The sequence below is a fragment of the Lissotriton vulgaris genome, chromosome 5 (assembly GCF_964263255.1).
Source record: "Lissotriton vulgaris chromosome 5, aLisVul1.2, whole genome shotgun sequence".
Classification (NCBI taxonomy): Eukaryota; Metazoa; Chordata; class Amphibia; order Caudata; family Salamandridae; genus Lissotriton; species Lissotriton vulgaris.
In genome coordinates, this window is record NC_141693.1 from 1,579,631,038 (window position 1) to 1,579,775,216 (window position 144,179).

The window sequence follows — 144,179 nt, forward strand, 5'->3', positions numbered from 1 at the left end:
TACCTGTAGGTGTAGTGTTTTGATACATTTGGCTGCTTAATTTGCTGAAATGCGACAGGCAGTGCATGTTTATCAGTTAACTCAATGCAGAAATATACCTTTTGTGACTCCATATAGTCTCAAAACACAAAATAAATATGGATAAATACCAATAAGACGGGCAACAAACAAATATGGACAAATACAGACGAAAATGGTAAAATATTAAATACCATAAAACCGAGAACCCTACTTATAGGTCACACTCCCTGCGCCCTCTCTTACTACAGGGGCTAGATGTGCACTGCCCCTTTCTTGTTCTTTGCAGCCCCCCATAGTTATTGTCCCATACTGTCAGAGCACTAGTTCACACCACTACAAACACACTGGCTACACTCCATTGCCTCCACACTTGGTTGTTGCTTCATAGTTTACTGTGCTGAGAATCTCGGATGGGTGAGAGTGTCTGACTGTTTTTTGCTGGAATTGAATTAATCTGTGTCACATATGACCTTTTTTTTCTGTAACATTGCCTATTATGCCACAGTGTATGTCATGAAAATAATGTGGTAATCCTAAATGCAATAAAGCTTGTGTTAAAAAAAATAGATTTGATTTATACACTGACCATAAACCCTTGATTTATATGTTTGGAAGCATCATTCCACTAAAACTTCATCAAGATTGATAAGTCACTTGCAGGAGTTTAACTTTGATAATAACTTTCTGTTGGGTGGAAAAATATGAGGGTAGACTGCCTTTCTTGTATGCCTATTGATGACTACCAGTGCAATGAAGAGATCCAGGATGCTGATGATTGGATTACTGTTTTATTCTTATGACTGAGGACGGAATGGATTAGTCAGTTAGCTCATGACGAACACATGGAAATTCCATTGACAATGGGGAAGATTAAGCAGTACTACAGGTGGCTTGGGACTAATGGCCAAGTCAGGAAGTTTGTTGCAGGCCACAGAGAAGGTTTGTTTTCTGACAAACATTAGAAGGTTTCTAGCACTCAAGTAAATCCCACACATTGGACAAAGGGACCGTAGGAAAAGGTGGGTTTGGATTTTGCTGGTAAGGTATAATATTGTGGTTAATGAGTGCAAATTTCTTGTTGAAGCTGTAGATTACTACTGGGTCTATTATTCTTCTGTTAAAGCTCCTGACTCGAGCAATAATGTGAAGTTTTGAAAGTAATTATTTCATGTTGAGGGTGTTCAAAAAAAAATTGTGACAGACAACGAAGCATATTTTTTTATCTTCTTTAATTCTTTAAAAAAAAGTGATAAAACATGTTAACCTGTTCCGTGCTAGTGACGGAACCACTCCATCACAAGCCATGGGCACGCTGTGCTCATGACGGAGTGGTTCGGTAACGCCGCGGCCGCTCCTCCCACACGGCATCAATTCCCCGACTGCGCGGGAGAATTAATGAGCGGACGGGGTCGTGACGGAACCACTCCGTCATGAGCACAGCGCGCCCGTAGCTCGTGACGGAGTGGTTTCGTCACAAGCATGGCAGCGCCACGCAACCCCCCTCCACCCCAGCGCCGCAGCAGAATTACCGCAGCGGCCAAGGGGTTAAGGCACCTCTTTGCAGTCCTTCGTCAAAGAGTTTGGAGTGAATAGGTTTTTGAAGGAAGGGGTTCAAGCTGCTGTAGCCAATGGGTTAAGTGTGTCTACATTTTTGAAAGAAAAGGTTTGGAGCTACAATGCCACTCTGCACAGGATCACAGAGTCATCACCATTTTTAAGGCTCGCCCCTCGTGATTCACTGTGCAGTAGTGCTCACGCAGGTGAGCCGTTTTGTAGGGGGGTTTAGAAACGGACCCCGGAATTGCACACTCTTTCCTTTTGGGTTCCGTGATTGGGCTTGCGTGCGTGTTTTTTTCAAACAGAGCACGCAATAGGCCAAAGGTGGGCGCAATGCTCCGCCCATGGCCTATTGGTGTCTGTTACGTGCACCAAAGGCCATGTGGTTTTAATTATCATGCCCAGACACAGGCGCAATAATTTAAAACACATATGACTCACTGTGGCGCACGCGCCTGCACCACTCGCAGCCGTGTTTTTTCTTCTTTCAATGCCACTTGTTTCAACCCTGCACCTTCCTTACGCCCAATATGTCCAAGGCACTTAGAAAGGGTGCCCCGGGGTTTAATGCGGAGGCTGCGACTCTTGTTTTAGGTATGCTTTTAGTCAACTGCACAGGGGCTCCGGCCACATCCATGTAATTGTCTGCAGAAAGGTCCTCGTCTTACGGGTAACACATAACTGGAGGGTGGTGGACACTCCAATGAGGCGGTGCCTACTTGTTTTCAACTAACAGGGACTGTTCTGGGGATTAAAATATGCCCGTTCACAATTAGTGAAGCAAGTAAATGCCCTTGCATCGGGGTCTGCTGAGTGAAATCTTTCTGGCTGAAGGTACTGTAACTGTAATTGTATTTGTATAGCGCTTACTACCCCTTATGAGAAGTTGAAGCACTTTACTCCAGACATCACCAACTAAAAGCACTTTTTGCTGCACTCTGTAAATGCATGTAGCATCTCTAGTGACTAAAAGCCCTTTTCATGGCACTCTCTGGCCTCTGGCTTCTACCAGTATCCTCTAGCGACTAAAAGCCCTTCTCAGGGTGCTCTCAGGCCCCTGGCATCCCCCAGCTAGCATGCACACGCCGGTGCTGTGGGGTGAAGACGTGTAGGGGCCGATCGGTGCAACACTAGTATTGTGTTTTTTCAGAAAGTGTCGAGACATTCCAAGTTTAAAGGAATACCTGCTCCGCCAGTTTAAAAAACACAAAGACTGGTTTTGGCAGGTGAGAGTTGTCGACTCGGTTCACCGAGCACAGTTTATGAGTCCCCATTATAAGAAAATCGAGCTTATGTTGCTGGTGCACCCCACATGTACACTGTCACAGATTTCAACATTTGGTGTCAAAAGTCAAATGCAAGCACAAAACACGAAATATTGCAGCCACGTGCAAGTGTTGTCATAAACCCAAAGCAGGCGTCCTTGTGGGGCCAATTACAGTGTTTTTAAGAGGCCGCTGTGATGCAGCGCTACTCCGGAAATAATTTCTAAAACTCCATTACCTTTCCCTGAATTATATAATCACACTTTTATTCACCAGTGGGGCCCACCACACTGTGAACCATTCACGCACACTTTCTCCCTACTTCATGGATCGGTATAAATCAAAGGAGAGCTGCTGTATTTTAACGGAGTGTTTAAATCAAACTATTTATAATATATACATCTGCAGTTTAATTTCATTTACCATGGTTTATATCAGCAAAAAGAATTATTTAAACACACCACCATTGTTGGCGATGGATCTGCTAGTAAAAAATTAGGCTAAGGATGAACAAGACCAGCTTAATTCTTCATTTATCTAATTTTTATTTAAAGAAATTTCTCCTAGCATAATCAGTTTTATTCACTTTAAATTCATTTTATTTGCAGTTAGTCATAAGGAAAGAATTTTAACTCGCACATTTAATTTTCATTACATTTTAAGTTAAAAAAGGAATGAATATAATATTCGACAATTACCAAACATAAAACATTGTGAAAGACAAATAGTTCCCAAACTCTATCTCTCTATTCCCTCAAACTATTCACCCTAATCTAAAGACTCCGTGCTCATTCAATACTAGACTTAAAGTTAAAATGTTAAAGTTCTTACACTACAAGGAAATTCAGAATTCCAGCAGCATGTCAGGATACGCAGATAGAAATTGAAAAGAGAGTTTTTTTCTTAACTCTGGACCTAGTCTTTTATACCTTTTTCCCCTAGCTAAACTGTCTAAAATCTGTAACATTTAGGGTCTTCTTTGCATTTCATTGGTTAATCCAAGGGATGGATGAACATAACCTCGTCATCTTATTACTTGACTTCTGCAGAGTCAGCTAAATGAATTCGTCCATTGTCCTTAAGGTTACAAGTTCCGTTATGTCCTTTAAGTTGATAGTTCTCATTATTTTCCTATGGTTTACAATACGGGTAGCCATTTTATTGGCAGTCAGTCAGGTTTTCAGAATGTATCGTCCTTGACCCACTCCATTCAGCACAGTCAGCTCATATGCGTCTGTGACTTCATTCTGTATGCGCATGCGTGGTTCACATTAATCTCGGAGTCACAAAAAATCGTCCATCTTTAAGTAGGCCTCACAGGCCACAATGGGAACTATCATAGAAACAAACACAATTAAATTTTAATTATTGAATTATAGACCATCTGTTTACCTCCCCTTTTACGAAGGTATCCCTGTTAGTTATTACCTAGCAAATAAAGCTACATTTATGCATAATTTGCTCACCTGTCTTCATGTTTTGCCACAGATAAACAGACAATAGGCACATATATGCCACTCTTGGTTAACTCATAGCCTTTGCATTAATTTAAGACATGACATTTTCATTTAATTCCTTGATTATGATTGCAACACGAGCAATTTAGTATCCCACGTGTATTTTGTGTGTGCATTCTATTCTATGTTGGTTTGTTTTTCCAAAACCACACGATTAGTTCATGTTACTGTTATGAGAAAGTGATTTTACGAGGGGTATACAAATTTTTTGTTTCTCACCTCGTTCCATCAGCTGTGCTCCATGAACATCAATGCGTGTGCTCCGAAGACAGGCTCCAAGGCACATAACACTGCCGGCGGGTGGACTTCGCAGGCAAAGAGTAAGCGGTCCTGGACAGACTCGCCCCGATGAAAGAATCGTATGAGTACAGCAGGGGTGGACACCTTGGACATCAAAATTTTTAACAATGCAGCCCCCCACCCCTAGCATGAAGGTGAGTGGGGAGCTGGCGTACCAGATTTGCCACAACGCTCGGGCATGGGTGCCATGAGGCTCAATGCAAACAAGGACTTTGCGCCCCTTGTCCCTGGGTTGGTGATAAAAAGCCACCAACTAAGGTACAGCGGGCCACTATAAACCTGTGTCTCTCGGTTTCACTGCACCTGCTGCAACCGTGATAGCACTCAGATGACGTGCAGGGACAGCCTCTTTCCTGCTATCTCTCATAGTAAGAGGCAGAAAGTATAGCACTGGTTCTGGCTTTCAAGAGGGACGACCGGCCACAGCGAGGCACGTGTTTCTGTGTTTAATGCAGATCCGGCAGTCCTCATCTGACTATACAATAATTTCGCTACCACAGATTTAGTTAACAATTTAGTTAAAACAAATGTGCATTTAATTCCAGTTACAGCAACAATATCTGTGTTTTCTATGTGGGTGAAAATTGTCCATCAAGTCATTTTTGTAACGTGTGGGTGGTCCAAAATTGTAGTCCTACTTTTATGTCTGTGGAATGCCCGCTTTTTGGTTCCAAAATCTGGTCCCCCAGTGGGGAGGGCGAGCCCGGCAGTGTCCCTATGGGCGCAGGGTAAACATTTACCCCTCAAAGACCACTGTTGACGACTCAGGGTATCACTGCGGCCAAGGCTACTGCCCTCTGCGTCAGCCGCTCTTTAGGAAGGAAGTAGGCACTTAGGGGCAGATTTATAATAACTGGCGCATCCCCAGGGATGCGCCAGTTATCGTGCGCTGCAGCTCCGCCACCCATGGTGCGCAGCATTTACAATGCGGCGCACCATGGGGCAAAAACGGCACAGATGCGTCACGCATCTGTGCCGTAAAAGTGACGCATTGCTGGAGTTGTGTCGCAAGCGCGACGCAGCTCCAGCAAGGCTCGGGGGTGCCCTATCTGACCAATGATGCGTCAAGCCTTACGCCTGCTTCAAGCAGGCGCAGGGTTTTGACGCAGCATTGGCCTAAAAGTGACTGAGTGAAATCTTATAGATTTCACTCAGCCACTTTTGCGAGGCGCACCTGCCCCGGAACGCCCACCCTGCGCCGGAACGCCCACAAGCGGCGCAGGGTTTTACAACGTGACGCATCTGCCTAGATGCGTCACGTTGTAAATCGGTCGTAGGGATGCGCCACGTTTACACCACAGTTGCGTGACGCAAACGTGGCGCATTCACAACATAAATCTGCCCCGCAGTTTGCATGTGCGAAGGACGGCTGCGGAGAGCAGTGCGGGTACCAAGGGAAGCCACGACAACAAGGTGATTCCCAAAAAAATCAAGCATTCAGCAGTAGAGCACCATCTGCATGGGGGTAAATCACCAGTCGTGCAAAGTCGAGCACCACGCACCCTAGGGGGCATGCATCCACTTACTGCACACGGGGGACTATGTGCGCAACACACTCATCTGCAGTGTTGTATCGTGGCTAGTTTTAGCTTCTTTCTGAAAAAACTTGGATTTGTGCCCTTCGTCCCGACTGGTGAAAGGGTGGATTTATTATGTGTGTTGCATTTGTAGTGAATTTACACTGCGACTACCAGGTGCTTTCAAAAGTGGGTTACGGTAGGTTTTTGGAGGTAGCAGGAGGTTGGATAGGGCTGGTGGAATGAGCTGGGCGTAAAGCTGTGCTCAGGTTTATGATTTGGCAGGACAAGGAGATCTGGCACTCTTGTTACTCTTACCATGTTAACAATTTATATAACAAACATTTGAAAAAAATAGGTCATGCAGTTACACTAGTTAAAGCTATTGGCATTGTAAATGACAATGCCTTTAATTTATGTTTTTAAAATGAATACAAATATAAAAGGCATTGTTATTTGCAATGTCAATAGCTCAAACTTGGGTAAATGCGAGACCTATTGCATTGCAAATGCTTGTTATTACTGTGGGGTAGGAAACCTGTTTCCAGTATGAGGTTAGATTTACCAAAAAGTCAGTAAGAAGTTGTTGCTAGCACAAAGAATATTATAATCAGGGTAGAAATGGAGAAATTTGGAGATTAAAGAGGGAGCATGGGTTTTAATGAAAAAAAGTTTGAAAGTAGTTGAAGGAGAGTTTAAGTTTTCTAGTCCAGTGAAAGTAGTAAAAGTGTCTTGATCTGCAGATTTGTTGGGGGGTAAAGGATGGTAGGATAAGAGTGCTATTGTGAAGCACACTGAGGAACAGTATATCTTATGAAAAGTGAAACTTGAGACAGTGGCGTAACTAGACGTTTGCATTTGCTACCCCGCAGCGGCTGAATGTAAGAACGGGGGATGAAGGGGTGCTGGCGATTCCTGTGTTTGCTGCCTGCGACGGCTGCAGGTAAGAGCCACCCACCCCTAAAACTCATGCCGCCAGAGCGGACCGCCTCCCCATTGCTACTCCACTGGTTCGGGATGATGGAAATGGCAATAGAAATGACGGGTTGGAATAGGGCTTGTCGACCAGCTACTTACAAGAAGAAGCAGGGGAGGTTGTTGCTTGTGATTAAATGTCAGAAGACAGATCAGATGGGGGGAGTCTTCTCAGTCGTCTAGGAATTGTTTCTCTTCTCAACCGATAAGTCTGAACACAGGCATGAGGTATAAAAGCAGCAGAAAAAGATCTGTTCCTGTCAAATTTAAGGATGATGTTACTTTTTTGAAATTGTCAAACTTTTCAGAGGATCTGTGCTTTTCAAATAAAAGATTTTGTAACCTTTTTTAAATATTTAATATTTGTCTTTTATGTATTTTGTTTATTTTTTTTTTACTTTTTTCATAAAAATTAAGATGTTATATGCTATCAATTTTTTATGTAGTTGTGTCTTATTAGTAGGTTTCCTTTTTATAGTCTTCATAGAATGCTATGATGTCAAACTCATTGAGTGCTCTGGAATGTAACCTCAGCCAAACATTCTGTGAGTTGAATTCATTTGGAGCATTTGTGGGTTCAGAGCTTTGGATTTAATTCCTTGTGTGCTCAATACTTTTCCTCGGTATGTTTTCTTCTTTATTGAAGCTTTTGCCTTCCTATACTAGAATGTTTGAATTACTTTGGGCACTTTACAGTCCACTGTGCTTTTGTTCACTTTGACATCAGGTACAGGAACTAAACATATGTAAATCAGAAGTGGTCTCGCTCAACAGATATAGTCAAGCATAAATGTGCTAGGCCAAGTCCCCTCTGAACAAGACTACAAGTAACTGCAGACCTCTGTCCATCTTGTTGAACGTCATCAGGGGTACGGCTTGGCAAATCCACGCTCAGCATGGGGCAATATGTGTTCTGAATGGGAGCACAAGTAACCCCAGACTAGTATCAGCTTCTCTGGGCCTCCTCAATGAGGTGTACTTTCAGTCCTACATCACAATGGATGGCCATACTCTTCCTTATTAGGACATCTCACTTATTAAAACAAAATCATGGGTGAAATGCTTGTATGAATCCTATCTCCTTATAATTAATATTGGCCCTATTTCAATCCATCATTATTTTGCTCACATTTTGACACAAATAGTATTGAAATACAACGGGACTCCAAACGCGGAATACATCTGGGGCATGCACATTGTGCACACTTGTAGAAATTGTTGCTCAGTGGCTCAGCTGTTTCAGATGCGGCTTCTCCCACCTTATAATCATTGTACTGTTGAGCATATGTGCCCATGGGTCCATTGCTCCAACCTATACTTATGTTTGACATATCAAGCAACAACTGTGGCAGACTTGACAAGGAAAGTTAAAACAACTCTGAAGAGCTGTAAAAAAGTTCAAGGCAGACATCAGAAGTTGTTCTTGAAAATGAAAAAAGTTATTGTGTTGAATTGTTCTTGACTACTGAAAAAATACAATGAAATCTTTGTGATTCCAAATGCAAGCAAGCATCTGGGCTAAGTGCACAGATGAAAGAAATAGTTGCTCATGGCCTAAGATGTGTGAGATGCTGCCTCGTTCTGCTTTTCAATCATTCCTAATTTAGAATCTGATTCCTAGGCAGTAATAAAGCGTAGAAACTGGAATACAATACAATCTATTTCTATAGGCCTCCTATGGCTTGGTCCTTTACTAACAGGGAGAAACATATTTCAAGGTAATGAATAAGCAAGTTTTGCCCAGGACCAAATAAGAAGAAAGAATATTCATAATCCAGCTGCGGTGAATTAAAACATCTTCTAAAAAGACAAATAAGGACCTCTCCGCCTGTGCTCTGGGTGAAAACTGCCCCCGTTACTTTGGGTTGACCTGTCTTCTCTGCCCAAAGGGAGCTTGTCTAGAACAATGCAAAGATGTCCACAGAAGGGTTACTTGCACATCACTGGCGCTCCTTCGCTGGTAATTGCTCTCAACAGCAGCTGGATGCAACACACAGTAATGAATATATCAATTCTGTCCTGCTTTCCACAGACCCGCATTTCCTTCACACGCTGTAGAATCCAATTAAAGTGAAAGCCACAAACACAAATGAATGTTCCTGTTTTGACGAAACTTTCATTTCCCTTTCGCACATTGAATGATACAAATAGGAAGAAATGTATCCAACAGATTGGTGTCCCTTCCTTCAACAAACTTGTATTGTCATTTCACACTCTCTATATTGTAATAACATTTCCCTTCTGTATAAAGACAAGATATCTTTTGTTACTCTGTGTCTGCCTGAGAAGAGACAGTTTTTAAAAGCCATCACCCAAATTATGAGCTCTTCTCATAAAAGCATCAACTGCACAACACTGCGGGGTCTTTGTTTGCTTAAAGCCCGCACTCGTCTTCTGGCTAACAAAGCACGACTCCTGCATTTTTAAACAGGGAAGATAACACAAGACTCCGCAGAGAAATGAAAACGAAGGACCTTATGAAGAGCAGACACAACCTGGCAGTGACATTTGTCTTCTCCGCGAATGCAAGCAAGCAAACACATCCAGAGAGGACTGACTCCCGAGAGCGCAGTTAATCAGGCGTGCAGTATCACATTCACACAACCACTGCGGGGGCTCCCGGACAGACACAGACCATCTACACGGAGCTACCCCCTACTAGGAGCTACCCCCTACTCGGAACTACCCCCTACTAGGAGCTACCCCCTACTCGGAACTACCCCCACCCAGAGCAGCATTACCATCTACTCGGAGCTACCCCCTACTCGGAGCTACCCCCATCCAGAGCAATATTACCATCTACTCGGAGCTACCCCCTACTCGAGCTACCCCCACCCGGAACAATATTACCATCTACTCTGAGCTACCCCCACCCAGAGCAATATTACCATCTACACGGAGCTACCCCCAGCCACAGCAATATTACCATCTACTTGGAGCTGCCGCCACCCACAGCAATATTACCATCTTCTCGGAGCTACCCCCTACTCGGAGCTACCCCCACCCGGAGCAATATTACCATCTACACGGAGCTACCCCCAGCCACAGCAATATTACCATCTTCTCGGAGCTACCCCCTACTCGGAGCTACCCCCACCCGGAGCAATATTACCATCTACACGGAGCTACCCCCACCCAGAGCAATATTACCATCTAAACGGAGCTACCCCCACCCAGAGCAATATTACCATCTTCTCTGAGCTACCCCCTACTCGGAGCTACCCCCACCCGGAGCAATATTACCATCTACTCGGAGCTACCCCCATCCAGAGCAATATTACCATCTACACGGAGCTACCCCCAGCCACAGCAATAATACCATCTACTCGGAGCTGCCCCCACCCACAGCAATATTACCATCTACTCGGAGCTGCCCCCACAAAGAGCAATATTACCATCTTCTCGGAGTTACCCCCTACTCGGAGCTACCCCCACCGGAGCAATATTACCATCTACTCGGAGCTACCCCCATCCAGAGCAATATTACCATCTACTCGGAGCTACCCCCACCCAAAGCAATATTACCCTCTACTGAGAGCTACCCCCACCCAAAGCAATATTACCATCTACTCGGAGCTGCCTCCTACTCGGAGCTACCCCCATCCAGAGCAAAATTACCATCTACTCAGAGCTACCCCCACCCAAAGCAATATTGCCATCTACTCAGAGCTACCCACGCCCAGAGCTATATTACCATCTACTCGGAGCTACCCCCATCCAGAGCAATATTACCATCTACTCGGAGCTACCCCCACCCAGAGCAATATTACCATCCTTTCTGAGCTACCCCCTACTCGGAGCTACCCCCACTTAGAGCAATATTACCATCTACTCCGAGCTACCCCCATCCAGAGCAATATTACCATCTACTCGGAGCTACCCCCTACTCGGAGCTTCCCCCACCCAGAGCAATATTACCATCTACTCGGAGCTGCCCCCACCCACAGCAATATTACCATCTTCTCGGAGCTACTCCCTACTCGGAGCTACCCCCACCCGGAGCAATATTACCATCTACTCGGAGCTACCCCCATCCAGAGCAATATTACCATCTACTCAGAGCTACTCCCACACAAAGCAATATTACCATCTACTCGGAGCTACCCCCACCCAAAGCAATATTACCATCTACTCGGAGCTGCCTCCTACTCGGAGCTACCCCCACCCGGAGCAATATTACCATCTACTCGGAGCTACCCACGGCCAGAGCTATATTACCATCTACTTGGAGCTACCCCCATCCAGAGCAATATTACCATCTACTCGGAGCTACCCCCACCCAAAGCAATATTACCATCTCCTCGGAGCTACCCCCACCCAAAGCAATATTACCATCTACTCGGAGCTGCCTCCTACTCGGAGCTACCCCCATCCAGAGCAATATTACCATCTACTCGGAGCTACCCCCTACTCGGAGCTTCCCCCACCCAGAGCAATATTACCATCTACTCGGAGCTGCCCCCACCCACAGCAATATTACCATCTTCTCGGAGCTACTCCCTACTCGGAGCTACCCCCACCCGGAGCAATATTACCATCTACTCGGAGCTACCCCCATCCAGAGCAATATTACCATCTACTCAGAGCTACTCCCACCCAAAGCAATATTACCATCTACTCGGAGCTACCCCCACCCAAAGCAATATTACCATCTACTCGGAGCTGCCTCCTACTCGGAGCTACCCCCACCCGGAGCAATATTACCATCTACTCGGAGCTACCCACGGCCAGAGCTATATTACCATCTACTTGGAGCTACCCCCATCCAGAGCAATATTACCATCTACTCGGAGCTACCCCCACCCAAAGCAATATTACCATCTCCTCGGAGCTACCCCCACCCAAAGCAATATTACCATCTACTCGGAGCTGCCCTCACAGAGAGCAATATTACCATCTTCTCAGAGCTACCCCCTACTTGGAGCTACCCACACCCGGAGCAATATTACCATCTAAACGGAGCTACCCCCACCCAGAGCAATATTACCATCTTCTCGGAGCTACCCCCTACTCGGAGCTACCCCCACCCGGAGCAATATTACCATCTACTTGGAGCTACCCCCATCCAGAGCAATATTACCATCTACACGGAGCTACCCCCAGCCACAGCAATATTACCATCTACTCGGAGCCGCCCCCACCCACAGCAATATTACCATATACTCGGAGCTGCCCCCACAAAGAGCAATATTACCATCTTCTCGGAGCTACCCCCTACTCGGAGCTACCCCCACCCGGAGCAATATTACCATCTACTCGGAGCTACCCCCATCCAGAGCAATATTACCATCTACTCGGAGCTACCCCCACCCAAAGCAATATTACCCTCTACTCAGAGCTACCCCCACCCAAAGCAATATTACCATCTACTCGGAGCTGCCTCCTACTCTGAGCTACCCCCATCCAGAGCAAAATTACCATCTACTCGGAGCTACCCCCACCCAAAGCAATATTACCATCTACTCGGAGCTACCCGCGCCCAGAGCTATATTACCATCTACTCGGAGCTACCCCCATCCAGAGCAATATTACCATCTACTCTGAGCTACCCCCACCCAGAGCAATATTACCATCCTTTCTGAGCTACCCCCTACTCGGAGCTACCCCCACCCGTAGCAATATTACCATCTACTCCGAGCTACCCCCATCCAGAGCAATATTACCATCTACTCGGCGCTACCCCCTACTCAGAGCTTCCCCCACCCAGAGCAATATTACCATCTACTCGGAGCTACCCACGGCCAGAGCTATATTACCATCTACTCGGAGCTACCCCCATCCAGAGCAATATTACCATCTACTCGGAGCTACCCCCACCCTGAGCAATATTACCATCTACTCGGAGCTACCCCCATCCAGAGCAATATTACCATCTACTCGGAGCTACCCCCACCCAAAGCAATATTACCATCTACTCGGAGCTGCCCCCAACCCAAAGCAATATTACCATCTACTCGGAGCTACTGAAGAACCGGGTTTTAGAACCCAGCGGCGCCAGGGACACACCCAAAGTCTTCGGGTTCACCTGTCTTGAAATACAGAGACACGGGATACTTCTCGGTGACGTCAAAGATCAAATTTATTGGCTGCAACCAGGAACAGAAGTCTATGAAGTACGACTCAAGTAGGTGTGTCAGAGACTGCTCACATTCGTAAGGCGAGACATCGTCTTTTATGCTAAAAATCACATTCTGGACAAACACCCATTATTCACAATTTGTCCAATCACAGGTACCATTGCAAAAGATATTGCATGATGACAAACCCACTTTTCAGTTGTCCAGCTCACCATTAATTACATGGGAAAGCCCAACATTCTTTCTCGAACATGCCGGACAAACCCATAATAAAGGACCACAACCCATACCATAAATAGTCCATAAAAAAAGGAACAGAAACAGATGAGAAGTTGGATAAGGGGTGTGTGTGTGCATACCAAACTTTACAATGTCCTGTGCTCTGATCCTTAATCTTGATCAGCTACCGGGCAAGGAACTGGCTTAACAAGGTCAGCTTCAGGCAACGGGGTCAGTTCACTCAGGTCATTCAGAAGTCAGCTAACGTGTACGTGTACTAAAGACTCGTTCGGCCGTAGTCATCGGCCTATGTGAGGGCAACCACAAAATGGCTGCCATGCACAAAATGGAACCCAAGGGTTCAGAACAAAATCCCTAAATACATAGTGAATCCATCGGTCTAATCATGGCAAAAACACTCGTACTTGCCGCACTCACTAGTTACGGTTCGCTACTATCAAATTCGTAACGAAACCATGACCTTTATGAAACGGGTTCGGAACCTCAGACCCTCCTTTTGCCCATACATAGGCAATAACCTAAACTCACGTCAATCTGAATCCAGGTCTACATTCATCAGATCATCAAGATGTTGCTGGAGCATAATCCTATTACTTAGTATTATTATTATTATTTGGAATCTTATATAGCGCGTGGTTACCCTCGGGCATCCCAGCGCTCGTTCATAACTCAGACGAATGGGGCTGAGGAAAGACACCATTAAGCGGGAAACTTAGTAACTCTCTCGAGACAGGTCTCCTTGCAAACGTAGTAGCACAAAGGCCACATATAGCAGGAGCACACTGTACACAAAGACAGAACAGGAAAAAAATAGCTAAAGCCATCCCAATGATCATCAGAATCTTCCATCCCCAGGTGGATAACAATCCCCGAAACCATCCCATCAACAAACAATCTCCTTCGTCCACATATACAGACTCGGAGATCTTATGTAGCTTGGAAATGGCCTGGTACACTGTAGGAGCATTGTCTGGAATGAAAACGCAGCAGCTCGATTGAATCAATTTTCATACCCCTCCTCTATCTGCAAGTATGACATCTAAAACCATACGGTTTTGTAACGTCATAAGACGATCCGATTGAAGCCCGGCAGTCTCAACTATGGTGGACTCAACCACTCTTGTCAATTGCCGTATGTTCCTACTGTTAGCCATAGGTCCCCAAAATGGTTGGAAACCCTTAAGAAAATCTCCCAATTCTTGTCCTGCAGTATCTTCCTTACTGAAGACACCTCTAACAACTCTCGTTCTGTGGTAATCTGCGGCTGCAGTATACGTAGGGGGCAACAGATACGAAACATAACATGTTCCTGAAAAATCAGGGGGCAACCATGTATATGCTCTATCATAGCAGACAAAATACGTACCCTTAGCTGCTAAAAACGGTGGGGAAGACTGGGACACAAAAACATACGTCTCAGTAAAAACACTCTTCCCTAACTGAGCTCTCAGATTCTTGCCATTACCTTGCAAACAAAAATGACCACAATGGGGTGCGATCCAAATCGGAGATGACCTTTTCCTTCGCTGCTTTTCACTTAGACTAACACCATATCCAGTCACGTTCCATCCAATATAAGCTAGTGTCTCATCTTTTGGAATAGTCTCATGGGAATCGATACCTCTAATCATATCCACTATTCCCTTCACTAAAGCACTATTACTCTGGCTATCTTTCATAGAACGCAGGGGGTAGACTTCATGGGCATAAATAAACATCGTCCTATATGCCCATACAGATCCATTATAGCTAAATGGCAGGACCAAATAAGGAATACCTACAGCTGAACCCGGATGGCGGTTCAAAAAAGAAAAAATAGGTCAAAACAGCTTTTTGGATGAGAGAGCGTAGTTTTCAAAAGCAAAAAGGAATTAATTTTTTATTTGTCCATTGACTCTCGGTCGTAGATTATAGCGGCCTTTACCAGGCAATGTCTGATCACGAAACAACAACTCAGGCTCAGTAGTGTCCAGTCTCAAAGAAGGAGGCACAGCTGCTTGCAAAATATCGTCGTCCTCATGCTCAGAGCTTGTCCCAACCAAACGCCCGTCACTGAATGGAACAAATCTTGGCACTGTATCAGTCTCTGAGTCACCAACACCCAACTGGACCCACTGGTCGTACGGCAGAGGTAAAGATACCCTCTTATAATGTAAGCCGTGGATCCAGTTCTTGTTGCCGTTAACTCTCACTGCAGTACGCGTTGACAGAAGGACCTGGAAAGGTCCAGTCCAGCGGGGCTGATCATTCTTCGTCCGCTGGAAGTTGCGTACGAGTACCCATGAACCAGGGTCAATGGCGTGTCCTGGATCTTCAGATGCTTGTGGAAGTGTATCGTAAACCTGTTGGTGTAAGACACACAATTTAGCCGTCAAATCATACAAATAGTCAATCAGCACAGGATATTCAATCTCGCTAAACTTTGTCGGCCTCTGCACTCCCCATACGTTGGCCGGAGGGCCAAAGATTATTTCATATGGACTAAGACCAATTCGGGAGTGCACTGTAGTTCTTGTTGACAAAAGGGCCAACGGCAAAGCATCGGGCCATTGGAGACCAGAGCTCGCCTGAATCTTGGCTAACTTCAGCTTCAGAATGCCATTGTAGTATTCGACTAAACCAGCTGATTGGGGGTGATTTGCAGCATGGAATTTCCGCCGAATGCCCAAACCTTCACACACTCTCTTCATGACTTGACCCACAAATTCACTTCCGTTATCACTCCACACCATCCTGGGCAATCCAAATCTATGGAAAAATTCCTTGAGTAGGGCTTTGGCTGTGGACAAGGCAGTATTATCTTTCAGGGGGTATGCTTCTACCCATCTCGAAAAGGCGCAAACAACTACAAGGACGTATTTTAAATTGTTGCATCTCTCCATGTGTTTCAAATCCAATTGCAGCACCTTGAACAGATTCGTCGGAGGTGCAAAGTGACCAGCTGGAGTTGGAGTTCCCTTGCCAGGATTATTCATCAGACAAACCATGCAATTCTTGACCAGATTCTCCACACATTTAGGAATTCCAGCATTTTGCCATACTGGAGCCAACAACTTACAAATCCCTTTCGCACTAATGTGAGCCATTCCATGTGCCATCGTAACCACTGCAAGCACATACGCATCAGGTAACAACCATTGCTGATGTTCCGACAACTCAATCCAACAACCAGTCGAATCCAATTTTCCCGTACTCTCTCTCCACACATTCAATTCTTTCTCCGTAGCTTCAGCCTGAATTGACTTCACACTCTCTATCGTATCCTCACACATTCCTCTATCCAGAACCCATCTCGCTGGACCCGCAACATACATTCGAATCATCACATCTTTCGCCGCTTCTTTCGCAACTTCATCCGCAAATGCATTACCATGACCAACGTCATCGGTAACCTTCTCATGTGCACTGCATTTCACGATCGCAACTTGCGTCGGCAACGTAAGTGACTCAAGAAGCTCATTCACCAACTGACCATGCTGGAACTTCGTACTATGAGAAGTAAGAAATCCACATTCTTTCCACAAACGCCCAAAGCTATGGGCAACACCAAACGCATACTGGCTATCGGTATACAAAGTCACTCTCTTTCCTTTCGACAACACACACGCTCTCGTCAGTGCAATCAAGTCTGCTGCTTGAGCTGAATTTTGTGGGACACGTGCAGCTTCAACAATCGTATGCAAAGTCGTAACCGCATACGCTGCAGTCGTATCGCCATTCAGAAGCTTAAAACATGAACCATTTACCCATAAGGTACCATCAGACTTCACAAGAGGAGTATCTTTCAAATCAATTCTACCCTTTGTTTCTTCCTCTGTCCTAAGAAAGCAATCATGCTGTTCCTGAACATCCGTCTCTACAGAAATCGGCAACACCGTAGCTGGATTCAACGTGTTGCATCGCTTTATATGCACATGACTCGCTAAAAGTGTCAACTTGTAACCTGACAATCGAGCACTAGTCAAGTGCTGTGTTTTAGTCCCGTTTAATAAAGTATCCACTGCATGTGGAACCATCACAATCAACATATTATCCATCACCAAACCAGCAGACTGTCAAATAGAAACAGCCGCTGCCGCTGTAGCTCTCAAACAACTCGGCAACGCTCTAGCTACCGGATCCAAAGTCGACGAGAAATACGCACATGGACGCTGTTTATCGCCAAATTGCTGTGTCAGGACTGACAATGCACATCCCTCTCTCTCATGGACATAAAGTGTAAAAGGCTTACTGTAGTCGGGGGTACCCAACACAGTAGCCGAACACAAAGCATCACGCAATTCAGAAAAACTCTTCTGACATTCGTCAGACCAAGGAAGAGGATTTGGAGTATCCTTAAGAGTAAGTGCTAACAGAGGTTTCGCAAGTAGAGAAACGTTTGAAATCCATTGCCTACAGTACAAAGTAATACCCAAGAAACCACACACTTCTCTCTGTGTAGTTCGCACATTGATTTTCGCAATCGCTTGAATTCGTTCTGGGGTCAACCTTCTTCCCTCCTTTGATGAGAGATGACCTAAATAGGTCACTTCTTGTCGACAATACTGCAACTTTCAAGGTGACACTTTATGATGGTCAGACAAATGTCGCAACAAAGAAAGAGTAGCTTCATTACAAGTCCCCTCATCATCAGCAGCAACTAACAGATTGTCTACATACTGAATAAGAGCAGCACCATCAGACAAGACAATCATATCAAGCTGTGTTTTCAAAGCCTGACAATAGATGGAGGGACTTTCACAATAGCCTTGAGGAGCACGCTTAAACCGGATGCTTCGGACTCCTAAAGAGAAGCCAAAAATATCTCTACTCTCCTCGGCAATCGGGATACTGAAGAAAGCATTCTTCAGATCTATCACCGAAAACCAGGTAGCTGAAGCAGGGATCAAAGTCAACAAAGCAGTAATATCTGGAACAACCGGAAACTGTGGCACAACAATTTTGTTCACTTCTCGAAGGTCGATCACAAACCTATACACAGGAGGTTGAGAAGAATCAGTACGTTTCAGAACAGGCAAAACCGGACTATTGCACACTTTACCTCTCGTCTCTTCTATCCCACCTTTCTCAATCAGATCATAGATGATCGCTAAAAGCGCTCTTTCACCATCACTAGAGATCCTGTATAGGGGAATACGTGGCAATCTAGCATTCGCTTTAAGCATCACAACGTATGGTGGAATCTCCAAAAGACCGAGGTCATTAGGACCAGTAGCCCAAAGAGTATCAGGGAGAGAACGCAATTCCAATGGAAACCGATCTTTAGACAAATACATCGGAGAGATCACTCTCTTACCCAATGTAAGCTGTACTCCCGAAGGAGAACAATGCAATGTTGCATACAATCTCTTCAACAAATCCAATCCCAACAAATTCTCACCACAACCTGTCGTCGGAATGAGGGGTGCTTCCAATTCACAAGGTCCAACAGAAAGAGACAATGGACTAGAAACTGGATTACGAACTGGGGCGCCAGAAAAACCTACCGAAACATTCGTCAAGCCAGCCAAAGGTGCGCCAGGGAGTTTAGAGTGCATGATAGAACTCTTCGCCGCACCAGTATCCAACAGAAAAGGCTCTGACACACCTGATGTAATCACTTCATCATAAGGTCCACTCTGGTCTACTGGAACTGACACTACTCCCTCTCTTTGTCTATGGCTGTCCTAGGAATCATTACCGTCAGCATTCTCACTCTCAACATAGTGATCATCAGCATAATACTGAGTCGACTGACCAGACGCAACATTCTGTTGATCAAAACAATTCATAGAATTCTGTAAATGAAAGGATCGTGCATTCTGGGGGAACACATCACGTCCTCTACCTCTAGGAGCTTGCTGAACAACTCGACCTCTCACACCAGACACACCATTCGCACGCTGTAACAAAACCGGACAACTATTCTGGAAGTGGCCTTCTTCTTTACAATACGCACACTGATTAGCGCCTACAGGAACACGCTGCTGAAAAGACTCGTGCCTTTGCGATCCTCTCTGAAACTGCTGAGGTTGCTGAAACTCAAGCTGATTATAATGAGGCGGATACGCCTGTTGCAAAAGAACCTTCGTCTTTAAATCTTTAGTCTTTTTCTCTGCTTTCTCTTTCTCATCCTTATCTCTATTCTCGTAATATTGTGCAGTAGCCAATATCTGGGCCGACAAAGAAACAGCCCATGAAGTCTCTGAATCCTTCAATTTATTACACAACTCGGGAAGCAAATTATGAACAAACTTATCTACGAACAACCTTTGGCCACCTTCCGTACTCATATCTTGACCACTGTGATTGATTAACGTCTCTTCAAACCTAGTGAAGAAATCAGACACACTTTCATCTTTCTTCTGCTTGCATGCAGACAACTTATCCCAATTCACTCGCATAGCAGGCATTAAAGTCTTCATATAATTAATAATCCGACCGGGGAGTTCCGCAACTAAAGCCTCAGGTTTAGCCCCTCCACCTTGAAGACCATCTGCAAGAACAATATTCGCCCATGTATCACCTAACTCTTGCGCATGATCCACATGATGAATTTTTCCCCACAAAGGTTGAGGAACCACATTACCACACAACATGTCTATATCGGCTAAATTCATGATGCACGTGTCAGCTGTCTGTGACAACTCTTTGTAATACCCTGCAGGATTCTTACGGGGGTCCCGTAGAGTCTGCTTAAGGGCCAAAACTTCAGCTCTCTTCCACGGAACATGTACCCAGACACGCTGAAAATGAGCCGGTACAGCCTGAATCCCTGATTAACATTAGCCACAACTACCTCTTTCCATACCAGAGGAACCTCTCTCACAGGGTACTGCCTCGCTTTTCTCCTAACAGAAGGATCAGGCTCAAACAACGACTGGGAAGGAAACACACTCCTAAACGCAAGCAACGTCGCAACTGCTTTCTCAACATCGGAACCCACTATCGTCCCTTTTGCAAACTCGGACTGTACATTGAGCAACTCCAAAGGGGTCTGACCCAACTCACTATCTTCCCATTCCTCACGGAGAAAAGTACACATGATATCGAAGATGTACCTCTGCTTCGGTGCTTCCCATTGACGAAAGACATCCATAACTGAATCTAAATCATATCTCAAAGAATTAGTAACCCATTTACACTGCCCGCTCTTCGGGACCAGGAAACTGGCAACGTAATTGTTTACGCGCAGAAACAGGGGGTCACATTCAATGACCCAAAGAAAGGAGACAAAAGACCAGTAACAGTATCAGTCATTTTCTGTCGAACAGAAGGAGAAGCTGTCATTAGGACAGGAGGCAAAGCAGGCTGAGATAAAGCAAACATAGGAGTAGTAGCAGAAGAAGTAGCAAGTACAGGGGAAAAAGTTGTAGGAGTTTGAGGCGGAACTGATAGCAAAGTCGGCGGCCCTAGAGAAGGCTGCGCCAGAAGAGATGGAACCAGCTGAAGAGGAGCTGGCGGCTGAGCAACAACCAAAGGCTGAACAGCTGGAGGTTGCGAAGGTGCCATAGCACTCTGCACATAAGGGGTGGTGAACTCAACAAATGTGACATCAAAGGATCCTTTTCAGGGTCCTTCGTTGCACCTTGTAGAAGAGGTGGCAAAGCTGGATAGAATTTATCGATGGCTATTTTATGTTGCCTATGCAACTCTTCACTCACTTGATCTTCTTCATTATCTTTAAACAGCCTAGCAGCTTACATTATTGATGTACCCTTCTCCCTTTTATCTCTTTTAGCTTGTTTAATTGCTCTCTGTTTGGCTTCCTTACGCCAAAGGCGGAAAGAGTCAAACATAGCCGGCCGGGCTTTCTTCTTAAATAGTTTAACTTCCAAATTATCTAAAATCTCCGATTTGAAACTACCATGTTGTGGCCATTTTAAGACACCGTCTTTCCTAGTGTATCGGACCCATACTTCATTAAATGTAATAGGGCCCACGCCATGTTTAGAATAGAGCTCATAAGTCAGAGTTCCAACCGGAGGTATCGGACATGAGTCCTCCAATCGGGAATCCCTGTTACAACTACAACAAAACAAATGCCTAATTCTGCTAAGACCAGGCATCTTCGCTCACTAATCTAGCTTCAAACTTCAAGGGATTACCAAAAACGATAGTCTCGCAAATATACGAGTCCCTCGGCTTTGGCGCTTGCAAGTACCAAATCAAAGATCCAAAGGAAACCCAAAACTAAGGACTGAGAGCGACCCACTTATACTTAACTGAAGTATCATTCACGTCACCAGAAGACCCGTCTATCGTCTCGCCATACAAATCGTCACGAAGGGTCCAAGACAGGGCGACAGTCAGGGCAGCAGTCCTTCGTAGCCGTCGGAAAGCAGGAAGCCTCGCAGCCAAAACCTTCAGTCCACGTTCGACATGCAGGGGTCGATGAAGTGGGGGCCCTCTTCCAGAATTTCCTCACAAAGCTCCTCAAGATCTTCAGGCTTGGACCGGTACCACTGAAGTCGCCCCACAATGGGCGCCAACTGAAGAACCGGGTTTTAGAACCCAGCGGCGCCAGGGGCACGCCCAAAGTCTTCGGGTTCACCTGTCTGAGAATACAGAGACACGGGATACTTCTCGGTGACATCAAAGATCAAATTTATTGGCTGCAACCAGGAACAGAAGTCTACGAAGTACGACACAAGTAGGTTCATCAGAGACTGCTCAAATTCGTAAGGCGAGACATCGTCTTTTATGGCAAAAATATAATTCTCTACAAACACCCATTATTCACCATTTGTCCAATCACAGGTAACATTGCAAAAGATATCGCATGACGACAAACCCACTTTTCAGTTGTCCAGCCCACCATTAATTACATGGGAAAGCCCAACATTCTTTCTCGAACAGGCCGGACAAACCCTTAATAAAGGACCACAACCCATACCATAAATAGGTCATAAAAGAAGAAACAGAAACCGATGAGAAGTAGGATAAGAAGTGTGTGTGCATACCAAACTTTACAATGTCCTGTGCTCTGACCCTTAATCTCGATCAGCTACCGGGCAAGGAACTGGCTTAACAAGGTCAGCTTCAGGCAACGGGGTCAGTTCACTCAGGTCATTCAGAAGTATGCAAACGTGTACGTGTACTAAAGACTCGTTCAGCCGTAATCATCGGCCTATGTGAGGGCAACCAAAAAATGGCTGCCATGCACAAAATGGAACCCAAGGGTTCAGAACAAAATCCCTAAATACATAGTGAATCCATCGGTCTAATCATGGCGAAAACACTCGTACTTGCCGCACTCACTAGTTACAGTTCGCTACTATCAAATTCATAACGAAACCATGACCTTTATGAAACGGGTTCAGAATTCACGGAACCTCACTACCACGACCAGAGCTATATTACCGTCTACTCAGAACTACCCCCATCCAGAGCAATATTACCATCTACTCGGAGCTACCCCCATCCAGAGCAATATTACCATCTACTCGGACCTATCCCCTACTCAGAGATACCCCCACCTAGAGCAATATTACCATCTACTCGGAGCTACCCCCACCCTGAGCAATAGTATCATCTACTCGGAGCTACCCCCATCCAGAGCCATATTACCATCTACTCGGAGCTACCCCCACCCAGAGCAATATTACCATCTACTCGGAGCGACCCCCTACTCGGAGCTACCCCCACCCAGAGCAACATTACCATCTACTTGGAGCTACCCCCACCCAGAGCAATATTATCATCTACTCGGAGCTACCCCCATCCAGAGCAATATTACCATCTACTCGGAGCTACCCCCCATCCAGAGCAATATTACATCTACTCAGAGCTACCCCCACCCAGAGCAATATTACCATCTACTCGGAGCTACCCCCTACTTGGAGCTACCCCCACCAGAGCAATATTACCATCTACTCGGAGCTACCCCCACCCAGAGCAATATTATCTGCTCGGAGCTACCCCCATCCAGAGCAATATTACCATCTACTCGGAGCTACCCCCATCCAGAGCAATATTACCATCTACTCAGAGCTACCCCCACCCAGAGCAATATTACCATCTGCTCGGAGCTACCCCTACTCGGAGCTACCCCCACCCAGAGCAATATTACCATCTACTCAGAGATACCCCCACTGTGAGCAAAATTTATCATCTACTCGGAGCTACCCCCCACCCTGAACAATAAAACCACCTACTCGGAGCTGCCCCCACCCTGAAGAATATTACCATCTTCTCGGAGCTACCTCCTACTTGGAGCTACCCCCACCCAGAGCAATTTTACCATCTAATCGAAGCTGCCCCCACCCAGAAGAATATTACCATCTACTCTTTGCTGCCCCCAACCACAACAATATTATCCACCTTAATGTTAATAGCTTATGCATGTACCGTGCGATACAAAAGGCTGCAGCCATCATAAAACACAGATAAAATACCTAATACAGTTAAAAAAGAATTAAGAACATCTATATTTTGTCAAGAAGATTTATACAAATCACTCAATATGGGAGGAAAGAAGACAGATAAGACCAGGTCCAGCCCTCCCTACAACTTCTCTCTTACTACTACCAAGCTCTACACAAACATTAGGAGGCTGAGACAACTTGGACCGGGTAAGTTGTAGAGTCGGAAAATAGCATAGCATCTCTGGCAGACACGGTTACCTCTACCCACAATGAGCGATTTAAACAAAGTTTTACTAAGGGATCAGAGAAGAAAAAAATGCACAACCGTAGTAAGGACACGCAGATGAAACCAAGGCCCAGTAAGGGTCACAAAGTAAAGAAAACACAGAGCAGAAACCAACAAAAGGCACTTCAACCTTTCCAAGTTCCACAGTCTAGGCTAAGAGCAACTCAAGAGACACTGATCAATGATCTCCCACATCCACCTCTGAAACAAAACCACAGCATGAATGAACCTCCACCACTACAAACTTAACCGGGGTGGACTATCAGTACTGTGTTCATATGTAAACACCAAAACCACTAACAAGCTGTGGAGCACACCCAAAAATCAAACATCCAAACAGCACACCACGCCAAGGACTAAACTCGAAACACAATCAATATAGGAAAACTTTCAGACACAGACAAACACCTATCATGCTTCACAAACAAAGAACAGCTACACAAGAACACAATGGTGAAAGTCTGAAGAGCGGCATTTATGTGTGCTTCTGTATGACCCTAAACACATAGGTGCTTATTTATAAGCCCATTGCGCTGCTCCTGCGTTTTTTTTCTTGACGCAGTGCAGTGTGCCTGCCCATATTTACAAACTTTAAACTATAGGGGTTACGTCCATTTTGGGGGCAGGGTAGGACGTGCAATATTTTTTCAAAAAGAATTACCTGGCCACCAGTTTTGGAACTGCTAGTTACTCATGCAGATTTGGAAATACAACGCATCACGTCATTGCATTTTACTTTCACAGTTGTATTAATTCAACTTAATTTCAACCATCCTTTAATTTTTTTAAAGCATGAAAAGAATACACATTTCATTCATTTATACATTCCTCATGAATAAATGTTAATAAACACATAAATTACTGGACAATTCAAAAACTTAAACATGACGACAATGAATTCAAATCTAACGATTAATTCAAACAATTACACTAATTGGTGATTCAAACAATGCCGGTAGGCGCTATGACATTGAGTATTGTTCAGTTTGTTAAACACTTCAAACAGGTATACTGCGGGGACAACTTTCTCTGGAAGTGATTTGCTCTCGGGGTATTTTCATGTAGTGGCACCCTCTCTAGAGCTTCAAATAATGTGGATCCCTCGCAGGCAAAATATTAGCGTGCCGACGCGTTTCCAATCCCCCTCTGGCTCAGGGGATTATCATCAGGGCCTAGACCACAGTGTAATCTAAATTAACAAATATTGAGATGTATAAATAACACACTGCATCACCCTTTCTTTCTCTGCAATCAATAGGTAAAATGGGCACTAAGTTTATCTGGTACCTTATCTTCTTTTCTGAAATTCAATCTCCTAATAGTATCCTCTTAGACACTTAAAGATGGGTAAATAAATTGTGTAAGTATGAGGTTTTGAGTCTGATCATTTTCAGCAGGTATGATTCATTTTTGTCTAAATATATGAGACTTACTGGAGTCTTTGTGTTTACTTGCGATGACTCACACCTTGTATCCTTATTTGCGATTTAAATTGAGACAAAATACTTCATTGAGGGCTTTACATTCCACCCTAAAATACAATTAAATCGTGGTCATTTGGACAACCATTATGAACACATGTTAAAAGCATAGGACGAGCTTAATGTGGCCTCTCCCTTACTTGTGAATGTTGTAATCCTTTTTCAGGGGATTTCTGGCTCTTCTTAACAGGTTATGACTTCCTGATGGAACTAGAAGAATGGTAAGAAATTCTGAATTACTTTGCAGCATGTCACATTGTCAAGCTTTTGGTGTTTCTATTCCTTCCTTCGCATGTGCAAATCTTTTCAGATTAGGACTTTTATTGTTGCGCATTTACATTAAATTGAGAAGCGTTTCAATGGTGCGCATATATTTAGCAATACCCCTCCTGGCCAAATGTTTTGGACTTGTGCTTTTAGTTTGTAGTTACATCTTCTTTGCTGGTCATTAACCTCAAACAGTTCATCACGTGGCTGCTTTTTTGCAATAGATTAAAACGTGCTTAAATGCTGCGCACATGTTTGCCAATAAACCTTAAAGCAAAACATTGTGGGCAGTTCTCCACACTTACATTTAGGCGATATTCTTCAAGCTTCACTTGGCAAATGGCATTTCTCCACAAACATTCATCACACAGCACTTGTGCTGACTCTGCTTATATGTTCTTCTTCCTGCTAATTGTAGCAGGGTTTCTGGGACACGTAGTTTGATGAAGATGTGATGAAACAATACCCGGTTTTTGGAATCTTCAAACGGTGCGCTTGTTTAGAATTGATTCAGTTATGTCAGGTCATTCAGCCCATTGGTTGTGCAATGGAATTTAAGTATTAAGTACGCTTCTTTTTTGTCCACGAGGTGGTGGCTTAACGTAGGATAAAACAGTCCATTCAAATTCTTTTTTTGAATGGTTATGGTTCACAAAGTGTTGGACCATTGGGGCAGTCAGTACTTTATTTTTTATGCGCGATCGATGTTGCACAATCCTCTGATTGGCCTGTTGCGTGGTTTTCCCAATGTACAGTTTGGGACATGGACATTTGATGGCATACACAATGTTTCTCGTTTTACAATTTGTAAATTCATGGTGGGTCCATTTGATGTGGTCATGTGTAAACTCTTGCCCTTCAATAGTCCTGCTGCAAACTGAACAATTTCCACACTTGCGATGGCCTTGTATGGGAGATAGATTCCACTGTGTCCGCAAGTCCTTAACTTTGGAACTCGTTGTCTCCATGTCTGCTAGAATTAATTTCTGGTCTATGCTTTTGTTTTTTCGCATGGCGAACAAGGGTTTGCCAATTGGACACTCCAACTATGACAGGAGATGCCAATTTGATGTAATGATTTTCTTGTACTTATGGGTGTTAGGGCCAAAGGTGGATACACAAACAAGCTTTTCCATTGATGGTTTTACCCTTTTGGTTAACAAAGTCTCTCGTGGGGTGTACCACGCTCTTTTTACAGCATGTTTCAGCAATTTGCCTGGGTAACCTCGATCCCGTAGTTGATCACAAAACATCAAAGCATGGGCCATGAAGTCCTCTTTACGTGCACAATTGCGTCGGATTCTTAATAGTTGCCCGTAAGGGAGATTATTTTTTAGATTGTTGGGGTGGGAACTCTGATATTGCAGTATAGTGTTCCTATCAGTCGACCTGCGGTGTAGTGTTGTGGTCAATCTTTGATTTTCTTCAAAAACTTCAACATCAAGTAATATGAGTGTTGAGAGACTCTTTGTCATCGTGAACTTGATGTCTGGGTGTCTCGTGTTCAACCATTCGTAAAACTGTGATAATTGGTTCTCTGATCCACTACAGACACACCAGATATCGTCGATATATCTATACCACTGTGTGATGCAGTCACTGAAAGGATTGTTATTGTCAATGGATCGTTCTTCAAGCAAGGCCATGAACAGAATGGCCATCTCTGGTGCAAAAGGACACCCCATGGCTGAGCCTTTCACCTGCATGTAGAAAGTATTCTCCAATCGGAAGTAGTTACGTTTTAATGCGAGTCGTGCCAGATCAAGAATAAACACTGTCGGCACTCGGTGTGGTCTTACACGTGTCTCAAGGTAAACCTCCATTGCTTCAAGGCCCTCATCTTGAGGTATTTGTGTATATAAAGAAGTGACGTTGAATGTCACTGGCCACTGTGAGTTGCTGTCAAATGGTTGTCCTTCAATTTTGTTTAGAAAGTCGGTTGTATCACGTAAGTATGATGGTACTTGATTGATGAACGCCTTCAAAAAGATGTCCACGTATTTGGCAACCGGCTCTAGTACTGACTCGCACCCGGAGACTATTGGTCTCCCGGGAGGATACACCATGCTTTTATGAATTTTGGGTAAAAAGTAGATCACTGGGATGCGTGGATTTATTTTGTTGAGGAACTCATACTCCTTGGGTCCCAATATTCCTTCCTCCAGTCCCCTTTTCAGTATTTCTTTGACTTCCTCTTGAATGAGACGTGTCGGGTCTTCACTTAGTTGTAGATACCAGTCCTTATTCAGGATTTGCTTGTGAGCTTCAGCTACATACAGATTTTTGGCCCATACCACTAGGGCTCCGCCCTCATCGGCAGGTTTTATAATTAACGTAACTTCTTTCTGTAAACTCTTGATTGCTTCATTTTGTTGTTTTGAAATGTTCATTCTGGTAAACTGTTTTTGTTTCTCTAGATGACAAATTGAGGCCATGACGGCTTGTTCGAACGCCTTTACTTGTTTAGGCATCAGGTGTGGTGGAGGGGTAAAAGTTGATTTATTTTGCAAACCGGATGCTTCTTGATTTCCTTGGTATTCTTTTCCTGCAAAGAATACCTTCAATCTGATCTTTTGAAACAGATCCAGTGTCTCTATTTTTAAATTTTCGAAGTCTGTCCGTGTTGATGGAACAAATTTTATACCCAGCTCAAGGACCGATTTCTCTGCTTCTGTCAATGTTCTCGTTGATAAATTCACTATGGAAGTGTTTTTTAGCTCTTGTAGTAATTCTTCCGCGTTCTCATCTCCCATTGTGGTTGGGGTGTTTGAAGCGTACTCTGTTTCTCGGGTCGCCTTGTTCTAAAAAAGGACCCTGTCTCTTTGATGGCCCATCTCGTGGATTTGTGTCACCAGACGAGTCTGAGGATGATGACTCAGAAAAGGTAGTGAACCGATTCTTTGATCTTCCTTGATACTGAGTTAATGCTCTACGAGCTTCCACCTGTGAACAGTAGTCTTCCTTAAGATTTCTATGTTGACATTTTTGGTGTCTTTTTTCGAATTTGTTTGTCTTGGTGTTAATTGTATTATCTTTAAATGTCAGTATTTCTTTTTCAATTTTTTCCAACAACGCTTTGGCTTCGGCCTCCATGTGGTTGTTTTTAATGGCTGTGGTTAGAGCGTAAAGTTCTTCAAGCTCTTTCTGGCAAATGCGTGCTGCGGTTTCAATGGTATGAACCATTAAGTCGTGACTACACTTTGTGCTGATGAAGCTAAATCCCTTTTTGTATTCAGGATCTTCTGTGAAGACTACAGGGATATTTTTCACTTGCAACCCCCACGGAATAGTGCCCGCTCGTAAGTGGGAGAGAAGGAAGTAGCCATGTAGCTCAGTCCTAATGTGCTTTTTGCTTAGTCATATTAGTTTATCAGACTCATTTTGCTGTTTGGCTGCCGTGCTTAGAGATATGGAGGAGAAAAGGGAAGGATTAGACATTAGACTTTGAATGTGTGCCTCCGTGAATGAAAGGGTATCTTTTTCTGCCATTGTATGTGTTATAAGCGACTTGTGGTAAATATAAATTACCTATACTTAATTTATGCGGTAAAGTTCAATAAGAATAACTCAGTCAAAAATAAGAGGCAGAATCCGGGGCATTTGAGTTTTAAAAGGGGTTTTATTCCTTAAAAAGGAATTGGATATATGGTTCGAACCAGGCAAATCGCATTCCGTCACCACGAAGGTTCAGGAAGGGATAGACAATACTTTATTGACAGGTTATCATATATATAGTCAATGCATTACAGTAAAGGCAGATGCAGAAGGCGTAACAGCTGAGAGGAGAGATAAGAATACACATACGTAATGAAAGAGGCGTTACAATAGGCGTGCATGAGGGCATGTACTAGAAACGTCATTATGAGATGTCACAGGTGGGTGGATCCATAAGAGAATCCTGCAGTGTCAGCAGAAATACATGGCAGAGATGCGCGCGCAGCAGCATGACGTGTAATTGACGTGGAACTGGAGGGTGAAGGGGACTTGACATTTAGCCTTACATGAGGAGACAGAAGTCTGGGATGTCAGAACAACCTAATCCCAAATCGTATCTAATATCTTGTGTTTAAGGAACTGTATTATCTGGAAGGAAAGGTCTCTCGGGCAGAGGCTATTCTATACTGACTGCTAGTGCGTGCATATGCGTCTACGTGTCTACGTGTAAAGCAAGGGGGGCACAGGCCTACCATGGTAACAGGAGCTATGAATTACTTGAATGGAGACAGTGAGGCCGGGCCCTTTGCTCTGCAGCTGGAAGGATGTTTTCCTAAACTACTAGACAGGAATGTATTTTCGAGGAGCGGAGCAGATAACTTGAAGGCAAAATACAGTCTTGGCAGGCAAACAGGCTGAGCCTGGTACCGCTAGCCACGTAGGGAGTAAGACAAAGGTCAGGGATACAGATGCATGTTCAGGCTGCAGTATCCAAAGACAGAAGGCAGGCAAAGACTCGATGACAGAAATCAGGGCCTAGCTCGCCTGAGCCAGGGAAAACGTGAAAAGTGCACCATGAAAAGACGTTGGCAAGGCACACTTAGGAACGGAATATCCGACCCATTCATGGTGGATCTGAAAGAGGACATGTTAACGTTGGACGCAAATGTATTTGCGTCTTCATAGCTGGCACAGAAGGGAAGTTACATGCACTTTAAGCTCGTACATGGAGACGGTGGGGTACACGTTAGGGAACATTTCTGACCATAAAAATTTATATTTCCTCATTCCCTCCTTGTTCCCTACGGACCCTTCATGATATATCGATACTCATAAATCCATCAATCTGTTCACGCAGTATCATTTGCTCTTCTTTCTTCTTATGTCGTTTTGAATGAGAACTTGAATGAGGAATACATGATGTGGCGCACAAGCCGCAAATCGCTGGCCCACATTGTAGACATAAGCAACAACTGAATACTATGAGAAGGGCAATACCTAGGAAGGATAGGACCTTCCATCCCCAGGCTGACAACGTGGTCCAGAACCAACCGGACCAAGTCCAGGTGCCTGGATTCTGGTGTATCAAACTTGCAATTTTGTGAAGACGAGTGATGGCTCTATATACTGATGGCGCGTTTTCTGGAATGAAAACACAGCAGCTCGATCCGATGACTCTACAGGCTCCGCCCCTATCGGCCAGGATGACGTCAAGGATGAGACGATTTTGAAGAACAACAATCCGCATCGCAGACTGCTCCTCTGTTAAGTTGCCTAGGGCAGAAGTAGTCTCATTCACTACTGCTTCGAGGGTTCTGGTTAACTTGCGTATCAGTTTACTATTAAAGATAGCACCTAAGTAGGGAAAGAAACCTTTATTGAAATCTGTGTATTGCTCCCATGCCGTTTCAGTATAGTCGACAATCGGGAGATCTCTCTGAGGTCTAGTGTGTACTAGATGGGTATTCCTATGATAATCAGGAGGGGCTAGGAAAACAGGGGGCAGAAGGAATGCAATGTAACAGGTACCATCCCAATCTAGAGGTAAGCGTATATATGCGGTATGACCACAAATTAAGTAGGAATGTCGTGAAGCTTTAAACGCAGACTTGCCCTTATCACTGAATTCGATCACTGTAGTACATTTACTATGACCCAGGTGTACTGAACCATTCTTTCTAACACATAATTCACCTTTGACTGGTAATACTGACATAGCAGGCAAGACTGGCTCGGATTCGGATTCAACATTCAGAATCATGAGATTAAGTGTAAAGTTACCTAATCCATATACTTCATTTTCTAGATCAGTCCCTGTCCTTTTGGGAAGTCCCTCCTTGTCAGGGAAACATACTTTATGCAGAACTGTGTTCAGGTTTCCCCATACCCAGTTGCCCTGGTAAACTACGGTATTTGAATCTAAAGAATTAATCAGACTAAACCATGCGCCACAGGAACCATTATGTGTGAATGGGTACGGAAAGAGGGGCAGAACTCCCTTGTATTTCTGGTAGGGAGGGAGTCGGCCACATATCCAACAATTTGTAGCGTTGCTGGTCTGATGAGAGTGATGTAACATACTAATGAAGGTGTTGTTGCGCAGCGCAAGTCGGTAAGACAACTCATGCGGAGGTAATTCACTAAAAGAATGTTCAGCAGTAGCATTGAAAGCAGAATGTGCACGCTTGAAAATAGGGTAGTATATGTGTAACAGTATACTTGCAGCAATAATCAAAAGACGTAGAAAAAACATAATCAATAATGTCACTATACAGTGACTACGAAGTGATTTACAATATTCACGTTTCTTGAGCTGTTTCTGTCTATCTCTCTCTCTATTTCGGTCTAGGGGATACATGTCAGAGACTAATTTAACCGATTCACCTAGGGGAGGACTTAAACAATTAAACTGTCTGACTTGCTAGACCTTAGTTTCAGCTTATATTCCTGAGAAGCGGTTTTCTCAACCAGGGGGAGTTTTGAGTCAGTCTGTGGAGGAGGGCAGGGCTGAGAATTCAAATCATGATATTTTTTTATGTGACTCGAGTGAAGCCAGCCCTTACAGCCCTCGACTTTCACTGCTGTCCTCGTCGTCAAAAGTACTAATTTCGGCGTCTGCCACCGGGGCTCCAGCGGACTCCGTCGGTCGAAATTTCTTATGAAGACAAAGTCGCCTGGAACAACTTCATGGGGCTTCACCTCGGTGTTGTCGGGAAAGGCTGCAGCTACCTGTGAACGACAAGATTGTAGTGCAGACATCAAGGAGGCAAGGTAATCGGTCAGCATAATACAATCAACATCAGTAATTTTTCGAGGCAAAGGCGTCCCCCACATATTCGGTGGCCTACCAAAGACCACCTCATACGGGGATAGCCCTGTTCTGGAGTGTGGGACCATTCTTAGGTAAAAGAGTGCGACTGGCAAAGCTACTATCCAATCAACTCCTTTCTCTCTACAGATTTTGACAAGTCGGATTTTCAAAGTCTGATTATGACGCTCCACGAGACCTGCTGCCTCGGGATGTCGGACACAGTGGAATTTCCACTGATAGCCTAACAGGAGTGTAACTTGTTTTACAAGCTCGGATGAGAATGGCTGACCTTTATCTGAGTATACGATACGGGGTAAACCATACCTGGGGAAAAATTCACGAACCAGCTGCTTGGCAGTGGTTGGAGCAGTGTAATCTGGGACTGGATATGCTTTTGTCCATCGGGAGAGTGCACATACAACTATGAGGACATATTTGAATCCTCGACAACGTTCCATCTGGATATAATCCATCTGGAGGACTTCAAAAGGGTGATCGGGAGGATGAAATCCACCTTGCTCCACAGGAATGCTTTTACCTGGGTTGAACTGACAACAAATCATGCAAGTACGCACTTTCTGTTTGGCTGCTGCTCGTAAGTGTTTATTGAACCAGATGTGTTGAATACTGTCTAGCATAGCTTTTTCTCCTAAATGTGCAGGACTGTGTACTGTGTTAATGATAACTTGAACCATAGAGTCGGGGAGAAACCATGTAGATTTTCCCTTCGTCATCCATCCCTGATCTGTTTGGCTCCCTCCTAGTTCAGTCCATTTCTTAATTTCATCTGGTGTAGCATGTGTCTGGATGTCAATTACATCATGGGCGGGATCCCTAACTGTCATGCAGTGTGTCGGTGTCGGAACTATTGTCTTTGTCAAGTCAGTTGCGTGAGTCTGAGCTGTGTGCTTGGCTGTTCGGTCTGCCAGGTCGTTACCCTGGGAAACGATATCGGTGACTTTTGTATGTGCCTTGCACTTCATGATGGATATAGCAGTAGGCAGATGTATTGCATCTAACAGAGCTTGAATGAGGGGACCGTGTTGAATGTTGGCACCGTGAGAAGTTAAGTAACCTCTCTCTCGCCATAATACACCGAAGTCGTGCACAACTCCGAATGCATAACGGGAATCTGTGTATATGTTAACTCTCTTGTTCTTGGCTTGAATACAGGCTTGTGTCAGAGCGATGAGCTCTGCTGCTTGAGCTGACAGAGTGTCAATACAATTTGTTTCTATAACTTCAGTGTCTGTCGTGACTGCGTAGGCGGCCACTAACTCTCCTGTACTTGTTCTCATACATGAACCATCCACATAAAGTGTCAGGTCTGGATCTGGTAATGGAGTGTCTGTCAAGTCTTGTCTAGGCTTCGTCGTAATAGTAATGACTTCAATACAATCATGTGCCAATGGGTCTGTTCCACTTAATGGCAAAAGTGTGGCGGGATTTAATGTACTACAGCGTCTGATCTCTATGTGTGGCTGAAACAATGTCAATTCATAACCTGTCAGTCGTGCTATAGTCAAGTGCTGGGTCTGTGTTCGGTTTAAAAGAACTTCCACGGAGTGTGGAACTTGTACTGTCAACTGATGTCCTAACACTATAGAATCGCTTTGTCTGATTGCTAGAGCTGTCGCTGCAACTGATTTCAAGCACGCAGGCAGAGCCTGGGCTACTGGATCTAATGTGCTAGAAAAGTAAGCACACGGTTTGTGTGAACCTGCTTGTTCCTGGGTGAGTACTGACAAGGCAGTACCTTCGCGTTCTGTGACAAAAAGTGTAAAAGGCTTACTGTAACATGGTGTTGCTAAAACAGGTGCTTGACATAAGGCTTTCTTTAAGTCTTCAAAAGCTTGTGTATGTTCCTGAGTCCAAGGGAGGACAGTCGAAGACGCTGCCTCCTGTGTTGTCAACTGTATGAGTGGCTTGGCTAGAAATGCATATTGGGGAATCCATTGTCTGCAGTAAGAAGTGAGGCCTATGAAGGCCCGTACCTCCTTTTGTGTCTTGGGTCATGACATATGTACAATTAACTGGATGCGATCAGGTGTGAGCTGTCTCCCCCCTTTGGACAGCAAGTGCCCAAGGTAAACAACTTGCTGAACACAGAATTGAAGCTTTGAAGGGGACACCTTGTGCCCCTTGTCGGCCAGAAAATGTAAAACCGTCAGTGCTGCTTTTTCACATTCAGGTTCGCTTCGGGCGGTGATCAGCAGATCATCGACATACTGAAGCAGAGCAGTGTTATCGGGCATATGAATACTGTCAAGTTGTCTTTTCAGTGCTTGGCTATAGATGCTGGGGCTTTCTGTGAATCCTTGAGGTGCGCGGGCAAATTTGAAGCTTCGTCCATTTAAACAGAATCCGAACAAGTATTGGCTTTCCGGATCAATTGGAACACTAAAGAAAGCGTTCTTCAGGTCAATTACAGTAAAGAACGCTGCTTCGGAATCAATGGCTGTCAATAGAGATGAGATATCTGGAACCACCGGATACTGTGGTACAATGCATTTATTCAATTCGCGCAAATCAATAACTAATCGATAAACTGGAGGTGCATTGGGATCGGTGCGTTTAAGAATTGGAATGATAGGGGAATTGCATACATTGGAGTCGGTTTCCTCAACCACTCCTTGTGCAATGAGCTCGTCAATGATTTGCAGTAAAGCCACTACAGCATCTGGGGGTAACTTGTATTGTCGCATTCGTGGTAATATCACTCCTTGCTTGAGTGTAACTCGATATGGTGTGATGTGCATACAACCTACATCAGTGGGGCCTTGCGCCCATAAATGTGCAGGGACATTCTGTAATCTGGGATCAATATCTCTCAACACATAGTGACCCTTAAAGTCACGTAAGAACAATCTCACTCCTTCCGGAGAACAGCAAATCACAGCTCCTAGAGCTTTCAGTGTCTTTATACCTAGCAAGTTTTCTGGGCATGATTTTGTTAGCAATAAATCTGTAGTACGTGTCAATGGACCAACTGCAAGAGGAAGGGGTTGTGATACTTCGTTAATAATAGGCTTTCCTGAAAATCCAAGGGAAACATTCTGTGAGCCTGAGAGGGGTGCCCCTGGAACCTCGTCGTGACTGATAGTTGTCCTGCTTGCCCCTGTATCAATTAAAAACTTTCTGTCTTTCCCTAATACTTGACTATGTACATAAGGACCCTCTTGATCTACAGGAACCTCAATAAGAGGCAAGCCAACCTCCCTCTCTAGGCTGTTTCATGTGTATCGCTGATAGTCAGGATAATCATTTTGCGCATACTGGTACATCTGTTGTGTCGTGTTTTGTGTTGCGGTGATGGGCTGTGACTGTGGCACTGCTACGGTCTGTACTGTCTGTTGTGAGGCTTGCATAGGCTGGATATTCTGTGGTACTTGTTGTTGGACCTGGTCTTGTCTAGGTGGACGTGGTCTCTCTTTGGTTTTACCCGTAGAGATGTTATGTTTCAAAACTGCACAATCGTTTATATAGTGACCTGGCTGCTTACAGTAGTTACATGTCCCTTTAACAGGACCTGCGGAATTATTGGACTGTGTCGTACCCTTTTTCTGACCGTCAGCTGGAACTGACTGAGCAACTAGCATTTTCATTTTCGTGTCTTTCATACGTCTTTGTTCGTGTTCTTGTTCTTCTCTAATTCTATTCTGGTGGTACTGTAACATTTGTAACATTTGTGAAGGGGTGTTAGCCTGCCATGTGCTCTCAACTTTCAGAACACGATTCTTAACTTGGGGCAGGGAATTCTCGACTAATTTGGATACAAAAAGATGTGGATATGACTCGCTACTTGCTTTCAGGCCACTATTAATACCAAAACATTTCTCAAATCGGGAATAAAAATCACTAGTGTCTTCATCGTGTTTCTGTTTGCATGCTGAGATTGCATCCCAGTCTTCCTTTTTCGTTGCCAATAAACGTGGTAATACTTGTACTAACAATCCTGGTAATGCTTTAGTTTTGTCCCCAAGCCCTAGGCCTGGAGTTCGAGTGTTTTCTTCGTTTTCTAATGCAGCCCACTCAATCTTTTGCTCTCCCACCTCCCATTCTTTTTCTTTGAGTTTCTCGTAAATACCGGCAGGCAATAATACTTTCAATATTTTCATGATATCGGGATAGGTATAGTCACCCATGAGTAACATGTCTTTTATTTCACGGTGGAAACCTGCCGGATCTTTGTCATGACTGGGCACTAATTTCTTCATTTCCAATAGTTCTATTTTAGTTATGGGTGTGTATACAAACATGCGTCTAAAAGTATTATCATCATTCTTGACTGGGTGCACTTCTCGTAAGGGATTCTGTCTGTCTATGTAATACGCTTTTCTTTCTATGGGTGTAGCTGGATCAAACTGTGGACACAGGAAGGCGCTATATCTGTGTCGATGTTCTAGAATTACTTTAATTAAATCGGTACCTAGGCCTCTCCATTTATTCATGAGTAGTTCTATTAATATGTCAGGTAGGGGACCAGGATCAGAGTGTTGGCTTTTATACAATATAAGGAGGTGTTGTATCATGTACATACCAGCTAGACGCTGTTCACCTGGGGAAAGATTCAAAAACGTTTGTGCTAACGTGTCATCACTATATTTATCAGGACTGTCAGCCCATTGTACTGCTGACCTGGCTAATTCTTGTTCATCCATGGAATCGAGTACATGGTACCCCATTCGTTCTTGAAGTATTTTATCGGTAGCCTTAAATAGGTATTCAGGTGTTTTTGGATTTGACATGGCTGCTTGAAAAACTCTTACTTTCTGGACGTACTGGACGCATACTATTATTAAAGTATCTTCCCTTACCTACATATGCTATCATTTCTCTAGCTGGTAACTGCACTGTTCCTGTTGCTGTTTCTGGTAGTTCCTCCTCCGAGGAATCATTCTTGTCTGTATCTATTTCCCTTTCAGGCTGTCTTCTTTCGTGTATTTGCTCTACTGTTTTTCGGATCCGTCGATACATATTTTCTATACAACTTTGTTTATCATGCTTTCCATCTGCTATATTCTGGCCCCATTTGTTAAGTGCTTTCATTTCTTCCGGGTCTACATCAGGCCTATCTCGATCTCTTATCAAGCCGTTTATGAAGAAACGTAATATCATTTTTTGAGTGTCAACTTTCTGGTGTGCCATAGCTTCGCCAATACTTTCCGGGCCTTGCCCCGTTTGGACAAAGAGATATATTCGGTCTAGATGATCAATCATTCCTGGGAGTAACATTAAATAGTTTGCAACTCGTCGTAAACGTAGTGATGATAGCATCATTCTGTCGTCTTTACCGGGTACTGGATCATATCTACAGTCTGGAAGAGGTTCTTTAAACATGTCGTAACTCGCTGTTTGCGGTGTACGTTGTTGTGCTAAATCCCTATAAGTCGTTCGATGTGTTGGTGGCGGTGTCTGGAAACCTCCTGCCGCACCTCCTGAGGTGCCAGGTAAAAAGGGATTTAGTGGATTCATGCCAGGGAGAATAGGTGCAGGAAGGACGGGGGCTGGAGGAACGGGCGCAGGATGTAGACCGGGCGGAGGAGTCTGTTGTTGTGGAAGTGGGTGCAGATTATCTCGGGTGGGGTGCCGTCAGCAGGTAGTGTGCGTGGCGGCGGAATATTAACATATTCGGGGGCTACATCGTCTAAATAAGAAGAAAGGAATATATCCTTTGCTGTCTTGTGATGTAATTTAGTCGGGAGTAATGGAGGTGGCAGATCTTTTGGTACTTCCGGGGTGGCCTTAGGTAAACCCTCGGCCATAAGAGGATACATACCATTCATAAGAGTGTTTCGTTGTCTGTCTACTTGTTCTGCTTTTACTCGTATACCTTCCTCCACTAATACGTTTTCTCGGGCTTTGTCAGAATCCTCCCTACTTTTCTCTTCTTTTCTGAGCGCTTTCTCTGTGCGTCTATGCGATTCTTTACGCCATAATTCAATGGCGTCCTTCTGTGACTGTCTGGCTTTCTTTTTCCATAATGCTTCTTCTACTCTCATGATGCAATCAGCATCTCATGTCCCAGCAAAGGGCCATCTCTGATTCTCTGTTAAATCTTTGGTGTAATCCACCCACAAATCGAGATATAATACGGCATCTAGGCCATGTTTATGGTACATAAAGTACCCTGGAGTGTCCCTAGGTGGAATAGGAACAGCTTCCTCGAGTATCCCTTTTCTAGTTTTTATCTGTCTTAATTTGGAGAACAGCGGCATCTTGAACCCTGCTACTTGATACTTACGCGAACTTGAACACAGTTAATACAATAAACACAGTAATGAAGATCGAACAATCACTCATACCACGACATTTGAAAACACATTACCACAATGTAAAACGAACAATAACAATTAGGAGAAAACTAACTACCTGCATACTCGATATACTGCTAAACAGTACAGATACACCGCTAAAACAGTGCAGACCGGATATACTGCTAAACAGTACAGATACACCGCTAAAACAGTGCATACCGGATATACTGCTAAACAGTACAGATACACCGCTAAAAACAGTGCATACCGGGTCTGTGTACCCAAACCCATCTTGACCGGCACAAATTAATGCGCACGTCTAGATGCGTCCCCAGCAACGGTACTCACCGGGAAGCACGGAACAGAAGGCCTCGGAAACTCGACACTGGACTGGACTGGACTGGACTCGTGACGTAGGTACTTCGGAACTTCGGAACCTGGTGGGCCTCTGAATACCTCGGACTTTGCTCTCTCAGCTAGGCTCTGGTCGGGATCCTCCGCACTCCTCACCGCCTCGTCTGGGTGTCGATCGCAGCCTCAGTCACCTCCGTTGGCCTGAGGGAGATACAGGAAATCCTGCGGGTACGCGTAGTTGTCCGTCCGGCTGTGGCAGGGGACCGGGCCTGCAACGCACCGCCGGCGCGTAAGGTGGGGGAGGGGTCCCTGTTCGGGCGCCAATTATGTGGTAAATATAAATTACCTATACTTAATTTATGCTGTAAAGTTCAATAAGAATAACTCAGTCAAAAATAAGAGGCAGAATCCGGGGCATTTGAGTTTTAAAAGGGGTTTTATTCCTTAAAAAGGAATTGGATATATGGTTCGAACCAGGCAAATCGCATTCCGTCACCACGAAGGTTCAGGAAGGGATAGACAATACTTTATTGACAGGTTATCATATATATAGTCAATGCATTACAGTAAAGGCAGATGCAGAAGGCGTAACAGCTGAGAGGAGAGATAAGAATACACATACGTAATGAAAGAGGCGTTACAATAGGCGTGCATGAGGGCATGTACTAGAAACGTCATTATGAGATGTCACAGGTGGGTGGATCCATAAGAGAATCCTGCAGTGTCAGCAGAAATACATGGCAGAGATGCGCGCGCAGCAGCATGACGTGTAATTGACGTGGAACTGGAGGGTGAAGGGGACTTGACATTTAGCCTTACATGAGGAGACAGAAGTCTGGGATGTCAGAACAACCTAATCCCAAATCGTATCTAATATCTTGTGTTTAAGGAACTGTATTATCTGGAAGGAAAGGTCTCTCGGGCAGAGGCTATTCTATACTGACTGCTAGTGCGTGCATATGCGTCTACGTGTCTACGTGTAAAGCAAGGGGGGCACAGGCCTACCATGGTAACAGGAGCTATGAATTACTTGAATGGAGACAGTGAGGCCGGGCCCTTTGCTCTGCAGCTGGAAGGATGTTTTCCTAAACTACTAGACAGGAATGTATTTTCGAGGAGCGGAGCAGATAACTTGAAGGCAAAATACAGTCTTGGCAGGCAAACAGGCTGAGCCTGGTACCGCTAGCCACGTAGGGAGTAAGACAAAGGTCAGGGATACAGATGCATGTCCAGGCTGCAGTATCCAAAGACAGAAGGCAGGCAAAGACTCGATGACAGAAATCAGGGCCTAGCTCGCCTGAGCCAGGGAAAACGTGAAAAGTGCACCATGAAAAGACGTTGGCAAGGCACACTTAGGAACGGAATATCCGACCCATTCATGGTGGATCTGAAAGAGGACATGTTAACGTTGGACGCAAATGTATTTGCGTCTTCATAGCTGGCACAGAAGGGAAGTTACATGCACTTTAAGCTCGTACATGGAGACGGTGGGGTACACGTTAGGGAACATTTCTGACCATAAAAATTTATATTTCCTCAGACTGAAGTCGATAATAACACTGCGGAACGACGTGTTAATGGTTTTGTGGTAGCTTTTTAATGCTCAAACCCACGCGGGCTGAGCCCGCTCTAATAACTTTAAACTATAGGGGTTACGTCTGTTTCGGGGCCCGGTAGGACGTGCAATATTTTTTCAAAAAGAATTACCTGGCCACCAATTTTGGAACTGCTAGTTACTCATGCAGATTTGGAAATACAACGCATCACGTCATTGCATTTTACTTTAACAGTTGTATTAATTCAACTTAATTTCAAACATCCTTTCATTTTTTTAAAGCATGAAAAGAATACACATTTCATTCATTTATACATTCCTCATGAATAAATGTTAATAAACACATAAAAAAACGGACAATTCAAAAACTTAAACATGACGACAATAAATTCAAATCTAACGATTAATTCAAACAATTATTTCAGTCGGTGATTCAAACAATGCCTGTAGGCCCTATTACATTGAGTATTGTTCCGTTCGTTAAGCGCTTCAAACAGGTATACTGCGGGGACAAATTTCTCTGGAAGTGATTTGCTCTCGGGGTATATTTAATGTAGTTGCACCCTCTCTAGAGCTTCAATTAATGTGGATCCCTCGCAGGCGAGATATTAGCGTGCCGACGTGTTTCCAATCCCCCTGTGCCTCAGGGGATTATCATCAGGGCTTAGACCAAGGTGTAATCTAAATTAACAAATAATGAGATGTATAAATAACACACTGCATCACCCTTTCTTTCTCTACAATTAATAGGTAGAATAGGCACTAAGTTTATCTGGTACCTTATCTTCTTTGCTGAAATTCAATCTCCTAATAGTATCCTCCTAGACACCTAAATATGGGTAAATAAATTGTGTAAGTATGAGGTTTTGAGTATGATCATTTTCAGCAGGTATGATTCATTTTTGTCTAAATATATGGAGTCTTCGTGTTTACTTGCGATGACTCCCACCTTGTATCCTTATTTGCGATTTAAATTGAGACAAAATACTTAATTGAGGGTTTTACATTCCACCCTAAAATACAATTAAATCGTTGTCATTTGGATAACCATTATGATACCCTTTTGGGTGACAGTTGCGCTCAATAAATACGTAGTACATACATCAATAAATACGTATTACATACATACCAATGTTAAAAGCACAGGAGGAGCTTAATGTGGCCTCTCCCTTACTTGTGAATGTTGTAATCCTTTTTCAGGGGATTTCTGGCTCTTCTTAACAGGTTATGACTTCCTGATGGAACTGGAAGAATGGTAAGAAAGTCTGAATTACTTCGCATATGTCACATTTTCAAGCTTTTGGTGTTTCTATTCCTTCCTTCGCATGTGCAAATATTTTCAGATTAGGACTTTTATCGTTGCGCATTTACATTAAATTGAGAAACGCTTCAATGATGCGCATATATTTACAGATAAACAATGTGGACAAGCCCACTATGTGTTAGTTTTAGTCACTGTTTTCGTGGCCTCAAGTTGGGACACACTTGGTGTTTTAAAAGGCCCCTCACACACCAACCTGGTTGGTGTCATGCTTAATCATAGGGGCCCCAACCAGGCGGCCGAGTGCCACCCAGTTGTGCTACAACGCCTGATTACAGCGGAGCGGGTGTAGGTGCAATGATGTGATGTGAGTGTTAGGTTAAAAAATACCTCTGGGAATCCTTGCCTTTGAATTTTATTATTTGGCGGCCCAGGATATTGATAAAATATGTGTGGTGCAACTCCTGAAGGAGTATTCGTCCTACGAGTTGTCTATGCATATATTTAGCAATACCCCTCCTGGCCAAATGTTTTGGACTTGCGCTTTTAGTTTGTAGTTACATCTTCTTTGCGGGTCATTAACCTCAAACAGTTCATCACGTGGCTGCTTTTTTGCAATAGATTAAAACGTGCTTAAATGCTGCTCACATGTTTGGCAATAAACCTTAAAGCCAAACATTTGGGGCAGTTCTCCACACTTACATTTAGGCGATATTCTTCAAGCTTCACTTGGCAAATGGCATTTCTCCACAAACATTCATCACACGGCACTTGTGCTGACTCTGCTTATATGTTCTTCTTCCTGTTCCTTGTAGCAGGGTTTCTGGGACACCTAGTTTGATGAAGTTTTGATGAAACAATACCCGGTTTTTGGAATCTTCAAACGGTGCGCTTGTTCAGAATTGATTTAGTTCTGTCAGGTCATTCAGCCCATTGGTTGTGCAATAGAATTTAAGTATTAAGTACGCTTCTTTTTTGGCCAACATGTTTTCACCTCCACGAGGTGGTGGCTCAACGCAGGATAAAACAGTCCATTCAAATTCTTTTTCTGAATGGTTATGGTTCACAAAGTGTTGGACCATTTGGACAGTCAGTACTTTATTTTTTATGCGCGATCGATGTTGCACAATCCTCTGATTGGCCTGTTGCATGCTTTTCCCAATGTACAGTTTGGGACATGGACATTTGATGGCATACACAATGTTTCTCGTTTTACAATTTGTAAATTCACAGTGGGTCCATTTGATGTAGTCATGTGTATACTCTTGCCCTTCAATAGTAATGCTGCAAACTGACCAATTTCCACACAAAAAACAACAAAAAACTTTTAAAAAAACATATTTACAAAGCAACATAAAGTCACCCTGCTTGACTTTTCTTGGCCTTGTAAATATGGGCACCTTCCACATCTTACTCTGCGTTTCATGGATGTTGCTGTGGGTGTCCCCACGCAACAATCCATGGAACCTACCACATTCCCAGATTTACAAAGTGTTGTAAACCTGGGAATGCATCATAGAAGTGGCTCAATGAAGTGAAATACTTTTATTTCTCCTCTTTCGTTTTTTTGTTCTTTCTATGTGTGCTACATTCTGCTGCACATATGGAAGGAGCAAAACTCCATTAATGATTGTTTTTTATACAACAACCTTCCCTGCAATGTAGGCACCCTTGCACCATGGGCTCGGGTGTCGGTCTTGGAGCACGGCTGCTGCTTGTGCACCGGTGCAGGGGACAAGGACAGTAATGTGCATATCTTGTAGGGGACGGTGGATTCGTGCCCTTTCATTTTGACGCAGTTCAGCAGGATGGCTTGCTGCACTGCTGTGCATCAAAATATAGTAATTGAGGCCTATAGTATTAATGCAGAAAGGCTCAGGTTTTCAGGAGGAGGAGTTGCTGAAGTGTTTACTACAGTACAGGAAATTTAAGGTAGCTCTTCTGGTTTCGATGATGAGTTTTATTCCAAATGTGTGCTAAACTGTGATGGAACAAAATGTGGATTGCATTGTTCTTTAGGAATCAGCATTCTGGAAGGTTCACTGATGCCGTTTAATCTCCCATGTGTCACGATTGTCATTTGGAGTCACCGAGGGTACACCAGGAGTGTCCATACCTCAAATGTAACCAGTGCACGTTACCAAGGGCCCAGGAAATTACAGCTGTTACCTGCTTGTATCTTTAACAAGCTTTTACAATGCAATAGGTCTCGCATTTGCACGAGTTTAGGCTATTGGCATTGTAAATGTCAATGCCTTTTTTTATCGGTTTTGTAAAACAACACATAAATAAAAGCCATTGTCATTTACAATGCCAATAGCTCTAACTCTCGAAAATGCGAGACCTATTTCATTGCAAATGCTTGTTTATATACGCAAAAGGGGCATAGGGCGGGGGCCATGGTGCAAATGCTTCTAGAATTCCATGCAGTGCCAAATCTAGTAATGGAGTGAGACATACGTTTGCATGAAATTTTAGCGCCAAATGTAAGCAGGCTCAAACAATGGGCAAAAGAAAAATTGCTTAATTTTCCTACTCATGATACCTATAAATTCCAGTTAATTACCAATATTACGAGTTTTCCAATTGTTTTTTGACTACGAGTAGACATTTAGACGGTGACTCCTGGGTCAGACCTCATGTGAGACGCTGCTCGCTCACGAGTACAAAATTCTTATCTTCAGTTTTAATTATGCGCGAGCTTCGGTGATAACATCATTATCGTACAACGTTTTCAATGCGGCACCCTGCAAGGTTTCTCCATTCTCGTAACGCAGCACTTCTTTGCACACATTTTAGTGCATTTTTGTGTTTTCTACATAAAGTTCAATTTACCTATATATATAGAACTACTCGGACTATATCTGTCTCCCCCTTTCTAAAGGCCCTGCCTCTGTCATCAGATCTGTCACATTTAAAATCAACTTGTTCACAATTTACAAAGTGTCACAAACATGCCTGGTTTTTCAGCGAGAGGCGCGTTGCGTGTGTGATGTCTGCATTTAAGCTAACATCTACTGATGGACGAAACATTTCTTCTCTTCTTGCTTTGATGTGAGAATTCACACGTGGGGCTATTTTAAGAAAACATTTGCAGACGGGCTGCACGGATGGGCGTGTTTTGTTCTTATTAGCGGATCGTTTCGGTTGTTGCAATCCCATTACAGGGAAATAGACGGGGAGAGCAGAAACACGGCCTCTATCTTATCACACGACCCAGTAGTCCCCAAAGCATGGTACAAGCTACCCCTCTGAGCTCTCCCTTTCATCCAGCCTGCATTCATTCACAGATGAGCTGCTTGTCCGCAGGACAATAAACCCACCCTTAGCTGAAGCTCTGGGGCCCTCCCCTTGTCTAGAGCTCCCCGGTCCACCATCTCGGGCGAGGAGCACCGCTCAGTACGTGAAACTGTCTGTGTTTGCCAACAAGCTACGAGCACTGTGGCATCTCTGTCTAATTAGTCGCTGGGCATGTAACACCAGAGCTGCAACAAAGGCGGGGGCAAGGGCCATTACCTCCTCGTCCGTCTTCCTCGCCACAGTATTAACACGTGAGCCTCCGGCTCCCACAGAAACTCCAAGCAAACTTTCTAGCTTTCTAGTCTCCCTATCCCTCCTCCAAGATGTCCCCAAGTGGCTACAGCCAATCCCATAAAGGGATACAGAAACCAGCCTACCGACCTGTTTTTAGGTCTCGCCTGTCAATGCGCATGCGCATTGAGCTTGCGAGACTATGGGGCTTAAACAGACTTTAACCAACTTGCGATTCCATGGCGATTCCTTGCAGTGCCGTCAAATTGAAGCTCAATGCGCAAGCGCATTGACATTAAAAGCGCGTGCACATGAAAGCGACAAGGCTCCCTCCCACGGCTATCCCCACCCCCAGCCGCCAGCACCTCCCCTCTCTCTCCCCGCACACAGCCAGGCTCGCATTTCTCCTCCCCCTCCCCAGCCGCCAGCACCTCCCCTCTCTCTCCCAACACACAGCCAGGCTCGCATTTCTCCACAGCCAGGCTGGCATTTCTCCTCCTCCTCCCCAGCCACCAGCTCCTCCCCTCTCTCTCCCTGCAGTTTCCCGGCCGTGTCTCGTCTTAAACCCTTAAACCTGCACAACTCCATTTTTGCCCACTGAAACAGACAATTTTTTAAAAAATTTGCCAGCCTTCGACATCTGTTCCCCAGCCCCCAGCCGCCAGCACCTCCCCTCTCTTTCCCCGGACACAGCCAGGCTCGCAATTCTCCTCCCACTCCCCACTCCCCAGACGCCAGCACCTCCCCTCTCCAGCACCTCCCCTCTCTCTCCCTGCACACAGTCAGGCTCGCATTTCTCCTCCCCCTCCCCAGCCGCCAGCACCTCCCCTCTCTCTCCCTGCAGTTTCACGGCCGTGTCTCGTCTTAAACCCTTAAACCTGCACAACTAATTTTTTGCCCACTGAAACAGACAATTTTTTAAACAAAATTCGCCAGCCTTCGACATCTGTTCCCCAGCCCCCAGCCGCCAGCACCTCCCCTCTCTCTCCCCGGACACAGCCAGGCTCGCAATTCTCCTCCCACTCCCCAGACGCCAGCACCTCCCCTCTCCAGCACCTCCCCTCTCTCTCCCTGCACACAGCCAGGCTCGCATTTCTCTTCCCCCTCCCCAGCCGCCTGCACCTCCCCTCTCTCTCCCTGCAGTTTCACGGCCGTGTCTCGTCTTAAACCCGCATTTGACATCTTCGCATTGAATACTAAAAGATGTTGGAAGCATCATGTTCTTAAAAGAATTTGTATTAACTAACACACATTAATTAGCCTTGTACCGAAAACAAAAAATACACTACCCTAGATGTGTGGTAGTGAACGGCAGCGTTCCAATGCTGGTGAGCCCAACAAAATCAAAATAAAATGGCAGCCCTCTATCTGTTTAGTGTGCCTTGATGAGGTGGGGGGATGAGGGGGCTTTCAATGCGGCTTCCCTTTGCAGGCTCAGTTTGAAGCCCTGGTCTTAACTATGCAGCCTCGGCACTCGATACAAACGGAGTAGCAGCAGAAAGGAACGGGCTGCAACTTGCAAAACTCCACGACTCCAAGCGAGCATGCACAACTCAATTCGCCAGCCTTTGCCATCTGTTCCCCAGCCCCCAGCCGCAAGCACCTCCCCTCTCTCCACGCACACAGCCAGGCTCGGATTTCTCCTCCCCCTCTCCAGATGCCTTCACACACTCTCACAACCTCACACACCCTCACACCCTCACACACCATCACACACCAACACACCCTCACCCACAACCTCAACACCCTCACACACCCTCAATCACCCTCACACCATCACACACCATCACTAAACATCACCCCCTCACCCTCACACCCCCTCACACACCCTCACCCACCCTCACCCACAGTCACACACTCAACCTTCAAACTCGCACACCCTCACTCACCTTCACACCCTCACAACACTCACCCTCACTCACCCTCAAACTCTCACCCTCACTCACCCACACCTGTCACACACTCTCACACCCATTAGCCTCACCCCCTCATGTTCACACACCCTCACCCTTTCACCCTCACACACCCTCACCCCTTCACCCTCACAACCCTCACACCCTCACTCATACTCACTCCATCACCCTCACTCACCCTCACACACCATCACACACCCACACACCCCCTGACCCTCACATCCACTCACACTTACACCGTCCAAATCCACCCCCCATTAGCCTCACCCCCTCATGTTCACACACCCTCACCCCTTCACCCTCACACACCCTCACCCTCACAACCCTCACACCCTCACTCTTACTCACACCGTCACCCTCACACACCATCACTCACCAACACACCCTCACCCACAACCTCAACACCCTCACACACCCTCAATCACCCTCACACCATCACACACCATCACTAAACATCACCCCCTCACCCTCACACCCCCTCAAACACCCTCACCCACCCTCACCCACAGTCACACACTCAACCTTCAAACTCGCACACCCTCACTCACCTTCACACCCTCACACCCTCACAACACTCACCCTCACTCACCCTCAAACTCTCACCCTCACTCACCCACACCTATCACACACTCTCACACCCCATTAGCCTCACCCCCTCATGTTCACACACCCTCACCCCTTCACCCTCACACACCCTCACCCCTTCACCCTCACAACCCTCACACCCTCACTCATACTCACTCCGTCACCCTCACTCACCCTCACACACCATCACACACCCACACACCCCCTGACCCTCACATTCACTCACACTTACACCGTCCAAATCCACCCCCCATTAGCCTCACCCCCTCATGTTCACACACCGTCACCCCTTCACCCTCACACACCCTCACCCCTTCACCCTCACAACCCTCACACCCTCACTCTTACTCACACCGTCACCCTCGCTCACCCTCACACACCATCACACACCCTCACACCCCTGACCCTCACATCCACTCACCTTCACACTCACACCATCCAACTTCACCCTCACAACCCTCACACCCTCACTCATACTCACACCATCACCCTCACACACCATCACACACCCTCACACCCCCTGACCCTCACATCCACTCACACTCACACCGTCCAACTCCACCCTCCAACTCCACCCTCCAATATGACTGTGCATCTATGTTAATGCAAGCGAAGCTTTTGCAGTGCGAATTGATGTGTACCTTACAAAAAAAATGAAAACTTTTTACATGGATAATTTAAAAAAAGTTACTGATGTGTTTGTTTTTGGATTCAGCGCTAACAACAGCATCAATCAACATTACATAGGTCTCTATTAGCTTCTCAAACAACGCTACATTTGAAGTGTACAATATTGACGGAGAAAACATGAACACTTATAGGCATCATCACAACAACTCACACTCACACCCACTCACACCCTCACCCACCCTCACCCTCAGCCTCACACCTCCTCACTCATCCTCACCCTCCCTCACACACCATCACTCACCAACACACCCTCACCCACAACCTCAACACCTTCACCCTCACACACCCTCAATCACCCTCACCCACTCACCATCACACACCATCACTCAACATCACCCCCTCACCCCCTCACCCTCACACCCCCTCACACCCCCTCACCCTCACACACCCTCACCCTCACCCACAGTCACACACTCAACCTTCAAACTCGCACACCCTCAATCTCCTTCACACCCTCACAACACTCACCCTCACTCACCCTCAAACTCTCACCTTCACTCACCCACACCTATCATTACACACTCTCACATCCCATTACCCTCACCCCCTCATCTTCACACACCCTCACCCCCTCACCCTCACACCCACACTCATACTCACACCGTCACCCTCACTCACCCTCACACACCATCACACACCCTCACACCCCCTGACCCTCACATCCACTCACCCTCACACCGTCCAAGTCCACCCTCCAAATCCACCCTACAACACCACCCTACAACTCCACCCTCCAAAATGACTGCACATCTATGTTAATGCAAGCAAAGCTTTTGCAGTGCGGCTTGATGTGTACCTTACAAAAAAAAATGAAAACTTTTTACATGGATAATATAAAAAAAGTTACTGATGTCTTTGTTTTTTGATTCAGCGCTAACAACAGCATCAATCAACATTACATAGGTCTCTTAGCTTCTGAAACATCGCTTCACAACATTAATACATTTGAAGTGTACAATATTCACGGAGAAAAAATGAACACTTATAGGCATCATCACAACAACTCTCATTCACACCCACTCACACCCTCACCCACCCTCACCCTCAGCCTCACACACCCTCACTCATCCTCAACCTCCCTCACACCCTCACACACCATCACTCACCAACACACCCTCACCCTCAACACCCTCACCCTCACACACCCTCACCCCCTCACCTTCACACACCATCACTCAACATCACCCCCTCACCCTCACACCCCCTCACACACCCTCACCCTCACACACCCTCACCCACAGTCACACACTCAACCTTCAAACTCGCACACCCTCACTCACCTTCACACACTCACACCCTCACAACACTCACCCTCACTCACCCTCACTCACCCACACCTAGCATCACACACTCACACCTCATTACCCTCACCCCCTCATCTTCGAACACCCTCACCCCCTCACCCTCACAACCTTCACACCCTCACTCATACTCACACAGTTACCCTCACTCACCCTTACACACCATCACATATCCTCACACCCCCTGACCCTCACATCCACTCACCCTCACACTCACACCGTCCAAGTCCACCCTCCAAATCCACCCTACAACACCACCCTACAACTCCACCCTCCAAAATGACTGCGCATCTATGTTAATGCAAGCAAAGCTTTTGCAGTGCGGCTTGATGTGTACCTTACAAAAAAATGAAAACTTTTTACATGGATAATATTAAAAAAGTTACTGATGTCTTTGTTTTTTGATTCAGCGCTAACAACAGCATCAATCAACATTACATAGGTCTCTTAGCTTCTGAAACAACGCTTCACAATATTAATACATTTGAAGTGTACAATATTCACGGAGAAAAAATGAACATTTATAGGCATCATCACAACAACTCTCACTCACACCCACTCACACCCTCACCCACCCTCACCCTCAGCCTCACACACCCTCATTCATCCTCAACCTCCCTCACACCCTCACACACCATCACTCACCAACACACCCTCACCCTCAACCTCACACACCCTCACTCACCCTCACCCCCTCACCCACTCACCCTCACACACCATCACTCAACATCACCCCCTCACCCTCACACCCCTCACACACCCTCACCCTCACACACCCTCACCCACAGTCACAAAACCAACCTTCAAACTCGCACACCCTCACTCACCTTCACACACTCACACCCTCACAACACTCACCCTCAGACTCTCACCCTCACTCACCCACACCTAGCATCACACACACTCACACCCCATTACCCTCACCCCTCATCTTCAGACACCCTCACCCCCTCACCCTCACAACCCTCACACCCTCACTCATACTCACACAGTCACCCTCACTCACCCTTACACACCATCACACACCCTCACACCCCTTGACCCTCACATCCACTCACCCTCACACTCACACCGTCCAAGTCCACCCTCCAACTCCACCCTACAACACCACCCTCCAACTACTACTCCACCCTCCAACTACTAATCCACCCTCCAACTACTAATCCACCCTCCAACTACTAATCCACCCTCCAACTCCAAAAGTAAATAGCATTAGGCAACATTTAATTCAATAACTAAACATCGGATTACACACTTGTAGGTATTCAAAAATGACAACTTAATGCATCGCGAGGACAGTGCACCAATTAATACAGAAAAATGCAGAAAAGGATTGTAAAATATAAAATTTTTTAAGAAAAACAATAAATCCAAACAAAATAGGGAAACATCTGAATACACAGCGAGTAATAGACCAATTTAAAAGGGGGCAAAGACATCTAAAGGACACAAATTCACAACATAAAGCAGTTACTAAAGTAAGGGAAAATAAATAAACCATTAAACAATGGCGGGAAGAATCCACAAAACAAAGAAAGTGCGTAATCCCAAGAGCACGAGACCTCACATCCTAATTGCAATTCTTCCAGAAATACAATAAAGTATTCCACTCAAACTACACAACAAAAACAATACTATTTTTAAAGGTGGCTTCATACTTATACTTTGCCACAATTAATACGCATCCATTCTGTAGTCGAAAATTTAAAAGGAGGTAAACATTGTCTCTAATGCGCAAACACAGACAAAATGACTGCGCATCTATGTTAATGCAAGCCAAGCTTTTGCAGTGGAATTGATGTGTACCTTACAAAAAAATGATAACTTTTTACATGCATAATATAATAAAAGTTACTGATGTGTTTGTTTTTTGATTCAGCGTGAACAACAGCATCAATCAACATTACATAGGTCTTGATTAGCTTCTGAAACAACGCTTCACAACATTAATACATTTGAAGTGTACAATATTCACGGAGAAAAAATGATCACTTATAGGCATTATCACAACCACTCACACCCTCACCCACCCTCACCCTCAGCCTCACACACCCTCACTCATCCTCACCCTACATCACACCCTCACACTCTCACAACCTCACACACCCTCACACCCTCAATCACACTCATACCTCACACACCATCACTCACCAACACACGCTCAGCCTCACTCACAACCTCAACCCCCTCACCCTCACAACCCCTCACTCACCCTCACATACCATCACTCATCACCCCCTCACCCCCTCACCCTCACACCCCCTCACACACCCTCACCCACCCTCACCCTCAACCACAGTCACACACTCAACCTTCAAACTCGCACACCCTCACTCACCTTCACACATCACAACACTCACCCTCAAACTCTCAGCCTCACTCACCAACACCTATCATCACACACTCTCACACCCCCTTACCCTCACCCCCTCATCCTCACACACACTCACAACACTCACACCCTCACTCATACTAAAACAGTCACCCTCAATCACTCTCACACACCATCACACACCCTCAAACCCCCAGACACTCACATCCACTCAACCTCAAACTCACACCGTCCAAATCCACCCTCCAACTACACCCTATAACTACAATACCACCCTACAACTCTACCCTCCAACTACAACTCCACCCTCCAACTCCACACATAAATAGCGTAAGGCAACATTTACCCTCACCCCCTCATCCTCACACACACACTCACAACACTCACACCCTCACTCATACTAAAACAGTCACCCTCAATCACTCTCACACACCATCACACACCCTCAAACCCTCACATCCACTCATCCTCACACTCACACCGTCCAAGTCCACCCTCCAACTACACCCTATAACTACAATACCACCCTACAACTCTACCCTCCAACTACAACTCTACCCTCCAACTCCACACATAAATAGCGTTAGGCAACATTAATTTTAATGCGTAACAATCAGATTACACACTTGTAGCTATTCACAAATTAAAACTTAATGCAACGCAAGGACAGTGCAGCAATTAATACACAAAAATGAAGAAAGGGATTGTAAAATAAAACATTTCTTTCACAAAGATCATAAATGCACACAAAATAGGCAAACATCTTAATACACAGCAAATAATACAACAATTTAAAAGTGGACAAAGCGAGCTAAAGGAAACAAATTCACAACATAAAGCGCTTACTAAAGTAAGGGAAAATAAACCATTAAACAATGCCAGAAAAATCAAAAACACAAACAAAGTGCGTAATCACAAAAGCACGAGACTTCACAGCCTAATTGCAATTCTTCCAAAACTACAACAAAGTATTCCACTCAAAGTAACAAAAGAAATCTAAACAATGCATTTAAGTATTAACCCCTTCGCTGCTAGGCCTTTTCCCCTCCTGTGCTAAGCCCTTTTTTGGCGATTTGGGGTAGTGCGCGCTTAGGCCCTTGTAACTTTTTGACCACATAAGGTATCCACGCCAAATTTGCGTCCTTTTCTTCCAACATCATGTGGATTCTAAAGGTGCCCAGGGTTTGCGGATTACCTTGGAGGGGTCCCAGAAATTAACCAAAATATAGTGATTTTTTTGTTTTTTCAGAAAAATGGGAAAAATGGGCTGCAAATGAAAGCCTCTGGGTTTTTCCCTGAAAATGTTATCAAAAAAGGGTTTGTGGGGCTGAAATCTCCATTTTCTCAGCTTTTAGGAAATGACAGTCTTTTGTCAGAGAACCGACATTTTTCACACAGTTTTGGCATTTTTCTGGGACATAGCCTATTTTTGCTATTTTTAGAGCTTTCCACCTCCTTCCAGTTAATGGTAGAAATGAGTTTGAAAGCAATAATGGATCCTAGAAAACTGTACATTTTCAAAAAGTAGACAAAATTCTGAATTCAGAAAGGGGTCATTTGTCTAAATCCATGAAGGTTTCTTTATAGAAACTAACAGTTAAATATTGGAATAATTGAAAATTTGTTGAAAAAAACAGCCTTTTGTCTCAACGTTTTCACCTATAACTTTTTCTAGTTTTGACAGCTCTTAGAAAGCAATATACCGTTACATCCGATAGACCTTCCTGGTTGTGGGGATATATAGGACTTGTAGTTTCACCAAGAACCCGACGAACCCAGATCCAAAAACTGAGCAGCAACTTGCAATGGTATTTTTTCATTTACTGGGTATAGAGCACTTTGTCGTGGAAAATGTATACATGGAAAAATCTGTATGAAAGACACCTATGTATTTCCGAATTGGGTACAAAATATAGAGTTCAGAAACAGTATATTATTGCTAATTTTCAAAATTGGGAATACTCATACTAGCATGAGAATTATTGGTCATTTTTCAAAATTATTTTTTTGTTACACAATGTCTTTCATTGAAAGGGAGAAATGCGCAAAAGCTCAATTGGTAATAACAGTTGATTTACAAATCTGAATTACCCCAAGTCTCCCGATAAAAACGGTACCTCACTTGTGTGGGTCGCCCTTGTGCCTGCGACAGGAAACGGCGCAAAATGCAAAGTGGTGACACCTAAATTTTGCAGTTACAAATTGACCCTTTTTTAGCAAAGTGCCTACCTGTAGTTTTTGCACCCTAGCTCTGCCGGCACCTAGGGAAACCTAGCAAACCTATACATTTTTGAAAAGTAGACACCCAGGGGAATTCAGGATGGGGTGACTTGACTGCCTACCACCAGGTCTTGTTACCCAGAATCCCTTGCAAACCTACGAATTTGACAAAAAAAAACACATTTTCCTCACATTTCTGTGGAGGAAAGTTCTGGAATCTGCTTGGATCAACAAATTTCCACCCACCCAGTGTTCCCCCAGGTCTCCCGAAAACAATGGTACCTCACTTGCGTGGGTAGGCATAGTGGCTGCGACACGAAACAGCGCAAAACGCAACGTGGTCGCACCTCAATTTCCCAGTGAAATCTTGCGCTCTTTGGACAAAGAGACTACCTTTTGTTTTTGAGCCCTAGCTCTGCCAGCACCTAGGGAAACCTAGCAAACCTATACATTTTTGAAAAGTAGACACCCAGGGGAATTCAGGATGGGGTCACTCGACTACCTACCCCCAGGTTCTCTTACCCAGAATCCCTTGCAAAGCTAAGAAATTGGGAAAAAAAACGCATTTTCCTCACATTTCTGTGGTGGAAAGTTCCGGAATCTGCGTGGATCAACAAATTTCTACCCACCCAGCGTTCCCCCAGGTCTCCCGAGAAAAATGGTACCTCACTTGCCTGGGTAGGCATAGTGGCTGCGACAGGAAACAGTGCAAAACGCAACGTGGTCACAACTCAATTTTTCAGTGAAATTGTGCACGTTTTGGGCAAAGAGACTACCTTTTGTTTTTGAACCCTAGCTCTGCCGGCACCTAGGGAAACCTAGCAAACCTATACATTTTTGAAAAGTAGACACCCAGGGGAATTCAGGATGGGGTCACTCGACTGCCTACCCCCAGGTTCTCTTACCCAGAATCCCTTGCAAAGCTAAGAAATTGGGAAAAAAAACGCATTTTCCTCACATTTCTGTGGTGGAAAGTTCCGGAATCTGCGTGGATCAACAAATTTCCACCCACCCAGCGTTCCCCCAGGTCTCCCGAGAAAAATGGTACCTCACTTGCCTGGGTAGGCATAGTGGCTGCGACAGGAAACAGTGCAAAACGCAACGTGGTCACAACTCAATTTTTCAGTGAAATTGTGCACGTTTTGGGCAAAGAGACTACCTTTTGTTTTTGAACCCTAGCTCTGCCGGCACCTAGGGAAACCTAGCAAACCTATACATTTTTGAAAAGTAGACACCCAGGGGAATTCAGGATGGGGTCACTCGACTGCCTACCCCCAGGTTCTCTTACCCAGAATCCCTTGCAAAGCTAAGAAATTGGGAAATAAAACGCATTTTCCTCACATTTCTGTGGTGGAAAGTTCCGGAATCTGCGTGGATCAACAAATTTCCACCCACCCAGCGTTCCCCCAGGTCTCCCGAGAAAAATGGTACCTCACTTGCCTGGGTAGGCATAGTGGCTGCGACAGGAAACAGTGCAAAACGCAACGTGGTCACAACTCAATTTTTCAGTGAAATTGTGCACGTTTTGGGCAAAGAGACTACCTTTTCTTTTTGAACCCTAGCTCTGCCGGCACCTAGGGAAACCTAGCAAACCTATACATTTTTGAAAAGTAGACACCCAGGGGAATTCAGGATGGGGTCACTCGACTGCCTACCCCCAGGTTCTCTTACCCAGAATCCCTTGCAAAGCTAAGAAATTGGGAAAAAAAACGCATTTTCCTCACATTTATGTGGTGGAAAGTTCCGGAATCTGCGTGGATCAACAAATTTCCACCCACCCAGCGTTCCCCCAGGTCTCCCGAGAAAAATGGTACCTCACTTGCCTGGGTAGGCATAGTGGCTGCGACAGGAAACAGTGCAAAACGCAACGTGGTCACAACTCAATTTTTCAGTGAAATTGTGCACGTTTTGGGCAAAGAGACTACCTTTTCTTTTTGAACCCTAGCTCTGCCGGCACCTAGGGAAACCTAGCAAACCTATACATTTTTGAAAAGTAGACACCCAGGGGAATTCAGGATGGGGTCACTCGTCTGCCTACCCCCAGGTTCTCTTACCCAGAATCCCTTGCAAAGCTAAGAAATTGGAAAAAAAAACGCATTTTCCTCACATTTCTGTGGTGGAAAGTTCCGGAATCTGCGTGGATCAACAAATTTCCACCCACCCAGCGTTTCCCCAGGTCTCCCGAGAAAAATGGTACCTCACTTGCCTGGGTAGGCATAGTGGCTGCGACAGGAAACAGTGCAAAACGCAACGTGGTCACAACTCAATTTTTCAGTGAAATTGTGCACGTTTTGGGCAAAGAGACTACCTTTTCTTTTTGAACCCTAGCTCTGCCGGCACCTAGGGAAACCTAGCAAACCTATACATTTTTGAAAAGTAGACACCCAGGGAAATTCAGGATGGGGTCACTCGACTGCCTACCCCCAGGTTCTCTTACCCAGAATCCCTTGCAAAGCTAAGAAATTGGGAAAAAAAACCGCATTTTCCTCACATTTCTGTGGTGGAAAGTTCCGGAATCTGCGTGGATCAACAAATTTCCACCCACCCAGCGTTCCCCCAGGTCTCCCGAGAAAAATGGTACCTCACTTGCCTGGGTAGGCATAGTGGCTGCGAAAGGAAACAGTGCAAAACGCAACGTGGTCACAACTCAATTTTTCAGTGAAATTGTGCACGTTTTGGGCAAAGAGACTACCTTTTGTTTTTGAACCCTAGCTCTGCCGGCACCTAGGGAAACCTAGCAAACCTATACATTTTTGAAAAGTAGACACCCAGGGGAATTCAGGATGGGGTCACTTGACTGCCTACCCCCAGGTTCTCTTACCCAGAATCCCTTGCAAAGTTAAGAAATTGGAAAAAAAAACACATTTTCCTCACATTTCTGTGGTGGAAAGTTCCGGAATCTGCGTGGATCAACAAATTTCCACCCACCCAGCGTTCCCCCGGGTCTCCCGAGAAAAATGGTACCTCACTTGCCTGGGTAGGCATAGTGGCTGCGACAGGAAACAGTGCAAAACGCAACGTGGTCACAACTCAATTTTTCAGTGAAATTGTGCACGTTTTGGACAAAGAGACTACCTTTTCTTTTTGAACCCTAGCTCTGCCGGCACCTAGGGAAACCTAGCAAACCTATACATTTTTGAAAAGTAGACACCCAGGGGAATTCAGGATGGGGTCACTCGACTGCCTACCCCCAGGTTCTCTTACCCAGAATCCCTTGCAAAGCTAAGAAATTGGAAAAAAAACACATTTTCCTCACATTTCTGTGGTGGAAAGTTCCGGAATCTGCGTGGATCAACAAATTTCCACCCACCCAGCGTTCCCCCAGGTCTCCCGAGAAAAATGGTACCTCACTTGCCTGGGTAGGCATAGTGGCTGCGACAGGAAACAGTGCAAAACGCAACGTGGTCACAACTCAATTTTTCAGTGAAATTGTGCACGTTTTGGACAAAGAGACTACCTTTTCTTTTTGAACCCTAGCTCTGCCGGCACCTAGGGAAACCTAGCAAACCTATACATTTTTGAAAAGTAGACACCCAGGGGAATTCAGGATGGGGTCACTCGACTGCCTACCCCCAGGTTCTCTTACCCAGAATCCCTTGCAAAGCTAAGAAATTGGGAAAAAAAACGCATTTTCCTCACATTTCTGTGGTGGAAAGTTCCGGAATCTGCGTGGATCAACAAATTTCCACCCACCCAGCGTTCCCCCAGGTCTCCCGAGAAAAATGGTACCTCACTTGCCTGGGTAGGCATAGTGGCTGCGACAGGAAACAGTGCAAAACGCAACGTGGTCACAACTCAATTTTTCAGTGAAATTGTGCACGTTTTGGGCAAAGAGACTACCTTTTGTTTTTGAACCCTAGCTCTGCCGGCACCTAGGGAAACCTAGCAAACCTATACATTTTTGAAAAGTAGACACCCAGGGGAATTCAGGATGGGGTCACTCGACTGCCTACCCCCAGGTTCTCTTACCCAGAATCCCTTGCAAAGCTAAGAAATTGGGAAAAAAAACGCATTTTCCTCACATTTCTGTGGTGGAAAGTTCCGGAATCTGCGTGGATCAACAAATTTCCACCCACCCAGCGTTCCCCCAGGTCTCCCGAGAAAAATGGTACCTCACTTGCCTGGGTAGGCATAGTGGCTGCGACAGGAAACAGTGCAAAACGCAACATGGTCACAACTCAATTTTTCAGTGAAATTGTGCACGTTTTGGGCAAAGAGACTACCTTTTCTTTTTGAACCCTAGCTCTGCCGGCACCTAGGGAAACCTAGCAAACCTATACATTTTTGAAAAGTAGACACCCAGGGGAATTCAGGATGGGGTCACTCGACTGCCTACCCCCAGGTTCTCTTACCCAGAATCCCTTGCAAAGCTAAGAAATTGGGAAAAAAAACGCATTTTCCTCACATTTCTGTGGTGGAAAGTTCCGGAATCTGCGTGGATCAACAAATTTCCACCCACCCAGCGTTCCCCCAGGTCTCCCGAGAAAAATGGTACCTCACTTGCCTGGGTAGGCATAGTGGCTGCGACAGGAAACAGTGCAAAACGCAACGTGGTCACAACTCAATTTTTCAGTGAAATTGTGCACGTTTTGGGCAAAGAGACTACCTTTTGTTTTTGAACCCTAGCTCTGCCGGCACCTAGGGAAACCTAGCAAACCTATACATTTTTGAAAAGTAGACACCCAGGGGAATTCAGGATGGGGTCACTCGACTGCCTACCCCCAGGTTCTCTTACCCAGAATCCCTTGCAAAGCTAAGAAATTGGGAAAAAAAACGCATTTTCCTCACATTTCTGTGGTGGAAAGTTCCGGAATCTGCGTGGATCAACAAATTTCCACCCACCCAGCGTTCCCCCAGGTCTCCCGAGAAAAATGGTACCTCACTTGCCTGGGTAGGCATAGTGGCTGCGACAGGAAACAGTGCAAAACGCAACGTGGTCACAACTCAATTTTTCAGTGAAATTGTGCACGTTTTGGGCAAAGAGACTACCTTTTCTTTTTGAACCCTAGCTCTGCCGGCACCTAGGGAAACCTAGCAAACCTATACATTTTTGAAAAGTAGACACCCAGGGGAATTCAGGATGGGGTCACTCGACTGCCTACCCCCAGGTTCTCTTACCCAGAATCCCTTGCAAAGCTAAGAAATTGGGAAAAAAAACGCATTTTCCTCACATTTCTGTGGTGGAAAGTTCCGGAATCTGCGTGGATCAACAAATTTCCACCCACCCAGCGTTCCCCCAGGTCTCCCGAGAAAAATGGTACCTCACTTGCCTGGGTAGGCATAGTGGCTGCGACAGGAAACAGTGCAAAACGCAACGTGGTCACAACTCAATTTTTCAGTGAAATTGTGCACGTTTTGGGCAAAGAGACTACCTTTTCTTTTTGAACCCTAGCTCTGCCGGCACCTAGGGAAACCTAGCAAACCTATACATTTCTGAAAAGTAGACACCCAGGGGAATTCAGGATGGGGTCACTCGACTGCCTACCCCCAGGTTTTCTTACCCAGAATCCCTTGCAAAGCTAAGAAATTGGAAAAAAAAACGCATTTTCCTCACATTTCTGTGGTGGAAAGTTCCGGAATCTGCGTGGATCAACAAATTTCCACCCACCCAGCGTTCCCCCAGGTCTCCCGAGAAAAATGGTACCTCACTTGCCTGGGTAGGCATAGTGGCTGCGAAAGGAAATGGTTCAAATTGTACGGTGGTGAATTTACAATACCAAATTGCAAAACAACCTTGATTTTGGGGGGGGGGCACCTGAGTTTTTGGCCCGGGGCTCGGTGGTATTCTTTGGAAAGTACAAAACCCAAACAGTTCTGAAAAGTAGACCCCCGGGGGAGTCCAGGGAGGTATGGCATGCGTGGGTCCCCAAACGTTTTCCTACCCAGAACACCTTGCAAACCTTAAAATTAGGTAAAATAATCACTTTTTCAAACTTTTTTGCGTGGAATCACCGTGCCTGCAAAAATGTCCTACCACCCAGCGCTCCCCTTGTTCTCCCGAGTAAAAGGATACCTCACTTGTGTGGGTGCCCCAAAGCAGAACAGGCCAAAAACGAATGTTGAAAAAAGTAGTATTTCAGTGTAACAAATTAAGCCCCCCTGCCTTAGTCACAGGCCTTTGGCCCACCCACACAAGTGAGGTATCATTTTACTCGGGAGAACAAGGGGAACGCAGGGTGGTAGGACATTTGTGCCGACACGGCGATCCCCGCAAAAATGTATGGAAAACTGTTTTTTTAACCTAAATTTGTGGTTTGCAGGGATTTCTGGGTAGGAAAACATTGGGGGACCCACGCATGCCATACCTCCCTGGACTCCCCCGGGTGTCTAGTTTTCAGAACTGTTTGGGTTTGGTAGTTTCCAAAGATGCCCGCCGAGCCCCGGTCCAAAAACTCAGTCCCCCCCCCAAAAAAAGAAGGTAATCTTGCTATTGGTTATTGTAATGTCTCCACCGTACGATTTGGACCGTTTCCTGTTGCAGCCACTATGCCTACCCACGCAAGTGAGGTACCATTTTTATCGGGAGACCTGGGGGAACGCTGGGTGGGAGGAAATTTGTGTGAGCCCAGTGACGCCACGCTTTCCCACACAAAAAAAGTGTGTAAAAACTGATTTTTCCATCAAAAATTGAGGTTTGCAAGGGATTCCGGGTAAAGGAACGTTGGAGAATCCACGCAAGCCATACCTCCTTGGAAGCCCCCGGGTGTCTACTTTTCAGAAATGTATGGGTTTGGTAGGTTTCCCTAGATGGCCGTCTAGCACGGGGCCAAAAACCCAGGTACCCCCTCTTTCAAAAGCTGGTGGTATTGAATGTCAATCCCACCAGCTTTTGAAAGAGGGGTTACCTGGGTTTTTGGCCCCGTGCGAGACGGCCATGTAGGAAAACCTACCAAACCCACACATTTCTGAAAAGTAGACACCCGGGGGCTTCCAAGGAGGTATAGCTTGCGTGGATCCTCCAACGTTCCTTTACCCAGAATCCCTTGCAAACCTCAATTTTTGCAGAAAAAGTCAGTTTTTTCACACTTTTTATGCGTGGGAAAGCGTGGCGTCACTGGGCTCACACAAATTTCCTCCCACCCAGCGTTCCCCCAGGTCTCCCGAGAAAAATGGTACCTCACTTGCCTGGGTAGGCATAGTGGCTGCGAAAGGAAATGGTTCAAATTGTACGGTGGTGAATTTACAATACCAAATTGCAAAACAACCTTGATTTTGGGGGGGGGGCACCTGAGTTTTTGGCCCGGGGCTCGGTGGTATTCTTTGGAAACTACCAAACCCAAACAGTTCTGAAAACTAGACACCCGGGGGAGTCCAGGGAGGTATGGCATGCGTGGGTCCCCCAATGTTTTCCTACCCAGAAATCCCTGCAAACCACAAATTTAGGTTAAAAAAACAGTTTTCCATACATTTTTGCGTGGGATCGCCGTGTCGGCACAAATGTCCTACCACCCTGCGTTCCCCTTGTTCTCCCGAGTAAAATGATACCTCACTTGTGTGGGTGGGCCAAAGGCCTGTGACTAAGGCAGGGGGGCTTAATTTGTTACACTGAAATACTACTTTTTTCAACATTCGTTTTTGGCCTGTTCTGCTTTGGGGCACCCACACAAGTGAGGTATCCTTTTACTCGGGAGAACAAGGGGAGCGCTGGGTGGTAGGACATTTTTGCCGGCACGGTGATTCCACGCAAAAAAGTTTGAAAAAGTGATTATTTTACCTAATTTTAAGGTTTGCAAGGTGTTCTGGGTAGGAAAACGTTCGGGGACCCACGCATGCCATACCTCCCTGGACTCCCCCGGGGGTCTACTTTTCAGAACTGTTTGGGTTTTGTACTTTCCAAAGAATACCACCGAGCCCCGGGCCAAAAACTCAGGTGCCCCCCCCCAAAATCAAGGTTGTTTTGCAATTTGGTATTGTAAATTCACCACCGTACAATTTGAACCATTTCCTTTCGCAGCCACTATGCCTACCCAGGCAAGTGAGGTACCATTTTTCTCGGGAGACCTGGGGGAACGCTGGGTGGGAGGAAATTTGTGTGAGCCCAGTGACGCCACGCTTTCCCACGCATAAAAAGTGTGAAAAAACTGACTTTTTCTGCAAAAATTGAGGTTTGCAAGGGATTCTGGGTAAAGGAACGTTGGAGGATCCACGCAAGCCATACCTCCTTGGAAGCCCCCGGGTGTCTACTTTTCAGAAATGTGTGGGTTTGGTAGGTTTTCCTACATGGCCGTCTCGCACGGGGCCAAAAACCCAGGTAACCCCTCTTTCAAAAGCTGGTGGGATTGACATTCAATACCACCAGCTTTTGAAAGAGGGGGTACCTGGGTTTTTGGCCCCGTGCTAGACGGCCATCTAGGGAAACCTACCAAACCCATACATTTCTGAAAAGTAGACACCCGGGGGCTTCCAAGGAGGTATGGCTTGCGTGGATTCTCCAACGTTCCTTTACCCGGAATCCCTTGCAAACCTCAATTTTTGATGGAAAAATCAGTTTTTACACACTTTTTTTGTGTGGGAAAGCGTGGCGTCACTGGGCTCACACAAATTTCCTCCCACCCAGCGTTCCCCCAGGTCTCCCGATAAAAATGGTACCTCACTTGCGTGGGTAGGCATAGTGGCTGCAACAGGAAACGGTCCAAATCGTACGGTGGAGACATTACAATAACCAATAGCAAGATTACCTTCTTTTTTTGGGGGGGGGGGACTGAGTTTTTGGACCGGGGCTCGGCGGGCATCTTTGGAAACTACCAAACCCAAACAGTTCTGAAAACTAGACACCCGGGGGAGTCCAGGGAGGTATGGCATGCGTGGGTCCCCCAATGTTTTCCTACCCAGAAATCCCTGCAAACCACAAATTTAGGTTAAAAAAACAGTTTTCCATACATTTTTGCGTGGGATCGCCGTGTCGGCACAAATGTCCTACCACCCTGCGTTCCCCTTGTTCTCCCGAGTAAAATGATACCTCACTTGTGTGGGTGGGCCAAAGGCCTGTGACTAAGGCAGGGGGGCTTAATTTGTTACACTGAAATACTACTTTTTTCAACATTCGTTTTTGGCCTGTTCTGCTTTGGGGCACCCACACAAGTGAGGTATCCTTTTACTCGGGAGAACAAGGGGAGCGCTGGGTGGTAGGACATTTTTGCCGGCACGGTGATTCCACGCAAAAAAGTTTGAAAAAGTGATTATTTTACCTAATTTTAAGGTTTGCAAGGTGTTCTGGGTAGGAAAACGTTTGGGGACCCACGCATGCCATACCTCCCTGGACTCCCCCGGGGGTCTACTTTTCAGAACTGTTTGGGTTTTGTACTTTCCAAAGAATACCACCAAGCCCCGGGCCAAAAACTCAGGTGCCCCCCCCCCCAAAATCAAGGTTGTTTTGCAATTTGGTATTGTAAATTCACCACCGTACAATTTGAACCATTTCCTTTCGCAGCCACTATGCCTACCCAGGCAAGTGAGGTACCATTTTTCTCGGGAGACCTGGGGGAACGCTGGGTGGGAGGAAATTTGTGTGAGCCCAGTGACGCCACGCTTTCCCACGCATAAAAAGTGTGAAAAAACTGACTTTTTCTGCAAAAATTGAGGTTTGCAAGGGATTCTGGGTAAAGGAACGTTGGAGGATCCACGCAAGCCATACCTCCTTGGAAGCCCCCGGGTGTCTACTTTTCAGAAATGTGTGGGTTTGGTAGGTTTCCCTAGATGGCCGTCTAGCACGGGGCCAAAAACCCAGGTAACCCCTCTTGCAAAAGCAGGCGGTATTGACATTCAATACAACCAGCTTTTGCAAGAGGGGTTACCTGGGTTTTTGGCCCCGTGCTAGACGGCCATCTAGGGAAACCTACCAAACCCATACATTTCTGAAAAGTAGACACCCGGGGGCTTCCAAGGAGATATGGCTTGCGTGGATCCTCCAACGTTCCTTTACCCAGAATCCCTTGCAAACCTCAATTTTAGCTAACAAAAAAAATGTTTTTTTCACACTTTTTTGCATGGGAAAGCGTGGCATCACTGGGCTCACACAAATTTCCTCCCACCCAGCGTTCCCCCAGGTCTCCCGATAAAAATGGTACCTCACTTGCGTGGGTAGGCATAGTGGCAGCAACAGGAAGCGGTCCAAATCATACAGTGGAAAAATAAGTTTTCAATTTGAGAGCGTGTGATTCAAGGAAATTGTGACAGACAATTTCAAGTTTGCAGGAGATTCTGGATAAAAATCCACAATAGAATTCACCAGAAAGATATGACCATATACTTCCATGGTTTAACAATAATAACTAAATTTAGTAAGTTATTTATAGCTATAATGTTCACCGTAACAGAGTTACTCAAAAGGCAAACATTCAAGGCACGGCTAAGTATTCCTGAAAGACACACACATACAGGTTGGATTTGGCACGAGGGCGAGTGATGATTCAGCACATAAAATTTTATTAACAAGATATTTCAAAAAATGAAATGCACTGTCAATAAAAAAATGCATAAAAACCGAACCAGTGACTCGCAACTCGTGAGCTGTAAAGCCACGACAAGGCACCAACCATTTTACAGGCCATTCACGCGCCTTTCATACCTGATACAAACCAGACCATTGACACCATCCAGAAAGAACAGCAACACACTACAACAATCACAATAAGAGACAAGGTACACCCTACTTCAGAAAGAGATAAAAGACAAACATTACTGCACAGCCATCTAATCCGCAAGCACACACACATTCTGGTTGGATTTGGCACGAGGGTGAGTGATGATTCAGTACATACAATTGTATTCGCAAGTAATTTCAAAAAAATGAAATACACTGCGTATAATTGAAAGTATGATAAACTGAACCACTGACTCACAGCTCGTGAGCTGTAAAGCCACGTCAAGGCACCAACCTCTTTACAGGCCATTCATACACCTTTCGTACGTGTGACACATACAAAACATTCACACCGCCAGCCGCGGACCCATCACATTTCAACACTCACACCAGCAGACAGCGCCATTCAAGGGCCCATCACTTTCACACGCCCACATTTCTGACACTGCAACTACACAAAATGATGGACTGTGTGGAGTGTCACTCAACTAGCAGTGTGTGTAGTGACCAACAGAAAGTAACTACTCACACACTGCCAGCCAAGTGCCAGTCCACCCACACCACCATCCAAGCACCAGACCATGCACACCGCCAGCCAAACCCCACTCAGCACACAACGACAGCCAAGCACAACTCCGTGCACAGACAGCCAAGAACCACTCCACACATACCACCAGCCAAGTACCACTCCACACACACCACCAGCCAAGCACCACTCCACACACACCGCCAGCCAAGCACCACTCCATGCAAACAGCTAAGCACCACTCCACGCACACCATCCAGCCAAGTACCACTCCACACACACCACCAGCCATACACCAAACCACACACTCCACCAGCTAAACCCAACTCCATGCACAGACAGCCAAGCACCACTCCACGCACACCACCAGCCAAGCACCACTCCACACACACCACCAGCCAAACACCACTCCATGCACAGACAGCCAAGTACCACTCCACACACACCACCAGCCAAGCGCCACTCCACACACACCGCCAGCCAAGCACCAGCCGGCACACACCACAAACACATTGAGAATTCTTTTTTTGAAAAAAACACTAAACAAATGGAAATACCTACAAAACAGCTAACACAAATTCTTAAACTAAACACTTTGCACTAATGCCAATCCTTGAAACAAACTAAAAATTTCTTACAGAATGCAGACCAGGCAATTCAATTTAGAGCTCATTCAAACTCCCAAAACTTCTTTTGCGTGTGGTACAATTTAAAACAACCTGACAGACACAATGCAGGCTTAGAAGGACAGTCAGGACAGTATAAACGAGACTCCTTCCGCACGCCTCTTCGCCAACAGACTCTGCATCTTCTAGTCGGAAAGTCTCTTGCGGGAGTGGAAGGAATAGATTCAAGAAAGTGGCGATCTTTCAATCTAGCCACTTCCTCCACCACTCCAAATCTAGGAACACTTGCCTCCTCCAAAAGTACAAGCCTGCCTATTATAGACTCCTGAAACTTAACAAAAGGCATCTTATTCTGAGGACAAGACTTCTGATACACAACAAAAGCATTAAAAATTGCCAAGTGGAACAGATGGATAGCCAACTTCTTGTACCAAACGTAAGCCTTTCGAAGAACAGCATAAGGTTCCAACCTCTGATCTACTCTGTCAACACCTCCCATGAACTTATTGTAATCTACAATGCACACAGGTTTGCGCACTTCAGCACCCTGACCCCAAACAGGCTGAGGTACAGTACTTTCGTCATGGATAGTAGTCAGCATGTACACATCTCTCTTGTCTGAAAACTTCACAGCCAGAAGCTCCCCACATCGCAATGCAGTAGACTGTCCCCTCACAAGCCTTTTGCAAACAAGTTCCTTTGGGAAACCTTTCTGGTTACTGCGCATTGTGCCACAAGCAACAGTGCCCACTTTGGCCAACTCCTTGAACAACCGCACACCAGTGTAGAAGTTATCTACATACAAATGGTGGCCTTTGTGAAATAATCCTCTACCTAGTTCCCATACAATCTTCTCAGTCACTCCAAAAGTAGAAGGACAACCAGGAGGGTTAATGCTGGACTCCTTACCAGTGTACACCCTGAAATTGTAGACATATCCAGTCTCACTGTCACACAGCATATACATTTTGATTCCATAGCGTGCCCTCTTACTAGGAATGTATTGCCTAAAAACCAAGCGGCCCTTGAACAACAGCAAAGACTCATCCACTGCAATTTCTTTACCAGGGACAAAGATCTCAGAAAAACGATCAACAAAGTGATCCAGGACAGGTCGAATTTTAAACAAACGGTCACAATCAGGGTGATCGCGTGACAACGCTAAACTATTATCAACAAAATGCAACATCCGAAGAAGAAGCGTATACCGATCACGACTTATGATTGCTGGAAATATAGCTGTTGCCATCAAGGGACTAGTGGACCAATATGAAGTAATTGATGGCTTCCTTAGCAAGCCCATCAAAAAAGTTAATCCCAAAAACTTTTTCAACTCTTCAACATTTGTGGGAGTCCACCGGATTGCTCTAGAATGGGGCTTAAGGCTGGCACTGTTGGCCCTCAAATATTGTTCGGCATACAAATTGGTTTGATCAACAATCCCTTGCAAAAACACATTGTCAAAAAACAACTCAAAAAAATTTATTGGCAGAAAATTCTCAGTATTCACTCTACACCCAGGAACACCAGTGAACTCTGGCAATGCCGGCTGCACCATGCCAGGGGGAACCCAGAGGCCATCCATATCAACGGGGGGAGCAGCCGCCCCAGCCTGCAGCACCAAAACATCTTGCTGCTGTTCACCAACGGGAGGCCTAACAGCCACAGATACTTCTGGCTGCACAACATCAACAGAAGACATAGCATCCCCAGAGGGCTCTTCCTGCACTACAACAACGGGAAGCCCAGCAGCCTGAGATGCTTCTTGCTGCACTACACCACCGGGAAACCAAGCAGACCCAGATGCCTCTTGCCCCTCTACACCAATGGGAAGCCTAACTGCCACAGATACTTCAGGCTGCACAACACCAACAGAAGACATAGCATCCCCAGAGGGCGCATCATGCACTACACCAACGGGAAGCCCAGCAGCCTGAGATGCTACTTGCTGCACTACACCACCGGGAAGCCTAACAGCCACAGATGCCTTTTGCTGCACTACACCAGCAGGAAGACGAAAAGCACCAGATGCCTCTTTGCGCACCACAGCAATGTGAAGCCTTTTGGGCGCAGGCTCCAGCCCACTTACCTCTTGCCGACGTAAAAAGAAAGGAAACCTTGCGGCCCTAGGCAGCAGCACAGATGCCTCTTGGCCCACTACCGGCATCACAATGTCCTCCTCTAACATAGGCCCTTCATCAGCACTAGAAGAAGATTCATCTTCCGATGATGATACCATGCGAAGAGAAAACTCACTGCCTGAATCTTCTGCCCCCACCTGGGAGTCCAAATCGGAGTCAGACTCTGAACCATGGTCAGAGGAAGACTCAAAAAGCAAACCAAGAACCTGCTGAGCAGTAATCCTGCGACTAGCCATTATCCTTCAAAAGCAAGAAGACTGCACACACAAGTGAACAACAACCTACACTTTGCAAAGTAAGAAGTAAACAAGGTAAGGCTTTCACAAACAGATAAATACAATCCAAAACTATTTCACTCTAACCAAATATAGCTACACTCACCAGCACCTACTCTGTTGAGACACAGCAAAAAGAAATGATATCCCACTAGAAAGAAAAAAAGAAATGACAGATTAGAAAACAAAGTACACATCAAGCACTAATACTGAAAACAAAAAAAACCAGAGCCACACAAACTGGTAGAAGTACAACCTTTTTCAATAAGACAAACAACAAGGGAAAGTAGTACAAAATACATTCACTTACCAAGCACAAGCAACTACACAAGCTGCTAACAGACACGCAACCTACAACAATCCAAACAGCAAAAGCCTGAAACAAGACAAAAATAGAGAAGAAAAAAAAAATAACTACCACATTTCACAAACAATATAACAATTCAAAAAACAACACACAAACTTGCCCCCCAAATTTAAATTCAGCAAGATGGGCCACCAAATAGGGCTTAGACCAATTGGGATTAGATGAGGTTTAACATCAAGACACTGGTTAATTTTTTGATTTTTTTTTACTGCCAGACCCCTTTGGTGCCAGTCAGTCTTTTGCTCCTAACAGTACCCCCATCACACAGGGGCAGTAAGGACATTCATATACCTTTTGTACGTGTGACACATACAAAACATTTACACCGCCAGCGCCATTCAAGGGCCCATCACTTTCACACGCCCACATATCTGACACAGCAACTACAGAAAAAGATGGACTGCGTAGAGTGTCACTCAACTAGCAATGTGTGTAGTGACCAACAGAAAGTAACTACTCACACACCACCAGCCAAGCGCTACTCCACGCATACCGCCAGCCAAGCACCACTCAGTGCACAGACAGCAAAGTAGCACTCCACGCACACCACCAGCCAAGCGCCACTCCACCCACACCGCCAGCCAAGCAGCACTCCGTGCACAGACAGCAAATGACCACTGCACACACACCAGCCAAGCACCACTCCACACACACCGCCAGCCAAGCACACTGCGTGCATAGATAGCCAAGTACCCCTCCACGCACACTGCCAGCCAAACACCACTCAGCGCACACCGACAGCCAAGTACCACTCCACACACACCGCCAGCCAAGCACCACTCCACGCACACCGCAAGCCAAGCGCCACTCACCGCCAGCCAAACACCGCTCCACGCACACCATCCAGCCAAGTACCACTCCACACACACCGCCAGCCAAACACCACTCCACACACACCACCAGCCAAACACCACTCCGTGCACAGACAACCAAGTACCACTCCACACACACCACCAGCCAAGCGCCACTCCACACACACCGCCAGCCAAGCAGCACTCCGAGCACAGACAGCAAAGTAGCACTCCTCGCACACCACCAGCCTTGCGCCACTCCACACACACCGTCAGCCAAGCACCACTCCGTGCACAGACAGCAAAGTATCACTCCACGCACACCACCAGCCAAGCGCCACTCCACACACACCGCCAGCCAAGCAGCACTCCATGCACAGACAGCAAATGACCACTCCACACACACACCACCAGCCAAGAGCCACTCCACACACACCGCCAGCCAAGCACCACTCCGTGCATAGATAGCCAAGTACCACTCCACGCACACCGCCAGCCAAACACCACTCAGCGCACACCGACAGCCAAGTACCACTCCACACACACCGCCAGCCAAGCACCACTCCACGCACACCGCAAGCCAAGCGCCACTCCGTGCACAAACAGCCAAGTACCACTGCACGCACACCGCCAGCCAAGCACCACTCCACGCACACCGCAAGCCAAGCGCCACACACCACCAGCCAAACACCACTCCGTGCACAGACAGCCAAGTACCACTCCACACACACTGCCAGCCAAGCACCACTCTGTGCATAGATAGCCAAGTACCCCTCCACGTACACCGCCAGCCAAAAACCACTCAGCGCACACCGACAGCCAAGTACCACTCCACACACACCGCCAGCCAAGCACCACTCCACGCACACGGCAAGCCAAGCGCCACTCACCACCATCCAAACACCGCTCCACGCACACATCCAGCCAAGTACCACTCCACACACACCACCAGCCAAACATCACTCCGTGCACAGAGCCAAGTACCACTGCACACCATCCAGCCAAGCGCCACTCCACACGCACCGCCAGCCAAACCCCACTCCACGCACACTGCAAGCCAAGCGCCACTCCGCACACACCGCCAGCCAAGCACTACTCCTTGCCCAAGGGGTCGCTACCTAAAAACAAAATTTTAATTCCCTGGTGCTAGTGGGCATTTTCTGCCCCCCCCCTGGGTGCAAAACTGCCCCCAGGGTGGACAGAAAAACAAAAAAAACATCATGGCCACCTGGAAGCGACCCTTACCCAAGGGGTCGCTTCCCAAAACAAACACATTGCCCCAACAAAAAACCCTAGTGCTAGTGGGAAATTTCTGCCCCCCCTGGGGGCAAAACGGCCGAAAAACAGGCCGATTTGCCCCCGGGGGGGGCAGAAAAACAAAAAGTTAAATATGAGGCCACCTGGAAGTGACCCTTGCCCAAGGGGTCGCTTCCTAAAAGCTAAAAACAAAATCCCTGGTGCTAGTGGGCATTTTCTGTCCCCCCTGGGGGCAAAACGGCAAAAAAAACGGGCCGATTTGCCCCCAGGGGGGGACAGAAAAACGTAAACAAAAAAAATCGCCGCCATCTTGGCTTATCAAAACAACCCTGGTGCTAGTGGGAAATTTCTGCCCCCCCTGGGGGCAAAACGGCCGAAAAAACGGGCCGATTTGCCCCCAGGGGGGGCAGAAAATCGAAAATTATATTGTTGCCCACCTGGAAGCGACCCTTGCCCAAGGGGTCGCTTCCGAAAAGCTAAATAAACATCCCTGGTGCTAGTGGGGGCATTTCCGCCGCACAATCGCGACGCTGTGCGCGATCGTGAGGCAGAAATGCCCTGCAAAGAGACATCAGGGGAAAGGAAAATCTCTTTCCTCTCCCCTGATGCCTCTTCGCTGCCCCAAACCCCCGCCGGAGTTCGAAAAACCTACCTCGCTGCACGGCGCTCAGGAAGCAAATGGCTTCCCGAGCGCAGGGAATCCCTGATGATGTCAGCGCGCGCTGTGCGCGCTGACGTCATCAGGGATTCCCACGGGGGGGGGTGGGGGGTGCAGCGGAAGCTCTTCCGCTGCCGCCCCCAGCAGCACAACGAAGATCGCAGACCCTCGGGGGGAGCGCCAGCGCTTCTCCCGAGGGTGGGGCTGATGACGAGCTGGCCTTGTCATCCGCGCACGACAGGTAAGCGCCATGACGAGCCCAGCTCGTCATTAGCCTCGAAGGGGTTAAAAAAAATAAAGAAAAAAAAAACGCATACATAAATATACTCGAAACGAAATAGCCCTTAGAAGTTCAAAAAACAGTTCATGTACGTCAAATAACAAACAACAGCTAAAAAAACATGAAATTAGAGTTGTCGCTAACATATACATTACATATCAACGTTAAAAAATGATTTTAATTTTCTTTAAATAAATAAATAACAAATAGTACAATCGCTAACAAAAAATGTCACTATTTCTATAAATACACTCATAAACATTAATTAATTTATACATAATATAGATACTACATTAAATTAGATAAAAAATAACTTAGAAATTAAATCTTACCTGTCAAACGACGCAGCAACAGCACACGAACAAGCACACGCCTTCCGCGCACCACGATTCTCGATCTTCTGGGGAATTCCACCGTCGACGTAAGCAAATCGGAACGCTACGTCAAAAACGTAGCGCTCCGATTGGCTACAAATAAACGTCAATCAAAAGTAAACAGTGACAACACAAAAAAAAACTAGAACGCTGACGTAGGTAGCGTCAAGGTGACGCATTGCGTCGGCCATTTTAAAATTAATACATTTAATACGGGAGTCCACAGACACAAAACACACACATAACACTACACATATTAAAAAACACACACACACAGTTTAATTACATAAAAACATACACATAAGGCAGGACAATTCAAAAGGGAAGCTCTATCACATTTTATTTAATACAGCACATATTAAAAAAAACACACATTTAAATTACTTACAAACATACACACCCTCATACCCTCACCCTCACACCCCCTAACTCTCACACACCTTCACACACCCTCAATCACCCTCACACAACATCACCCTCACACACCGTCACACACCCACAACCTCACACCCCCTCACTCACCCTCACACACCCTCACCCTCACACACCATCACACGCCCTCAGCCTCAAACCCCCTCACTCACCCTCACACACTCACACCTCCTCACCCTCACACCCCCTCACCCTCACACACCCTCGCTCCCCTCACACCCTCACACCCCTCACAACCCTCTCACACTCACTACACCTCACACCCTCACCCTGACACACCCTCACACACACTCACCCCCCTCACCCTCACACCCTCTCACCATCAACACCCCTCACCCTCACACACCCTCAGTCACCCTCACACCCTCACCCTCACATACTCTAACTCTCACCCTCACCCACTCACACACCCTCCGAATCCCTCACACACACTCACACACCCTCACCCACACACACCGTCACACACCCACACCCTCACACCCCCTCACTCACCCTCACTCACCCTCGCACACCCTCAACCTCACTCACCCTCGCACACCCTCACCCTCACACACTGCCACACACCCTCAGCCTAACACGCCCTCACTCAACCTCACTCACCCTCACACACCGTCACACACTCTCACTCACCCTCACCCTCACACACACTCACACCCCCTCACCCACACATCCCCTCACCCTCACACACCCTAGCTCCCCTCACACCCTCACACCCCTCACAACAATCTCACACTCACTACACCTCACACCCTCATCCTCACACACCCTCACACACACTCACCCACCCTCAGCCTTGCAACCTCTCACCATCAACACCCCTCACCCTCACACACCCTTACCCTCATCCCCTCACCCTCATTCACCCTCAGTCACCCTCACACCCCCTAACTCTCAGACTTACCCACTCACACACCCTCACACTCCCTAACTCACCCTCACACACCCTCACCCTCACACTGTCACACACACTCAGCCTCACACCCCCTCACTCACCCTCACCATCACACACACTCACACCCCCTCATCCTCACACCCCCTCACCCTCACACCCCTCACGCTCACACCCCTCACCCTCACCCTCACACTCACACCACTCAAGCCACAGATGGGTGTGCGATGGGAGGACGCTCAGCTTGCAGGGCTGTGCTTCTCTCCCCTGCTGCACTCTCCTGCTCTCTAGAGATGTGGCATAACAACAAGAGCTGCCATCAAAGTCACGCAAATACAAACCATGCTGCATTCCAAATGCTATAGGTGTCACATTCACAAAAGTTAAAACTATTGGTGTTGTGAATGACACAGCTATCAATTTAGCTATTTCAAAAATCAACACAAAAAAAATCATTTACAAGACCAATAGCTCCTACTTTTCTAATGCGAGACCTATTGCATTTCCAATGCTTGTTTGGTTTCTGCACTACTCTGAGTGCAGTCTGCTTGGTGTACTGGTGAGTGGGGTCTGGGGTCTTGCTGAAGCAGCCCCATATGTCCTTTGGTATATGGAAGGGGGGAAGTTAGCTGTTGTGTGTTCCTGTTAGGGCTCTTTTCAATGTCTTTAGCTTAATTGAATTTTTTCCCCCTTCTGTTGCCATGAACGCTCAGTGTCCTGCTCTAGCGGACTTGGTGGAGTGTTTCATCTGCGGGTTCGCTTTGGGACTCGCTTCGGGGGGGGGGGCGCCTAAGGTTCCTGCTGAGCGGGGTGTTTCATGTGTATGCGCCCCTTGCCGTCCGCGCGTCCTGCTTAGCAGACATAGCGCGGTCGGGTGATTTCTTTTACCGGTTGCACTCGCGCTTACCTTGTGGCCGTTTATGTTCATATGAGTCTGTGGGAGGCGCGTTCTTCACACGATGCTGTTGCTCTTGCTGATGGGGGTCGGGGTCTTCATTACGGAGTGCGCGCTGGACTTCCTCAGTTTTTATTGATATTTGTGGGCGTGCAGTGGGAGGTTTACATTGGTTGCCTAGCAACCTCCAGCCTCTTTTACCGGTCAGGTGTTTCAAGGTGTTACCTGGGGTTTTCACTCGTGTGTGGCTGTCATGGATGGTGGTTCGTCCAATTTGGCTGATCCTGATTCCTTAGAAGCATATGGTTCTGGGGTGACGATTCCTTCTATGGAATTGTTACAAAAGATGATAAATTATGCTGTGGCTGCTGCTTTGCAGGATAAGGTGACTGTTCCTCTTGCTAAAAAGGCAAGGGCTGATGACGCTCCTACTCTTGACTCTGAGAGGATGTCGACCTCAAGGGCCGGGTGCCGACCTTAAGGTGGTGCTTGGTCACCTTCGCAAGAATTTATTTTTTCCTGATTCTGTGGTGCCTCTGGATGATGATTTGTTCCCTCAATATCAGCGTCCTGAGCCTGATTCTTTGCTCATTCATTCTTTTGTGTTGAAGGTTTTGGAGATGGAGTGGATGGATGTGGACAAGGGCTCTTTTCAGCGTTTTTTGAATAAACGCTATCCTCTACAGGACTTTTCAGTAAAATTTCCTTCCTCAGTTAAGGTTGATTCCTTGATGGCCAGTATGTCCTCTCATGGGACTGTTGTTTCGGAGGATTCCTCTCCTGCTGACCCTGTGGATCGTAAGGTGGATGGTGTGGTGAAGCGCACTTTTGCGGCTGCTAATTTCTCCATCAGGGCAGCGGCCTATTCTTCTTACACGATCCAGTCTTTGCTTAAAGATTTTTAGTCGTTGGCTGAATTGTTGGACCAGGGGGAAGATGTCTCTTCTACTCTGGCGATGATGGAACAACAGGTACGGCTGTTTTTTGGTGTTTCTTTTGATTCGTTGAGGGCGGCTGCTTCTGCTGCTGGGTCTTCTGTTGCTGCGAGAAGGCAGTTGTGGCTCCGGTCTTGGAAGGCTGATGCTGCTCAGAAGGGTCTACCGATGAAGATCCCTTTTTCTGGTGTTAAGCTGTTTGGTTCTTCGTTGGATGAAATGGTGAAGAAGACGGCGGAGGAACGTAAGCTGCTGGCTCCTGAACGTGCTGGTCGCTTCCGTGCTTTTGGTTCCCAGAGGGCTTTTGGTCCTTCTAGGCGGGGCCGTGCTGGTCAGCCCTTTCGTGGGAGGGGCGTGACCGGGGTGCTCCTTCCTTTGACAAATCCCGGTTATCTGGTGCTTCGGCCTCCACCTCTTCGGCTTCAAAGTCATGACTGGATTGCTCCTGGAGTGGGTCCGGTTGGGGGTCGCCTCAGTTTCTTCCTGGACTCTTGGTGCCAGACTTTGTCGGGTCAGTGGGTGCTTCGGGTGATTTCCGAGGGTCTTGGATTTACCCAGACTCCCCCAGAATATTTCAGGTCCACTCCTTGTCCCAGGGACGCTCTGAAGAAGGTTGCACTTTTGGAAGGCATCAAATCCCTTATTGTGAAGAAGGCGGTGATTCCTGTGCCCGACAATCAGTTGGGGTTGGGCGTTTATTCCATTCTCTTCCTGGTGTCCAAACGCACGGGGGATCTCAGGCCTGTGATGGATTTGAAGTGGGTGAATACTTTCGTTCCTCATCAAAAGTTCAAAATAGTTTCGCTCCAGGTGATCCTTCCTCTGGTGTCTCAGGGGGATTTTTTGGCCTCGATAGACTTGAGGGATGCTTATCTGCACGTGTCTGTGCACCCCGACTCTCAGAAGTTTCTGTGGTTCTGCGTCCTGGGTCACCACTACCAGTTCCAGGTATTGCCTTTTGGGCTCTGCTCTTCGCCCAGGATTTTTACTAAGGTTCTGGCTCCTCTTATTGGCCATTTACATGGGGAGGGCATTAGTGTTTTTCCTTATCTGGATGATATTTTGATTTCTGCTTCTTCTCTTTCTAAGGCGGAGTTGCATGTTCGGAGAGTGTGCCATGTCCTGAAGCGTCACAGATTCCTGGTGAATGTTCCGAAGTCCTCCCTGGTTCCTGCGCATGAATTGACTTACATTGGGGTAATTTTCAAGACTCAGTTGGGGATGGTGTTCCTGCCCCCTGCTTGGATTCTGTCCCTGATGTCTGCTGTTCGTTGCCTGTTGTTGGGGCCTTCTCATCCTGTGAGCCTGTGATTGAGAGTTCAGGGTCTGATGTCGGCGTCTTTGTTGATGGTGCCGTGGGCTCTCCTTCACATGTGTCCGGTGGTGTCCCACATTTTATTGCATTGGGACCCCTGTTCCCTGGATATGGATGTTTTGATCCCTGTGTCCTCCGGGGTGTGGGTGGTCCTGGGTTGGTGGTTGGATGAGGTTCATCTATCTCGGGGTTGCCTTTTTCTGGTTGTTCCATCTCGGGTTCTCACTGCCGATGCCAGCCTGCTGGGTTGGGGTGCTACTCTGGGGGATTCTACGACCCATGGGGTTTGGGATCCATCTGTGATGTCATGTTCCTCCAACTACAAAGAGCTGAAGGCTGTTCTGTTGGGCCTGTTGGCCTTCTCGTATCTTCTTCGGGGTCACCATGTGCAGGTCCGGACAGACAATCAGGTGGTGATGTCCTATGTTACCCATCAGGGGGGTTGCAGGGTTCTTTCCCTCAGTTGCCTGAGTCGTCGGATTTGTTCTTGGGCGGAGTTGCACCTAGCGTCCCTGTCTGCCATTTACCCGCCTGGTCGGGAGAACACTGTGGTGGACTGTCTGAGCCAGGTGTTTCCATCCATGGGGTCTTTGTCCCTGATGCCCTTGATGTTCAGGAGGTTGGAGCGGATGTTTGGGTCTCCGATAGTGGACCTCTTTGCTTCCCAGTCGAATGCCAAGGTCCGCTACTTTTGCACAATTATGCCTTGCTGGGATGCTTGGAGGGTGGCTGCTCTGTCTTTCCTTTGGCCGAGAGGCCTCTTGTATGCCTTTCCCCTTGTTCCCCTGATTCCGGCGGTCTTGCAGAAGATCAAGAGGGAGGGGTCCTTTGTCCTTCTGATTGTTCTGGGGTGGTGTTGTCGCACTTGGTATCCCCTGTTGTTGGAATTGGCTGTGACTCCGGGGTGGGCCTTGCCATTTGTACCATACCCTCTGTTGGGCCCTATTCTTCCTCTGCCTGTGTTCCGGTCCCTGGGTCTGCGGGCATGGCTCTTGAGAGGGATTCGCTGATCTTTGGAGGTTGTTCGTTGGCTGTGCTGGTGTCATTCAACAGTTCCGGCGGCCTTCTATGCTGAAATCCTATGCTAAGCATTGGGATAACTCTGCTTCCTGGTGTGTTCTTCGTGATCTGTCGGTGGCTTCTTAGATTTTCTTAATGATGGTTTTGAGTTGGATTTGTCCATTTCTACTTTTTGTCCTTCCTTGGGTTTCGGTGGCTCCTTTGGTGGCGAGGCTTTTTAAGTCTCTGTCTTTCCAGCGCCCCCGTCCTATCCTGTGTCCTCCTCCTTGGGACCTTCCTTTGCTGTTGCGTTCCTTGCAGTCGGCTCCTTTCGAGCCTTTGGAGTCGGTTGACTTGAAGTTTTTGACCCTTAAGGTCGTTTTTCTTGTGGCTATTGCCTCTGCCAGGCGTATTGGGGAGTTGGGGGCTTTCTTACGGTCTGCTCCATTTTTGGTTGTTTTGTTGGATCGGGTGGTCTTGCGGCCTCATCCTACTTTTGTGCCGAAGTTTGATTCCTTCTTTCATCGGTCTGCGGAGGTGGTACTTCCTGTTCTGTGCCCTGATCCCTCCTCGGCTGAGGAGTGTCTTTTTCATCTGTTGGATGTTCGACGTGCCTTGTTGATATATTTGTCCCGCACGTCTTCCTTCTGTAAGGTGGACAATTTGTTTGTCAATTTTGGTTTGTCCCGTCAGGGCTTGAAACCTTCCCTTTCCACGGTCAGTCGTTGGATCAAGGAGACTATTTTGTTGGCATATGGTTCTGTTTCCGAGGTTCCTTCCCATCCTGTTCAGGGCTGTTCCACAAGGTCTGTGGCTATGTCTTGGGCGGCGTTTAAAGGGGTCTCCATGGAGGATATTTGCCGGGCTGCCACTTGGTCGTCCCCTCATACATTCATGTCCCATTACCGTCTTCAGGTTGGGGGTGGGGGCTCTGTTTCATTTGCCTCTTCTGTGCTGACTGCTGGTGTTCCTTGAGAGGTTTTCTTTTTGTTTATCTGCCTCTTGTTTAATAAACCTGTCGTTTTACTACCTTCATCTTGTGAGCTGTGTTCCTTGCATGAAGCTGCTCTGCTTTGGTATCGGTTCACGTGTTAATACTGTGGAGAGGAAGACAGACGAGGAGGTAATGCCCCGGTTACTTACCGGTAATCTTCATTACTCCGAGTCCTTGTCTTCCCGCCACAGTATAGTTTCCCTTCCCTCCCGGCCCTCTTGGTGGCTTTATGTCTGGGTTTTTCAGGTCTTTGGGCTGGTTTCTGTATCCCTTTATGGGATTGGCTGTAGCCACTGGGGGCCATCTTGGAGGAGGGAGAGGGAGACTAGAATGCTAGAAAGTTTGCTTGGAGTTTCTGTGGGAGCCGGAGACTCGGGTGTTAATACTGTGGTGAGGAAGACAAGGACTCAGAGTAATGAAGATTACCAGTAAGTAACCGGGGCATTGTTCGACTTCTGCCCCCAGGTCATGCACGTCCTGTTAACTATTATTAGCTGGTTATGAGGTTTGTAGCCCTCCTTAAATTGAAACACCCCAGGTCGGGATGATTTTTGTTGGACTGAGCACACTACTGTAACAAGTAACAGCGAAGCATCCCCTCCAGACCTTAAGAAATGAACGGAGTCGGAGGAATTGATGTAATCTTGGTGTTTTTGACTCATTTGTAAATTGTGCTCTGCTGGCTGCTAGAGTGAGGGTCTGCCGAACCAGTGTTTCACTGCTGCCTGCTGCTGTCTCCTGAGCCCCAGCTGCCTCCTTTGTGATCCTCCGACCTCCGCTGCGGTGCCAGTACATGCCATCTACAACAACGCCAGAGCTCACTAACAACGTCTGCCCGCACACACAACTGGAATGGAGCTCATAGCAAAGCGCACTGAGAAAGCGCTTGTCATGATGGGATATGTAGTCCCTGGTGCCCGTGCTACTCGTGCACATAGTGCAGTCTAAAAGTAACTACATGTCCCAGAATCCTGTGAAACAGTAGTTAATTTCCGTGATGGGTGAAAGACAAGTGCAGGGAGAGCAGGGAAAGGGGGAGATCAATATGAACTACATGGAATAAACACACAGCAATGCAGACATAGGTGGGGGGTGAGCATGTATCACAAGGGAGGAGGTGGGAGAGGTGGCAGGAGGGGTGAGGGATATGAGACCAGGAAACAAAGAAAATAAATAGTCCCTAAAATGTGCGTAACTATATAATAGTTGATCCTTTGCTGCTGTGGGAGGAAACCAAAAGAAAAGGAGGGACAAGAGGAAGGATTGACCTCTAGCAGGCAAGTATTATAACAGGACACTGAAACAGACAAATGAAAGCAGTGGGTGGGCTCTAAGCCCACATATAAGTAGATACATCTATATATATAAGTATACACTGAATTATATCCAAGAGGTCTTGAATGCTCGACCTAAAAAGGGGCTACATTGTATGGGAGACAAGCAACTCTGCATTCCTGGGATCCGGGGCTACTCGGTAAGTAGTGCACACAAATGGCTCCGTCAGAGTTACTTTTAGAGATTTTAAATAATGCTTCAGGGATCAATCACCATACTCTTATATGACATTTATAACAAAAACTCAAAGATTACAAAATACTTAATATTTATGCATAGGTGAAATGATGCAGTGCGTATAAGCTGTGTGACAATTCAATTCTGTATATCATATCGACTTCAATACGACATGCTGATTAAAATGGCATTTCGAATGAAAGAACTTGTCTCAGAGCATAATTAATTAGAAAAAGAAGTCAAGAGGCTGACCTCTGTTTCCTGCATGCCCAGGCGTTTCAGTGCACCGGGACACATGGGTTCTTTTAACCCCCTTTTTTTAAAAAGTTAATTATGTTTCCTGAGCTGCCTATACAATTCATGGGTCATGAATGGTTAGACTGTAGTATTGCGGCCAATATGATATACAGAATTGGGTTGTTTTCAACCATCACCACTTGCTCAGCCTTTTAGATGGCCTTAGGACATCAGGGGCAAAGGAATTTGGAAAAGCTTAAAGAGCCAAGGATGCCTCTAATTCAAGGTCCAGTGTAGTCACTGGTGTTGGTCTCCATGCCTCTTCGCAGGTGGTAATCAAGTTGTAAGTGTATTTCGACACTCTGAGAGCCAACCAGGTAGAGAGCTTGTCCCCAGGCTCGGCAGATGGATTAAGGTGGGTTTGGTTGTGGAATAGGAATGGGACATTCTTTGAGAAGGGAGAGAGTTAGGGTATGTTTCGCTGGTTCTCCAACAGTCATTATTCCAAAGCTCCTAACCTGCATGATGTGGCTCATTGCTTTCATTCTTCTTGAACCACCAGATCTGCTTCTCCAACATTGCTGGTTCTTCTTGTAGGCACCCACAGTTCCTGGGACCATAAGGGACTATTCATGGATTTCTCATGAGATGTGTTTGTGGTCTTTCTGGCAACTTTTCAACATGTTGGAAGGGCAGTCCCATAAGGCAGGACTTTCTCCATGTTTGCTGCCAGCCTGAGAAGTCTGGGCTACATGTAATTATGCCGAGCTAAAGACACAGTTTATGGACAGAATGTAGAACATGTCTTACATTCACCCCAGTACAGAGATCTGGCCCTAAATCCATTGTTTGATTGCTCACCATGCCATTCCAGTTTGAACCCAGCCATATGCAAATCAGTCGTGACCCTGTGCCCCATGTTTTGCTGAGCTAAAGGCACCAGTGTAAGTATTGGTGGTACAACTAGTACAGAATTCAGTCCATCAATTCTTCGTTTTGCACAATTCCTGGGAAGCCAGAAACCCAGGATCAAGCTGCTTTATGGGCATTTTTCTGAAGCTGCACAGGGTGATAGGTTTGGACTGGAGGTGGTTGTGGGTTCCAGTTCCCCATCCCAACATCCGAAAATCGCTTCTCATATTTGAGCTCTTCCTGCGGTATGAATAGAGGGTCACATACACCAGTGACCCTGTAGGGGGGCAACAATAGTAACCCAAGTATACTACTGGATACATGCACACATGCAGAATGAAAACGGAGATAGCTCTCTCTGCGCATGCAAACGTACAAACCTTGCGCTTCCTCAGTCAGTCAGTCACAGGTTCACTCTCATAGTTAAGGAAATAGGTTGGACTTTTGATCACACTAGATTTCTACGTGGGTGTCAGTACGCCTTACCCCAATGCTACAAAGCAAGGCTTTACACCCAACTACAATAAAGACACTCACACTCAAGGAACTAGTCTGCAAGAAGATTACTCTCTCAGGAAGGGGATCATTGTAGGTGTATTACCCATGAGGCCCTGCTATGCTGGCACATGACAGATGGGAACTTGAGCGTTGTTTACCAGCAGCCGAAAAATGTGGTAAGCAGTTGTACATAAAAGGGATGAAAGTAAAAAAGGCGCTGGACTGGACAACTGTCAGAGGGCCCTCTGTATACTCATCCTCACAGATGCAAACATATGGGGCTCTGAAAACTGGATTAAGCCTTGACAGAGGATCCTTCAGGCTCTCTGCAAGAAAAGCAAGGACAAACAGTACTCAAGCTGAAAGCCAAGTCAGTTACCCAGACTGCTAAACTGTACATAGCCTTGAATTGCTTTTACTTCCAGGCTTTTCTGCCAGTAGGCTGGCAGGTTTCAGGGCCACCTAAAGTAAGCGTTAATTTAATTCATGGAATCAAGATTCAAGATCATTTAAAAAAAAATGTAATCTCAGTCGAGTTACCACAAAGTACCGCTATGCTCTGTTACAGCCTGTCTTTCATTTGGGATAAAAAAGGAAGAAGCAGCAAAAAGATAAGCATTGGCAAATACACTACATCTAGCCTTTAATGCAAACACAGAGATGAATGATGCTTCATTGCAAGATGGCAAGGTAAAGGCATATTTATTGGTTTTGCCAATGCTTGGTAGTGGTGGTGGTGATAATGGTTGCTTTGGTGTTGTTAAAGGTTTTGGTGATGGATCTGATGATGGTATGTAGCATTGATAGTGGTGTGGTATTGGTGCTAACGTGTCATTGGTGGCAAAGGCTGCATGTCAATTTTGGAGATAATAGTTCTATTGGTGGTGGCGATTTCAGTTTGATTAGTGGTGGTCGTACTGCTTTTGGTGGTGGTATTGATAGTAGTGTGGTATTTGTTGTGATTTTTTTCACTGGTGCTTTTATAGTATTGGTGTTATCAGTTGTGTTTTTTGTGGTTGTGATATTAGTGGTAATAATATTGGTGACATTTGTGTGGTAGTTTGTGAGTGTTGCAAAGTCATCCTGTGCCCTGGGCACCCCCAACATTTTGCTCACTGGTACTGGTGGTAACCGACTCTGACTGACCCTGGGCTCTGCCTAACCAGGCTTAGGGCCAGTGCTATGCTGAAAGAGACACATTTAGATTACAGGAAAAACACCTACATACACTAGGGTACACTATGGTATGGGGTACCCCTGTGATTGGCATGACCTACCCCATTGGGCCCTAGTACATATTAGGGCAGGGGGATTGAAACTACCTATCAGTCCCTATTATAAATAGGGCATGGCAGTTTAGAGGCCAGCAGACCTTTCTGCACTTGCATGTATGCACTGCTGAAGCCTGAGCTATTTTTAAAAGTGGGTCTGTGTGGCAGGACTATTTTAAAAAAAGTAAATTGTGCCCAAATTAAACTTTTGTGTTTGGGGCACTTAGAAATGGATAACCCACAATGTTTGGGCATATTAGGAACACCCAGGGTCTCCCCTAGGTGTCCTAGTGGTGGGGGGTCAGTTATTTATAATGTGGACCCTTATAAAATGAGTTTTATATGCCCTGGGTTAAGTGAAATTTCACATTTCACTCCCCACATTGTGATAAAGTGCTGCCCAAATTCGATGATGATGCTAGGAGCACTGTGGAGAGAGGATCTGCAATATTTTCACATATTCCGAACCGCTTAAGTCTCACCTAGGTGTTCCTGGGGTAGGTGTCCTGTAGAGATATGTAGCATACTTGTAAGATATCTTTTTATAAGCCCTGGTGCTGGAAAAATGTCAGTTCCCATTGCAAATCCCATGCCACATCGGTTAACATGGCAAGAGGTTATTAACTAATAACTCCTGATAGGAGAATGATAGAACTTCCATTCAAAGACTTCCCAGAATGGAAGTGATAAATCCAACAATATGATATTGTTGAATTTCTCCTAAAATGTGCAAACAAGAAGTTATAAGACGTACTTGTTTGTAGGTCCAGATTCAGCCTACCAGTGTAAGTTAAGTGGGTGAGCATGGCTGCTTTAAAGAGGTGATAAAGAGCACCTGGGTTAACCAACTCTGCTGGTAGGGCAGTGTGCTGCTACACAGGAATGCCAACGCAGGGAGAGGAGTCGTAACCATGGTCTTCAAAGGAAAGGGGAGGCCTTAGTGTCTACAACTCCACTCGTTTGACCCCAAAGCCAGAGTTAGGCTTATGGAAGGAATGAGCAGATGCAGGGGGAGAGGCTATTGAAAGTAGCCATCCCAGGGGTGTGTTTAGGCAGCTCTTACCTCCCTGCTGGAAAATCAGCCATTATGAATTTGGAGGATTTGGTGCACTCTGAAACAAAATAATGCCACAACTACAGGATGTGGTCATATCTTTGGGGAGTTGCCCTACAACCATTGGTCAGGAGTGACCTCCTGCTTGACCCAGAGCACTTGGAATAAGTATCTGAGAGGGGCAGAGTCTCCCAGTTCTGCTGCTTGAAACTTAAGAGAATCTGAAGCCTCTGCGCTGAAGATTTCTGATATGTATTTTCAAAGGCCAGGACTCTGAGATGGCTCCTTTTTTTGCACCATTTCAAACTGCAGCCCTGTGGGTCAAACCTGCTTCAAAATGACTAAATAGTGGACTCCCTGTAAGCTACAGGTTAACAGAGCTCACCTGGACAGCCCCACAAAGAATTTAAAGCCTGGAGTACCAGATGATTTGTAAGGGTTTTGTTCAAGTGGATTGCCGAAAAGAAGTCTCACACTTTCAAGGACCCTCTTGGGGATTCCAGAACCTTGGATTGTGTGTTGGATACTTTGGAACCCGCAAGCAGAACTTCAGGAAGGAGTTCTAACTGGACCCAGCCTGCTAGAGAAGGCTGCACCAGAGTGGTGAGACATTCTCCAGAACAATTGCAGAACATGAATGTGTCCCTGCCAGAGCAAACAAAATGACATAGGGCCAGATGTAGGTGGCCTATTACCGGTCGGTAACGGCCAAAATCGGCAGTTACCAACCGGTAATAGACTTTTCCTATGTAGGGGGCATATTTACTGATTCTGTAAATAACGAATCGGTATTTACAGATTCGATATTTACTGAATCATTATTTACTGATTCAGTATTTACCGAATCGGTAAATGAAATGTAGGAATCACTTCAAACAGTACATCTGGGCTAAAAGGATTCGTTCTTTACCACCAACTATTAGTTGGTGGTAAATAACGAATTCCTATGTAAATGCAAATATGTGCATTTACACCTGTGCCATGTGACAGACATACATGCCCTTTGGGCATGTATGTGTGCCACATGTGTACACAATGATTAAGGTAAGAAATGTCTACAAGGGATTTCGTCTTTAGACTGAGTACGTATGATTCAAACAATATCACTTCTAGGATTCATAAGTCAATTGAACTAAACTGTATCCATAGGATAACTCATGTATTCCAATGTTGTTCAAAATAATACATTCAATGAAGAGCAAAAAGAGGAGAAATTGAAAAGGCACACAGCAAACCAATTATATATGAAGAAAATTTTATATTTGAAAAAAATCATGGGGATATATAAAAATTAATCCAAGTATAAATGTTCTGAAAAGCTGTACATGTCAATTAACAGGTCAGTTCACAACTTAGCATCAACTCCGTTAATTAATGAAGGAAATCCAATTCATAGATGTAAAAAAGGTTTCTTCCAATGCACAAATGCTGTTTAGATGATGTTTTTGGTCGACGTTTCGGTCTTCCTTGTTGTCATCTATGAGACAATCATCAGGACTATTGTTTTTCAAAAAGAAAGCCCCTTGAAGGAACTGGGCACAATTGTCGCTGGTCTCTGAACTGAACAATTATTTTCTCTTGAGTCCAGGAGATCTGAAATAGTAATACTGCATGCTCTGTATTACAGAAGTTTTATCATTCCAATGGTAGTCGCAATTAAAAGGCCAAGGTTGTGTGGTCCTCTAACAGGGTTTCCCTGAATATACTAATACATGTGTACACAAGCACTAATCAGGGGTGCAACAGGGTGTCAAAGTGACACCCTGCCACCCATGACTTTTTCACAATTCCACCGAATCAGAATCAGTATTTACCGATTCGGATAATTGACATAAATATTAGGGTTCCTCTAGTGCGGAGTGAACTAAAGGGACCAATGGATGGTGTGGGTTCAGTGTCTCGATAGCTGTCTTCGTGCATAGTTTCACAAGCCAGGTCTTTCTCCTTTGGTTTGACGCGGTTGTAAGTGATTGTATGGCTTACCGCCTTCTAGTTGGAGCAATTCACCTGCAGTTCAGAGGCCTGTGACCAGTGCTTGAAATGGAAAAATAGAAGTGCAGGTAATCTGTAGCAGAGTACCTGCTTGTTTCTGAGAAGTGCCGGTACTCTCCAATAAAAGTATAGCATTTCTCTTGAGAAGTGCCGGTAATTTCCCTCCCAAAATCAAAAAGTGCCGGTACTCCGTACCATACAGTACCGGCCCATTTAAAGCACTGCCAGTGACTGCACCTGTGCAGATTCCGATACCGTCCCTGTGGTTGGTAGCTCTTTATGGGGGACGTGATTTGCTCATAAGGTACTGCCCACATTCCATTTGGTATCGAATGCCCGCTGCTCTATCTCCAACTGGCAATCTTGTGAAAGTTCCTTTGTCATTGCTGTGCTTGTCGCTACTCCCATTACGTTGGTCTGGTGGCTTGTGGAAGTGAATCTACCCTGCTCTGCTCCTAAACTGTTTTCTGTTGATTTCTGTGGCCTTGGCTTGTGAAGTGGGGCTGCAGCTGAATTGTACCTTCTCCTTTTTGACTTGTCCCCCGCCTTTGGCTAGAAAATGGGGTACAGTTCTATTTTTTCCTGATTTGTGTCTCGGCTCTGCATATCAGTATTTGAGGTTGGTAGTTAGTTACGGTTGTGCAAGGTTTTATATTTCCTGTAATTGCTATATACGTTTTGTTTCTTTCAACCACTTATGGTGGTTTTGTGCGCAGGATGGCTCCAAGCCATCCAGGCACCCACCCGTTTTGGGAGTGCTGACGCTCCTCCCCACGGGGCCCCTGCAATATGCCTATATTGGAGGTGGTAGCAGAAGCGCTTCTGCTGCCACCCGACTCCCACCTCGGAGATCTGGTGACGTCAGCGCACACGCCGTCTTCATCAGAACAGTGCGTTTTTCCTCCTGGCAGGGATTAGGCATGGCAAAGAGGCAGGGGAAAGAGGAGGAGTTTTTCCTTTCCCCAGGTGTCTCTTTGCAGTGCGTTCATGCTGTGCGATCACGGGTGGGGCCGTGATTGCACAGCAGGAATGCAGCCACCAGCACCAAGGATTTCTATTTTTGGTGTAGGGGAGCGGCCCCTTGAGAAAATGTCACTCCCCAATAATTTAGGCATTGTTTTGGCCATTTTCTGCTCTCACCTTGGGGCAGATCGGCCTTATTTTTAGGCCCATCTGAAAAAGGCCACTAGACACCAGGGATTACATTTATTTGTATGTTGAGGAGCGGCTCCTTGGGCAAGGCTAGCTCCCAACTATGGGACCAATATTTTGGATGTTTTCTGCCCCATCTCCTCTCCCCATTGGCAAATTGGCCTCATTTTTAGGCCTATCAACTCCCAAAGGGAGCAGAAAGCCACTAGACACTAGGGATTTGACTTATTTATATGTTGAGGAGTGGCCCCTTGGGCAAGGAACGCTGCCCATTATAAGGGCAATATTTTGGCCATTTTCTGTCCCATTGGGTCAGATTCACCATAGCTTTAGGCCCCCAAAGGGTCAGAAAACCACTAAACACCAGGGAAGGTTTCTGTGAGTGTGTGAACTGGAGTTTGGCTGATAGTCTGCTTGTACTGCCGTTTAGCTGACTTAGGGGGTCATTATGATGGCGGATTCCCCGCATACTCCGGGCTGGCGGAAGCCACCGCTGGCCCGGAGTATGCGGGGAATCCGCCGAGGAGGCCTGAAAGACCCACCGCCAAATTAGGATGGCTGGTGGGTCTCACAATCTGTCCTCCACTTTTCCGCCGCGGTCGGAAAGGCGACCACGGCGGAAAAGCACTAACATGGCTGGCGGTGTCTATCAGACACCGCCAGCCATATTAGGATGTAGGGAAAGTAATGCTTTTCCGCGGCGGCTTTTCCGCCGTGGAAAAGCATACGGACATTCACTTTGGGGGCCCGTTGTGGGCCCCCTGGGTGAAGGTTGCGTGGGGGGTGCACATGGGGGGTACCTATGGTACCCCCTGCCTTTGCGTGCACGAAGTGGCAGGCACCGCACAGTGCCTGCCGCTTTGTGCATGCAAATGCACTGCTTTCATTTTTTACATTGCGGCGGGTGCTGCTTCAAGCAGCACCCGCCGCAATGTAAAACATACAGGATGTGACCGCCAGGGTGGCGGTCACATCCTAATCGCCATGGAGGGACCGCCGCTGCCCATGCGGACGGTCCCTCCTACTCAGGGGTGGCGGACGGACGCAAGTCCGTCCGCCATCCTAATCGACCCCTATGTGTGTTCTGGCATTGGCTGGTGTTGTGTGTTGCCTGGCATTTGGCTGATGGTGTGTATGAACCGACGCTTGGCTGGGGGAGTGTGTGGAGAGGGATGTGTGTGGACTAGCATTTGCCTGGAAGTGTGTATAGACTGGAACTTAGCTGGCAGTGTGCATGGACTGGTGCTTGGCTGGCAGTGTGTGTAGACTGGTGGTGTGTTGGTGGCTGGTAGCCAGTATGTGTACTGACTTGATTAAGTGTGTTTGTCAGTTGTCTGATGTTTGGGTGCTTGGTGGTGGGATTGGTTTGTTAGTCCTGTTGACGTATGAGAGTGATGGACCCTTGAATGGCGCAGTTTGTAGATGTAAATGTTGTATTGTGTTGGGCCAGCAGCTGGCAGTGTGAATGGTTTTCCATGTGTAATGCATGAAAGGCGTGCAAATGGACTGTAAAGCGGTTTTTACTTTGACGTCGCTTTACAGCTCACGAGCTGAAAGTCAAGGTTTCTCTGATCTGGTGTTGAAATAATTAACAATGACTTTTGCTGATTTTATTTCATAAAGTCATTGGTGAATACAGTTTTTTAATTAAAAATGTACTTACCCTTGTGCCAAATCCAACCAGTATGCCTATGATTGACTAGTGGATGGGTGTGCAATAATGTTTTGGTGTTTTTTCCTTTTTACCGTCAGTGCATACTCTCTCTGTAGTGAACACCTTCAGACCTCGCATCTTTTTGGAAACTGGTCACTAAGGGAATAATATGTGGTATGTTTGTGAGGACCCCACATGGTTTTACTTACCCAGAAGCCCTTGTAAATTTGATTAATTGAAAAAAACATATTGTTTCATCACAGTTCTGTGTGGGACAGTTGTGGGATGACTGGGCTGGCTCAAATTTCCTACCACCCAGCGTTCCTCCACTTGTCCTTTTAACTATGCCTGTGTGCCTGGGACTAGTGTCCGCATCAGGAATGAATCACACCAGGTCAATAGTAGTCCTCATGCAAAGACTACCATTGACCCTTGTGTGACCCATTCCTGTTGCAGCCAGTATGACGTTTTAAGCAGCACACATTGAAGTCACAAAACACCATTTACAGATTGTATGTGCAGGAAGGTCACCCCCTCAACACAGACACCCTTGCACTCTGGTGCAATGGTGCCTGCATTGGCGCTAGGCTGCTAAATTTTGCTCCAGCGCAGGAGGAAATGCAGTTCTGCACCCTATTGTTGTAAATATGATGCAGCCCTGCGTTTCAGAAGTGGCGTTAAGCCAAGGAGGCTAACGCCATCCTCCGCCACTTCATAGTAAATATGTCCCAGAGTTTTACTTCATACCATTTTTCTATTCTTTATAATTTACCATATATACTGCTGTATAGTCGGTACACAATGAAAAACCATTGTAAGGTGCTGCTCAGTTGCTGGCTCTGGGTACCTCAGGTTCTTGGAGAACGTACAAGTCTTAAATATCCATGCTACCAAAAGGATCCAGCAGACGTAACGATATATATTGCTTTCAAAAGTCTTCCATAGTAAGAAGAAGTTACAGATGAAAATGTAGACACAAAGTTTTTTTTTTCATCTCAATTTAAATATATTTTTTATTTGAACTGTTACTTTTTATAGGAAAACGTTGACGGATCTACACAACTGACCCCTTGCTGAATTGGCTCTTGTTTATTTTTCAGAAATGTATAGGGTTCCAGGATCCACCATGGGTTCCACACCTGCTTCCACCAAAAACTGGATGGAGATTGAAAGCACAAAAAACAGGAAAATGAGCTATCTCCCAGTAAAATGCCAAAACTGGGTTAAAAAATATGGTCAGAAAAAAGAACGTTAGAGTGGGGTCCTACGGCTATTTTAACGACCCGACGGACACATGCCCTGTTAACACCATACAACTAGAAAAAGTATCCGGGGGTCTAGAGAGAAACTACGAGTCTTACTATGGAGACATCAAAAAAGAAATGTTATGGGGGCGTGGCTAGCAGCCGGAGATGGCGGTAGCATAGAGGGCGAGCTCCGCGGTTGACGCGGCCTCCGGACAGATCCGACTACCAATCCGATTATAAAAATCACCCTGCGGAAAGGTACTGAGGCCCAGGACCGGGCGGCACAACCGACAGAAACCAGATTGAAAATCCGGCAGAGGGAAGTGAAGTTCGTCACACAGCCCACTCAGGCCGCAGAACGGAACTGGAGCCGGGGAGTTGCCTGACGCGGAAGGGCCGACAGGAAGTGCTGCGGGCTGGGCGAAGAGGTACCGGAAACGGCCGCTCGTGGAGGCGCACCGGGAGCGAGAGGGGTCCGCAGCCCAGCGCAAACGCCGGAATCCCTGGTACCCGTGCCTGCGAGACAGAACATCATCGACTGCTGCCCGGTGAGTGGCGGGAGCGACCCAGGCCACCATACGGTGGCGGACGGACCTGCTTAATCCGGGTCCGGGGCCGCCATCTTGACCCCCGAACACCGAAGGACCCGAGCCACAGGACTGCAGGGGTGCCACGGAGATCGATACGGCACCCTGTTTGAGACACGGGGATCGGGGGCTGGCTTTGACCGGACCACAGGAGGCCTGGCGAGAGGGACGCCGATAACTCGAATAGTGACGCAGGGGCGGCCCTTAGCGCACCGGCACACGACTCCACCGCAGTTGCTGCCCCACAGAAGTTATCCTGCGGAATAGATCCGGTCATCCTGGGCCCCCACACCCTATCATCGGCACGCAGTGCTTTGAACTTGGCTGCTGGGGCACGGTGCAGTCGGACCCCCTGCCCTGCATTACAGGGGGGGGGTCTACATCGCTGTTGGGAATCGCTGCATTCCCATTGACATTGACGGTCTGTGGGCACATCCCTGCGGCGACTGGAGTGGACCCGGCTGGGACCTGGAGATACCGGGGACTGCGCCAACCATCATGGAACTAATAGGGGCACAGTGAGGGCGACCTCCAACGGACTGTATCCCGCACACCACCCCTGCCACGGGATACCTCCACCAATTCAGTGACGTGGGTCTGTCTCGGATCACACGGCGACATAGCCTCACCCGCTCGACTCGCCAGCGGTCTGCACCCTGAGAGCGGCGCACAGTGCAGGCCACGACCATCGGTGGCCTACAAGTAAGAAAAGAAGACAACATCGGCTGGTGATCCATACATCAGCCAGGCCCAACCACGTCCATAAGCCACTTACGAAGCGGCGGGCCTCCACCTTCTGGAGGGACTCAGCTCCCTGAGAACACTGTCCACAGCGACTACTTTATTGCCGCGACAGCCATTATGGCGGGTAAAGGGCCGAAGGTAGGTAACGCACAGTCGCGACTCGAGAGGTACGCATATGATAAAACGACCTCCTCCCCACCAGCGCTAAAGCGCAGGCGAACAAAACAGCCGATACGGCGGGAGGTAGGAAGGCGACCCTGGAGGACGTGATGCGGGCCCTGACGCAAGTGCAGGCGACGGTGGGGTCGATCTCGACAGAAATAACACTAATAAGAGTAGACTTCCACAAGATGTCGGAAAAAGTCAACTCGATGGATGTAGTAACCAAATCTTTAGTGGAGGATGTCTCGGAGCTCCAAATCAGTGTGGAACGGCTCTCGAAAGAAAATAAAGACCTGCGTGCAAAGCTGGACGAGCAAGAAGGGCGCTCGAGGCGAAACAACATCCGCATAATAGGGGTTCCGGAATCGGAGGACACAAGGGTGATGGACCTATATGTGGAAGAGCTGATCAAACAAGAACTCAAACCCAAGGGTCTTTCCGGCTTCTTCTCCGTGGAAAGAGCGCACCGGGTCCCGGGGGGACGTCTGAAGCAAGGCGTAGCCCCGCGGCCGATCATTGCACGACTCTTCAATTTCCGAGACAGGGATGCGATCTTACAAGCGGCAAGAACTTCCCCCCCAATTAAAATCCAAAACTCTACCTTGGCGTTCTTTCCAGACTATACGGCAGAGGTCGCACGCAGGAGGAGGACATTCTTTGAAGTTAAGAAGGAACTTAGGGCGAGAGAAATTCCCTATGCCCTGCTATTCCCAGCCAAATTGAGAATAGTGGCGGATAACAAAAGTTGGTTCTTCGACACTCCGGAGGCTGCGCATGACTGGCTGGAAGGTTGGAGACCGACGGGCCTACCTCGCCGCTCTAACAGACCAAACAAGCACCGCACTAATGGATTCGGTCCAGGCTCCCAAGCATCCGGTGGAGACATAGATCTACATTCACCCCTGAGCGAGGCTCACGAAACTGAAGATAACAAAGAACAATGACTTCCCGGGCTTACTATGATAGACAAAATGCAACTCTGGCCGGGCGGGCCGCCAAGGACACTGGGCGGAGGTCCTCCGTGGACATGGAGGGAGACCGCCGACTCCGGAGAGTCCTTCACCCCAACGAGCAAGTACTGTGTTTGGGGTTTGGGTCAGGCACTCTGCTAAGTTGGGGGGGCGGGCAGTTCTAGGTCCGTTTAGCAGGGGGGCAGGGAGGGGGGGAGTTGGGGTGTGGGGGTTTGGTTTTTTTCAAACTGTTTCACAGGTGAAGATTGGACTCACGAGGCACACACACAAAGTATAGCGAGCTCCCGGCAATGTACTAGACCGCATTTAATATGGTACATAGGTACTCTCAACCACAGAAGCTATGGCACACAACACACGGAATGACATAGGGAGGGGGGAACTTAGGACGGGGCCGGTGGCACCTCTGGAACTTCTGTCCTGGAATGTGAGGGTCCTGGGAGACAAGGTCAAACGAGGTTTAGTATTGCAAAGTATAAAGAGATTCAATCCGGCCCTGGTCCTGCTACAGAAAACGCACCTAACAGGCACAGCCACACATGCTCTAGACAGGAAAGGTTACCGTATGATCGCTCATTCAGAATTCACTAGGGGGTCCCGTGGTACAGGAATACTAATGCATCGATCCTCCAGGTACATACTTTAATCCACGAAAATAGACGCGCAGGGGCGCTTTGCAGCGGCACTTGGACAGTGGGAAGGGAGGCCGCTGAATGTAGTCTCAGTGTACATTCCACCGGCGCTGCACACGGTTGCTCTCCCAGAATTGGGGAAATTTCTGTTGGAGCTCCCAGAAGGAGATCTCATAGTAGGAGGGGATTTTAACGCAGTGGTACACAATACCCTAGATAGATTCCCGATACGAACACAAGCTCCCGGGTCTTCCAGCTGAATGACTTCCTAGAAGCGCAAGGTCTGATAGACCTTTGGAGACGCCTACACCCGACTGACCAACAGTACACATACCACTCAGCGGTCCATGATAGTTTGTCACGGATCGACTATTTCCTGACACCGGGCCACGGGCTACTCACTATCGACGACGTACAGGTTAGGCCGAGGGGTATCTCGGATCATTCCCCATTGACGCTGACTCTCTCCAACCCAGAACGGTCCCAAAAGCGCATCTACCCGATATTCCCGGGGTACCTTAGGATACCACAAGTGACCAAAGCACTTAAAACAGCGACGTGGTGTTACATCGCCGAGAACAAAGGTTCGGTCTCATCCCCATCTGTCCTGTGGGAAGCCTACAAAACGGTTCTCCGAGGGCAAGCCATTTCCACTATAACAAGATATAGGCGCACCAAGAAACAGGAACTGCTAGACTTAGAAGACAGACTTGCTAAGGCCAACGAAGACCATTTGACTAACCCGACCAGGGGCACGCTGCACGCGCTCCAGCTGTGTCAGCAACGTCATACTGATCTTCTACGCCGAAGAGTGGTTGAACATATAGCGGCCACATTGAATAGGGTATACGATGTAGGGGACAAGGCGAGCAAGCTCCTAGCCTGGCTAGAGAAGAAACGAGAGGGGCAGAGGACTATTCTACAACTGAAGGACTCTACGGGGGCGATGCACACCCGCCCTGCGCTGGTAGTCGAACTCCTGGCTGATCACGTCCAGACAGTATATACCCCTGAATTAGAGGTTACGCAGGAAATGGCGGAGACAGCGCTCATGGGAGTGCCCACCTGCACCCTGTCGCAGGACAATGTAGAAGACCTAGAATCAGACCTAACGGCTGAGGAGATACAATCGGCTATCGCAGCGCTGCATTCGGGAAAAGATTTGGGCCCCAATGGGATACCGATTGAGTGGTACAAAACCATGTCTGAGACGCTTACTACACCGTTACTCAACATGTTCATAGACAGTTTGGACCAGGGACATCTGCCGCCTGACCAATGTATGGCTACCATTGTAGCGATCCCGAAACCTGGCAAACCCCCTGAGGATTGCGGCTACTACCGGCCGATTTCCCTCCTTAATGCCGAAAGCAAAATCTTAGCGAAACTATTGGCCAACAGGCTGCTGCCTCACCTTGCACACCTAATACATCCAGATCAATCGGGATTTATGCCGCACAGAAGTACGGCGATGAATCTCAGGCGACTGCATGGTGTGATGGCGAGGGCTCCATTATTGACAGACGATGCAGCAATCCTCTCGTTGGACGCCAAAATGGCGTTTGATTTGGTAGAATGGCGGTACCTCTTCGCGGTCCTACAACATATGGGCTTCGGGCCAAAATTCATAGCGTGGATTAGGCTACTGTATAGAAACCCTGTGGCGTGAGTGACAGCGAATGGCCACCTCTCGAGAGTCATTTCATTAGCAAGGGGCACGAGACAAGGTTGCCCGCTCTCGCCTCTACTGTTCGCCTTAGTGTTGGAACCCTTGGCAACTATTATTAGGACCTCTCAGCTACTGCGGGGCATAACATGGGGAGATGGCTGGGAGGACAAAGTGTCATTATACGCTGATGATACGTTAATATACCTAGCAGACCCGGCGGAGGGAATTCCAGTATTACTGGCACTGTGTGAGCGACAGGGGATAGCCTCAGGTTATATGATCAATTGGACGAAACCGGTGCTTTACATGCTGCATGGGACCCCGCCACACCTGAGCGAGGACTGCCCTTTGCTGGTGGAGGCCGTTTCCTTCAGATACTTAGGGATCCAGATCACACAGGACCACATGACATTTCAGGATATGAATCTAAGGCCGCTGCTCGACAGATTGAAAGCCGATGTGCGCCACTGGAAGACACTCCCGCTGACACTATTGGGCAGAGCGGCGCTTTTCAAGATGATGGCGCTGCCCCGGTTCCTTTATGTTTTGGAAAATACACCGGCAGTGGTCCCGCCTTCCTTTTTTAGACAGATATCAGGACAGCTGTCAGGCCTGTTGTGGGGAGATCGGCCGGCGAGGGTCGCACAGGTGAAAATGGTTAGAGACTGGTACAGTGGGGGGATTGCGCTCCCAAACCTGGAATTATACTATTGGGCGGCGCACCTCAAGGTGATTAACCAATGGGTGCATGCACCGCAGAATGACCCGGCGTATCTGGCAGACAGAAGGCAGCTTGGCACTAACACACTTCTGGCCCCGCTCTACAACAAAGGACTGACGGCGAAATTAATCGGCCCGACTAAGCACACAGTAACACTCTGGCATAAAGCTCAAACACGTCTGAAGTGGGGGGGTGTGATCACATGGGTTACACCCTTGTGGGATTCTAAGTCCCATGGCAACCTAAGACGCAGCAAAGGCTTCAACCACTGGGACAACATCGGGATCTCCACGGTGGGTGATATGTGGACCAGGGATGGGGTGGTTCCGTTCGAAACCCTGAGAGAGCAGTATGAGCTGGGTACTACTGAGACATACCGATACATACAGATTAGACATGCATTATTGGCTGTACTGACACCGGGCACTAAGGTCCCGGAGTCGGCTCCTTTAGAAGACCGACTACTCACCGACTACATAGAGGCTAGCGCTACTTCCCTCACATATCGCAAATTGGTAAACAACCTGCCTGACCCATTGCAGAAATTGAAAGAAAAATGGGAAGACGAGGTTGGGGAATTAGATGAGGCAAGTTGGAATGCTGCAATGGCGTCGCCTAGAGAAGCTGGAATTTCGGCGAAATTCCGATTGATACAATTTAAGATACTACACCGGGTATACTACACGCGCACCACCCTACACAAATTCCAAAGGGCAGATCACCCGTATTGTTTGAGAAATTGCGGGGAAGAAGGAACACTGTTTCATACCCTGTGGTCTTGTCCTAGCATGGTAGAATACTGGAGGCGAGTAACGCACACTATCGCCCAGACTCTGCAGCTCCCCGTCACACCTGACCATAGAATTTGTCTGTTGAATGTATGGGGCCCGACCAACCTGACACCACATGGGCGGCAATGGGTAGTTATAGGAATGATGCTAGCAAAGCGGGATATAGCACAAAAGTGGGGGGCATCAGCGGCACCGACCTTGGCGCAATGGTGCAGAAACATGGACATGCTCATGATGATGGAACGGGCGGTATATCAACAAAGAGCTAATCCACGTAAATTGAAAAAAATATGGTTGCCATGGAACATATACAGGGGGGAGCCTTGTGACCCGCAACCGGAGGAGGAAGATATAGATAGTTCAGAGGAGGAAGACGATATGGAGTAGAGGTGGGAAGAGTGATGGGGGTACATGACTACAGGAGGATTCAGGAACTCCCGTGCCCTCCTGGCATGGACAATAGTTAGACTACCTGTGGGATGTGAGGCCTTGACCGCTGTACTGATACAAATACATACGGTGATTTTTATTTTGAATGCTTCTGAAATGCCAATCTGTAAACCTGAACGTTGAAAGTTATGTAATAAAAGAAAACGTTGCGATCATGATAGGATGTGGCTGAATGTTGACGCCACACCGTTTAATGTTTGATACTGCTGACTGCTTTATCTTGATGCAACAATAAAAACAAATTAAAAAAAAAAAAATGTTTTGTGATAAACAAAGTGATGTGACTATGTGTCATGCTGACCCTACTGATTAACAGATATTATGTTAAATCTGTTTGCTTTTTCACATCTTAATATTAGGAATTTTGAGGGAATCTAATAAAATATTTTTCTATCCACTCAATAACTACCTAATTTTAACATTGCACTATTTTCACACATTTAATTTGGCACTGTAATTCAGTTACCCACAATAGACAATCTAGCAGTCCTACCAGCACAACTTTGGATTTTTTCTGAAGTTGATCTATCAATACTACACTGATAGACATACTGCACTTTCTCCTGGGTAAGGAGAGCCCAAATGATCTAGGGCGGAACCAGGTGAGAGCTGATGGGCACTTTTTCCAAGTATGGGAATTTGCGTGCAGCATGACACATATGGCCAGATGCATCAAAGTACTTTTTTGCGATTCCTAATTTGCGAAAATTACCGAATCGCAAATTAGGAATCTCAAAATGGTATGCATCATTTTTTTCGCATTTTTTTTGTGATTCGGTAAAAATCGCAATTTTTACCAAATCGCATAAAAAATGCGATTTTCAAATTGCGAATTCGCACTTCCCATTCATTCCTATGGGCTGAAATGCCCATAGGAATGAATGGTAATTGCGAATTCGCAATTTGAAATTGGAATTCAACAAAGCATTTCAAGGGTGGAGAGGGGGGTCCAAATGAACCCCCCCTGCACCCATGAAATGCACTTTTACCTGTAAGTTACATACACACATGTCCTAAGGACATGTGTGTCAAAACTTAACAGTTTAAAAAATGCATTTTTGTGCGTTTTTAAACAATTTTGCAAATTACCACGAGGTTCAACTTCGTGGTAATTTGCACTTGCAATTTGTAAAATTGCAAATGTTTTGAGAATGATGCATTGCATTTAAGGAAACGCAAATTTGCGATTCCTTAAAAGCAATCGCATTTTTGGAATTCGCTAAAAATAGCGATTTTCCAAAAATGCTTGATGCATCCCAGAAACCAATTTAGGAAGTGCAAACGGCCGATTTTTGCGATTCGCACCGTTTGCATTCCCTAAAAAGGTTGATGCATCTAGGCAATAGTCACATCACTTTGTTTATCACATAACATTTCTTTTTTGATGTCTTCCTAGTAAGACTCGTAGTTTCTCTCTAGACCCCCGGATACTTTTTCTAGTTGTATTAAAAAATATGGTCCACTGAATCAAGTCTGCCTTTTCCTGAAAGCTGGAGAGATGGTGATTTTAACACATCATCCTGCTCATTGATGTCATTTTCAGGGAAAAACTGATGTTTTCTTATGCAGCACTTTTTCCCATTTTCCCCAAAAACCCAAAATGTAGCTATATTGTGGCTAATTTCTCAGTCCCTGGGAGGTAACCCATAAACTCTGGGTACCTTTAGACTTCCCAGGATGTTGGAAAAAAGGACGCAAATTAGGCATAAATAGCTTATGTGGACAAAAAGTTATGGAGGCCTAAGTGCGACCTACCCCACATAGCCAAAACAAAGCTTAGCACGGTGGGGAAAAGGCCTAGCAGCAAAAGGGGACCACAGATTCTTCTATTCAGTATGAGTCAGGGGTTTTTGTTGCTTTTCCACCCCCGGAGGATCTCTGTGTGTGAAGTTTCTACTGATTTTTTTTTTTCATTTCTCCTATGCTTAAGACATTTATTTGGTAATGGCGGGTGGTGGTATGTTGTTGATCAGCTTTAATACTATCTTGTTGGCGTGCCTTATGAGCCTTGTTTTGTGATATTCCGTACTTTTCAACCTTCTCAATAGTTATGAGTGGCAGTCTGCCTGAGGGGCCAGTCGAGATGGTATTTCATAAGTAATTGGAGGCCACCTCATTGGTTACATTTGTGGGAGGGTCATTATTCAAGACTGCTCTTGAGTCTTCTGCTCTTACTTGTTTTACTAATGTTAGTAGATGTTTTGGTAGGGTGGAACGTTTGCCAATTATAGCTTCATTTCTCCTCACATCGTTTGCCTTGTGACTGCAAGCAGTAATGCCAGTTTCAGGTCTACCTTGACTATCTTTTTGTTGAGTGATAAGATGCTCTGTGCTAACAAATGTACGAGGGCAACTTGAACCTCTGGTTTGTACGACTGCAACGCCAGGGCATAGACAGTGGATAGCAAGGAAGAATTTATGGTGTTACGGATCATGTTTGTGGTGTAATTGAATTCCTTCTGGGGATGTTTGATCGTTGGTTTGCACAGGCCTAGTCCCCATCCCTCCCCCTTCTAGGATTTTCAACATGTCCTCTGGTCCTGTGGCATTGTCAGCCTCAAGATTTTCCTATGCAAAAAGATCCAGAGTTTATTGATTGTGAAACTCCAGAGAAAGTCTGATCAACACAGTTGGGCAGCGACCCTCGTCTCACTTTACAGGTGTCAAGTGGGCTAGAACTTGCCTGCTTGTCCCTTACTGGGCCCTAATGCTGTTGTATTTTTGGGTTATGTTGGAAATTAAGGGATTGATGTATTTGGGCCACTGTAATTAATCTGCTGTCTGGCCCTGCAGGGCCGCACCTATCTGATGCATCCGTCACATCATAGAAGGAGAAGTCCTGCTTATGTACAATGGCTAGGTGTTTCCTATGATAGTTGAGGAGAGCTCTATGATGTCTGTTACCTCTTATTCACCCCTGATTTTGGACAGGGTCTTATAGCCATTTGATTGCATGAATCTGAAAGGTGAATCACCTTCAGTGTAATTTCATCAAAGGCCTGCATGTGACTGGATGTGAGAGTAGAATTTTCAGTTTCTTTAGACTCCTGCATCTCTTATGTTTGTTGGGCTTTGCAGGTTTTTGGTAATTGTGAAGGGTCTTCCCTGAACCTAGTCCTAGTAAGGTACCTGATAGTCTTTCCTTGGTGCCTGTTGCACTTGACCATTCCGCCCTGTGATTCTTTTGTCCTGAAACTGTCTGGGGGCGGGTCCTCCACACGGACAGTTTCTTTGCGTAGGCCCAGTGGGCGCAAGTCTGGTTTGCTTACTGTCTCTCTCTCATGGGTCAAGCTCTGAGCCTAGACTCAAGGACTTCATGGAAGATCTTCTAACTCAAGGCAAACGCTGATGACCGGACTCGTTGATGCCGAACATAGAGCTGGGGTGCCAACCTTGCCACTGCCACTGCCGTTAGTAGCATAGTTACAAGCTTCACTGAAGATACCTCTAGCTCTTCCTCCACCATGTAAGTAACCTTTTTATCGAGAGGGATCTTTAACCATCTTGGACTGTTTAGCCTTTGAGCTTTAGATTTTAGTCTTCTATCTGGAGAGCTATACCCACTGTTGTAAAAACATGTACGTTGAACAGAGCACCTCATGCAGTACCTAGTTAACTTGTCATATAATCTTATTACAGGATCGTGGGGGGGTGCTCTCATGGGAGTGCCCCAAAAGTGTCCTGGATGATGCGTTCTATTTAAAGTAGGGAGAATCGAGCGGGAGCTCATCAGTTTCCCCCAAGCATCTATCTGAGACACTTCCACAGGCTACCTGGCTCGCACTTACAAGGGCTGGATACAGTTTGTGAGCTTGTTGACTCTCTGCTCCTCCGCTGAGGACCTTAGTCCCCCGTACTGTTGACTTTGCTCCAGTGGCCCAGTAGTCCATTGCCCGATGTGCCCTGGAGTGCTCAGTCTGCTGATTGGAGCACTGCTCCCACTGAGCTCCAGCTAAACTCTTTCCGCCGTGTTTGGGCTTGAAGTGTGAGGGGCAATGATGCACAGGACTAGTAGCACTGGCAGAAGACTAGTGGGGTAATTCAGTAGTTAAGGTAGCTGAAATGCTACAGGAATGGATTACTGAGGCCAAAGCAGTAGGTGGGCAGTTGGCTTGTTAAGGCAGGCAGGTGCAGTGAACCAGAGCACTGACCCTCAGGAACATAGTGCACTTGCTGAAAGAAAGTGCAAAAAGCAGAAATGTGCAGTGTCCCTAAGACAACTAAAAGAGGCAAGGAGCACACACAACATTTTTCCGTGGGCTTCACAATGAAAGCACTTAAAAGAAGAGTGCCTGTACCATTCTAATCTCCTTACATGGGGCAAATCACGCCAATTCCAGACCCATGTAAATAGCCTGGTAACTAAAAACAAGGGATAGGATTATGCTGTTTGCCGCAGAAAACTGGATAGCTCACACAAACCATATATATGTTGACACCAAGATTCCGGCAGGTTCCTTCTGCAACTCTTCTGACTGTCAGAGTGAGGCCCTCACAGATAAGCAAATAGAGGTAACAGAGGTATAACCAGCTCAAATTGTTAAAGCCATATGCAGGTATGAGGCTTCAGGGCCAAATGGTCTGCACAGTAGTGTGTTTAGAGAAGATGCAGTATACTGAGTACCTTACATGCTTACTCTCTTCAATTCCTGTCTGACGACATCCAACATTCCAGATTCATGGAGGGGTTCCATCCTATATTCCATCCATAAAAGTGTGGTAGGACGGACCTTTAAAATTTTAGACCAATTGCCTTGCTGTATGTAGAAGTGCTAGAGCGCAAACAGCACTCTAAAGAATAGAGGTGCATTATACTCATGGTTTGCATGCACCCATATATGTTTTCAGTATCACAATGTATTATGTTTATTAAAGGCATTTATTTTACATGTTAAACAAGAAACTTAATGTGTGCTTTACATAGAATTGTTATATATTAGAAGACACCATTACTTTTTGTATACACCGGTGCAGAAAGACATTATAATCATATTAATGACATTGTGTGTGTTAAAAGTTACCTGCAGTCTAGGCCCAGAGATAGAATCTGTTTAGTTTCGGTTCTTCAGCTACTGAAGAAATAATTACATGTATCTTTGAAGGTGCCGGAACAGTATGCTCTCATCCCATTTCAGGTAGAAGGAATTTATCCTCATTATTTTAGTCGAAGGAGAAAACTGGAATGCCTTTGAACAGCCTGGCCTATCTATACTCCTAGGTCACAAGGAAGCAAAGAAGATTTAATTAAAGAAATCGTGGAAAGTTACCGAAGAGCTGAAAGTGAAATAATGGTCACGTGATACATTTGGGAGGGGGGGCTGAATTTATCCTTTTTGTATTGTGCGCAGAGACAGAAAATCAGGCTTCTAGATTTTCGGAGGAGAAGGAGCATCTTAAGAGCGAGCTCCATAGCTTTAAGCTATTTTGACCCATTAGACGGGAGTACTTCTAAGGAAGCCTACATGTGATAACACCTTTGAGAACTATGATATGGGAACCCACTAGAACCATCATTCATGAGAATAGTGTAGGGAAAGATATTTCATGCTCTCTTATCTAATGAAAGGGATTTAGATTCAGCCTCCATTTTGGGTTGTGTACCAATCTTAGAGTTTATTGTTTTGTGTCTCTTTTGCCGAATCAATTATATGCATAGATTTGGCTGTGTATACATCCAATTATTTTTGGCCTTATATTAAAAATCCATAATTAGAATTCGGAGTCTGTGGTCTTTACAGCATGACTACATTGTACGTATAATATTGATGTGTTTCTTCCCCTCGACAACTTTTAGCAGGCCAATTAAAGGCCCAATTTTGGCTCAATCAAATGGTAGCAGAGGATGGGTTGCCTCTAAAGTGAGGGGAATTGAGGGATTTAGAGTAGAAACGGAGATAATAATTCTGACTCTGGACTCGGCGTAGAAGATGGTGGAGGAACGGCGATCAATGGAGTTAGGAGGATGCTGATGGTGCGTCGGAAGCAATGGTGGAGTGAGTATGACATTGTGTAGTGTGTTAGATTGCGGGGATGTTTTGTTTGTGTGTTGTCTTGCGAAGTGAGATTGAGTGATTGTGAGTTAATCGGTTTATTGGTCTAGACAGGTGCAGATCAGGAACATTGGTGAGCGGACTCAAGAGAAGTCCAAGATCCCGGGATAGTTGTATATGTAATTGTCCAGTTGATTGTGGGTGTCGTGAAGCGCTAATCGGCAATCCACTTGTTGTAGGGAACTTTGTGTGAAAGAAGAGTAACCTCGCAGTGGAAAGCCTCAGGTACTTGGGGTGGACTACAGCGAGTAGATGACCAACGCAGGACGTGGGTCACAATGGATGTTCTTGTGAGAGTGTTCTATCGATCTTGTAGAAAACGTGCGATTACTTGTTTATGTGACTGTTAGTTATTGTGGCTGTAGTAGGAAGCAGCTCTTTGGTTAATAACTTTGGTTATACAGTCACTTGTGTATGTATGTGTGAGCGAGAGTGTATGAAGAGAAATTGGAAAGGGGGGTGAGCCACTACAAGGAGGGAGTTATGGCATCAGAAAGAGCTGCATTGGGATAGGTCTAAATGCATCTATAGTGGAAACATCAAATTTTTGATTGCCATAAGCCGCTTTTATAATGAGATGTTTTAAAGTGTTGCACGATATGTGTAGAGGTGACACAGGAGTGATAACTCGGGTTGGAGAAGAAGCTCCACCAGGGTATACTCCAGCACATTCCATGGCAACTAATGTAAGACTCCATACTATAGTGTGGTTACAAAATTGGCACAAAATTATAGAGAAAGAGGGAGAATTGACTTTTCCTCATTATGGGTCCTTTCCAATGGAGGTATTGTACCAGCTCAGGGGAGTAGTGAATGCTTTGAACCCTCCACCTAGACACATGCAATTTCAGGCTTAAAATGCATGGATGAGGGGGGGCGTGGCCAAGATGGCGGGGTGAGCGGACGCTTCCTCCCGTAGCTCCTCCGGCCCGGCTCAGCTCGAGCCCCTTTCTTGCGCTTCTCTCCCCCCGCTGATGCTCAGCGAGTGAGAGGAGTGTGGCGGAGTACTTGGCGCGCACATTGATGTTACTTTGGCCCTAATCGCCTCGGAGGACGCACTTCAAAAGTTTGGTCGAAGATCGAGGAACGGAGGAGAGCCTGGGAGGCGGAGCGAACTGCAGTGCTGTCCAGACGCCTCGGCTGGGCCTGGTGCTGAAAGCTGACGATCCGGAGGGGATCGGACCCGCCGCGTGCCGGAAGATAACAGAGCCCGACGGGCGGGGTCTTGGTGGCACGGAAGACTTTAGATTTGAGATTTGCGCTTTGGCCCCCCGACTAGCGACGGCGACACACTGCGCTGTGCAGGCCCCGACCCCATGAACGACAGCCGGGGGCCTCAACGCTGGGATCGGCCCACTCGGGCCCTTCTGTGAAACTGTGTGACATTGGCTGTGGAACTTCTTTGATTGCTGTGATCCGGGGGGCACCGGCGGTGTCGCCAGCCTGGGCCGCTCTTCCCGGCCCCGCCCTGCCGCCATCTTGTCCCCGAAGGACTGGTGTTGATAGCCTCCATCGGTGCCCTTGGCTGGCGGGTGCTTGCAGTCGCCTCCGCTACTATACTAACTTCCTGTGGGACGTGCTGAAGGGGGACCCCTGCTTTGGCTCCCGATCATCGCCCTGGCTGGGCGCCGTGACTGGCAGTGCCCGGACTGGTCCGCCATTTTGTCACTTGTGACGCAGCACCCCTGCTTGCAGAGCGCTCGCCGGCGACTGGGGAACCCTGAGGCGGCCGATCCTGAGCCCGCTCGTCCACTGTAGCGACTACGATGACTGGGAGGGGCGGCTCGCGGAAGGGGGACCGTACCCTGCCGGATATGCTTGGCAGGGCCCAGCAGCTGCGGGACAGAACACAGCCGTCGCCGGGGTCCTCCCGAGCCTCGGCGGATGCGGCTGGGGGCGAGCCGCCGGTCACGAGGTCCCTTATGGAGGAACTGTTTAGCTCCCTCAAGGAAGACTTTCAAACGCTGAAGAAGGAAGTGGCCAGTGAGGTCCGTGAAGTACGCAGGGAGGTGGAGGGCCTTGGCGAGCGAGTTGAAACAGTAGAGACGGCGGCCCAGCGCCGGGATGAAGAGATAGTCCATCTTCAACAGGACGTTCTCCGCCTCCGGGAGCAATGTGTTGAGCTCCAGGCCCACTCTGAAGACCTTGAGAACAGGTCCCGGCGGAACAACATCCGGGTGCGTGGTGTCCCATCCGCGGACGAGGGGGCCGACTTGGTGGCCTATCTGCAGGACCTGTTCCGAGAGATCCTGGGGGAAGATGCAGACTTCCCTGTCCGCATTGACAGAGCGCATAGGGTTGGTCGACAGCGCCAGTCATCGGCGCCCCCACCGGAAATTTTGGCATTCTTGCCCGACTTCCCGCTGAAAGAACGCATCATGGCGGAGGCTCGAAAGAAGCAGCCTCTAACTTTCAGGGAGCGGCCTGTAGCGCTCTACCAAGACCTGTCCGCCATCACGCTGCAGAAGCGCAGGTCCTTCAGGATTGCCACTGACTTTCTGCGCGAACACGAGACGCCTTACTCCTGGGGACACCCTTTCCATCTGATCTTTAGGTGGAACGGGGCGCTGCACCAGTTGCGCTCCCTACAAGACATCTGCGGGGTCCTGGGGCTCACTGCTACAGAGGAGGACGGAGCTACACCGTCGTGGAGGCGCCCAGAGAGACGGAGCCGACGGAGGTCAACGAGGAGACAGTCGCCAGCGAGTGCAGGGCGTCCTGATTCCCTTACTATCAGGGCGGACATGGCTGATGCTTTGAGGGCGGCGGCCAGGGACTTGGCCGACTCCAATGGCGTGGCCATGACGGCCTAATCTCGTTCCGGGGGGAGATGTTCTTAGCCTTTACGATGCTGGGTTGGGGCCAGGGGTCGGGGGGAGCGGATGGAGGTGAGTGGCTGAACGTCCACTTTGCTGTTTTCTACGGACTTGCCCGTTTTGGGGCTTGACTGGGACAATGGGGTGTTCAAGTTTGTATCTGGCTAGTTGCCATGGGTGTGTTTGGGGAGAGTGTGAGGGTTGTTTTGTTGTTGGGGAGGTCCCGTCCGATGTTGTCCATGCCCACGCTTGGCCTGTTCTGGCCTTTCCCGCGCGCCTGCCCCATGTGCCCCGCCCGCTGATCCCTTGTTTGCTATATAGCGTTTCTGATCCCTGGGTGGAATGCCGTCCTTAAAGGTAGTGACCCTTAATGTTAAGGGTCTGAATAACCCCGTGAAGCGAAGGGCGATCCTATCATTGCTGGAGGGGACACAGGCGGATATATGCCTCCTGCAGGAGACTCATTTGCTGTCCCGGGATTGCCACAGGTTGCGCTCTGCCAAGTTCCCCACTCAGTTCTTCTCCTCGGCGGCGACCAAGACTGCGGGAGTAGCCATTCTTTTAGCGAGCTCCTTTAGAGGTGAGGTTCTGTACAAGTATGCTGAACAGAAGGGGAGGCTCCTTGCATATCGCATGCGCCTAGGGGGAATAGCTTTTACGGTTGGCTCAGTTTATAGCCCGAATGATCACCAGGATCGTTTCTTGGACTCAGTGTTGGTGGACGTCACTGCCTCTCCCGACCGCCATGTTATCCTGGGGGGAGACCTTAACATTGTTTTCGACTCTGCTATGGACAGGTTGGCGCAACGCTCCCCGCAGACGGGGGAACTTTCCCGCGCGGTGAAGGATCGGATTGTGGAGATGGATTTGCACGACCTCTGGCGCTCTATACACCCCACTGATAGGGACTACTCCTACTTTTCCCATGCGCACCGCACCTACTCGCGGCTGGATTACCTCCTGGTGAGTGGGCCAATGTGCACTGCCGCCACAGCGGCGGACATTGGGGTCCTGTCTCTGTCCGACCATGCGCCAGTTTCCGGTGTTTTCAAGTGGCCGGTGGCCGGTGGCCTCTCCCTCTCGGGGGACATGGCGTCTTCGCGACACCCTTTTACATAAAAAGTCTGTGGTGAAGCGCATAGGGGAGGTCATACAGGATTATCTGATTCATAATGGCAACTCCGACACGTCCCAAGCAACGCAGTGGGCGGCTTTGAAGGCGGTCCTCCGGGGGGAATTTATTTCCATCTCCTCAGCCGAAAATAAGGAACGGCAACGTAAGAGGGGCGAACTGACCGCGCAGGTCCGGGAGCTTGAGCAGGTCCATCGCCGCACAAGGGCTCCGAGAGTTTGGAGGCAGTTGAAAGCAGCGAGGAAGCTCCTGTCGGCACTGGATCTTGATAGGGCGGAGTATGCCGCTTTACGCCTGAAGCATGCCTTCTACTCAGAGGGGGACAGGTGTGGTAAGCTCCTAGCCCACCGGCTCCGGGTCTTACAGCAGCGTAGTGTCGTGAAGGAACTGGTGGGCGCGGACGGGGTTGTTGTTTCTGGTGACGCAGAGGTGGCGGAATCTTTTCGCAGCTTCTACGAAGCGCTGTATGCTGGGGAGCCCTCCTCGCCGCGAGACGCCGAGGACTATTTGGAGTCAGTGGCCCTCCCGGTGCTGGATCCCGCCCAGGCGGACCATCTGGAGAGGGACATCCATGTTGAGGAAGTAATCTCCGCTATAGCGCGACTGAAGCATGGTAAGGCCCCGGGCCCGGATGGCTACACCTCCTTGTTTTATAAGACCTTTTGCACCGCTGTGGCCCCTATGCTGGCTCGACTGTTTAATTCATTCTCCGAGCCTGGCGCCATCCCACCGGACCTCCTGAACGCAACGGTATCGGTCATCCCGAAACCCGGGAAAGACCGGGCCTTGTGTGGTTCGTACAGGCCCATCTCGCTCTTAAATGTCAACCTCAAGTTATATACGGGGATTCTAGCGTCCAGGTTTGGTCTACACCTACCAGGACTGGTGGAGGCGGACCAGGCTGGCTTCGTACCCGGTAGACAGACGGTTGACAACACCAAGAGGGTGACGCATGTACTAGAGAAGGCCTCACGGATCCCGGGGGAGCGGATGCTGCTATCAGTTGATGCGGAGAAGGCCTTCGACAGAGTTCACTGGCCGTACCTCGAGCTGGTTCTCAGGAAACTGGGTATCGGTGAGAAGTTCCGCACCATGGTCTTCAACTGTTACAAACGTCCTTCAGCGTCGGTGCGGGTCAATGGGTGTAGCTCCGGTAGTTTTGCCATCGAACGCGGCACGAGGCAGGGTTGCCCCCTCTCGCCGCTTCTGTTCGCCCTCTACATGGAGCCGTTTTCTCAGAGGATTCGCAACAACCCGGACGCTATTGGGGTCAAGATGGGCCAATATGTCCACACGGTCAGCCTCTACGCGGACGATGTCCTGCTGACTCTAGACGACCCCAGGAGGTCGCTCCCTGCTTGCGTTCAGGAACTGGACGCCTTCGCGCGTGTGGCCGGCTTCAAAATGAATATGAGCAAGTCGGTGGCGTTGGATGTGTCCCTGACGGCGGATACCAGGAGGGACCTTCAGCGCCTTTTCCCCATGCAGTGGTCCTCGTCTACGGTGCCATACCTGGGGATCCTGCTGGCGCCCATACTGCCTGAGATGGTGACAGCCAATTACACTTCCCTCGGCAGGAAGATCAAGGAGGAACTTGGCCGCTGGAGCAAGGGCCTTCTGTCTTGGCTGGGTCGCATCGCGGCGGTTAAGATGACGGTGCTGCCCCAGATTCTGTACCTCTTTCGAGCTCTGCCTCTCCAACCCCCTGTGGGTTGGATAAGACAAACGCAGGCTGACATCTCCCGCTTCGTTTGGCAGGGCCGCAAGCCACGGATGAAGAGGGTCCTCTCCACGCTTGCTCCGGAGGCGGGGGGTCTTGGCATCCCGGACCTCCGTAAATATTTCCAGGCGGCGCAACTGCGATACATGGTGGAGTGGAGCAGGTGGGAGTCCGACAAACACTGGCTTTTTCAAGACCAGGCGGTGGCGGGCCGCACCCTCCAAGAGGTTCCGTTCCTCCGCCGCGCACATCGCCCTGCTAATCTCTATGCCTCTTTTGTTACGCGGGTCCCCCTGAGGGTGTGGGATGCAGTTTGCGAGGCTCATGTCCTGACCACTTTCCCCGCACCGTTCACACCCATAGCGGGTAACCCGGACTTCTCCCCAGGGATGGAGCCGGGGGCCTTCTCCCATTGGGTGAGCGCGGGCTGTAGGGCGCTTTTCCAGATCTACGGGCCGGAAGGCGTGATTTCTTTTCAGCAACTTCGGCAGGAATTCGGCCTGACGGAGATGGACAGACTGCGCTATATGCAGGTCCGACACTGGGCTCACCAACCCCAGGTGCGCGACACCGCGGCTCGCCAAATCACACCGTATGAGCGGTGGTTGGTGACTCGGACCTCGGATGCCAAGCTGATTACCGATTTGTATAAATTCCTTCAGCCCCCGACGTTCCACTATTATAACCCGGGGAGGGAGCGCTGGCACAGAGAATTGGGTAGGACACTCAGCCATAAGGAGTGGGACAAAATTGCATATCGGGCGCGGCACTCTGCGTATCACACGGGACTCACGGAGACCTTTACTAAGGTGTCTACTTATTGGTACTACACCCCGGAGAGGCTGTATGAAATGCATAGACACACTGACAAGGGGTGCTGGCGGGGATGCGTACAGGAGGGTACCCTCTCACACATTCTTTGGGCTTGCCCGGTGCTGACCGCTTATTGGAAGGAGGTTTTAGATGAGGTGGATAAGCACTTTGAGATTGAGCTGCCGCGCTTCCCAGCGTATGTTTTGCTAGGCCTTCCCAATGACCTAATGTATCCGTTGAAGTCCCGCAGGGGTAGACAGATTGCAATTACGCTGGGCTCAGCGGTCCAGAACATTCTTGTCCACTGGCGCACCACCACTGTCCCCTCCATAACGGGTTGGTTGCATAGTCTCTGGCAGGGGTTGGGGATGGAGAAGATGTCGCTCATGGTGGCTGGGGATGTAGATCAATTTGAGGAGCTATGGCAACCCTTCCTAGCACTACTGTCCACGGAATTCCGGGAGCTCACCTGCCCGAGGTACCTGCGACTTCTTAGGCTGACGCCACCGACGACCCCGGTAGATTAGACTGCACGGGGGACAGGATCTTAGGGGATGGGGTGTGGGCTGATTGGGGCGGGTTATCCTAGTACAGGGCCATTGGACAGGGGAGTTGGGGTGTTGTTTTCTTTCTCCTTTTTTTATTGGGGGTGGGGGGATCGGAGGGACTGGGTTGTGCTTTGATGAGTCGCTGATGGCTATCCGCGTTCGGCTTTAGATGGGGTGTTGAGGTGCATGCGAGGGTCACACAGATTGCTTATTTGCCTTACTTTTGCTGTATTTTTCTTCTGGACCACCGGACTTCTTCTCGCCAACGCTCCTGAGATGCACTTCTTCCTCTATTGTGCTGTATGTAACCTTAACCTCCTATTCCCCTCCCCCATGTTTTTTTGCCTTAATAAAAATGCTTTAAACCTAAATGCATGGATGAGAGCAGCAATGGCAAAGAAAAGAGAAGCTACACAGGGAAGGATGAAGAGGCCAACAAAGGTATATCAGGATGCTAGGTGGGATTCACACTTGAAGAGAATGAGAGTAGACGCCATAGAGGGAGAACGCCTATATCCATTTATGCTGTTGAAAGGAGAATTGGAAGGACAGAGTAAGACAGAAGAAGACAGTGATACAGATGATAGCTTCCATGAGAGATTGTCAGCAGATCGTCCCCCACCTTGTGATTCCACATTAGAGCAAGAAAGAATGCACCAGCCTGGAGAAGCATCAGGGATAGACCAGACCGGTTCAGAAGAGCAGACAGCTGGAGTACAAGGGATAGTGGCAGAAGGAATCAGAATTCCTGGAGGGCCAGGATTTGTGGACACCAAGGACAATGGAAGGGAATGTGCTAGACAGTTGCCAGACTCTCTAACAGTACCTATTACAGTCGGACCTGTGGTTTCAAATTATAATCCTAAAGAGAGGGCAGATGAAAAACAACCACAGCAGCCCAGAGAAAGGGAGGAAACTATGACTAGGGTAAGTATTACTATGAGTGGGACAGGTACGGTTCAGGGACCAGTGGAAACTAGCACTCCGTTACCAGCTACTGCCGATCCGTCAAGGATGGACAGTGGGTCAGACCGAAGTCGGACAGGAGCTTTGGCAAATTCTAGATCAGACATCAGAATGTGGGTTCAACCAGTAAGGGAGTCAATGCTACCAAGAGAAGAGCGAGATATGAGGCAGGAAGCTCCTAAAGTAACGTTTCCACCACAAGGGTTGTGTGAGGGTAATCATTGGAGAAGTCAAAGTGTTGAGAATGGAGGAAGGTGTAAGTCCAAGAAGGGCACACTGTTGTGGCAGGGAAGAATTTAGAAGTGAGCAAAGTCCGAGAATGATACAAATGGAAATTAAAGCACCGTTGTTAGACGTGGTCAGGTTGAAAAACGAGATAGATGAAGTGATAGAAGGGAATCTGCCATTGAAAAGGATTGAAATATATGATCCCAGTGAATTGCTCTTTATAGCTAAGGATGTTACGAAAAAGGCAAAGCGTGCTCATGAGGCTTTGGTACAATTGGCAAGAAGGTATAAGGTGGATTTGACCAAAACTAAATTGATGCAGGGAAGCTGCAGATTGAATTACACTGATCAGGATTTAGAGGAAAAGTGAATCACAGGATCAAAGGCGCAAATTAGAGATTTGATAATAGCAAAGAGACCATGGAGAGCATTGGATAAATGGGAAGAAAGATGATTCAAAAAGAAAAGTACCAAGAAGGTGGTAGGAGATACTCCGCCTCTAGGTGGAGAGATAGGAGCTACAGAAAATTCCCTCTAAAAGAAGTACAGAACGGAGGGTATGTTCATGTGCCATGGAGTTGGGGTGATTTGGCAGCTTTCACTAATGATTTTCCTCGGTTGAGGGAAAAACCTGCCGATTGGTATAAACAGATTGATTGGTTTGTTAAGATCTCGAAGGTGTTGTGGATTGATTTGAATACTTTGTTTTATATAGTGGTTCCGGTTGATTTGTGGACTCTGTGCAAGGTTGCTGTTGATTGGCCTTCTGCGGAACCAACTAGAGATGCGTTAACAAATGATCCTTCAGCGGAAGTCATCAAGAAATATGAACAAGTGACTGTCCAGATCTCCTGAGGCTCTGCCGGGAGCAACAACGCTGCCTAGGCGTGGCGCAACTTCGTTTTTAAACCTGCACTGATTTTAAATACCTTTGCCTTCACTTGGTCAGGGGCTGCGCTCTGGATATCGCGCACCCCTTGCCGCCACCGGACTTCCTTGGCTGCCGCCGCCAGAGCGCCCCACGCTGATCGTTCCCTCCCCCTCTGACGGGCAGGTCACGAGGGCGGGGACGGGCATGGCTACCATCTCGGGCTGCTCTGTGGTTGGCAGGGCAGCTCCTCTGTCCCTCCCCCCCTGGCAATTTCCTTCAGCCGGGTGAGTCCCGCCCCAGCTCTCTCTGACTGTCCAGATCTCCCGAGGCTCTGCCGGGAGCAACAACGCTGCCTAGGCGTGGCGCAACTTCGTTTTTAAACCTGCACTGATTTTAAATACCTTTGCCTTCACTTGGTATGGGGCTGCGCTCTGGATATCGCGCACCCCTTACCGCCACCGGACTTCCTTGTCTGCCGCCGCCAGAGCGCCCCATGCTGATCGTTCCCTCCCCCTCTGACGGGCAGGTCACGAGGGCGGGGACGGGCGTGGCTACCATCTCGGGCTGCTCTGTGGTTGGCGGGGCAGCTCCTCTGTCCCTCCCCCCCTGGCAATTTCCTTCAGCCGGGTGAGTCCCGCCCCAGCTCCCTCTGACTGTCCAGATCTCCCGAGGCTCTGCCGGGAGCAACAACGCTGCCTAGGCGTGGCGCAACTTCGTTTTTAAACCTGCACTGATTTTAAATACCTTTGTCTTCACTTGGTCAGGGGCTGCGCTCTGGATATTGCGCACCCCTTGCCGCCACCGGACTACCTTGGCTGCCGCCGCCAGAGCGCCCCACGCTGATCGTTCCCTCCCCCTCTGACGGGCAGGTCACGAGGGCGGGATGGGCGTGGCTACCATTTCGGGCTGCTCTGTGGTTGGCGGGGCAGCTCCTCTGTCCCTCCACCCCCTGCCACGCCCCTACTACTTCCGGTGGGCTATTTTATGGCACCTCTATCTCGGCCGCGCAGCGGACGAGCGCAGCGGGCGCGACGAAGGCGTGCCAAAGTTGCGCCTAAGTTAAGCCCGTCTGCGCCCGTCCGCGACGGGCAGGGACCAGGGGCCACACTCCCTGCCCCCTTAGTGGCATACACATCTGCACAAATCCTCTCCTGCACTGCTGATGTGCCCCTATCTCACTCTCTTACGCAGCACCTCACTTCTCTAGGTATCTATGTCCCCATCTAGGCTGTGTTTCTCCTCCGCGGTCTACTTTTTCCTCGCCCATTCAGGACACTAGGCTTTCTTCCACTACACCTGTACCATCACACATTGCCTCTGCCTGCCTTCTCAACACTCGCTCGGCAGGCAAGCATCAATTACAACTTTTCAACCTTTTTACCTGATATTCTGTTTTTAACGGAAACATGGTTCTCTGAGGCTTCTCTCCCTGACATCCTGGCCATCCTCCACGATTCCTATTATTATGCCCTCCGGGCCGACCACCCTGACGGCAAGATCGGGGGGGTGTAGCCATGATTGTTCGGACCAGTCTCCAATTCCAGCTTCTCTCCCAACCGTCTATAGCTGGGGTGGATTTTCTGGTTGCCCGCTCCACTAACCTCCCCGCACCTCTCACAGTCGTCCTTGTCTATCGCCCCCCCTGAGCATGTCTTTGTTTGTAGCCTTCCTGCAGGAACTCCTTGCTACCCTCGTAGTTAATAACTCTTCGGTCCTCCTGTAAGGCGACTTCAATTATTGGCCCGGCACCCCAGGGAGGATTTGGCGTCCAAGGACTTCACAGCCACCCTCTTGTGCCTTAACCTCAAGTCTTATGTATCTACTCCTACTCATAATCTTGGACATATCTTGGACCAAGTCTGGTCATCCCAGGACATAGTCTCCCCCCCCAGCATTCTTCCTTGCCCTTGGTCCGACCACTCCCTTATTTTCTTCACTATCAACCTTGGCTCCTTTCATAAATCCTCACGTCCCAAGAACGTTTTTGCACGCAGCTGGAATCACGCGGACCTGCTCTCTCTTTCTCATTCCCTTGCATCTTCCTCACCTGATCTCAATGGCATTCCCCTTGATTTACAGGCCGCTGCAGTTAGCAACTGGTTATCTTCCGCCTGTGATCAAGTCGCCCCTCTTAAACTAGTCAAGTCCATTCGTCCTCACGAGGCCCACAGATGGTTTAACTCTGAGCTCAAGGTCCTCAAGCTGGAACTTAGACGCTCTGAGCGCCTTTGGCGCCGTAGCTACTGCCACGACCTCAAAGCTAATTACAAATCTCTACTTAAAGAGTACAAGAAAGCCATTCTTGTGTCCAAGACCAAGTACTTTTCTGAGCAGGTAGTCTAATCTGCTAATAAATCTAAAGAGATTTTCTCCTTGGTTAATAACTTGGCCACCTCTGATCGTGCTTGTCCCACTTTTATTCCTTCCCAAGCCCTCTGCTCTCCTTTAAACGACTTCTTTCTTGAGAAGATCGTCAAAATTAAATCCAACATTTCTATCACTCCCTTCACTCCACTCCATTCCGCCCCTTCTGCGTCTAATTCTTACTTTTCCTCTTTTCCGCCTCTTTCCTTGGACTCCTTCTTAGCTCTGCTCACAAAAATCAAGTCTGGCTCTCCTACCGATTGTGCCCCCGCTCGCATCCTGAAAATCCTCTTTTCTTCTTGTCCTGCCACTCCTCTTTCCCTTCTCAATGCTTCTCTTTCTACTGGCTTGGTTCCTTCCTCATTTAAATCTGCTATTGTTTCCCCCATTCTTAAAAAACCTGGTCTTGATTCCTCCCTCCCTTCCAACTTCAGACCTATCTCCCTTCTCCCCTATCTTGCTAAAATTCTTGAAAGCTACGTCACTTCCTTTCTTTCTTCTTTTATCGAGCAGAACCATCTCCTTGCTTCCCATCAAGCAGGTTTCCGTTCGGGCCATTCGACCGAATCAGTGGTGCTTGCCGTCCTCGACGAGCTGAAAGCTAAGGCTGACACCAACTCCCCTCAAGCTTTGGTTCTCCTCGATTTGTCCGCTGCGCTTGACACGGTCGATCATAACATCCTTCTTGACCGTGTCAGCGCAGCGGGCATTCGGGGCCCTGCCCTTTCCTGGATCACGTCCTTTCTAACAGGACGTTCACAAGCTGTCCATCTCCCCGGTTTTTCTGCTCCCCCCCTCCCGGTGCCCTGTGGGGTCCCCCAGGGTTCCTCCCTCTCTCCTCTCCTTTTCAACCTTTACATTCACCCCCTTATCTCTTCTCTTCTCGAGCTGGGGGTCTCTGTGTATAACTACGCAGATGACCTCCAGCTCGTCTTTGATCTCTCCTCTTCTTCTCACTCCCTATCTTTTTTCCGCTCCACTATGGTTTTTATTTCTGGGTGGATGAGCGCCAATCACCTCAAGCTCAATCCAGACAGGACTGAGCTGGTCCTGACTGGCGGCTCATCCAGCCCTTGGTCCCCCGCTTTTTGGCCCCCTATTCTTGGTCCCCCTCCCACCCCCGTCCCCTCCGTTAAAACGTTGGGCATCAAGGTCAGACAGGACCTGTCTATGCACGGCCAGGTCAGTGCTGTAGTGTCCTCTTGCTTCCTTTCCCTCCGGCTGATCCGTAAAATTTCCTGTTTCTTCACCCTTGACTCTCTTAAAATTATCATTTCTGCCCTCATCACTTCCCGCCTTGATTATGGAAACAGCTTGTTCGTAGGTATCCCTTGATGTAAATATATAATTTACCGTCGTAATTTCTATGCAGGTAAGTACTTAATTAATAATAACTCAATCGGAAAGAAAGAAGACAGAGTCCGTGGTGTTAGAGTTCTTAGGGGTTTTATTCCTTAAAAAGGAATGGTCAAGACCAGGATATCATGTTCTTCCCACCACAGGGGTGGAAGAAGGGATAGAGCAACGTTTTATTAACAATACATAGCTTATATACTTAATTTACATCATCGGAAGTAATAGAGTAGGCGTGACAGCTGAGAGTAGACAAGATAACAGCATCCACGTGTTACTAGTACGTAATCAGAAGGTGTGGACTAGGCGTAACTGGAGGTGTGTGCTAGAAACGTCACAGATAGGTGTCACAAAGGGGTGGCACTAAGCAGAAAGTTGCAATGTCAGCAGAAATCAGAGGCTTGGATGCGCGCGCAGCTGCATGACGTGTGATTGACGTGAAACTGGAGGGTGCAGGGGGCTTGACATTTGCACTGACGGAAAGAGACAGAAGTCTGGCATGTCAGATCAACTTGTGCTTCTATCATATCTGATATCTGGTGTTTTAGGAACTGAGCTATCTGGGCGGAAAGGTCTCTGGGGCAGAAGCTATTCTATACTGACTGTGAGTGCGTGTATAAGCGCCTGAGTGTCTGCATGGGAAGCGTGGGGGCATGGGCCTTCCATGGGAGCACGGTAACAGAGGCTATGAATTACTTGCACGGAGACAGGCCGGCCCTTTGGCTCTGCAGCTGGGGAATGTTTACCGAAGCTAGTAGGCAGGAATGTATTTTCGAGGAGCGGAACAGATAACTCGAAGGTTGAAGTCAGTCTTGGCAGGCAGCAGGCTGAGCTAAGCGTGGTGGGCCGCGCTAGAAGTAAGGCAGAGTTCACGGGTACGGGGGCAGCCTGGGCTGAGGCTTTCAGAGTCAGGAGGAAGAAAAAGGCTCGATGGCAGAGATTCTGGGCCTACTTTGCCAGAGCTGAAAAACATGTAGAGTACACTACAAAAAGACGTTGGCATAGTATACTTAGGAACGGACTATCAACCCATTCAGGGTGGGTCTGAAAGAGGACATGTTAGCGTTGGACGCAAATGTATTTGCGTCTTCATAGCTGGCACAGGAGGGAAGTTACATGCACTTTAACTCGTACATGGAGACGGTGGGGTACACGCTAGGGAACACAACTTGACCAAAAATTATATTTCCTCATTCCCTCCTTGTTCCCTACGGACCCTTCATGATATATCAATCATCATAAATTGATCAGTTTGTTCTTGTAACATAATTTGTTCGTCTCTCTTCCGTTGTCTGTTTGAGAGAAAACTGGAATGTTCAATGCATGAAGTGGCACATAGTCCACATATCGCCGGCCCACACTGCAGGCACAGGCAGCAGCTGAATACTATGACAAGGCCAAAGCCTAGGAAGGATAGGATCTTCCATCCCCAAGCGGTTAACGTTGTCCAGAACCAACCGGACCAAGTCCAGGTGCCTGGATTCTGATGTATCTGATTTGCAATTTTATGCAAACGTGTAATAGCTTGATATACGGATGGCGCGTTTTGTGGAATGAAAACACAGCAACTTGACCCGATGACCTTACAGGCTCCACCTCTATCTGCCAAGATGACGTCAATAACAAGACGATTCTGAAGGACAACAACCCGCATAGCAGATTGCTCCTCTGTTAGGTTACCTAAGGCGGAGGCAGTTTCATGTACTACAGCTTCAAGGGTTCTAGTTAATCTACGTATTAATTTACTGTTTTGGACGGGGCCTAAAAAGAAAAAGAATCCTTTATTAAAATCGGTGTATTGTTCCCATGCCGTTTCTGTATAGTCGACAAGCGGGAGATCTCTTCGGAGTCTATTCTTTACTAGATTTGTGTTTCTGTGGTAATCAGGAGGTGCTAGAAAAACAGGTGGCAGAAGGAATGCAATATAACAGGTACCATCCCAATCTGGAGGCACACGTATGTATGCGGTATGACCACAAACAAAATAAGAATGACGGGTAACTTTAAAGGATGATTTACCATGATCACTGAATTCGACCACAGTGGTACATTTACTATGTCCTAAGTGTACTGAACCTTTCTTTCTGACACATAATTCACCAGTGACTGGTAGTACTGGCATAGCGGGCAGGACTGGTGCAGCTTCGGATTCAACAGTAAGAATCATAAGGTTAATTGTGTAATTACTCAATCCATATACTTCATTTTCTAGATCAGTTCCTATTCTAATGGGGAGTCCCTCCTTATCAGGGTAACAGACGTTGAGCAGGACTAAGTTCAGGTTTCCCCAAACCCAGCTCCCGTCGAGGACAGCAATATCAGAATCTAAGGAATTAATTATTTTGAACCATGCACCACAGGAGCCGTTGTGAGTGAACGGGTACGGAAAGAGGGGCAGAGCTCCCTTGTAATTCTGGTAGGGAGGGAGTCGGCCACATATCCAGCAGTTTGTAGCGTTATTAGTCTGATGGGAGTGGTGTAACATACTAATGAATGTGTTGTTGCGCAGCGCAAGTCTGTAAGAAAGTTCATGTGGAGGTAACTCGCTAAAAGAGTGTTCAGCAGAGACGTTGTAAGCAGATTGTTCACGCTTGAAAATAGGGCAATAGATTGGAAGAAGTACACTTGCAACGATGATCAGAATACTTAGAAAAAACATGATTAACAATGTCACTATACAGTGACTACGCAGTGATTTGCAGTATGTACGTTTCTTAAATTCTCTCTCTCTCTCTCTGTCTCGATCTAGGGGATACATGTCAGAAACTATTTAACCGATTCACCTAGGGGAGGACTTAAACAATTAAACTGTCTGACTTGCTAGATCGAAGCTTGAGTCTGTACTCCTCTTGGGGAGTTTTCTCTCGTTTGGAAACTTCAAAGTCACTGGGCTCGATACAGTCTTTGGAAGGGGTGGACGAGCCTGGATCGGATTTCAGGTCATTGCATAATTTAACATGGCTCATGTGAATCCACCCCTTTCGGCCCTCAACTTTCACCGCTGTCCTCGTAGTAAGTAGAACGGTCTTCGGCGATTTCCAGCGGGGCTCCAGCGGACTTTTCCTGTCAAAGTTCCTTATGAGGATCAGGTCACCTGGACGGACATCATGCGGCTTTACATCAGTGTTGTCAGGGAAGGCTGCGGCAACCTGTGAACGACATGATTGGAGTGCAGACATCAAGGAGGCAAGGTAATCTGTCAGCATATTGCAATCAACATCAGTAATTTTCTTAGGAATGGGCGTCCCCCACATATTCGGTGGTCTACCAAAGACCACTTCGTACGGGGATAGTCCTGATCTCGAATGGGCAACCATTCTCATATAGAACAGTGCCACTGGCAGGGCGACTATCCAGTCGACCCCTTTCTCTTGACATATTTTAGCAAGACGTGTCTTTAGTGTCTGATTATGCCTTTCTACAAGGCCTGCGGCTTCGGGATGTCGGACACAATGGAATTTCCATTGATATCCTAGCAGCAAGGAAACCTGTTTCATTAATTCGGATGAGAATGGCTGACCGTTATCTGAGTACACGACACGAGGCATGCCGTACCGTGGGAAGAATTCACGAACCAGCTGCTTGGCAGTGGTCGGAGCAGTGTTATCTGGGACTGGGTAGGCTTCGGTCCAACGGGACAGTGCACATACAACTACGAGGACATATTTAAATCCTCGACAACGGTCCATCTGGATATAATCCATCTGGAGGACTTCAAAAGGATGATCGGGAGGATGAAATCCACCTTGCTCTACAGGGACGCTTTTTCCTGGATTGAACTGACAACAGATCATGCAAGTACGCACTTTCTGTTTTGCTGCTGCTCGTAAGTGTTTATTGCTCCAGAGATTCTGTAAACTGTCTAACATTGCTTTTTCTCCTAGATGTGCTGGACTATGTGCTGTATTAATTATGACTTGAACCATAGAGTCAGGGAGAAACCATGTAGATTTTCCCTTCGTCATCCAACCTTGATCTGTCTGGATCCCACCTAGTTCAATCCATTTCTTTATTTCATCTGAGGTAGCATGTGTCTGAATATCGATAACATCTAGTGCGGGATCCCTAACTGTCATACAATTTGTCGGTCCTATTGTCTTTGTCATGTCAGTTGTCTGAATGTGAGTCAATGCTGTATGTTTTGCTGTCTGGTCTGCCAGGTCGTTACCCTGGGAAACAGAATCTGTAACTTTAGTATGTGCCTTACACTTCATGACGGATATGCCTGAAGGCAGATGTATTGCTTCTAACAGTGCTTGAATGAGGGGACCGTGTTGTATCTTGGCACCATGAGAGGTCAAGAAACCTCGTTCTTGCCATAACATTCCGAAGTCGTGTACGACTCCGAACGCATAACGGGAATCAGTGTATATGTTAACATTTCTGTTCTTGGCTAGTATACAGGCTCGGGTCAGAGCAATAAGCTCTGCCGCTTGAGCAGACAGTGTGTCAATACGATGTGTTTCTTTGACTTCAGTTTCAGTGGTCACTGCGTACGCGGCCACTAACTCTCCTGTACTCGTTCTCATGCATGAACCATCCACATAGAGTGTCAGGTCTGAATTTGTCAGTGGGACATCTGTTAAGTCTCGTCGGGGCTTTGTCACTGCATTAATGATTTCTATACAATCATGCGGGGCTGGATCTGTCATAATTGTAGGTAACAGTGTTGCGGGGTTCAGAATGCTGCAGCGTCTGATTTCTATGTGTGGCTGGAATAACGTTAACTCATAACCTGTCAGTCGTGCTATAGTCAAGTGTTGAGTCTGGGTTCTGTTTAAAAGAACCTCCACAGAATGTGGAACTTGTACGGTTAACTGATGGCCTAAAACAATTGAATCGCTCTGTCTGATTGCTAGTGCTGTTGCTGCTACTGACTTCAAGCACGCAGGGAGTGCCTGGGCTACTGAATCCAATGTACTTGAAAAATAAGCGCAAGGCTTATGTGAACCTGCTTGGTCTTGAGTGAGGACAGACAATGCTGTACCGTCACGTTCTGTAACAAAAAGTGTAAACGGTTTGCTGTAACATGGTGTCGCTAAAACTGGTGCTTGACATAATGCTTTCTTTAATTCCTCAAAGGCTTGTGTATGTTCCTGAGTCCAGGGAAGGACAGTCGAAGTCGCTGCCTCCTGCGTGGTTAACTGAATGAGTGGTTTAGCTAGAAATGCATACTGAGGAATCCATTGTCTACAGTACGAGGTGAGGCCTATGAAGGCCCGCACTTCCTTTTGTGTCTGGGGTTGTGGCATATTTGCAATTAACTGAATGCGATCGGGAGTGAGCTGTCTCCCCACTTTGGACAGCAAGTGACCCAAGTACACAACTTGCTGAACACAGAATTGTAGCTTCGAAGGAGACACCTTGTGTCCCTTGTCTGCCAGAAAATGTAAAACTGTCAGTGATGCTTGTTCACATTCGGGCTCACTTCGTGCGGTGATCAGCAGATCATCGACGTATTGCAGTAAAGCGGTGTTAACTGGCATTGTGATACAATCAAGTTGTCTTTTCAGTGCTTGGCTATAGATGCTGGGGCTTTCTGTGAATCCTTGAGGTGCGCGTGAAAATTTGAAACTGCGTCCATTTAAACTGAATCCGAAGAGATATTGGCTCTCTGGATCAATAGGTACGCTGAAGAAGGCGTTCTTGAGGTTAATTACAGTAAAGAACGTTGCTTCTGAATCAATAGCAGTCAATAAGGATGAGATGTCGGGAACCACAGGGTACTGTGGAATAATGCATTTGTTCAGTTCTCTTAGATCAATCACCAGCCGATATACTGGCGGTGCATTGGGATCAGTACGTTTAAGAATCGGAATGATGGGTGAATTACAGATATTGGAGTCGGTCTCTACGACCACTCCCTGAGTAATGAGCTCTTCAATGATTTCCAGTAAAGCCACTACAGCATCGGGCGGTAATTTGTATTGTCTGATTCGTGGTAGAACTACACCTTCCTTGAGTGTAACACGGTATGGGGTAATGTGCATACAACCTACATCAGTTGGGCCTTTTGCCCACAGGTGGTCTGGTACATTTTTCAATCTGACATCAAACTCACGCAACATATAATGACCCTTGAAATCCCGCAGAAAGAGTCTAACTCCCTCCGGAGAACAGCAAATTATGGCTCCTAGAGCCTTCAATGTTTTAATTCCTAACAGATTTTCTGGACATGATTTCGTAAGTAACAAGTCTGTAACACGTGATAGTGGACCCACAGCCAGGGGGACTGGTTCAGATACTTCATTTACAATGGGCTGTCCTGAAAAACCAAGGGAAACATTCTGTGAGCCTGAGAGGGGTGCCCCTGGGACTTCATTATGACTTATTGTTGTGCGGCTTGCCCCTGTGTCAATTAAAAACTTTCTGTCTTTTCCCAATACTTGACTGTGTACATAAGGACCCTCTTGATCTACAGGAATCTCAATAAGAGGCAAGCCAAACTCCCTCTCTAGGCTGTTTCATGTATATCGTGGATAATCGGGGTAAGCGGACTGGGCATACTGGTACATCTGCTGTGAAACTTGCTGAGACGCGGCAATGGGCTGCGGCTGTGATACCGCTACTGTCTGTGTTGTAGGTGAAGAAGCATGCGTATGCTGTGTATTCTGCATGGGCTGCATATTCTGTGAAGACTGATGCTGGTTGTGGTCTTGTCTAGGCGGATGCGGTCTTTCTTTAGTTTTACCTGTCGCTATGTTATGCTTCAGAACGGGGCATTCATGTACGTAGTGACCTGGCTGCTTGCAATAGTTGCATGTCCCTTTAACGGGAGCTGCGGCGTGACCTGTCTGGGTCATACCCTTTCTATTCCCGTCGGTATGGACCGACTGGGCTACTAACATTTTCATTTTCGTGTCTTTCATACGTTTTTGTTCCTGATCCTGTTCTTCTCTAATTCTGTTCTGATGGTATTGTAACATTTGTAACATCTGTGATGGCGTGTTTGCTTGCCATGTACTCTCAACCTTGTATACACGATTCTTAACTGCTAACAGGGAATTCTCAACTAACTTCGATACAAAAAGATGCGGGTACGACTCGCTACTTGGTTTAAGACCACTATTAATAATGAAACATTTCTCGAATCTTGAATAGAAGTCACTAGTATCTTCGTCGGGTTTCTGTTTACATGCTGAGATTGCATCCCAGTCTTCTTTCCTAGTTGTCAATAATCTTGGCAGAACCTGTACTATCAGACCTGGCAGTGCTTTAGTTTTCTCTCCAAGGCCTACCCCTGGGACCCGTTTGTTCTCTTCATCTTCTATTTCTGCCCATGCAATCTTTGTGTCTCCCACCTCCCATTCTTTTTCCTTTAATTTCTCGTAGATGCCCGTGGGCAGTAATACTTTTAACATTTTCATGATATCGTCATACGTATAATCTCCCATCAGTAACATGTCTTTAAGCTCTCTGTGAAAACCTGCAGGGTCTTTATCATGGCAGGGTACTAGTTTCTTCATTTCTAACAGTTCTAACTTAGTCAGTGGCGTGTGTACATACACGCGTTTCAAGGTACGATCTTCACCCATAACTGGATGTACTTCTCGTAAGGGGTTCTGACTTTCAATGCCATGCCGACGTTCCATATGATACATTTTCCTTTCTGGGGGCGGGGCGGGAGCATATTCGGGGCTTATGAAAGTGTCATATCTATGGCGTTGTTCTAGAATTATTTGAATTAATTTGGTACTTAAACCTCTCCATCTATCCATGAGTAGTGCTTCTAATAATTCGGGTAAGGGACCTGGGTCAGAATGCTGGTTTCTGTACTTTGTAAGGAGGTGCTGAATCATGTATACACCTGCTAATTTCTGCTCGTCTGGGGAGAGGTTCAGAAATGTCTGCGCTACGGTGTCATCATTATATATGTCTGGATTTTTGGCCCATGATATGGCTGACCGGGCTAGTTCTTGTTCATCCATAGAATTTAGTACATGGTACCCTACTCGATCTCGAGGCCTTTTATCAGTTTCCTGGAACTGATGTTCAGCAGAATTCGGGTTTGTTAAGGCACAGAAAAGAACTCTCTTGCTTTCCGGACGGATACCTTTCCTAAGGTAAGTTCCTTTACCTACATATGCTATAGTGTCTGCAGTTTCTTCTGGTACTTCATGTTCTTCTTCCCCCTCAGAGGAAGCCTTTTCTTTCTCTTTTAGGTGTATTTCTATCACTGCTTTCCTAATTTTCTTGTACATACTGGCTATGCAAGTCCCCTTGTCGTGTTTTCCTTCAGATATATTTTGACCCCACTTGTTTAGCGCATCTAATTCACTCTGATCGGTCCCAGGCCTATCTCGTTCTCTTATTAGGCAGTTTATGAAAAAACGTAGTATCTGTGCTTGAACGTCAACTTTCTGATGCTCCATGGCATCCTTAATACTGTCGGGGTCCTTCCCAGTCTGAACAAACTCATATATTCTATCTAGGCGCTCCTTCATTCCTGCATAGCACAGCAGGAAATCAGTAGCAGATCTTAACCGTAGTGATGCCATCACCATTATATCGTCTTTACCGGGTACTGGATCATATCTGCAAACTGAAAGGTTTTCTTTAAACATGTCAAGACGGGGTGATTTGAACGAAAAAGGATTTCGCAAGTCCCCGAGCGGCAACCTGCGTGTCGGTGGCGGGGTGTGAAGACCCCCGGTCGCACCCCCTGAGGCGGAAGCTTGAGCATTATTTCTTTGTGGAGTCTGTACCTGAACTTGAATTTGTCTTTTAGTAGGATCAGGTGGAAGTGGTTTCGGTAGATCAACTTTAGGTACGGGAAGTGGTGGAGCTGGTGGAACAGGGGAGACCTGTCGTGATACTGGCAGAATATGATTTTGGGGCGGGTTACCACCCCCGTCCCCGTCGGTAGGCAGGGCGCGAACAGGCAGGTTGGTGTAAGCGGGTGCTACATCCTCTAGATTGGAATTCAGGAATATGTCTTTAGTGGTCCTATGAGTTACTTTAGTTGGAACCAAAGGTGGCGGTAGGTCTTTCGGTATTTCTGAAATGGCCTCAGGTGAACCCTCGGCCGCGAGATACATACCGTTTACGAGATTATTTCGTGCGCGGTCTATTTGTTCTGATTTTACTCGGATCCCCTCGGTAACTAATTCGTTTTCTTGGGCTTTCTCTGATTCTTTAAGTCTGTCTTCTCTACGTAGTGCTCTTTCAGCACGCTTATGTGATTCCTTACGCCAAAACTCTATGGCGTCTTTCTGAGATTGTCTGGCTTTCTTTTTCCATAGTGCTTCCTCTACCTTCATGATGCACTCGGCATCCCATGTTCCGGTAACGGGCCATCTGTGTCTCTCGTCTAGATGTTTAGTATAGTCAGCCCATAAATCTAGATATAATATGGCATCTATGCCATGCTTATGGTACATAAAGTTACCTGGGGTGTCCCTAGGGGGGATAGGAATTTCTTCCTCTAGTATCCCTTTCCTAGTTCCTATCTGCTTTAACTTGTTGAAAAACGGCATCTTGTTTACTCGGTACTGAACGCTCGATCCTCACTACTTAATACTGAATGCAGCTAGTTATACAAGAACACATTAATGCACATTAGGAAACAGTCACACTCATACCACGACATTAATCACATGAAAAGACATTTTGAAACATATACAACTACCCCCTATATCAGATGTACTGCTAAACAGCACAGATACACTGCTAAAGCGGTGCAGAACGGATGTACTGCTAAACAGTACAGATACACTGTCTAAAAACAGTGCAGACCGGACTTGTGTACCCAAACCCGTCTAGATACTTCCCAGCAATGGTACTCACCGGGAAGCACGGAAACAGAAGGCCTCGGAAAACTCGACTGGACTCGACACTCCGGAAAACTTCGGAAAAACTTCGGAAAACCTCGGAAAACTTCGGAAAACTGGTGGGCCTCTTGACACCTCGGACCTTGCTTCTTTCGGCTAGGCTCTGGTCGGGATCCTCCGCACTCCTCACCGCCTCATCTGGGTACTGATCGTAATCTTCGTCACCTCCGTGGGCCAGAGGGAGATACAGGAAATCCTGCCGGTACGCGTAGTTTCCTTCTAACTGATGGCAGGGGACAGAGCTTACAACGCACCAACCGGCGCGTGAGGTGGGGGAGGGGTCCCTGTTCGGGCGCCAAAATGATGTAAATATATAATTTACCGACGTAATTTCTATGCAGGTAAGTACTTAATTAATAATAACTCAATCGGAAAGAAAGAAGACAGAGTCCGTGGTGTTAGAGTTCTTAGGGGTTTTATTCCTTAAAAAGGAATGGTCAAGACCAGGATATCATGTTCTTCCCACCACAGGGGTGGAAGAAGGGATAGAGCAACGTTTTATTAACAATACATAGCTTATATACTTAATTTACATCATCGGAAGTAATAGAGTAGGCGTGACAGCTGAGAGTAGACAAGATAACAGCATCCACGTGTTACTAGTACGTAATCAGAAGGTGTGGACTAGGCGTAACTGGAGGTGTGTGCTAGAAACGTCACAGATAGGTGTCACAAAGGGGTGGCACTAAGCAGAAAGTTGCAATGTCAGCAGAAATCAGAGGCTTGGATGCGCGCGCAGCTGCATGACGTGTGATTGACGTGAAACTGGAGGGTGCAGGGGGCTTGACATTTGCACTGACGGAAAGAGACAGAAGTCTGGCATGTCAGATCAACTTGTGCTTCTATCATATCTGATATCTGGTGTTTTAGGAACTGAGCTATCTGGGCGGAAAGGTCTCTGGGGCAGAAGCTATTCTATACTGACTGTGAGTGCGTGTATAAGCGCCTGAGTGTCTGCATGGGAAGCGTGGGGGCATGGGCCTTCCATGGGAGCACGGTAACAGAGGCTATGAATTACTTGCACGGAGACAGGCCGGCCCTTTGGCTCTGCAGCTGGGGAATGTTTACCGAAGCTAGTAGGCAGGAATGTATTTTCGAGGAGCGGAACAGATAACTCGAAGGTTGAAGTCAGTCTTGGCAGGCAGCAGGCTGAGCTAAGCGTGGTGGGCCGCGCTAGAAGTAAGGCAGAGTTCACGGGTACGGGGGCAGCCTGGGCTGAGGCTTTCAGAGTCAGGAGGAAGAAAAAGGCTCGATGGCAGAGATTCTGGGCCTACTTTGCCAGAGCTGAAAAACATGTAGAGTACACTACAAAAAGACGTTGGCATAGTATACTTAGGAACGGACTATCAACCCATTCAGGGTGGGTCTGAAAGAGGACATGTTAACGTTGGACGCAAATGTATTTGCGTCTTCATAGCTGGCACAGGAGGGAAGTTACATGCACTTTAACTCGTACATGGAGACGGTGGGGTACACGCTAGGGAACACAACTTGACCAAAAATTATATTTCCTCACCCTGCCTACGAAACTCGCCGTCTTCAAGCAATCCAAAATCAGGCTGCCCGTCTCATCTTTCATTTCCCCAAAACTCACCATATCACTCCTATCCTTAAATCTCTCCACTGGTTACCAATCCTGCAGAGATCCCTGTTCAAACTAGGGTGCCTTGTTTTCCGGGCTGTTGATCGCTCTGCGCCGGCGTTCATCAACTCTCTGATCTCTACCCACACCCCTGTTCGCACTCTCCGATCATCTTCCTCTGCCCTCCTCACTGTTCCCCGTTTCCGTAAAACTCGCACTGGTGGAACTAGATTCTCTGTCCTTGAACCCCGGTTTTGGAACTCCCTTCCTCTCTCTATGCGCTCTATCACCATCTTCTCACACTTCCGCAAAGCACTAAAAATATTTCTGTTTGCCCAGGCCTACCCATGCTAAACTTCCTCGGCCCTGTCTGTTCTGTTCTCTAGAGCTCTCAGTGCCAGGAAGCCGTTTGGCCACCATGCGCTCTATAAATACTTTCATTCATTCATGGTTGCAGCCTAAAGTAGACTGTCGATTGGCTCAAAATTGATCGTACTACCCAAGATCCTAAAGAATCAGTACATGATTATTGTGAGAGACTTTTAGTTGCATTCAAATAACATAGTGGATTGGATACTGTTGAGCCAAAAGATATGGGACAGTTTGTGTCTAAATTTGTGCTGGGATTGAGAACCGATATCAGTTTAATGATACAGCACCACTTGATATGTTGGCAGAACAAGTCTCTTGTCGAAATTTGGTGATATGCAAAATATTGCTGTGAACAGGTAGAAGCAGCACAAAAGAAGACAAAGGAAAAATTGATGTTAGTACAGTTGAGGAATGCTGAACGACCAGATTGGGGTCAAGGAGTTGGAGGAGCGATAGGTCGAGGAAGAGGAAGTGGTAGAGGAATGAATCAACAACAAATCATGCCACAACCTGGACAGGGTAGAGGAAGCGGTGCTGACGTGGGTAAGGGATTAGAGTGGGTGGCAAATCAAATACGTGTGACAGCATGTCATTAGAGTCACAAAATCGGGCATTGGAAGCGCAAGTGTAGATAAAATACAGAAAATCAATTGCAATATGAAGGAGAGGGACAAATGTCAGAAGGGGTGAATAATGTATGCGGAATTATGTCCTGTCTAACCCACTTCGTCCTGAGCATCCGCCATTGCCCTGTGGTGTAGGAATTGTCTCAATGGCTCCCATATGTCCTTCTGCCTTGACGTTGTTGGTCATTCCTCTGCATATAACTCCATATTATCTTTGCAATACACAAGATCTTTAATCCAATGCTCAGTTTTTGGTGATCGTTTCCCTCCCCATGTAATGGCTACTCTGCGTTTGTCCATCAACAGTGCTAGGCGTATGAATTGACCCACCACCCTCTTAACATGTCGAACACAGCACAATAAGCATTCCAGGGGCGTGCATTGTATCTCCACCCCCGTCATTTCAGTTATATCCCACACCACAGCACTCCAATAACAGGCCACCCTACGACATTCCCATGCAAGGTGCAGGAAGTCTGCTTCGGGTTGTCCGCACCTCATGCACCTGCTAGAGTCAACCAGTCCACAGCGGTGTAACCTCATTGGCGTATAATACTCCTGGTGTGTATACTTAAAATGTATATACATAAGTTTTCATTCGGACTAAGTTTGCCTGTCAGTCTGCATACATGTTCCCAATCTGACACGTATATCAGGGAGGTCAGACTGTCATTCCATCTCTCCCTACTTTTGTCTGGGCCATCACTTCTCTCGTCACGTATTGTCCTATATAGTCTAGCGATTGTTTTTGGTGAGAGTAGTTACCACCAGTTGCAATGAGCGCAGTGTGGGGAGCTCAAGGGAATAAGTTTCATAGTGTAATCTAATTGCGTGTCTAAGCCTGTGAACCGCAAATTGGAACAGCAGTGTGAGATCACTTATGTATTGCAGGGTGTCTGGGAAGAGATCTTGCATCAGCTGCAAGCCTGCCTCCTTTAAGAGACGCATCGGTCCTGCCTCGTGAGTCACTGAGAGTGCAGCATGGTGCTCTAGGTGCATGGCCGGGGCATAGATGGGTAGTTTGTGGGCCAGTCTCCGTATTGCCTGCCAAGCAGCTACTGTGGTATCTATCGTGTTGATTTCCATTTTCAGGACTCTGCGCTTCGTGTAAGTGAGCATACTGTGTAAAGGGAGACTGGAGGCATCCCCTTCTTCCACTGCAACATGAGGGGTGAATGCATGTGGTCTAACCCAATAATAATTAGAAAATCAAAATGGGGGAGAATGGACAACTTGAACTGTGTTTCCAGGGTTTCTTTTGTATATATTCAAAAACCCTCATACACGCATAAGGTTCTAAAGCGGTATTTCTTAGTTCTCCGCTTCTATTAATGCATCATCATCGGGTCTTTGTTTGTCATATGCTTTCCTCTAGCCAGAGGAAACCGGTGGATGCGTAGTAGTGTCCAGAGATAGGGTCTAAAAGTGCTCATTGATCATGTGAGTTAAAAACCTTTTCCTCACCAAAAAAAGAACTATTTATTAAATGTAAACAAGGTGAGTCAAAAATGATTTAAAACGCTATTGTATAGATGCAGATCGTGTGACTAGATCCACTATACAATCAATTAAGTATCAGGTCGACATGTTTCTGCCCTATTACGCCCAGCCAAGTCTATGGGGCATTCATCAGGACTAAAGTAAGTACTTACACAATTTGTGAAGTTACTTTCAGTGGGTCTATTAGTGAAGGTCAACTGCACCTTCTATACTGAAGACGCGTGCTTCATCGGAGGACACGGATAGTTTCTCCAGAGCAGCTGCCAGCGATTTGCCTTCCTGTGCTGTCTCTGCCCCCGGAAACCCAATAATACACATATTGTGCCTGAACGCTCAGATAGTAAACATGTAGGTCCAGCGCCCCGAATCACCCTTTGTCGTAATCTTGTGTAAGAACATTCCAGCTTACCCGGGTCTGTTTGCCCCCCCAGACCAGTCTGAGTAAAGTCATGCGGAGAGTGTCGAAAAATCCCTTCGTCAGAGTGAACGGTATGTTGGTAAACAGATATAGAAAGCACGGCAATCCCACCATTTTGGTAAGCGCGATGTGGTCCGCCAGGGACAGCGCCAAGGCTATCCAAAGGTGATCACAGGCAAGGTGATCTAAAATACTGCAAGCCCGACCATCATTTTTGCGGATAACCACATCTGGGACTCAATTAATCCAGACCCCAAGGTATTTGCCCGGGTCCCCAGACCAGACTAGTGGATATTCCATATCCGGCTGGGTCGTGGATTCCGTCAAGGGAATAATGATGTACTTATCCCAATTTATAGCCGGTCCAGATAACAAGCCAAATCTGACATATTCTTGCAGCAGCTGCACCAAATACCGAGTGGGCGCACGGACAAATAACCATGTCATCCACATATAATGATATGGCGAATGGGCGGTAATTAAAATTTAAGGCTGTTTTCCTATGCCATTGCCGTAGCACACATGCCAGAGGCTCTACCGCAATAGCAAAAAGCAGTGGGGACAGAGGACATCCCTGCCAGGTGCCTCTCTCAATAGAGAATGGTTTCGACGTCAGTCCATCCACCCGCACCCGGGCCGACGGATCAGCGTATAGTAGCATAATCCACTTTATGAAAATTAACAGGATCCCCATGCACTGCAAAACAAAAAACATATACTTCTGATCACATAAAAGGCCTTAGCCGCGTCTAACATCACCGCTGCCGCGGGTAGACTCGGCTCCAGTACATGGAGCATTGCAAAAATAGTCAGCAGATTGTACGATGTAGAACGCTCGGGTATAAAACCTGACTGGTCCGGTAATACCAGGCATGGCATCAGAGGCTGTGGTTTAATGGCAAGAATTTTCGCGTCTATATTAATCAAGGATAGTAGCCTGTACAAGTCACATTGATCGGGAGGCTTATCCTTTTTTAGCAACGTTATAATCAGCGCCTGCCCTAGTGAAGGGGGTAGATTTCCAGATTCATGCGCCTCGGCAAACACCTCTAGCAGGTAAGGGGTGAGTAGGTCAGCGTAGGCTTTATAGAAATCAATGGTGAGGCCATCGGAACCAGACGTTTTCGCATTTGTTAGGGCAGAAATCACAGCTTTCATTTCCTCAGCATCTATTGGCTGACTTAAGTATTCCCTGTGGACATCCGACAGCCAGGCCCACGCTACATTCTCAAGATAGTCCTCCATCTCAGGAGATTCAGCTCCACTCCTAGAAGTGTAGAGGTTAGCATAGAATTCATGGAATTGCTCAGTTATTTCAAGCGGGTTATAGTGTTCTCCCACGTGAGAGTCTGTTATCTTTTCTATGCGCGGTTGTTCTGCGCGATACCTAATTTTGTTGGCCAGATTGTGACCCAGTCTTCCTCCTTCTCCGTATCGATGTACCAAATGTCTGCGCAAAATATATTGTATCTCGGACTCAGCAAGAGCGTCATGTTCCAGTATTAACTCATGTATGCAGGATAGGGTGTCGGCTAATGGGGCAGCAGTGTAACTACGTTCTAGAGCTTGCAGCGTGGCATCTATTTTGGCAAGTTAGGCTCTGAGATCCTCTAGTATGCCGTCAGTTGTGCCAATGCACACTCCCCTAATCGTCACTTTGAAGGACTCCCATAATATAGAGGCACTGTCTACCGAGCCCTTGTTAAGTTCGAAATATTGTTCTATGGCCGTTCGAACTGTAGCTTCATATAGGGGATCTAACATAATGCCTCCGAGCGCAGCCGCCATGTGAAAGGACGATGTATTACCATTGGGATAGTGATATCTAGCTTAACAGGGTTATGATCTGACAACATGCGCGGGAGGTTAGCTACCGTTGTCACCCAGTCAACCGTGTCTCCCTCTAGCAGCCAGTAGTCTAGCCTAGACCAGCTATTGTATGCTGGCGTGGCATGTGTGCCCTCTCTAACAGAAGAATTACGTACTCTCCAGTCATCGACCAATCCAATTTCTAATATGGCATTATGGACACTTTGAGCCACTCTAGGGGTGTGGTTTGTCAGTGGGTTAGATTTATTTAAGTCAGGGTCCAAGTATGTGTTGAAGTCTCCCCCCATACAATGGTAGTCTTGGGCCATTCCCTTAGTGTGGTATATATCCTCAAAAAGCATTCTGGTTCGTCTGCGATAGGGCCATAGATGTTTATTATAGTTACTATGGAGTTCCCCAGTTTACCCTGAACCATTGCACACCGCCACTCTTCATCTACGTATGTGTGCAGGTGGGTAAATGCAGTTCCTCGCCTGGCCAGGATGAGTACCCCTCTAACATAGGAGGAGTATGAGGAGGCCAACTTATATCCGGCCCATTTAAGTGCAATGGCACGATCCGTATATTTAGTTAAATGCTTTTCTTGTAATAGTACGATGAGCGTACCATGGCGGGTCAAATAAGCAAACACTTGACGATTTTTTGGGGGGGAGTTCAGCCCTCTTACATTCCACGTTAACAGTCTATAGTTTTCACCCCTGGCCTTTTCTAGTATCCTTCAACTGACACAGAATATGAGTTCGACACAGAAAAACTGTTGCAGCAAAAGTACATAATCCGGGCCTATAGTAACCGCAATCTCCCAATATAGACATCAATACCACATTAATCAAACCATAACACAACACAAACCCAATCCCGCTACCCGTCCTCCCCCATTCCACTCCAACCTCCCAATTAGGTCGAGACTGACTCCCCCCCACCCTACCTTTTAACCAATCCTCCAGGAGAAGGACTATGCAATAGGGGATCACCCGCTGGGGAGGAATGGACGGCGGCAAACACCCACCTTGCGGCGAGGTGGCCAGGCTGCAGCAGTAGGTAGTGCAATTGCACCGAATAGCATGATCAGGAACTACATCAGGGGCCCCCAGCACTCAACAAATGTATAACATTATACATTAACGCAATAATATTATATCGCCATCTTAACTGAACCTGTGCTAAACATATCTCAAAATACAGACATATTGGCTACTGGGTCCATACATTAATAATAACATCTATTATTGGTCTGCATCCTCAAGATCTGGCTGTACTGCCGGGCTTTTTGAGCCACCCTCGAGAGATCTATTGGGGCAAATGTGTTTCGTAAATTTCAAGGCTGACTTAGAGTCTGTAAGGAAGCGTGATTGCCCGTCATGCGTTATTCTCAATTTGGCGGGATATAGCATGGCATATGGAACAGAGGCAGACTGCAGAATCTTTTTCGCTGGCACAAATTCTCTTCGGGCCGCCTGTACAGCCGGACTGTAGTCCAGAAAAAAGGACAGATTGTTCCCCTTGTGATTGATAGGACTCTACGCCCTAGCGTAGTGTAGCATCTCTGTCCGCATAATTTAGAACGTGTGAAATGATCGTGCGAAGCGGCGCACCTGGTTTGGACCGAGGACCCTGAGACCGGTGCACCCTCTCCACCATCATGACCGCAGACAACACAGGGGCAAACAGCTCGCACAACAGATTGTCAATGAAAGGCTCCATTTTTTAAAATGCTGTTGATTCCGACAGGCCAATTATACAAAGGTTATTCTGACGGGAACGCGCTTCTAAATCCTGTTTTTTTGCCTTTATGACTTCAAGCACTTTCCTCATATGCAGTATCTGAGTCCGCGATTCAGCCTGTGAATCCTGCATGTCCGATAATCTATTCTCCAGAACATCAAGTCTGGTTTCATGGGCATCCACCTTCTTTTTTACCATATCTAAACTTGAGGTGAGCGCATCAATCTTACTGTCTATAGTTTTCAAGCCTGAGCGCAACTCCCGCAGTATAGTTCTTGTGTCGTCCTCCGGGTTCTCCACAGTTTCCAATGCACCCTGCATTGCAACAAGCTCTGTCATGGTTTCCGTTGCGTGTGTGTTGTGCTTGCTTTCGAATGGAAGCTTTGGCTGTTTGGGGTCAGGTTTTCCCATAGTGTCAGAGCTTTCCAGTACCACACAACAACACAAATCGCACACTGTTGCCTCCTCGCCCAGTCCACAGGAGGGTGATGTCCCGCTGTCGGTCCCAGGATGGTGATCGGCGTCTGGGCTGTCTTCAGGTAGTTTATGCTCTTACGTACCCCAGGTGATGCAACCAGACCCCCAGGCACACAGCTCCTGCAGCTGAACAGTATACTGGTGAGCCACGCGCAGGCAGCCCACATGCAAGCCCCCAAGGCGCAGACAATACTGTTGAGAAGCAAGCCCGCACTTCCAACCCGCCTCAGGTCTAATTCAGCCCAGTAGATGCGCCACAGGGCAGCAACGAGTCGCTCCCACAGCAGATCGCAGCGCTCTCCTTATTATATGATTATTATTATATGAAACTTGTAATGCGCTCAGCTTACCCGGGGGCATCCCGGCGCGACAGACCAAAGAAGGAGAGACTCGATTACTCACTACTGTGGAAACAAGTAGGTTTTAAGGAGTTTCCTAAATAGTAGGATCTTGGGCTCTGAGCGAATCTTAAGGGGCAGAGAGTTCCACAGAGATGCCACCTGTACCGAGAAGCGCCTGCCCCCAGTCCGAGCTCTCCTGACTCTCGCAGATTGCAAAAGATGTTGCTGGTCCGAGCGCAGAGGGCGTGGAGGTTTATAAGGACGGGCCATATTAAAAAGGATGGGGGGGCCTTTGCCATGTAGAATTTTATGGGCCGTACACAGCGCCTTGAACTTCACCCGCTCCTTAACAGGGAGCCAGTGAAGCGCTTTGAGGGCCGGGGCAGCGGACTGCCTTCTAGGGATCTCCATCAAGACTCTGGCAGCTGCATTTTGCACCTGTTGGAGAGTTTTAAAGGTCGCTTCAGGGGCACCAAGAAACAGGGCATTTCCAAAGTCGAGCCTCGAAAGGATTAAACCACGCATCAAAAGCTTCTTAGCTGGATCCGGAAGCAGTGGTAACACCTTTCGGGCTGACTTCAGTAGACCGAAGCAAATCCCCGCGGTCTTCCTGGCGTGGGTCCTAAAGGACAGATCTTCCTCCAACCATACTCCCAAGGACTTGATCTCCTTCTTGGGAGATGGTGGATCGCCAAGAGACCGGGGCCAACAGCTGGCAATAATGGAGGGACTGGAGTTGCCCAAGAGCATCAGCTCAGTTTTGCCTCCATTGAGCTTTAGAGCCGAGTTGGACATCCATTGGTAGACATTGGCCAGGCAGTCATGTAACACGTTAGGTTGTTCCGCCAGCTGAGTGAGGCCCACCACCAGCTGAGTATCATCAGCATAGCTGATGATCTTCAACCCCGAAGGGGCTACCACTCTTTCAAGTGGAGTCATATATGCATTGAACAAAGTAGGGCTCAGCGATGAGCCCTGCGGGACTCCACATTGAAGAGGGAATAGGGAAGACTGTTCTGCCCCTTCCCAGACTTGGTAGAAACGGTTGGAGAGGAAGGATCCCAACCATTTCAGGGCCGTCCCTGAGACACCTACCTCTGACAGGCGTTGGAGGAGCACCTGATGACTCACGGTGTCAAAGGCAGCACTCAAGTCCAGGAGGATCACTGCCACTGATCCTCCAGTATCAAGAGTGCTCCTTGCTTCCTCCACAACCGCCAGCAGGGCTGTGTCCGTTCCCTGGCCGGGACGGAAACCAGTCTGGGAGTCTCCCAACAGGTGGTTGGACTCAAGATAGTACGAAAGCTGACGGTTAACCAGCTTCTCAGCGATTTTAGAAAACCCCGGCAGAAGCGAGATTGGCCTGAAGTTGGTCAAATTGGCGGGATCCAAGCCTGGTTTTTTCAGTAAGGCTTTTACTACTGCCCTTTTCCATCTCTGAGGGACTATGGCACAGCACGTAATCCAATATATGCAGGTGGCTCGCCACAACACTTGCACCACAGTGACGTGCAAACTCGAAAAAAATGTCAGTCCAGAGACTAGGCCCAACTGCACGCCAGCCCAGCAGCTCCCGGAGACCCATCTCACAGGGCGCATCACCAACCCCCAGCCAAGGGCAGAGGCACAAGCAGGGCCCCAGGTGACTCTGGCTCGCTAAAGCAGACCAGACACCCCCTAAGGCGCACCCGCCAGCACCCCCACTCCTGCAGCAAATCGATTAGTCAGCGCGCCCCTCAGGCAGGAGGGTAAACGCGGCCCAAGTACCCCGCCAGACCCATCCAGCCTGCTCCTGTATGCCCTGGTCCCACTGGGGCAATTGCCCGAGGACGCCCAGGCCTAGCCAGCGGTCCCGCCAAGATCCGACACAGCAAGCGAGCCCCGCCTCACTCACCACATCACCGCAGGTCTCCCAAGGTGGGCACCGCACCAGCCAGTGTTGCAGTCTCACTGCAGGTCCCAGGGCACAGCCGCTCCGCCGCTCCACCGAGCTGCCGGCGCCGGTCCTACAGTGCTCTCCCTTCGGCGCCCAGTGCCTCAGCTCCCAGCGCCCTTTGAATCCGCTGGCAGGACTACAGTTCAGGGCAGGGCGCGGCAGTCACAGTCTGGTTCAATCCCTGCAGGAGTCGCACTCCAAGCCACAAGGACGCGCCACTCCGTCCACTCAGCTCCGCAAGGCACGACACTCCAACGCTGAACACAGCCCGGCCGCCATTTCCTCGCAGGCGTCACCTCTGCATCACTGCCGGTATCTTCGAGTTCCCGCTGATTAAATAAAACAAAAATGCCACTTAGTGTGCCCGATGCTCTCACCAGTCAGTATTGTGTGTTTTTACTGGTGCAGGCGTCCATAATAGTCGGTATTTACCGGATACTTAGCCTGGCCTACAGAGCTCCCTCACCAGGCAGCCATTCCGTAACGCGCCGTAGCCACGTCCCCGTGCATGCTGAAGCAGTTTGTCACCCATGTGTCACGTGTCAACAAATGAATGTGGGAAAGAAAACTGTGGTTACAATGAGTCACATTGGAAGATCAAGAGGTCCCTTCAATAGAATACAGTTAGACTTTATTGAAATGCCAAGATGCAATAGGCTGAGATCTGTCCTGGTGGTGGTCTGTATCTTTTCACGATGGGTTGTGGCGTATCCAACCAGGCGATGTGACAGTCTCACAGTGGAAAAACTACTCTGATCATAGTGGAAACAGATAGAGGAACACATTTCTATAACGAACTTATGAAATTGTTATGTGCCGTTTTAAAAATCGACCAAAGGTTACATTGCAGCTATAGGCCTGAGGCTTCTGGTCTAGTGGAACAAGTAAACGGCACAATCAAAATGAGGGTGTCCAAGGTGTGTTCATCAACTTCATTGAAATGGACTAATGCCCGCCCATTGGTACTCATGGGCCTGCGTAGTACACCTGATAGAACAGGGATCTCTCCCCACAAGATATTGATGGAAAGAGCTATGCGACTGCTTATGGTGCCAGCTACAGCATTGAGAAACATCACAGATGATTTGATTATGGATTATGGTAAAGGACTGGCTGATGTGGTTAATTCTGTGTCCCACCAGTTTGAGGCTGCTGGTGAAGTGTGGAGGATTGCCAAATTGGATCCACGCTTCCCATACTCGCATAGTCCCAGAACCTGTAGATGGGACAACGCCTCTTGTTCCGAGAAGTGAAATCGAGGGTGCAACTGAAACAGAGAGAACAAGCCCAATCATGTGAGCTCTCGATGAAGCGGAACAACCAGCGGAGCAAGACAAAATAAATCAGGCAGTCCTGAGGCGAAAACTGACTCAGAGATCAATTATATTGTAGCAGTGACCTTTAAACCAGAGCAGAGTGAACTGTCTGGTCCAGAAGGATGAGATCAAGAGGAAGAATGGAGAGCAGATGTAGCAACAGCAGCAAAGAGGCCAAGAAAGAAAGAAAGAAAGGCTGAATCTAAGGCTTACATCTGATAAAGATCTTGCTCCGATTCCTGAAACGTCTGAATTAGATCAAAGTGAAATCGAAAAAAGGCCGTATGGTCTGAGACGATCCAGAAGGGAACGAGTACCATCTCGAAAGACCGACGTACCTGTCCGTCTTTCGAGACGGTACTCCGAGTGGACGTACCTGGCTGCAGATGCAGAAACCGGGAAGATCTGGGAGACTGGGAACAGGCACAGTGAGTCACGGAGGGAATACACTGACAATTGATCTTCAATTAATAATCCCTGGAATTGATGCATTTGGAATACTGACTTTGACAGTCCACCGAGGCTGAGTGGATTGCACTTTTTGATCCTAAAGCAAGTTCATTTCCCTACTTTTGGTAGTCAACCAACTGCACAAAAAATGGAAGAAATTTGTGCTGAAATATTGCAACTTGTTCTTACTATGCTTGGATCAAATATCATAAATGAAGAAGAATTTACTATAAAATACTTTTATTAGCCTTAGAAAGAAGATAACCTAGCCTCAATAGGAAGAAGACTTAAAATTAGGGTATTTTCACCAGAGAGAACAATTGAGGGTATGGTTGACTACATCTCTTCAATAGGTTTAGTGTTATTGTACTGTACAGTGATAAAAGAATCAAATTAAAAGGACATTAAAGACAGTGTAAACAATCACAAAGAACAAGCAAAATAATCAGAGACTCTATTAAAAGAAGAGAAAAATAATTAAGACGAGACTCAAGAAGGAGTCCAAGAAATCAGGACGTAAAAGGAAGTGCATAATGGGTACCCTTAATATTTGTAGTGCTTATTGTCATAGCTGTAGTGATTGTTATATTGCTGGTGGGGTCACAGGATGCAGAAAAGAATGAAATGACACCAACCCCACCAACAGCAGGCATAGAAGAGGGAGCATCAGCTAAATATAGAGATTTGATTAGGGAAACTAGTCGGATGTTACACATAGATTTATCAAAAGGAGATTTTACCCTGAATGCATATGCTCGTTTTTTTGTATGAATATGTTAAAACAATGGAAGCAAAAGATTGTTATGTGTGCATGCAATTACCTGCATCTACATTTGATATCATCACTTACCTTTGACCTAAGGCATCACCTGCAGTGTGTTACTTAGCATGTTTTACAGTAAGGCCCACTTTGAGTATTATTTCTCCAATTATGATGTGGTACTCTCAGAAGTTCCAGTTCTAAAGTACATGAATAAGTATGATTAATATAAGGAGATAGAGAGAATGTCCACATATTTTGTGCCCACTATTACATTAGATACTTCCTATGCTCACCGGTATAGCCTAACTTGCATGCTAACTGAGGTTGAAAGGGAATTTGTAGATCAGATAGAATATCTACATAGGCAAACACTATTTAGACCAGATCCAAAGCATAAGGTTATTCCATGGACACAGGAAGAACTAGATCACAAGGCAAAGGGAAGCTCTGGTCCCATAGCTTTAGACTTTAAGCACTCATCGACTTACTATGATAAGATCTTTGTGGGTGAGAGTGATTGTGAACATATTGTTTTAATTGAAGAAACAATAAGAAAGGCATTATTGGATAAGTTGACCTTAGTGCCAAATGTGTATTTTGTGTGTGGCCAAAGTGCGCATGTGAAATTGCCCAAAAATTGGTATAGGACTTGCTGTTTAGCAGTAGTATTTCCCAAAATATTCCATGTTGAACATCTATGGCCTTTATAGGATAAAAGTGTTCACAGAGAAAAACGTGGTGTAAGTGCTGGAGAGGTTGTCGCTGATATATTTGGAGCCATGTACCGAGTGTGGGTGTAATTTTGAATGATGTGAAAATTAGAAAGCTGGCAACTATAGTAGATAAACTCTCTGTGTATACGGCCCAAATCTTACTACTTGTGGATGAGGAAATGGTCTCGATAAGGGCTATGGTTCTTCAAAATCGACTTGCTTTAGACTTCCTCCTAAATCTGGTGGAGTCTGTAAATCATTGAAGGTCCAACAATGCTGCACGTATATTCCTGACAATAGTTGGGATATACGCAAATATATCAGCAATATATCGGAGATTCATCAAGATTTACGTGACTTGGCTGCAGATGGCCTATGGGAACAAATTGGCAAGGGCTTTGCGGAAGAGGTGTGGCGCCGTGACTAGGGCGACTGACTCCGGAATCTGGGGATCACGGTTCGATCCCTGGCACCGTCTGCAGATTAGCCCAGCACCATGTGACTCTGGACAATAGCTTGCTTAATCTTCCTGATGGCCCCTAGAGACCCTAACGGGAGATTGTGCGCTTTACAAATGTGCATTTGGGAAGAATGGAAGTTGGTTTGGAAGCCTGGGACAAGGGATAGTGGGATACATCCTGAAACCCATCATTATAGCAGTCATTTGTATCATTGTGCTATTGGGAGCCATTTCTTACAAATGGCAAAAGGCAAGTCATGCTGAAAACTCCTTAAAGAAACGAGAGCAGCAGTTTGAACGTCTGCAAGAAACATTATGTGTGCTTCACATAGAATTTATCATCATTATTTTAGTTGAAGGAGAAAACTGGATAGCCTTTGACCAGCCTGAGAAGCAAGAAGGGAGGATATCTTCTGTGCCTGGCCTATCTATACTCCAAGGTCACAAGGAAGCGAAGAAGATTTAATTAACCCCTCCCCTGCTGATGACGGAACCGCTCCGTCATCAGCTACGGTTGGGCTGTGCTGATGACGGAGCGGTTCCGTCATGGCCCGCCCGCCGCGCCTGCGCGGCGCTGATTTCACGCCTGCACGGCCGTTGTATTGAGCAGGGCGGGTCATGACGGAACCGCTCCGTCACCAGCACAGCTCAACCGCGGCTGGTGACGGAGCGGTTCTGTCACCAGCATGCGGCCGCCGCGTGGCCGCCCCGCCCCGTTAGCGCTGCGGCGGAATTGCCGCCTCAGCGAAAGGGTTAAAGAAATCGTGGAAAGTAACAGAAGAGCTGAAAGTGAAATAATTGTCACGTGATACATTGGGGAGGGGGGCTGAATTTATCCTTTTTGTATTGTGCGCAGGGACAGAAAATCAGACCTCTAGATTTTCAGAGGAGAAGGCGCATCTTAAGAGCAAGCTCCATAGCTTTAAGCTATTTTGACCCATTTGACGTGAGTACTTCTAAGGAATTCTACAAGTGCTGACACCTTTGAGAACTAAGATAGGGGAACCCACTAGAACAATCATTCATGAGAGTAGTGTAGGGAAAGATATTTCATGCTTTCTTCCCTAATGAAAAGGGATTTGGATTCCGCCTCCATTTTGGGTTGTGTACTAATCTTGGAGTTTATTGTTTTGTGTCTCTTTTGCCAAATCAATTATATGCAAAGATTTTGCTATGTATTGATTTTTCTGTACCTATATTTGCTGATTTTGGGGTATGTATATATCCAATTATTTTTGGCCTTATAATAAAAATCCATAATTAGAATACAGAGTCTGTGGTCTTTACAGCATGACTACCTTGTAATTATAATATTGATGTGTTTCTGCCCCTCGACAACTTTTAGCAGGCAAATAAAAGACCATCATAGCTGAACTTGTGTTGTAAGGCAAGGCCCAATTTGGCTCAATCAGAAGGGAAAGCACTTGCCAAGCTGCTTTTGCGTGAACTAGAAGCCTGGGTCACCACTAACAATATAATACCATATTACCAAATAGGCTTCTGCCCAAAGGCCTTCTTTCCAATAATGTCATTGCCCTTTCATATCTGATAGACAGAGCTATAAAAAAAACAGCAAGCATGTTATACGCATGCTTTGTAGACTACAGCATGGTGGTTGATGCTATTGACTGAAAAACACTATGGGGCAGATTTACAAGCCCCTTGCATCACTTTTGCGCAGCCGTTGTGTCACTCTTTGTGATGCAGCAGGGCGTAAACAATCAGCCACGTTGTGGCCCATTTACAATGTGAAGCATCTAGGGAGATGCTTCACCTTGTAAAACCCTGCGCCACATTATACCTGCGTCAGATATAATGCATGCAGGGTCGGCATTCCCACGCAGGAAAGCCTAATAGAAATGACGCAGTAAAACCTACAAGTTTTCCCTGAGCCACTTATAGGACAACACTGCGTCAAAACCTTATGTCTGCTTGGAGCAGGCATAAGGAGTGACGTAATACAATAAGTGTACACCTCCCCATGCATTGCTGGAGTAGCGTTGTGCTTGTGACACGACTCCAGCAATGCATAACTTTTGTGCCAACAGATGCATCAGATTTTCTGATGTATCTTACAATCCTTGCGCCATGGATCGCCGTATTTACAATACGGCGCATCCATGTGGATCAAGGGTTTCGCATAGAGGCGCAGAGAAACTGACGCATCTCTACAGATGCGTCAGTTTCTTGTAAATCTGCCCCTATGGGCTAAACTTGCTGCATGATGAATCCACAAGCAGCTATTGGGTGCAATAAATGCTCTGTATTCAGACACCTGGATCCAGGGCAAATTAATTCAATCTCATGCCTCTTCAAAGATCTATACCAACAAAGGTTTGAAACAGGGGTGCATTATTGCACCCATATTATTCGACCTGCACATGGCAGAGTTGGGAATGACGGGGAACCTGTTTCCTCAGAGGCTCGGTTCATTTAAGCTTCCCATCATGCAATACGCAGATGATTTAGTAATCTTAGATCACACTCGTGTCAGAATGAGGAGGACCCTGAATATTTTACATAACTACAACACCACAAGCTCACGTCAGAGCTTCAAACACAAAAGTTTTCATCTTTGGCCAAAGGGTTGAAAAACTGCAGTTGACATGGAATATCGGCCACATGAACATCGCCAAGTCAAATTAATACAATTACCTCAGGGTCTGGCTGTCGGCCTCAGCCAAAACCTCTCTTCAAGCAAGGGCAATTGAGGTCAAATCGACCAAAGCTACATTTTCCATAGCCAAATTACATCACAAGTTCCAATGCCCAACAGTGGATGGGATACGCACAGTAATTCCAGCCAAATCCGTGGCCACAAGAAGTTATGGCTATCTCGCCCATCCCAGAAAACTTACAGACATATTGGAACGCTGTCACATGGCATCCTACCGGAAAATATTCGGGCTTACAAAACATGCAAGGCACACATTGACACAACTATAATTCAGCCTAAAAAATATGGACATGGTATGTAAAAAAAGACATTATTACGTACTACCATCAAATTACCAGGGCTGATGTCGGAACAATGAAACGCCCACATAACATTATATGTAATGACAGATGCAGCCCCTGAGCTAATTACTTCCTTAGTGCCGTAACAACTCTAAACTTTATAGTGGAAAACATAACTAAGCCAGCCTTAACCCTGCCAATTTTAAAGTGCGTCTTAAAGAAGCAAGGAAGCATTATCTCGAAGGAACAAGGAGGCATATTATCAAGGACCGGTGTTAAAATTATTGCCGTTTTATCGGCAGTAAACTGCCGATAAAACGGCGATAATGGGCAAGATAATACGCCCTTTTTAATTCCCATAGAAGCCCATGTTCTGATGTTAACATGGGCTTCTATGGGAATTAACAAGGGCATATTATCAAGCCCATTATCGCTGTTTTATCGGCAGTTTCCTGCCGATAAAACGGCGATAATTAAAAAAAAAAACGGTCCTTGATAATATGCCCCAACATCTCTCTGTGGTAGTGCAGATTCCGGGCGCCTAGAGGGGCATATTATCAAGGGCAGTGTTGCCGCTTTAGCTGCACTTTTTGCCGCTAAAGTGGCGATATTCTTATCGCCCTATTAACAAGGCGGCGCTAACATGCATCAGCGCATGTTAGCAGCTGATTTTCTAACGCTTCGCATCTTAGCGATATACATCGCTAATGAGATGCAAAGTAGGCGTTCCTTACAATTACTGCATTGAAAAATGTTGCAAACACAACTTCGCTGTATTATCAACGCTGCCCCTGACCTGCGTAGTGATGAGAAAAGGCACGCTAAGCCCCCAATAG